The following is a 144179-nucleotide window of genomic DNA, read 5'->3' on the forward strand; positions in this document are numbered from 1 at the left end:
CTACTGCTCATCTAGACACTGTTTCTTGGGTATGTATATATTATGAATATGTAGAATCCTATCTATGTTTACTCTACTTATATTCTCGTGTTACACACAGGGTCAGTATGTGTTATCACTTCCTTTACTATAAGTGTATGGCCATGCACCGAAGTGATACATTTAGAGTGTAAATGCACTTGAAGGATAACCAAACTAGTAAGACGTCTTGTGTATGCCCATGAAAGAAAATAGTATTTTGTTAAGCTTTTCTATAAGAATTTATCTTCTTCTATCACACTGCCAGCTGCTAAGTTGTTTTGCTTTGGGATATAATGAATAATAGATTGTGGAAACATATGTGTTCATTTCAGTCCTGTATGGCTCATGAATGGAACTTTTGGAGAAATATATCTTTATTTCTATACATACATATGAGTATCTCGAGAAAGAGAGTAGAGATAGAGAGTCTCCTGTGAGATAAAGGCTTGAGTGAGCACATAAATGATGGTTTCAGGACCAGCAACACTAATGGGAAGTCAGCACAGGTCAAGGATGAATTATTTACCCTTTTTATTCACCTCATTGTGCACTTGTGGCTATGGATAAAAGAGGATGCTAAGGCTGGTGAATGGTGGGATTGGCAAGGAATGCTTTCATTTGGACTGGCACTATAGTGCTGATTTGCTTATGCTAATAAAAGACATACACATATGTAACACAAACCTTAGTAACCATGGTACCCCGAGGCATGTTAGTATTTTACTTCAGGTCTCCAAGTCTGGAAGTAAAAACTATGCATATACTACATACAAAATGATGACTAGAACGAAAACATAAGGAACGATTGTGAACTATAAACTATAAAAATCATTCATCTATATTTTGTAAATTTAAAATGATACATTTATCAAACCTGATATGTACCTATACCAGAACATCATTGCTTTTCTCACCGGTTGTATCGCTCTTGTTGTTATTAGTACACTAGAGTAAGTGTGTGATACCAAAATACATGTTCTTGGTCATACTTGTCACATCTCTTTCATATACTGATGTGGAATCTAATCAATAATGGTGGCTTTTTATATGATAGCAGAATATAGCTAGTACTTTTTTATATTTTGTGGGGATGTCTTTAGGAGAATTCACTTTTTTTTAAGAGAAAACAGAATCATGGGGAATGTTGTGGGCAAGTCCTTGAGCTGTCCTCTTTTGTCAAGTTGTAAAAATGGTAATCTACTATATCTGTGTCTAATAAAGCTGGGTGATCATCAGTATTACCATCACTGCACCATCCACGGAAGTTGTCACCCAGCTTGCCAGCACATCAGAATGGTTATTCTTCTTAAGTAACCACACACTACTTGTTCTGATTTCACTATATAACATCATGAGGTCTGTGGCCATATTGACTATAACCCAACTTTCTTCTGTACAAGAAAGATCTTGTAAGGTCACACCAAGGTGTCGTACACAAATTGTGTAACTGCTATTGACATTAATGGGAGGAGCGCAGATTGTGTAATACCAGGAGCTATGCTGCTTATGTCATTCTGGAATAGCCAACTCCATTTTTTTCCTACATAAGAATTCCTCTTCAAGGCTTGACCTTCAGATTAGTCTTTACTTAAATTTGAAGTATATGCAATTAGTAAAGTGCTTTTCTAGAAAAAAAAAATACATATTAAGACCTCTGTAAAAATTTAAAAACAGACTTTACTCACATTAAATTTGCCACCTCTCCAATCTTGTCATCAATCCAGTGTCCCCCACCTGGTTAGCTGCGACATCAAGTATATTATTCACTACTCCTTCTGAATACAACATCTGTCCAATGCTGCCACAGGTTGCATTAGAATGATGCTTAGTTGGTATAAAGATGCATGATGGAGGCCAGTGAGATCCTCCACACAACATGGCACCTAGATGAATTTGAAACACTGACACTAGGCAAAAAGATATTGTGGACCTATAAAAAATTGTGATGCCCATGATGCCCACTTTTGACATTATGTATCAAGATATCAAGATGTTGGTGCAGTTTTCTGGTGTCAAACCCAATCTTTCTTTAAAGTTCAACATGTTGTGTGTTAAAGGGGTATTCCCATCTGGACAAGCTATGACCTAGCCATAGTATCCACAGGATAGGACATAACTAAGAGATTGAAAGAAGACTGTCGATCAGCTTTTTGCCAGAGCCTGCACATACGGAGAACAGAGCTGGAACAGGCTGCTGTATATGTTGTGTAGTAGTCATGCTCGGTTACTGCTGATCAGTTCTTTCTGAAGTGTTTGTGCAGCTGCCATTGGCCAAATATTGATAACCTATCTTGACAATAAGCTTTCAATAGTTAAGTCCCAGAAAACCACTTACGATTGCTTCTACCAAATAGATGTTAGCACTGATGAGCAGATCTACACCTGTATTTAACAAGGTGGTCACTGACTGTACTGTATAATGTATGTTGATATTTGGTAAACCTCCAAAGTATAAATCGGTATTATTACCCCTACACATGTGCAAAATGATGGGCTATGGAGAAAGCAAATCTGTTATGCATGATGATGCAATCACCCAATGTGTAAGTGTAAGGGTGCACCCACATTTTACATAGTATAGATAAATAGAGTATAGATGGGTAAATGGCAATAGAAACACTGCACTCAGGTTTCAGGACCATTTCCACTTGTGTATTGTAACCCAGACCACAAACATTACTCAGCTTTCTAACTTCCTTCCATTTTTACCACTAATGAAGTTACATTCAAAGACTCACACAGAGCAATACCCGAAAGTCAGTATTCAATTATATATCTATATTGTCCATGAGCCTTGGCTTAGCTTGTTCTTCTGAACATATTTACATACATTTTTGTAGACCTTGGCCTGATTTGCATATTTTGTTTGACTGTGAAATCAGCAGCTGAACACTTAGAGTCGGGGCCACAAGGGACGGCCTACATGCTCTAACATGTTAAGATAGAACTCGTCTCTGCACTGTCTTCTAATGATCAGCATCTGTGCCTTCTCCTTCCGTCCCCATGCCTGTACTATGGCTATATTGCTACTTTGGCATAGAACATTCAGAATTCCAGAAAGCCACAGCATCAGAGGGCTTTTTTCCCCTCTGCTGCTTACTTTTCTTTTCCCAATTTTGGTTAAGAATAATGCAATGGAAAATGGCCTCTCCATTTTGTTCAGAAACGTGATAACCATTACTGCAAAGATAAAGGTCCACAGTTATAAAAGGCCCACATTTATAAAGGTCCAAAGGTCTCATTTATAAATTTACAAAAATTGCAATAAACAACTAAATAAATACATAAACAAAATATAATTCCTGTACCATATTAGTTTTACCAAAGTAGTATCAAACCGAATAACATTTAATGTTTTATACTGAAAACTTGAACAGGTCCTTTACTATCTACACTATCTTGGTTTAGATACTGTAATGATGTAATGTAATGATGATATGAATAAGAGATTACAATATTAGAGTAAAGGGATATTTAGGAAGATGATTGGGAAAAACTGTACAATTAAAAGAGATGCTAGTACCATGTTAGACTGCCTCTTACCTGAAACAAGATGAGATACAGTTGGGTATGGAGACATACAGGTTCCATATGGCATCCAGTACCACAGATGCTGGAGCTAAGTCTGCAGATCCTGTACATTTGGAGGTTGCTGAAGCTGGTGTCCCAGATACACCCATAAATGCTCAATTGCCGATAAATCTGCCGACAACAGGAAATGTTGCATTCTGGGAAACCACTGCTGAAGAATGCCAGTTAGAAACCCTGCCATAAGAGGAAACACATATGGCCACTAGATGGTGTGTACATATCGCTGAGCTATTAGCGTCCCGTGTATCACTACTAGGGGTGATTGACTGTCAAATAAAATGGCTATCCAGATCATCACACCAACGGGGGGGGGGGGGGGGGGGGGGGGGGGGTTTGTTGCTTCTCATTAGACAGCATTAAAGAAATCACCACCAGGTCCCTATGCTCCTTACCACCATTCCCAAACACAGCCTGGACAGTATAGTTCCAATCTGTAGCAGTTCCAGTTTTTCATTCATGACACCATTGCAAACAAAGGTGATAGTGACTGGCTGTCAATGGCAAGATATACATTAGGCGTAGTGATACCATATTTCTGCTAAGCGCCTGATTACCCAAGCAGAGACAGGGGTCCGTAATAACGGTGCTGCCTATGTCTGGATGGAGGACAAGGAAACTGTGGAAGCAACCCATACTGGTCACTCGATGAAATGATCCTCTCTACTGATGGTCTGTCTAGCCCATCTGGGGCCTTTTCCTTGTCTGTATCTGCCACAATAAAGGCACTGCTCTAAATACCTTTGTCAGGTGGCCAAGATCAGTCCAAGGATGCACCCCCTCTAAAAGTCTGGTAACTGTAGGGGGGTGTCCGACAGTCAACTCTCATTTCAGACAAAAAGTTACACTACACAAGAGTAATCTCTTGCAGCAATCAGACATTTTTGTCTTTTTTGTCAATGTCATTGTCATTTTTAACACGTATTCAGCATCCCTTCCACATTACGGAAACACAGCTCAGTTTTCATTATACCAGAGCTCAATCATCTTTGAAAGCTGAGCTGTGATTGGTTGATGTGGACAACAAACAACATTCTGACTATTAGGCTAGGTTCATACTATGTAAAAACAACAGCCATTGTTTTGAAATACGGAAGTTGTTTTTACATAGTGTGAACCTAGTGTAAAGCTTAATTCACGCTATGTAAAATTTTATTAAACAATGGCTGTAGTTGCAGTTTTGCAACCACGGCCATTATTTAATGAAATTACTTATCACATTCATCTCAATCCTGGACATGTCAGTTTTGTACGGCAGCTATTCATTGAATAGAGGCTACACAAGACTAACAGAGCAGACAAGGTAAAATGCGGCTCCGGACGCACTTTACCTTGCCGGCTATGGGTAAATTGGAATGTCGGCACACCGAAATGTGCCCGCATCCCAAATCTAAATAAATGAAATTTGAAATTCACTGACACCGGCCGTTCTGTGACATGGCCGGTTTACAGAATGGGTGCCGTCATACTGTGTGTTCACCCAGCTTAATACTGCACAATAAATAATTATTATTTTATAGTTGCCTATGTCCATATAGTTGTCTATGTCTATACACCCGGTTCTACAAAGTAGGGGTAATGTTACTGTGTGTGTGTTATTCTTCTCTCTCCTAAACTCTCTATTGATGCACAATACCTTCTCTAAGGGACCAGATGGCCTTCTAGTCATTACCCAAAATGTCAGGACTGTAGGTTTGTATTGACAGATCCATTTGGCATCTTGTTGGTTTTAAGTGCAGCAGAGCAATTCATAAGAATGTTTATTGTGTTGCCAATACTCTACAGATGATAAAATGGCATACTGTACATTACTTCTCAGACTTTTATGGTGAGTCCTCATTTCCTCTTACCAGCAGGTGGAGTCTTCTCTTAGGGGTTGTGTCCTTCCACTGTGTATCTTATTCAATGTAGATGTTCAGTGCGTGCGTACATTGTATATTGTAGAGACTGTGAAGGGTGCGCCCAGGGCCGGCTCTAGGCTTTTGCAGGCCCTTGGGCGACAGAGCCTCAGTGGGCCTCTCATCCATTCACTATGTACTCATCATCCATCCACTAAGCACAATCACTTAAGACACCACTAACATACACAAACACACATTATTGACACAGACACTGACTGACGCACACACACACACACACACACACACACACACAGAAACTAACACACAGCACTTACAGCTCAGTCTTATCCCTCTTCCTATCCATTGGGCTGCTGTCCACACTGTGAGGTTGAGGACCTTCGGGTCATGTGATCAGGTCGCTGTGCAGGTCCTGCTCCGCCTCCTGTGTCTTCTGATGTTCAGCGCTCACCTTGCACTACAATGAGCAGGCTGAACATTAGAACACCGAGTCCCTAGAGTTGCTCTGGACCCCAGCACTTGCCCGATTAAGCCCTGTGCCCAGACGGCTATAGTGTACAGTATATGTAATGAATGCTCTCAATGCTTTTCATCTAGAGTTATACATAGAAGCAATTGTTTAGGTAAACTACTTTCCTCAAGGAAAATTAGCAAGCATACATATATTCACCCTAAATAGATGTAAAGATAGTAGTAGTGTTATCCAGACTTACACAAAATGCTCCGACTGATACTAAGGTCGCCATGCACACTCAATTAATTCCACAAAGAGATATATTATCCACATGGAGGTTTTCATCACTTTAGAGGTTAAACTATCCCTTCCCAGATTTAGCTTATGTATTCAGGTCTTGGCTGTGAAAATCATGCTCTTGTTTTGTCCTTGTCACAAGACAATGACACTTCCCAAACAGCAGTAAAGCATCACAAGACTGTCTAGAAAATTACAATGCCTGTTTATATTGTCAAACAATGTCAGGTGTTTTTTTTTAGTGAAACATACCCACTGTAACCATCTTTTTTGTTCACCCTAATTAGGCTATGTTCACACTGCGTATATGTCCGGCCGCATATTTTCGCGGCCGGACATATACGTGTTAAACTCCGGCCGGGAATTCACGCAAGTTGCGGCCGGCTACGTACGGACCGCGGACTTACGCCCGTAGTCTACTTATGCTTCCCGAGCGCCCTACATAGCGTTCTGACAGCGGTCTTTTATTTGGAAATCTTCGCCTAGCCCCTGACACCCCACAGAACCTTTTGGATCGGCAAAGAATAGTGGGGAAAAAAAAGAAATCGCCACTACGTACGGGACCGCATGTTACGCTACTGGCGTAAGTTACGGCATTTTCGTCCTCAAACAATGGTCTGGTTCATTTTTTATGGCGTCGCGTAGGTTCCGGGCGTAAGTTCGTACGTAGTGTAAACTGTGCAGCCGTACATCGTATACTTTCCATTGTACGCAAACTACGTAAATCTCCGGCCGCTTATTCACGGAACGCGCTATGTCCGGAGACTTACGTAGTGTGAACATAGCCTTAAAGTGTAACTGTCATTTAATCTTTTTGTTGCAGAAATCAATAGTACAAGCGATTTTAAGGAACTGTGTAATAAGTTTTATTAGGCAAAAAAAGCCTCTTTCTGTACTCAAAAGCTGTTTTCCAACCTCCCCCCCTCACCTCTTATCTGTGCATTATTAAGCTGTCTTCATTACAGAGGAGCAAAATGAAGACGAATTAGCAAAATCCATAATATCCTATAGAGGGGAGAGCGTTCAAGGGTTATGAAGGAGCAGGAAGAGGAGACAAGAAGCTGTAGGATTTTCTGACTGGGCACAGAAAACTCTGGATTCACAGGTCAGAAAGCTCAGTGCTTATCTGGGAGCTTAGTGAGAGAAGATTGCAGGATGATGTTTTGCAGTTCTGCCTTCTCTCCGTGCTCACTCGCCCCCTTGACCTCTCCCCTCTCCATAGAGCATCATGGACACAGAAATCCTGCTTCTTCTGAAGTGAGGGGGGAGATAGGAAAACAGTTTTTTGACTACAGAAGGAAACTTTTGTTTAATAAAATCGATTACAGTTTCTTATAATCGATTGTACTATTGATACTTATTGATTTCTTAAAATTTAAATTTATATTTAAATGACAGTTACACTTTAAATTATAGTTAGAAGTATAACTAACCTAAATTTAAGGTAAGGGCGCTACTACACCATCAGATATCTGACAGATTTTTACAGCCAAAGCCAGGAATGGATTTGAAAAGAGGAGAAATCTCAGTCTTTCCTTTATTCCTCTGTTTATAGTCCGTTCCTGGATTTGGCTGCAAAAATCTTTCAGGTAATTTGTCGGATATCTGTTGGTGTAATAGAGCTCTAAGTTTCCTACCTTAAAAGGACAACTCCGGCGGGACCTAAAAAAAAAAAACAGACACACACACTTCATACTCACCATCCCTCCGGTGACGATTGCCACTTGAATCTTCCGCCGGCCACGACTCACCTCCGGCTGGCGTCTTTGGAACTCCCTCACTTCCAGGTTCAAGTGAAGTGAATGGGAGAGAAAAGGCTGTCGGTGCGCATGCTCACCGGCAGCCTTATCATTGGCTGGAGTGCATCACATGGCTTCCAGCAAGCTCAACCAACCTCTAACCTTCTGATAGTTTCCTTTAAATGGTCTATCTTCCAGATAGACCATCAATAATGGGACAAAGCTGCTACAGTGTGTGCAAGGAGGTGCACTGGAAAACATTGAAGAGGCTGTTTCACACACACACACACACACACACACACACACACACACACCTGATTGGAGGGGGTGCCAGGTGCCAGGTACATATGGCTGACAAATAGGCAGTCACTTTCGAAAAGTCCCTATGACTTTCAGACTACCAACATCCTCTAGTAGTAGTATGGGTTTGCAGTAGTCTATAACTGTGCTGACCACTGTGATTAAAGTAATTATTGTTGAAGAAATAGAGTCAGTGGTTAAAGCTTGTGGCATCAATCCACCCATCCATCCCATTCTATAGCACTCGGCAGGGAGAGGAGCTGTGGAGGTGTGAACGTTAGATAACTACCCTCTCCATTCTCACCATTTTGTATCCAATATGTGGGCTCATAATGACTTTAGTCTGGGGACTAGTCTCTTCCATAGGGTGAGGATGCAATGTATAGAGTCATCTGCTTAAACTGTTAGAAGTGCTGCCCTTTTAGTTTACTGCTGATGATACATATGTATACATCGCAACATGTCTTGAAAGGCATACAGAGAAGAATGATGATAAGCTGTTCCCTGTTAGGACCAAAATGGCAGATATGTAGCAAAAAATTCTGTGGCTTAAAATGAATCCCATAAATCAGGATGATGGAGTTGCTTTACAACAGAGATAGGCACCCTTCGGCCCTCCAGCTGTTGCAAAACTACAATTCCTATCATGATGGAAATTGTAGTTTTGCAGCAGCTAGAGGGCCGAAGGCCCCCATCCCTGCTTAACAACATGTTCATGGATTTTCACATGGCCCATTCAGGTGTGTGAACAGTAGAAATGTCTGCATCAAATCTGTAACCTCTGAACATATTCTTACCAGTATCAGCAGGAAGGCGCACATTTTTCTGCTAATAGGCAAATCTATCAGCAATGGCTAAAATGTTTGATATTAGGCCCTGATCCAACAGTGCCAATATGGTCTGATACAATAAGAGAGAAGTATCTCCATTATCACTATATACTGCCTAATACCATTGTTTTCATACCCTCTCCTGTGAACACAAGGCTCCATAGTGGAGTTATGCTTTAATAAATGCCTTATAGAAGTCTAATCTAATTCCACACACATAAATACCAGTAATATCATGTATACAGTAGTATGAATATTGCGTCTAGACAATGTTGCAGCTGTAAACCGAGAAAAAAACTGCAATTAGTTTAATAAGAATTTGACTCATACTGATCTGTGTAGACAAGTGCGGCCAAGGATTATTGAACCCAAAATGTAAGCTGAGCTCATACAGTATATGCAGTAGAGTTGTAGATAAACTGGAGTAAACATGTTTGACAACATGGTGAACAAGTTGGACTCCATTTTGTAACATTAGGCCATGTTCACACAACGTATGTTTAGCATAAATCATGGCCGTTGATGCAATTTGCAACAACAGCCTTGATTTATGCTAAACATACATTGTATTGGAATTAATGGAATCCCGGATGGAGCATATACACATAGTATATGCTCCAGCCGGGATTCCATCTGGCCTCACGAAAAACTGACACACAGTTTTCTGTGGCCTCTATTCATTGATTAGTGTCCGCACAGAACATGTCAGTTCACACAATGGAGCTTGTGGCTCTGGCCGCACGCTCCATTGTGTGCAGCGGTAAATTGGGATGCGGGAGCACACAGGAGCGCCTGCATCTGAATTCACCAGAAATGATGATCTTCAGTAACACCAGCCGTTCTGTGACCCGGCCGGGTCACAGAACGGCCGGTGTTATACGTAATGTGAACGTAGCCTTAGGCTGTTCCCACTTCTGGAACACAGTGGGAAAAGGCAGCCGTCTTGTAATATAGATGGCCACTAATAAAGATTATGGTCATTATTAGCAGCTTTCTATATTACGAGACGGCGACTTTTCCCTGCTATGTTTTCAAAGTGGGAACATAGCCTTAAGGTTAAAACACACAATAAGGTTACGTTGTATTTGCATTACAGTTTGTGGCTAGGTTCACACGCAGTATAAATAAAAGCTAAATATGGCTACATTCACATACGGTCAAAATGAGGGCTGTTTTTATTGGACAACCACATTTAAAGGAAAATAATGGTCTTTACTAGAGATGAGCAAAGCGAATCTGACTAATTCTGATTCACAGTAAATCGGGTGTTTAATTCGCCTCATTGCGATTCGTGAATTCACCAGATTCGCTTCGCAAAATCGCTAAACATGGCGGCTGCAATAGCTTACACTTAGGGTATGTTCACAGTGAGCAAATACGGCGGAATTCCGCGGCGGATCTCTCTGCCTTGGAATCCCGCCGTGCTCAGTTTCCGGATGTGAGTGAATGAGAAGGCGCAAGCTCCTCCTTTGCCGCCACTCTCCGCTCAAAGAAATGACATGTAATTTCTTTGAGCGGTGGCTGAGGAGGAGAGTGTGCTCTCCCATAGATGGGCTACGGCATACTGAGACAAGCGGAATTCCGCTTGTTTTACTCAGTGTTTTGTTTTTTTAAAGACTGTTATTGCATCATTTTCATTCACTTCAATGAATTTTATTGAAGCCTATGCAATAACGGACGGCATTTGCCAAAGGCAATTAATCCACCATAGGCTATGTTCACACATGGTTATTTTTATGTAAAGAACGGACACTGATTGCAATGGAATCAGCGTCCGTTCTTTACTGCAGGGGTGGCATTGCATTGAAGTCAATGCAATACCGAACGCTGTGTTCACACATCGTTATTTTAAGTGAATGGCTAATTGATTTGCAGACACACCCGACGGTGCCCGCAAGTCAATTGTGAAAAAAAAAACGTTCCTGCAGCCGATACAGAGGTATCAGCTGCAGGAATGTCCTGAATGCAGCCCAGCAACTGGCAGTTTAACAGCGTCTGTTGCTATGCAACGAACGCTGTTAAACGTTGTGTGATCATAAGGGTGCCTTTACACAGACAGATTTATCTGACACTTTTTTAAAGCCAAAGGCCAGGAACAGACTATAAACATAGAACAGGTCATAAAGGAAAGACTGAGATTTCTCCTCTTTTTAACACATATAGGCGACATAGCAATATACATCTCTGAATAGCCAAAAGCATAGGCTAAAAAGCCTAAAAATTACTCAGCACAATGTAATAAGTAAATCTTAGACTGGTTGCTGGCTCACCCTTCAACTACCATTTTCAGTGTAAGGCTGTGTTCACACAACGTCTCTTTTTGCCATTTTATTGAATGGATGTCATTTTGGAACAAAAACATGGCCGGCTTATGCAAATAGCAGCCATCATGTTTGGTGTTTTGGCATCAAAATGACAGCCGTCTAATAACCAGCAGCAAAACTGCCAAAAAAAAGATGTAGTGTGAACAGAGCCTAAGGAAGAACAATTGAGTCCTAGACCTGATGATATGGCCTCTACAGAGCCCTGAACTCAACATTATGCAGTCCTAAACTCCATGGATTTTTTAATGCATACATGAAGTGGTGGTGTGGAAGGAGCCAAACAGATCATCATGCCAGAGGATTCGTGTTCTGTGCTGTACAAAATTCTAAATATGTGGCCTATAATATTCTGTCAGCCCATGCTATACCTTCATGTGTATCCGATTTTCTCACATTATCACATAGAAGTTCTTTCATTAGGGCATGCTCTGACTCATGCTTCCTTAGGCTATGTTCACATTACGTTTTCTCAGCTCCGTCAATTTAAAGCTAAAATGACGGACGTCATCGAGCTGTTTGGCCTCCCCTATAACAGCAATAATAGCTGCTGGTACATTATTCTAGTTTGGGTTTACTAATTTCCCTTTGGATGTGTTCTAATTGAAAAGTCCATTGAATTTAATAGAAAAAAAAGGTGAAAGGACGATGAAAAAAGAAAAACTGTGTGTGAATAACTAAAAAATAGCTGTTTGCAAAAGACGTTAAAAAATAATTGATCATTATTTTGAAGTCTGTGCAGATAACATTCGTTATTTTATACACTGTGTGCATTGGACGTCCGTCATTACATTGACTTCAATGCATTGCATTGCAGTCAGTTAAATCACAGCAACAACTGACGTATTTTTAAATAGCAAAAGCATCCGTCTTTTCTCTTTTTTTTTTACATTGTGTGAACATAACCTTAGTCTGTTTTCAGGCCGGTATTACGGATCTGCATTGTCGACGTATTTACATACGCTTGTTTGGAGCCGTCCTTTCCTTTTTGAGTTTCATGTTGTAGTAGATAAAGATGCATCACACAGATGCAGGTTTGAAATTGCAGTTTGTATACCATTGTGTACCTTCTCATGTGCGCAATCTCTAGGAAAACACTGGTTGGAAATTATGCCTCATAGCTAAAATATAAAAGGCTTTAAGCGGGATTATCACAGGTGTTATACAAATATGTCACTATTTGGCTATGTTCACACATAATATTTCCATCAGTCTTTTGGTCAGTCTTTTTTCAACCAAGCCAGGAGTGGAACCGACAGGGCAAAACTATAATGGAAAGATTTGCACAGCTTCTGTGTCTTTAATCCACGCCTGGATTTGGTTGGAAAAAAAAAAATAACTGGCCAAAAGACTGACGGAAATACTTGGCTTGAGCATAGCCTTTGGCTATGAAATGTCTCCTAGTTAGATAGTTAGCCATGTTAAATAGATTTTCAGTCTTATCACCTCTCAGTCACTGATATTATATCTTAATTAGAGATGAGCGAACCTTGAGCATGCTCGAGTCGATCCGAACCCGAACTTTCGGCATTTGATTAGCGGGGGCTGCTGAACTTGGATAAAGCCCTAAGGCTATGTGGAAATCATGGATATAGTCATTGGCTGTATCCATGTTTTCCAGACAACCTTAGAGCTTTATCCAAGTTCAGCAGCCACCGCTAATCAAATGCCGAAAGTTCGGGTTCGGATCGACTCGAACCCGAACCCGGTTCGCTCATCTCTAATCTTTATCTTTCACACAGAAGAGCCAACTATTTAAAAGGACTATGCCAGCAATTTTGAGCCCTCAAAACTGTTGAGAGTTCTATATAGAGGATGGAAAAATGGAATTTCAACATAACTAAAGATAAACAAAAAACAACAAAAGCATTTAGTAAAACTCCTGGAACCGCCATTACAAGTGCCAAGTAGATGGTCCCTTTATGCTAAGTTCCTGGCCTCTAGCTCTGAGTGATAGCTTTATCCTTATTGGATGCTAAAGTTGTCACTCTTAGAGCTCAGAGCAATAGCTGCACCTGGGATGCTACAAGACTAAGGGTGCTATCATACGGGCCGATGAAGGCCGATAGTAAATGTAAACGAGCACCGATCTGCTAGAATGGCACTCGTTTACTGGGCCTATTACACGGCACGATAATCATTTAGCAAGGGCTGCAGGGACATCGTTACCGACGTCCTTGCAGCCCTTGTTTAAACTTTATACATTACCTATCCATGGTGCAGGGCTCCTCTTGTTCTGTGCTTCTCCCTGGGTCCGCGTGCTCCAGCTTCAGAGCGGCCTGTCTCAGCTGACAAGCAACTCAGCAAATTGGCGACAGCGGTCCTGGCCAGGGATTGGCTGAGCGGCCTGTCAGCTGAGACAGGCCGCTCTGAAGCTGGAGCGCGTGGGACCGGGGGAGAAGCATAGAGCAAGAGGAGCCCTGCAGCCTGGATAGGTAATGTATTCTTCTTTGCATTTCGTCAGCGCCGGCCGCACACCGCTATTACAAGTAGCGATGTGCAGACGGCGCCTGACAATTATAGGTCAGAACCTATATCAACCATCAGCCGATGACAACGATCATCGGCTGATCGTTGTCTTTATTACACTGAGCGATAATCAGCCCTAAGGGGGGGGGGATGGGAATAAGTATGAGGTCACCAGGTTGTTTGCAGTGACTTTACACAGCATAAACAAAAAAATCGAGCCGAAGGCCTTCATGAATGACCCTGGTATCACTCATGCTGCCCTGGAAACTAATGGCTGAGATATGTTTATATATGTGCTGTCAGTTTCCCTTTATCTTTCTCGGCCGCACAAACCCCTGTTTACACTTGTGAGCAGGCACAAAAGAGAGGATCAGACGAAAATGGGGCAATCAGTCTTTGAGTCTCTTTTACACAGGCCGATTATCAGCTGCAGGAGCGTTTCTATCGATGTTCCTGGATGATAATCGGCCTGAGGAAAAGGAACTTTAGGTATGTTTTAACTCCATACTCAATAAGCAACTGTCAACAGTTTTAAGAGCTCAGAACTGGTGGCAGATATCCTTTAAAGGGGTATTCCCATCTGGAGTAGTTGTTCCCTATACACAGTATCCACAGGATGGGGCATAACTAAGAAAGGTCCTAGAAGTTATACCCCCCCGCAATCTAAACAATGGGGACCCCGAAATCCCAACTGAATAGAATTTAGGCAGCGCATACACGTCTCGCTCCATTTATTTTCTACTGAGCCATTGAAGAGAGACTGATGTGTGCATGGCCTGCACCTCTTTCAGCAGGAATCCCCATACTTGAAACAGGGGCCCAGTGGTCGCCCCCATCTGCTATCCCTCAGACACTGTGGATAGGGCATAACCACTCTAGATAGGAATAACACTTTAGGTATATACAGTAAAATAGAGAGGTTTTAATTAATGTCCTTATTTTACTCTTAGATTACTATTAAGACTCTGACTAATATTTTTCATAACGAGTATGTAAATTGTTATGTGAAAATATATGGCTGCTGTAGTAATGGTGTGAATAAAAGCGGTGACTCATAAGGTCATAAAACAGACAGTTCCCCAAGTGAAGGATACAACCTGACAGTGTGCGTATTTGTACATCTATGCATGAAATCACAAGCTCTGCAGCTCACACACTGGAGTTTTAGTTAGGAAAACATACTTTGCATAGAAGGAAACCATGTGAATGAACTCTTCTTGTTTTTCCTATATCCCAGAGGAATGGTTAGGAGTATAGCAGCAGAATTCATTGGTCCCTGTAGTACCATATAATGTGAAATACTGCAATAGCCTGAAATTCTCTGATATTCTGGTAGTGGTGTGATGCAAATAGAACCCTCCACATATAATAGATGGTATATGAGGGCAAATAGGCTCATGCAGAGAGCCCCCAGAATCAGCCATACATATATATAGTACATGAGAATAGTACAATAGCCTCAGTGCACCCAATCATAGTGTCACACGCTTGGTGCCACCAGTAAATAGCGTCATTAACATAGTGCCCCATAATATAAGCACCATATACATATACCCCTTCCAAAGTGCCTTCTTCAGTTAATTGCTCAATACATACATAGTGTCTCTATAAACAGGGATGTATTTACCAGTAGGCACCTGTGGTCTGGTGTCTAGGGGAGCCCCTTGCAAGGGGGCAGCACCAGGGAACAGGGGGAAAAGGAACAGTATTCAGACTTGCCAGTGAATCTGGTGTCTTTTTGAGGGGGGGAGGGGTATGGTGCTATTGGTCAGCTCTCGTATGGCGGTGTTATACAGTCACAGTATGGTGGTATAGGTCAGGTCTGGTGTAGCGGTGTTATCCAGTCACAGTATGGCGGTATTGGGTAAGGTATGGTATCGCGGTATTGGTAAGGTCTGGTATGGCGGTGTTATCCAGTCACAGTATGCTGGTATTGGGTAAGGTCTGGTTTTTCCGGTATTGGTAAGGTCTGGTATGGCGGTGTTATCCAGTCACAGTATGCCGGTATTGGTAAGGTCTGGTATGGCGGTATTGGTAAGGTCTGGTATGGCGGGGGGGGGGGGGGGGGGGGGGGGGGGTAAATGTGATGCCTAAAGCGATTGCCTACCAATCTACCAATCCTGTGGTGAGAAATCCTTCAGACAATAAGCAGACTGCTCTAATCATTCATTCAATGGGGAAATTTGTTTAAGTTTTAAGCAGTTAATAACCGTGAAAAACGTGATTCAGACAATGTTTCTACAAGTAGAGAAATGCATGTGGCCAAAACCACAATCCCATAGTCATGTGCTGTTACCAGGATTAGTGGCCATACGCCTATTGGTTACCGCATGAGGGTCTGGTTTCGTGACCTGGTTTCGTGGGAACGTGGCCTAAGATTGATCAGAAGATAGGGGAGATGGGGCGTCTTCAGGTTTAGTGCCTATGGCAGCAGTAGCTGGTAATACTGCCCTGTTTATTAAGTGCATTGTGCCATATAAACAAAGCTGTACTGTACATATGAAAAAAATAGCAGGGCCGTATAGGGCAGTAAAGGAGCAATCATTAACATTACCCTTTTCTTCTTGATTTACAGGGCAACTTACCTGCTGTTAAATTCTCTTCTGCAAGATGATGAGTACAAACCAGGAGGACGATACTTTGGGCACATTTCTCCAGTATATTGAAGATATGGGGCTAAAGGCCTATGATGGTTTGGTAATACAGAATGCTTCAGACATTGCTCGAGAAAATGATCGCCTGAGGAACGAAGCAAATTTGGCTTACTTGAAAGAAAAAAATGAAAAACGACGAAAGCAAGAAGAAGTCATTAAACGGTAAATGATCACTGGCCTGACATATCACATTGTGTAGGACATGAATATGATGCATACATGTTACAGGGAGTATTCTTCCATATGAGTAGAGATGCTTTCTGTCCACACTATGGCAGACATTGGAAGGCAGCCAAGTAGCTATTATCACTCAATGTTACCAATGCTTTTAAGTGCTGGCGTACATTTAATTCTTCATTTGCATTGCATGGCATAAAGAATATAAAGGACATGCATGTTTATATTGTTATCTCTGCAACAGAGACCATGATTATGATAGGCCTTTGCTTTTAAATAGTTGCCCCTATGTAATCTCCCCTTACCTTTCCAGTGTTGTCACTTGGCTAAGGGCAGTTTGGTTTCCAGGTGTATCTATCTATCTATCTATCTATCTATCTCCTATTCTATCTATCTATCTATCTATCTATCTATCTATCTATCTATCTATCTATCTATCTATCACTACAGTTTACTCTCCTTTCCAGTACCCTTAGCATTTCTACCCCACAGCAAAATATAGTGTTGTAAGAAACTGTATAAACTATACTGATTATGACTCTGAGGCTGAGTCACATATAGTCATTGTTATATATATATATTTGGTAGTCAGTAGCAACTGTTCATCTTCTTAGTTACATTCTGAGATCTCTATGGGTTGCTCTATGTCCAAATTGTCCTAAATAAATGTGTTCCTAATACATTCTGCACTGGACTCGCCTACAGTATGTTTTGAAGCAATTAAAACTACTCCGATGTCTGTCTCATTATAAGTTCAATGTTTAAATAGCATCAGTTCACATTGCCGCACATGAGTCACTGGTATATTTAGGATAAGCAATGTGATACACATTTGAGTCAGATTCCTTGTTAAATCTGAACATTTTATCAAGTTTGGGAATTAATACAGATACTGAGGAAACAGAATGACAATTTTGAACACACACACACACAAATTTTGAACACACACACACCAAACTTTATGGCTGCTGCTTCTTAGCCAAGCTCATCTTGGCAGTGATAGCCTGATCAGCCAATCACCTGCTGCAGCAAAATCCCGCCTCAGTCATTGATTGGCTGAATGGGTTATCACTGCTATAAAGAGTCCGGAATACGCAGTGAAAGGAAAATATGTTTTTTTTTCTTTGCCCAAAAAAAAATACATTATTCTGTCATCTTGAATACTCCTTTAGGCTGGGTTCACACTACTTATATTTCAGTAAGTATTGTGGTCCTCATATTGCAACCAAAACCAGGAGTGGATTAAAAACACAGAAAGGCTCTGATCACACAATGTTGAAATTGAGTGGATGGCCGCCATTTAATGGCAAATATTTGCTGTTATTTTAAAACAACGGCTATTATATTGAAATAATGGCAGTTATTTACCGTTATATGGCGGCCATCCACTCAATTTCATCATTGTGTGAACAGAGCCTTTCTGTGTTTTTAATCCACTCCTGGTTTTGGTTGCAATATGAGGACCACAATACTGACTGAAATATACATAGTGTGAACCCAGCCTCAGATATCATCTACTATAGCTAGCCATTGTATTGCTTATATGTATCAATATGACTTTATAAATTATATGTAATATAAATGTTGCACAGAAGAATGGCATTTTTAATGTATGACAAACCGTATATATATAAATAAATATATATATAATATATATATATATATATATATATATATATATATATATATATATATATATATATATTAAAAAGGGCAGACTGTGTCACTTGGGCTCGTACTAACAATTTTTGTATTATGATTGCTGCAAAATCACATCTTGTGTTGGCCAGTGGCCTCATGATTTTGCTGGCTTTGCTGCAGCATCATTGGCCAAAGCATGTGAAAATCCCAGCTGAGTATATGCCCCAGCTCCCTCTTCAGTAGGAAGATTGCAGACCTGGACGTTGAGCAATGGGAAGCAAAGAAAAGAATATATTTTTAAACCCCATGAAAACCCATTTAAAGCTTCCGGGCTCCAATCCAAACTCTTACCATGTTTAATAAACACTATTAGTGTTGTCTTATATAGCAGAAGGGCATTGGCCCATCAAGCACCTGGGCCCAGATGAGACTACTGCCTTTACACCCTATATAGTTATACCCCTGGTGCAATTATTATTGAATATTTGGATATTTCATAGGTTAAAAAAAAATTAGGATCTGTATGTGATTGTACATGTAAGTTTGACCTTTGCATATACTGAATTATACAGTACCTTATATACTGGCGGTATATATACACAGTGCTCCAAAGGAGTCTTGTATTTCCAAGAGGGAGTAATTTTCCTTTCATAATGCTTCCTCCTGGGCATACACCTGGGCTTGGTTACCAAGGATCAGGATATACTCAACCAAGCAAACTAACCTGGAAATCCTCTCCTTGGATAGAAGTCAAGCATGATCTTGTGAAATAATCGGCATATCTGGGAGGAAGCTTTCACTCCCTTGTTTCTATTGTTTTTGTGTTGTATACAGGGGTCTGTTGCACGTCCTATGCTTTTAAAAGCATAAGACCCCTATAACCAAATAATCCAGCGTTTGTGTTTTCCATGAATTTAAAGTAACATAGTTCTTCAGCGTCTGTATTACTCATGTGAAAAATTTACTCATGTGAAATATTTACTCATGTGAAAAAATTACTCATGAGAGAAATGAACTACCCCTTAAGCTCTATAACTGGTGGTCTACCTTTAGAAGCATTAATGGAAAATATAGAGCTCAACATAGGAATTTCCAGGACCAGATTATAAAAAGTCAAATTCCAGATCCCAGTCAGGAGCTTTAAGGAAATGTTGGGAATCGTAGTTCCACAACAGGTGGTGAGACAGAAGCTACATCCCAGCTCAATTAGAGAATTGGCATTTAGAGTCTTCATTGTCTTTTATGGCCACTCTCAATGGTCGCGTCTCCGTCCTAGTCCTCAGTGTTAGATAAATCTTATGAAGCCAAATGCTCAGTGCAATTAGCCAACAATTGTTGTGTGACAAACCCCTCTTATATGCTGAATGACTTTCCTTTGAAAGTTGCTTTACATTTGTTGAATACTGAATTATACTAAAGACCTTCCTCATAGGACCACTGTCGGTTTTTATTACTTTGCTCTTTCAGTAATATCCTAGAGAAATTAGAGCTCTTATCCTCTTTGTTTAATTTACTATGTATTTTATTCTCTTTCCGAGGCCCATAGGAGATTTAGTTTTTTATTGATTTCAATCCTGTGACTTTCATGTAGTATATTTTTACTCTTAAACAATGAAATTAGGGAAAAGCTATAGCTCCATACCATAGACCCAATAGTCTTGTTGATATTATAATTATACTGTACTTCAATTCAGCTAGTAGAATGTTAGACATGTAGTGGGAGATGTTCAGTAATGACAAGAAATAACGCTAGTAAGTCATGCTTGGGGTCTCATAAATCAACCTAATAAGAATTTAGTGCCACATCTTATCTTCTTGTACAGACCTTTTTTAAACATGTTCCAGTATAATTTCTTGAGTGCTTGAGAGGTGGGAATAGAAGGTAGAGAGCCGGTGTCGGACTGGGGTATCTGGGGCCCACTAGAGGAAATGATCCTGGGGGCCGTCAATGAAGAACCAGTACGAGATTTTGGTCAGTGTTTGTGTAGGTTCTAAAGCTGGGGGTGCACCAGAGGATCCTCCGGTCCGGTGGGGAAACTGAAGGAAAGAAGATATTAGAGTGAGTATTCTGGATGTAATATGAACAAGTTGGTGCAGTTACCTTTCTGGGGTTGTGTGACTAGGCACAACTCCAACACTAAATTAATAGGGTGTTTAATGGTAGTATAATATTGGCTGCAACAATCTACATAGTGCTGGTGGCCATTTTTTGTAAAAAGTAAAATATGGGACTTAGGAAACCTTGATCCTCAGATTAGATGTAAACTCTACAATGTGAACATTGATGCCATATACCAACCTATGAAGGGACATTCAGTATTTTATTCTGCTGAGAGGAGAATATTTTCCATGAGCCAGAAACTCCCATTGGTTACTAATGATGATTATGCAGCACCAGTCTCACAGTAATAAAAGACTTGATGACAGATCAGCCTCCCTGGCTGTATACTTACAGTCTCTTAGCTTATTTAGAGCTATATAGAGATAAGGATTATTACACTGTCCTCCCAGCAGACAGAGATGGTGCTGGCTCTACCTGTCCATGTGATGTTGTGCTGATGCATCATGGGATAAAGAGCAGATTTAAAAAGAAGAGGGTGCAGTTTGCATTACGAATGTTAAACAGACTCTGTCAGAAGGTTTCTGCTGTCCTATCTCAGGGTAGAAAAATTAGTGACAGAGAAGATGAACAGAATGATTTATCCCTTACATTGTTCTGTGCAGCTGTTCCAGAGATATCCTCCTGAACAACATGGACAATAAGTAGTCATCTCCATTATGTGCATGAGCCCAGTAGTCCTGGATATTCATGAGAAGCAGAAAACTTTGCCCACCAGCTGCTGATTGGCAGTTATTTATCCATGCTGTGTATAGTCAGTCAACTGTTAATCAGCAGCTGGAGGGCGGGAGGAGAGGCATGGCAAGAATCCTATTCTCCTGCATATTAGGAGAACGGCAAAACACAATATTGAAAGTAATACACCGATCTGTTAAGCATTTATGTCACTAGTTTATGCTGCCCTCATTTAAGGTGGATTAAACCTAGTGACAGGTTCCCTTTAAAGGGAACCAATCAGCCCGATTGGGCTGATATGGTTCCCAGGAGCACTGTATAAAGCTCCTGCAGCAGCTGTGGCACATACCGGCCGCAGCTGCTGCAGATGCTTTATACCGGAGGAAAGTGAGTTTTATTCCCCAGGCGCGTGACAGGCAGAGGCGGGGATGTAGTAATCTGGGTGGCTCCCCATCTGTGTCTAGTCACAGCACTCTGCCTGTCAGCAAGCTCGGAGGGGATGATTGACAGGCAGAGAGGTCCATTACTGGCCTCAGTGCCTGTCAATCATCCCTCCGAGCGCACTGACAGGCAGAGAGCAGTGACTAGACATGGGCAGGGAGCAGCCCAGATGACTACCTCCCCATCTCTGCCTGTCACTCGCCCGGGGAATAAAACTCGTTTTCCTCCATTATAAAGCATCTTCAGAAGCCGTGGCAGGTACATGCCGCGGCTGCTGCAGGAGCTTTATACAGCGCTCCCCATAACCATATCAGCCCAATCGGGCTAATTGGTTCCCTTTAAGTTAGTGGCTGATCAGAGGTCAGATGATTCAGATGCTGTGCACTTCTATCGACTAATCCTAACAATCAGTGGGGGGGGTCTTAGCACTAAGATAACAATACAAAAGTATCACAATTTTAAATTCTTCACTGTTCAGGGGTAATTGGTGGCGTTTCGTAGAGGGCAACAGATTTACTAGAACTTACTATAAAAATTGGCATAAATTACTTTTGAAATCTGCTCCAGCTCATACCTTTACCATTTTAGTTGTGGTGTTTAGATAGCAACACATGCAACACAATAGCCCAGCGCCTCTTCATACATATGTAACATCTTACTGCAGAGCAGTGATCAGTGAGAAACTCTGATCCCGGTAAAGTACCCCTAGTGTCTTTTTAAATCCACATTTGCAGTGACACCTATATCCTATACATTGAACCCACACAATGTGCTGAGGAATTGCCAGCAACAAAGCCCAGTCTATATATACATCTGATCTAGCTAGCAACAAGCTACTAGAATCCCTATATGCTGGGGTTATTGGCTGAGTGGCATGCTTGTAGTTAACACATTAGCTGCTACTTCAGTAGTCAAAGAGCACACTGATGTATTTTCCCATCTCCTGGGATTACCATTGTTACCTAACCGCTATGTTCAGGCTCTGTCATCACGCCAAAACGACTTTTGTCCATTTTTTCCTCTTTCATATTTCATATGTTCTTGCAGATTGCTCCCCCTCCCTCTTACTACAAGTGAAATGCCAAATTGAAAGCCTTGTGCTTGCTCATTATTTGTAGTAAACAGCCAGATGCTCTGGGGGTGGCGCATGGTCTGACAGCGCTGCATGACTGCCTGCAAGAATAACACAGGAGACGGAGAGCTTCTTTATGGAGGTTTTCTTTAGCATTCAGCCACAATACCTGCATAAATGAAATCAGATTTTTAGAGCAAGCCCTTGTTATTTGTGTGAGCGAATGGGTCGTGGGCTTCATTGCTGTCAGGTATGTGCATATTTATTGATGTATATTTCTTTATTTCGCTGAGTACAGTAGAATAATAATAGGAATAGGAATGGATCATTGCAAATGGCATTCATGGGATTCAATGATTTTATAAAAAAAACATGCTGTAAATAACACATTCCATGTATTACTATGCTTCTTGGATATCTAGTATTAAAGAAAAGTTGCTGAAACTAGCTAGATGTTTTAGATATATCCATGCAGTTTTCTGCTGATAATCTAAAGGTCAGTTGAGCCCTGTGGGGGTGGAGATAGGTGTTATATGTATACCTGATTACAAGATCAGTATATTATGGGGTTAGAGGGGTATTTCTGCACCCATATTGTGGCTGAATGTCCTGGCCTGACCACAGGCTTCTGATCCTATTACCCAACAGTATAGGAATTTCTGCTGTAGAGAATTCAGGTCATGAAACCTAAGGTCAGACAGGGACGCCTCGCCATAACATAGATACACTAATGCACACATAATACAATCCAGGCTAAAATGTCAGCTATATTCATATAAATCTATGTATGTATCCAGTTCATATGCCTAGGCTTCAACAAACCATACACCCCTTTGCGTTCAGAAACTGAAATTTTATGCTTGCGTGTTAGCAGAGAATTACATGTATTTACGCTCTATTTAGCATACATAACATATATCATTTATCAGAAAAAAAAACTATAGAAATAAATGCAGCAAAAAAACAAAAAAAAACAAAAAAAAGACAAACATACAGGTCTAATGCGCAAACTACTGATGCATACACTATGTAGCAATCTGGTCCAGTGTTACATGAGGGATTGTTTTTTTTTTTTACGCATTTATCCAAACAGGCGGCTCTGTACGGACAGGATACATGCATAGGTCTCTATGGATACATCTCTAGAAAGCAGTCTATGGAGACCACCCATATGTTGGGCATGAAAACAAACAATCCCAGGCTGCAGCAGATGATTCTGCCATCAGGAAGTATATTGTTACATATTGTACAGTCACGGAGTTTAAGTAAAAAATGTATTATTACATTGTATAGGTTTGAGCACTGGATGTGCTCTGAAACATATGAACTAAAAATGCTTGAGTCTATGACATTTTATTTAATGAAGTAGAGTCACCAAAATATATAATTATTAATATAATTTACAGAAAGAATGTTGGCCAGTATTGCCAATATTGGTGATTGGCCACCACTAAAGGTCCTCATACAGCTTATACTTTCATTGGTCGTAGCTGACACTTGGGCAGGTTTGGCTGTCAACTTAAGGTTTATGGGGCTCTCCCGAATGACCACCGACAGATGATATTGGTGTCCATAGGGGTTGGACGTGATGTAAATTAATTGCTCACGCCTTTGTTCTGGGAGAGATAAGCCGCAGTCAAAGCTCTCTAGCTGCAGCTTAGCCCACCCCATAGAGAATGTGTCTTTGTATAGGAGGACAGGCAGTGGATGGGAGAGATAACTGGGAGAGATTACCTCAGCACTCAGACAACTGGTGTACATAAGTCAGAAAATTTCTAAACTTGATTTTCAACACTCTCCATAAATGAATTGAACGTCTCAAGGCATATCCTCTCACTGGAGGTAAAAGTGGCACAGAGGCTTCATGTGGCCTGAATGTAATTTTTTTTAAGGTACTTTAGACAGTGAACTGCCATAAATACACACAAATATGTTGTATTATTTTGTCTTCTGGCGATAGGCATGAAGACCAGGAAACAAAGTGAGAAAACAAACATGAATGGATGCACAGTGCTTCTGCACTATAAACTTTATACTGCATGTAAGACAAGCTGAGTAGGAGGTTTGCTATAAACCAGTAATAATCAACATGGAGGCTAAAACTGCGCTGTGACTGTGTACAGGTTGTCAGGTTTAAGACATGACAATAGCTCCCGATGAGTGTAGAGGTCAGAGAGCAATCAATACAGCAAAGGTCAGAACAACAGTGTGATAGGAACAGCCGTCATTTAGATAAAGAAGGTTAATGTCCAAGAACAGAAATGACCAGTGTGGGAAATAAGTGTCTTTCTACTAGGCTTTTGGGCATTCTTACAGTAAAACTGGCCACAGTTAGGAAGATTTGCTGATAAATATATATTTTTTTTAAGAAAAAAAGACTCTGTAAAACAAAAGTTCCTACTAATTCTGCACATAGGCATTCATTGGGAGGGCTCACTGTGATAGCCATACCTGTGTAAGCATGCATACAAAGACAACTGTAACTCATAGATAAGGACCACCCAGTGGACTCTTAAAGGAGAAGTCCGACAAAACTTTTTTATTGTATTGTTCCCTAAAAGTTATACAAATCCCCAATATACGCTTATTACGGGAAATGCTTATAAAGTGCTTTTTTCCCTGCACTTAAACTGCATCAAGGCTTCACTTCCTGGATAATATGGTGATGTCACAACCCGACTCCCAGAGCTGTGCGGGCACTGGCTGCTGGAGAGGATAAAATTTTTAGCTGGACTTCTCCTTTAAGCATAGAATGGGCAGGTAACAATATATATATATATATATATATATATATATATATATATATATATATATATATATAGAGAGAGAGAGAGAGAGAGAGACTATTTTTGTTTACAAAAACCAGTATATGATCTTCTCAGCTTCTCCTGGTCTGTGACATGATATCAATTGATGGATTGCATTTTTATGGTGATATCTTCCATACTAAGCTATGGTTACAGTGTGTGTTGTGATGTAACTTTTATCAGTATCAAGACAAATTTATAGAATGTGTAAAGGTAGCCCTGATTTAATGGTGTCCAAATGCCTCTCTGTTACTCTACTAACATCAGTGTTATACTCGGTAGATAAGGATGACTGTACTGAGGTGCCGGTTTGGTTTTACTTCTGCAGATCTTTCTTTTTGCTAATTCTACAGGTATTTTATCAAACAGAAATTGTGTTTATCCCATGATGGACAATTGGCACCCCTCAAGTGCATGAGGGGCGGGAGGAGCGATCAAACCCCAGAATAGACTGGCACATTGCTTCTAACCATCTACATGCCTCAGTCACCACTGACAGAAGCATCTAAGTGGTTAAGTCAGAGCACTGGTCATGTATTACCGATGACGCAGAAAGGTTAAGTAGTTGCAGGTCTCAATTGAAAATGTAAAATCCCTCGGCCCTCATTAGTGCTGATTTCATGGAATACATTGGGAAGACTTCTTATTTACATGCCACATGTAACTAAGGCTGTATGGCTAGGATAGCGATCAATATAATTGTCACATTCATCCATCTCCTAATGGACTCACTCATGTATATGCACAAAACGCCCTTCAACCTGAAGTGACTTTCTCCAGGTTAGCACTCGGGACCATATATTATTAGGAAAACCAGTAGGTAAAAGAATACATTGCCATTTCAGATTGCAGTCCCCTCTCGTGTCTCTGAATCTTAAGGCGCTCATTAATGTAGACAGATACAAAAGAAGCAGAGTTATAACTTATTTGTATGTATTATATAGCATACCTTTAATTTAGAATCCCTTTTGAGCTTGCTGTATATTTTTAAAATGTCCAGAACAATTTATTTCGTTGATGATTTATGTGCGAATTGTTAATGTTAGTTATAGGTTTTGTATTCATTATGTTCAATGGAAAGATGCAGATCAATAGGACTTTAAGTGATTGCTGAAGCTAAGGTTTATGCTTGCTAAAGGACTGTGCACCAGTTAGCCATAACAATAATACCATTAATATTGATTATTTTTGTTACAATGACACCTGTCAAGAATTGGACTATATTAGGCAATAGTTGGAAACAGGAAAGTGGGCAAATGCAAACATCTGAGCGGCTTCAAGGGGGCCGAATTGTGTTGCTCTAGATCTGAAAATATACATATACAATACACCAGGAGTATATGCCAATTCTAAACCAAGCTTCTGTGTTGGATCTCTATGCTTTTTCTGTCTCTTCTCTTACTGTTGGTGAATTCATGTGTGTGGCAAATGTGCTGTGTATCAGTGTATGTAGAGAGGAGAGCACCCCTGACAGACACCACAGGGGGTGGGGTAAATTACACACGCCTTAGAGAAAAGAGTCCAGGAATGCTGGTACATAGAACTAATGATAACTTTCCTTAGACAGTCCTAGCAGGCTCTTCAGATCTATCCATGTCAAGGCAGCTTAAACAGCTTCACTGATGACTCACATAAAACACAGTAACCCACCACCATCCACAACCAGACTTTCCAAGCCTTAGGGTGGTATTAGACAAATCGATAAACGATCGCTTTTGATCTGAAATTGTTCACCGCAATACAAGAAACTGTAGTCATTATAAATGATCATCATTGCGATTGCTATATACTCACTCGGGACAACCCACAAAGCATGTTTAATCTGGGAATGACTTATTAGATGTAGGTGATTGAGCGATGAACTAACAACAATTATTATTTAACACGTTGAAAAATAATGAACGACTTATGATTATTGGTTTGATTGCTAGAGGTTATTACATGAGCTGATAATCCTTATATATTTGGTCATTATTGCCAGTTTTTAAACGATAATCGCCCAGTGTAGTGGGACACCTAAACAGTAGCCACCATTTCATTGGCATATGATCTGCTCAGCCACATCCAGGTCTCTACTTGACTAAGCATATGAAAGAGTTTGCCCTCAAAAACTCTCTTCTCTCCTATACTCTCCAGCACAAGGACAATCTTGCATCCCAATGTACCAGACTAAGGTCTACTTTTATACCACATGGGCCACAGCAGTTTCATTAGTGGAAAAATCCTTAGCCTTTTATCGCCTCTCCGATCCTCCTTCTGCTCACCATGGAGGTCCTTCCTCTAACACTGGACTCTTAGTTACTTTCAATGTGGCTGTGGCAATTCTATGTAGAGCATGACATCCCATAGTTTCTAAAGCAAAACATGGTTAATATGTACAGTGCATACATTACATACATCAATATACACAAAAACATACAGTATCTCAGATGCCAAATGTCCCTTTAAAATGTCCCTTTAATAAATGAAACAGTTATTTAAGAGGAGAATATACCCCTTCCCTTACGATCAAGGTAAAAACTATATATTGGGGGATGTTAAAATGAATGGAGAAGTGACAATTGTGGCCTGGCACTTAGTTTAACATTCTCACTTCACACACACACACACACACACACACACACACACACACACATATATATATATATATATATATATATATATATATATATATATATATATATATATATATAAAAATTTCATGTAAAATGTATCCATAGTTTATGGCTACTACTAAATATAAGCAACAATTATTGGACTATTGCAAAGGCTTCTTACTGGGTAATATATTATCTTACCAATTCACCTAAAGTTGCTTACAGTGCAGACTGTAAAAACCTAAACCGAACGCCACAAGCCACTCCAAACATACTGTTCTATAGTACAGGATCCCATACAAATCCACTGTCAGCAGTGTAAGTGTGCTGTGTATGTGGCAGGCTGCCTTTCTCATGAAAACACAGTAGTGTGTAAGCAGAGGCATCGGCTATGTCAATGATTTACCCGCTTGAATGGAACATAACAATGATGGAGTCATCTCATTGATGGCTGTATGAAAACAAGCCGGTGTCCTTTACAATCCCACTCAACCTCTTCATCCAGATCAGTGAATGCAACACTGCACATTTAGTATAGAAGACTGTGCCTGGAAAGTCCACTCTGCAACGCATTGTGCCCTTCAATGTCGAGGCTGAAAACAGGTAAACAGCTTCATAAGTTATTTCAGTTCTTCACCTGTGTATCGGCAGTGATGGACGCTAAACAATACGCTTGTGCTAGACATCTTAAATAGACATATACTGTGGCAAACCCCTTGAGGGAATTTCATGCATCACTCAGCAGCTTAATCAATAGGCCATTCTGCTGTCTGTTCCAATTTCCTCTTACAACCTGCAGGACCTACCTCATCACCAGCTGTCGGTACTCGCTACTTCATAAAAAAATGGCTCCATAATGCTCAGATTTTTAGAGGATTGTTTGACAATTAATCCAATGGTGTAAAATTAATATTGGAAAAATAAATTAGAAACCTGAAATTCTACTTTTCTGTTTCTGTGATTAATTTAGCTTTTACCTGAGCAAAACAACCCCCCCCCCCCCCCCCCCCCGGCTAGTGACAAGATGCTACTTTTACCTCTAAAAATTCCATCTACAGTTTGCACAAATTTTCATCTAAGGGTTGAGAGAAAACAAGATGTTAGTAGATAGTTTGGCTTCCATCTAATAGCAATAGAAAATTAGGAAGGGACTGAATAATATATATCTATGCTTTGTGCATGCTAAAACCTTTAACAGTGTAAGCGGTGCTGGAATGTTGCATGCTGGGATAGTTGTGATATCACCAGCACTACTGAACTAGCAATTGAAAAGCATAATTTAATCTGAATATTTACAATCCATTTGTCTGAAATAGCATTATACAGTATATATGTACCGTATATGTTGAGAGATATTACATGGTTAGATTGAGAGTGCATGTGAAATCCTTCTTGTGTTGAGCCGTCATATTCTGTATTTACATTTTATATTTCTTTTCATTGCTTTTACTGTATGTTATGTTCATGTATTATTTACACAGGCAGCATACACAGTTCTACATATACAGAATAGTGCTGATTCTGCTAAACCTGGGCAGTATTTTAAACATTTTGTAGATCTGTAATCACTTTTAATATAATAAAAAGCCCTTACCTTAAAAAAAATCAATAGACTTGAGTAGACTTGCTGTAGATTGTCAGGAAGCCGTCTGGAGCACTAAATTTTGTCCTGTATTAACATTGATGAGCAGCTCTGGGACTAATGTAGGACTTTCTGTCAAGGCAGAGGAATAAATCAGCATGTTCATTAGACTAAATAGTTAGTTAAATGAAACTGAGATCCTTTTATGTAAACCAAATAGGTTAAAAGGGGTTATCCAGCACTAAAAAAACATGGCCACTTCCCCCCTACTGTTGTCTCCAGATTGGCTGGGGTTTTGAAACTCAGTACCATTGAAGTAAATGGAGCTTAATTGCAAACTGCACCTGAACTGGAGACAACAGTAGGGGGGAAAAGTGGCCATGTTTTTGTAGCGCTGGATAACCCCTTTAAATGCTATTCCTTACTTTATCATATAGATTGGTCCAGTCGTTTGGACCAATCTTCCCCAGATTTGACACATAGGTAAATCTGCACTTGGTAAGGTTTTAGACCAGCTCTCTAGGTCTTACCATCCGCCCCCCCCCCCCAAAAAAAAAAACAAAAAAAAAAACTGTTGCTCTTTTCACAAGTTACCATGACAACAATAATTCATGTATTACCCCAATATTGACAGTTGTTGAAGAGGAGATGTATACCCTCTTCACTTTCTTCCTGATAAGGGAAATAAATCATTAAAAGAGAGAAAACATACAGCAGTGCCTGGAAAGGGCTACAGCAGGCTGTACCAATAGAGCACCAGATAATGGATCAATGCAGTACCTGTGTACTGCATTGTTGATTTTAGTAAGCAATTTAAGTTATTGCACAGTCCCCTAGGACTATTGGGCTAAGTTCAAATGGGAATGATGGCTGTCAAAATAACGCTCGATATTCGCCCATGGCAGCCGTCTACTATGATTATGATGATGATAGATGGCCATCATCAGCAAATATCAAATGTCTATTTGACAGCCGTCAGCAATGATGGCCACAAAATGACGCTGTGTAAACCTAAAAGTGAAAACAAAAAAAAAATACAATTATACTGTATGTATGGATTACATCTATCCAATAATACAATAATAAACATTTAAATCCCCCACCCCCCTTTCCAGTTTTCGAAGTTAATTTTGTATTGTGGCATGCAGAATTGCCCAAATTATTAAATGATCACAATCCTGCCCAAACATTTCAACAGAAGATCCATTTCTGCCAAAAGCATTTCATATAAATATTTTTACACATGTAGAGTGTGGTTTAGCTATATATTATAATATATATATATATTTTTTTTTAAGTAATTTGTGTTTTTTTGGTTGTAGGCTATGTTCACACAAAGTAATTTTTGGGCCGTTTGATGTCAAACAACAGCCATGATTATACAAATAACACACAATGGCCATGTTCACATGGCGTGAGACACCGACCGTTCCATGACCAGGCCGGGTCACTGAACGTCCGGTGTCAGAGAAGATAATCTTGGCCGCTACTGCAATACCAACGGTATGATCTTCACTGCTGCATCTGATGATCTTTGCCCGCATTCGAATTCGCCGCTGCACACAATGTAGCGGGCATCCGGGGCTGCACGCTCCATTGTGTGCACTGACAGGTTTTCTGCAGCCGCTATTCGCTTAATAGTGGCTGCAGAAAACTGAGATGTCACTTTTTTGTGGCGCCGCTAGGGATCCCAGACGGGGTGTATACTATGGGTATACACTCCGGCCGGAATTCCCTCAGCTGCAGTACTATGTGAGTTCCATAGTAATCACGGCCATTGTTGCAAATCGGCAACAACAGCCGCGATCAATACATAATTTACGTAGTGTGAACATAGCCTATGGCTGCCCTAAAAGACTGTTTTAAACTGCAAAAAAAAAGACTGTGTGAACCTAGCCTTACTGTGTTTAAAAGAATACATAAAAAAAAATAATATACAATGCCTGCAAAAACACCATGTTCACAAAACGTTTGTTTTCGGTAAATTTTCTGGACAGCCATCATTTTGAGGTAAAAATATGGCCGTGTTTTGAAAATAACAGTAAGATTAACTACAAACATTCGGGCAAAAATTGACTTTGTGGGCACATAGCCTAAAATGCATACAAGGTTTGTAGTTATAGGCTATGTTTCCACTTTGGGAACATAGCGGGCAAAGGCAGCTTGTTATATTTTCCTTATTAGCCCCCTTTCCCCCCTATGTTCCTGAAGTGGAAACACAGCCTTAAGCAGGGAGAAATGAACCCAGCTTGAATTATGTAAAGAATTTGAGAAATGAGCCATCAAATAAACCCATATTATATACAATTAATCTCACAATTTAAAATTGCTCATAAAATAAGAGGAAATGTGAAATATTCAGTAGCATAATGCACTGAATGGGAGGGCAGCAATTTTGTGACCCACCACATGGACTGTGGATGTCCAGCATTGTCAGACAGCCATCCAATCTCACTGGGGCACCACCTACCATTGACTGTTCTTAGAAGCTTTTCAGAAAGGAATGTAAGGGATTCCTTAAAGGGAATGTGAAAACTATAGTTACCATTGGGAATCATCACCGGTTGTTGTGACATCTGTTGCCACTTCTCTTGTAGTTTTTTTGAATACTTTATTTGGCCATTCCATAGTGACATTACCAAGAATACTCTGAGAACAGCAAATCTTTTTAAGGCACAGCTTACACCTGACATGAACAGATTGATAAATGATAGACAGTACATAAACACTAGAACTGAGGCCGTATTTATAAAGAACAATTGCAGAAAACAATAACGTGAATATATAACTACAGACTGTAAATATCATTGAGGAGAGAGACCAATCAACAGTTGCAACAAGCAAATGAAAACCTCTTTGTTCTCCTATATGCCTCTATACAACGGATTATGTACTCTTTCTGCAAATTGCTGTACTATAGGGGATTACTGGGGGATTGTAGTAGTAACCGTCATTGCAATCATTTTGTCAGTAATGCTCTTTTAAATTGGGCGCTGTGCCTTGTCCTAGAAATTTACCATGGTCAGCTTTGGCAATGAAAAGCCCTTCTTGATTACAGGACTTATGTCCAGCACCCTGCTAAGTAATCCCTTGTCTGCTCAGCACCATGGGCATCTTTTAGTAATAATTTGTTCCTGATGGGCATATACACACTGTATATGAAATGGATAGCCATAACTACAGAATTAAGTGCTGTACTCCATCTAGACAGTCAGGTTTAATGAGATAGATGACCAGACAAATCTCCACTCCTACTTCCACTATTGACTTTCCAAAATCTTACAATATAAAAGGCCCTGATGTAGCCAGGCATGCCAAAATCTCAATCTAATCTTTCACAATACCTATGCTTACTTTTGCCTTATACAAGTTGACATGCTTTGACCCTCTTTTGGAACACCTTTCCTCTTAGTTACATTTCTCTAAAAAGCAAAAAAAAAACAAAACAAAAAAAAAACACCCTAATAGAAATAGGTATGAATTGTTACCCTGTATCCCCAAAATTAAGACAGTGTCTTATAATAATTTTTGCTCCCAAAGATGTAAAATGTCTTGTTTTCAGGGGAATTTCTTATTTTTCCTCGAAGAAGAATTCACATTTCCCTCTGTCCTGTCTCTTACCCCTTACTGTCCCATCAGTCCTATCACCCCTCACTGTCACATCAGTCCTGTCCCTCCCCTCACTGTCCCATCAGTCCTGTCCCTCCCCTCACTGTCCCATCAGTCCCGTCTCTCCCCTCACTGTCCCATCAGTCCTGTCCCTCCCCTCACTGTCCCATCAGTCCCGTCTCTCCCCTCACTGTCCCATCAGTCCCGTCTCTCCCCTCACTGTCCCATCAGTCCTGTCCCTCCCCTCACTGTCCCATCAGTCCCGTCTCTCCCCTCACTGTCCCATCCGTCCTGTCTCTCCCCTCACTGTCCCATCAGTCCTGTCCCTCCCCTCACTGTCCCATCAGTCCTGTCTCTCCCCCCTCACTGTCCCATCAGTCCTGTCCCTCCCCTCGCTGTCCCATCAGTCCTGTCCCTCCCCTCACTGTCCCATCAGTCCTGTCTCTCCCCTCACTGTCCCATCAGTCCTGTCTCTCCCCCCTCACTGTTCCATCAGTCCTGTCCCTCCCCTCGCTGTCCCATCAGTCCTGTCCCTCCCCTCACTGTCCCATCAGTCCTGACTCTCCCCTCACTGTTCCATCAGTCCTGTCTCTCCCCCCTCACTGTCCCATCAGTCCCGTCTCTCCCCTCACTGTCCCATCAGTCCCGTCTCTCCCCTCACTGTCCCATTAGTCCTGACTCTCCCCTCACTGTCCCATCAGTCCCGTCTCTCCCCTCACTGTCCCATCAGTCCTGTCTCTCCCCCCTCACTGTCCCATCAGTCCCTACTCTCCTCTCACTGTCCCATCAGTCCTGACTCTCCCCTCACTGTCCCATCAGTCCTGTCTCTCCCCTCACTGTCCCATAAGTCCTGTCTCTCCCCTCTCTGTCCCATCAGTCCTGTCTCTTCCCTCACTGTCCCATCACTCCTGTCTCTTCCCTCACTGTCCAATCAGTCCCGTCTCTCCCCTCACTGTCCAATCAGTCCTTACTCTCCCCTCACTGTCCCATCAGTCCTGACTCTCCCCTCTCTGTCCCATCAGTCCTGTCTCTTCCCTCACTGTCCCATCACTCCTGTCTCTTCCCTCACTGTCCAATCAGTCCCGTCTCTCCCCTCACTGTCCAATCAGTCCTTACTCTCCCCTCACTGTCCCATCAGTCCTGACTCTCCCCTCACTGTCCCATCAGTCCTGTCTCTCCCCTCTCTGTCCCATCAGTCCTGTCTCTCCCCTCTCTGTCCCATCAGTCCTGTCTCTCCCCTCTCTGTCCCATCAGTCCTGTCTCTTCCCTTACTGTCCCATCAGTCCTGTCTCTCCCCTCTCTGTCCCATCAGTCCTGTCTCTTCCCTTACTGTCTGGCCCCCTCAGGACTGGTCCATGTACCCCTGCCGGGTCCCAGTAACAGCATTGTGGTGCAGAGACAAGTGTGAGACCATGGTGGTCGTACACGGCAGTGACTGCCAGACCTCTAGTTGGAGACAGCACCAAAACTCCAATGCTTTGCATCCCCAGCATGCAGCCCGGCCTCTTCCCAGAGTGGCACATAGATGTTATCACGCTGGCAGCCTGCCTCTTCCCCTTACAGGGCGCACTGCATGAGCATCATCTCGCTGGGTTGCAGGATGTGATCAGGTTGCAGGACATGACCTCAGGCATGCTGCGGGACGTGCAGCAGGATGTGGGGGCCATGGACCAGTGGTATGCCTGGGGCTTCAGCAATGAAGGACTGCAAGAGGCTGGTGGTGGACGATGGCAGAGGGTTGCAGCATGGTTGTGGTGAGGGTCTTATTTTCGGGGGATGCCTTATTTTCAGGCGGATTACTTATTTTCGGGGGATGCCTTGTTTTCGGGGGATGCCTTATGCTGCGTTTACACGGAACGATAATTCGCCTGATTGTACAATTAATGATTTCGAAGTAGCGAACGGAACGATATATCGTACGGAAAAATGTTTTGCGATCATTTTGCAATCGCTTGAGCCTATCTCGCACAAAAAAACAAAAACAAAACAAAAAAAAAAAACGGTGTTTACATGGAACGATCTGCAAATTTTTTGCGAATGACGATTTTAGAACATGTTGTAAGATCAAAATGAACGATTTCTCGCTCATCGCTTGATCGTTCGCTGCGTTTACACGTACGATTATCGTTTGAATTCAATCGTTATCGTGCAAATTCGCACAATAATTGTTCCGTGTAAACGCAGCATTAGTTTAAACTATGTAAATCCTCCACTATGCCTTATTTTCGGAGGTGTCCTATTTTTGGGGTAACACTGTATATGTGCTTGTAACAAAGCATCTGTGCTCCTCAGGGTCTGGTATACAGGGAAGTGGTTAAATCTGTGAAATCACCCTCATGCAAACCAGCCCCTGAGGAGCACACCTCTTTTAGTTACATTGGTTACATTTGGCAAACATCATTCTCCATCCACAAGCCACTTTTTCATTGGTCAGATCTCAGATGACTGTGTAACAAGGGATTCTCAGGACATCAGATTCAGGCCAAAACACGAAGCACAGTCTACGTTAGCAGCGACATTTGTCTTGTCTGGCGCTCTGCTGACAGCAGTCTGAGCTCTGCAAGGGAAATGATTGCTTTTTGCAGCTTTGCCTGCCTCAACGCATGTTATTTACAGTGTGAGGAAGTAAATTTGTTGGAAGGAATGATTGAATGTTTTAGCACTTTGGGTAATGACCTTTTTTGAATAAAGAGTAAAACATGACTTAGAACTGTACAAGATGCGCCGAGCAGTCATTTTCCTGGAGACAGCCCATACATAATTTAACACAAGTGCCAATCATGTTGACTTCAACAAAGCTACAATTCTGTTGTTGGTTTCATGAAAACTGATTGACTTCTCCTGACCCACTATATATATAATATATATATATATATATATATATATATATATATATATATATATATATATATATATATATACTGTACATACACACACACATATACTGTATATTTTAAAAGGGCTCCATTGTGGAAACTGCCTTTGCAGGAATGTAACAGCTGAATTATATACAATTTTGCATTACATAAATATAATTATTCTGATTTTGGATTATGTTATAGTTATCTTACATCACTCATTTACAGTACTAGTAACAGTTCTGAGCAATGTTTCTAAATTTAAATATAATTTAAATAAGATAAAAAAATTAAGTGTAAATAAACCCCCTAATGACCAGGCCTGAAAAGACCTTAAAGGGGCATTTTAAGAAAAAAATAAATTGTCCTCTATCCATAGGATAGACTGTAACACTGTGCGCATTGGACGTCCGTCATCCCATTCACTTCAATGCACTGGATTGAAGTTAATTACATTGCGGCAATAACGGACATTTTGAATAGGAAAGGTGGCTGTCTTTTTTTGAAGTTGTGTGAACTTAGCCATAAGCTGCTGGGGGGAAAAAAAACAGACAATGTGGATTTCAGGCAGTTTGCTAAATCTGAGCCACTGGCTATGTTCACGCAACGTTTTTTCCTTTCTGTTTTCGAAAAGAAAAGAATAACGTCCGTCATTTTGCTGTTTGGCCGCCCCTCAGTGCGATAACAGCAGCTGGTACATTATTCTAGTTCATGTGGACTGATTGCCCTTTGGGTGTGTCTTAATTGAAAAGTCCATAGAATTTAATAGTAAAAACTGTGAATGGACGGTGAAAAAAGGAAAAACTGTGTGTGAACAACTGAATAATAACGTTCGCTGTTTGCAAAAGACGTCCGAAAGGAATGGTCATGAACATTATTTTGATGTCACAGAAAACGTCCATCATTTCATACACTGTGTGCATTAGTCGTCCATCATTCCATTGACTTCACTGCATTGTATTGAAGTCAATTAAGTTGCGGCAATAACGGATGTCTTTTTAAATAGATGTTGTGTGAACATAGTCACTGGGTGTAATACCAGACCTAAGGAAACTTTAAGAATTAAACAAAACATGGCAGCTTTCTTCCTGAAAAAGACATCCCCATTGTCTATTGGTTGTGTCTGGTAAAGCAGATTGGTGTGAATTGGAATTAAAATACAATTGAACACACAACCTGTGGAAAGGAGTAGCACTGTTTCTGGAGATAAGAAATCTGGGTAGCCCTTTTAAATAATCTACCGCCCTTTGAAAGTCATCTATTAAATATGGCTACGTATTAAAAAAACATCTAACAGACTGTACAAATGCCATAGGTCAACAACATTGTGCATAGCTCTAATAGCCTAATACAGATGATTATGTATAGTTATTATTCTTGTGATTATGGATGGAAAGGGAGCTATTTGAAGCACCAACTCCAGAATTAGAGATCTCTTCAGTTCTCCTCATCTTATTTCTTGGCAGTGGATTGTCAGAGTACAGAAATAAGCATTGCCTTCCTTTATTTTCAAGCCTCCAAGTCAGTACTTAATCATTCACACTTATTTAGAGACAACAAAGGGTTTAGTTCTGCTCTCACTTACAGTATTCCCTGTGTGGCTGACTACACTTACAATAATACTCAATGGATTGGTTTTGTAGAGTCATGGGTCACCTGAGACAATACAGTGGTGTATCCTGGCTCTGTGCAATCCTGCTGTATGCTTACATGTCATTTTCAGCGTACTTTTATTGGATAATTATAAGGACTTTGTCTCTTCTAGGTATATATGTGATTCTAAATGTTTTCACAACTATAAAAGATGAGTAGAGTCAACATACAGTTTAACATGGAGTGTTATTTGTTCCTTATATTAATGTACTGTTAGTCTGATGTGTTGTTCTGACGGGTCTTACATGATAGTTGGGGTCCCTATTCTCTCCATCTTCTCTAACTTTTTTTTTAGCATTTCTTGAACTCCAATTTTGAAACCTTTGACTTTTTAGTTATCATACTTTTTTTCCCTTCTGCAGTTATTCTTATATCTATGTAACACCCCTTTTGGCCCGCCTCTCTATGCAGGGTGTCTTGTAGTTTTCGCCTCACTAGGGCATAGTCCTTCCACCTAAATGTTGCAGGGATCTCTGTAGGAATTAAAGGGAACCAATCAGCATATTTCTGCTGATTGGGCTCCCAGAGTGGCTGCATGCCCCTTGTAGTTTGGTCTCCTGTGGTGTAAGGGGTTCCGGCTCCACGGTCTTCATGTCCGGTAAAATGTATTTTAATCCTGCATGCGGGCCAGGGGGAGAGCCATGAACTAGTCATCTGGGCTGAGACTAGTCATGGCTCTCTGTGCTTTCAGCACGCTCTGCGGGATGTTTGACAGGCAAGGAGGCCCATTTGCTGCCAGGTCTGTGCAGCCGTTCTGGGAGCATAAATGTGCTGATTGGTTCCCTTTAAGGAAGGTCCTCCTCTTCTGTCAGGGGTTGACTTGGGAAACCTCCACCTATTATAACCTCAGTACAGAAAGAATAAAAATGATATAACTAAGTAGAATTATTTTTGAAGGGGTTAAAAAAATAATGGACCAAGCGGTAGAAAAGGGCAACAAATAATATAACAGAACACATCCACCGAGGAGCGAGGAATGATTTACTCATCAGCTGATCATTGTCTTTCAAGGCATAAAAATCATCTGGCAGCTGCGCATCTCCATATTTTCAAGCCATGTAATAGGCTCGGTGAGTGAGCACCGATCCAACAGACCAATTTCAGAGGCCTAGATGTTTCCATGCTCCCACTAACCACTAGGGCACTCGTGGTGTTATATTGTGCTCCAGATTGGGAATTCAGGGTTCAGGCACAAATGCAGTAGGAGCAAAGTTGTCTTTGGGGGCAGACTCCATGTTTAGTGGATGGCTCTTAAGACTCTGGATAATCTCTAGTGGTGATGCTGATCCAGGGTTATTTTATCATCTCTCGTCTTATTGTCTGTTATTTTTCCAGTGTAGCCTCTGTAGTCTCTGGATTCTGCATTTAACAAGATGGTACTGCAATATTTACTACACACAAGGCTAATCTAGTTTCCTTATAAGTAGGTTGGTAAAAAGCAACTAAACTAGTGTTTTTTTAGATTATTCGGATAGATAGAAGAGTTAATGTGGTAAAGAGAGATGAGCATGGTGACTCATCCTATTTTATTTGCTAAAATGTCCTTGAATTTTTTTTCATTGGAACTGTTCCTGTCATCACAAAACTACTTTTCACATGTTGCAGAAAGTGAGTCTTCAAACCCCCACCAAATGCTATATATAACCAGAAGAAGCATGCGGCTGGGTGCTTATCGTCCCCGTTTACTGCAATTTACCAGTATGAGACTATGGAGCTCATCTTGTGCAGTGAGACTGAGATAGCAGGGGGTTGGGGAGAGAAGCACTCAGACGTGTGCTTCTCCCAACTATATCTAGAGGTCAGTGGGGGTCTGAACACTAAGATTCTAAAAGGTGAGAATTTTAAACATGTCTCTGTAACATGTAAAACATTTTTTTATAATGACAAGGACATTTTTAATGCACCAACCAAAATTGTCAGCCTCCAGTATCCTTGTTGTCGCAACCAACAGGAAATACCTCTTCAGCCCTTGACAGGTTGAGCTGGCATTTCTTAGCCTGGTCATGGCGTCACATGACTGGGAGATCCAGGAAACCAAAAGGGTGAGAGTGACTAGTAGCACTGCGCTGTGGGGGTACTGGGACAGGTAAGTATGCCTAGATTGTTATGTTCCCACCACCTCCTGTTTTTACATTTCTGCGTAGTACCCATTTAAGTGTTATTTGGTTTTATTTATAAAATTTAGCATTTGTATATTTTACTGTTGTGAAATAGTGTGAACTCAACTTAACCAGGCCATTAAGCCTAGAAATGGCCTTGAGGCAACATTAGTATTTTTTGTGTGACCCATTTAGAAGATATTTTCAGCTGCCATCAAATTTCTGGATTATGTCTGACAATAAAACTTCTTGTGTAGAATTTTAAAAAAATTCTGTGATTCTATGGATGCAAGGTACATCCATTTTAGAAATAGATCAAATAAAAAATGGGCTAATGAGGGCTAAATTACAGATGCTATATTTTTATGGAAGCCAAAAACAATTGTACGTGTAGATTTCAGGCAGAAAGTGATATAATATGAGATTTTGCATTGAAAACAATTTCAATCAGCCATTATACAACTCAATAACAAGATAAATTATTAATACAATATCACTTTGGCCTATTATGGGATTGAATAGTAAATTATGGTAATTAATTTCACTTGCTACAGATATGAAATGAAACTAAATAATTTATATATAGATCAAAATTTGCCTTAAGCAACCATTTTACCAATTGTTGTGATATTTGCCATTATGTGGTTTCTCCTGTTATAGTGAAAAAAAGAAGATGGTGTATAGTTTGTTATATTGCTGTTTTTATCTGCTGAAAATATAAAACAGTCAAAAGGTACATGACATGTTACCCTTTTTTTTTTCTTAAAAGAGTACTCCGTTAAAAATCTTTTTCTTTCAAATCAACTGGTTTCAGAAAGTTATACAGATTTGTAATTTACTTCCGTTTAAAAATCTCAAGTCTTCCAGCAGTTGTCAGCTGCTGTCTGTCCTGCAGGAAGTGGTGTTTTCTTTTCAGTCTGACACAGTGCTCTCTGCTGACATCTCTGTCCGAGACAGGAACTGTACAGAGTAGGAGAGGTTTACTATGGGGATTTGTATTTGCTATTACATTTATCAATGAATGGGAAGTTCTAGATTTTAGGATACAATTAATTTCATTATTATAAGGGTGTGTATTATAGGTGTGAAAGTTAGAAGGCATGCAAAATAGCATTGTGCACCATGTCACTGAACACTCCTTTGCATTATATGCAACATCTTTCGAAAATTTCTCTTGTATCAGCAATGCCACTGAAATGATAGTGTCAAATGATATACCTCAGGTGGGCTTGTACTTGTAATTTGCTGGAATTGTCCTTTTGACTGTACTTGACCCATTGAAAAAGCAGTGTCATCAAAATATAGTTTGGCTGTTTGACAAGAAAGTATTTTATCTTAGTGAAATTGCAAATTTCTCTGCAGATGGCGCCTGCATTGGAGATTAACCGTTTCCTTCTTCCTAAGGTCGTATGTCTTCAAGGGCAGTTTGAGTTGTGAAGTATCATCAATAAATTCTATACAGATGTGGCCTGCCTCACTTTTACCTTAGATAAGTAGAGAAAAGGAGTTTTATCATGACAGTTTTTTAACACAATCATGTTTAAAATGTTCTTTAAGGGTGCCTTCACACCTACTGTATCGCAGCAGAAAATCCGCTGCGGATCCGCAGCAGATCCGCAGCAGATTTAAGTAAATGAATGAACACAGCATTAAATACGCACTGTCAAATCCGCTGCGGATGTAAGTGCGGATTTGATGCTGTGTTCATTCATTTAGTTAAATCTGCTGCGGATCCGCAGCGGATTTTCTGCTGCGATACGGTAGGTGTGAAGGCACCCTAAGGGGTTATTCAGGTTTAGAAAAACATGGATACTTTCTTCCAGAGAAAACAAGACCCTTGTCTCCAGTTCAGATATGTTTTGCATTTAAGCTCCATTCACTTCAATTGAAATGAGTTGCAAAACCCCAACCCTGGATGGGTCATTTTGAAAAGAACAAATTTAAAGGGAAATCACATTAGTTAAGGTCTACTACTTCTTAATGTGGTCAGTGAACTTATTGTCACTTATTGTTTTGTTTCAGTGATATATCTATGGGAAATCAGCAGTATTAACATGGCTTATCAATCCATGAACATAAGGAATTACATTGTTTACATGCAAATTAGTGTAGGATTGGCCCTGAGATATAAAAAACAAAATAATAATAAAAAAAAAAAAACAGGTTCTTCTGTTGTGATGATAAATCTCTGCACCGTCATAACTTTCAAAATTTAAGTCAACAATAGATGTGATATAAAGCAAGTTTGCAATTTACGGTCATTTTTTTTTTTAGTTATCATGAAAAACACTGCACTTCCTGTTTTATGACTGTTTTTTTCTCAAGGAGTCCGAAAACAGGAAGTTCGGTGTATCCCAGGCCATCTGAGTGCTCACAAAGAGAAGGCAGTCATGTGATTGATGGACACATTGAGCCGTGACTCTGTACTGTACTCTGGACTTCCTGTGTTTAGGCTGTTTTTTACAACCAGCACAAGTGAGAAAATTTGCCTCCAGGAGACCGGACCTGGATTTCTGGTAAGTTCAGCTTTGTTTTACAGCATGATAACAAAAAAAAAAAAAAATAATGAATGTAACATGCAAACTTGCTTTATATCACATCTACTCTTGATTTAGATTTTGAACGTTAAAAAGCCAGTGACACTTTAAGCCTTTAATGTACTATTGGGTAAGCATGTAATATCGATGGTAGAATTCTTTTTAATTCACCTTTGTGTCTCATAAAATCAATAACATGAAAATTATATCTACTTCTGTACTGGAGAGTTTTTTTCATCACGGGTTAGTTGTAGGTAATTTCCATTTGTTACAGGAATTACCATCACAGACACGTTTCAGTGACTCTTTGCTCTCCAGTGAATCAGTTTTACTTTCAGTGAGAAATCTAAAAATTTTAATGCAAATATCTGAAAAATCAACAGTGCTTTAGCTGTGAAAAATATTTCAATGTACCAGAAAGCTCCTGACAATGACCCTGAAAGGTTTCACCAGGTGAGTAAGTTAAATTGTTTTAGTGGAAGAACTAGAGTATAAAAGGTGAAACTTTTTTATTGTAGGGACCACCCGGGTGCTGATCAGCCAGTTCAGTGACTCCAATACTAAGAATCCATAGCCTCCTCTACAAGTACAGTTATTTTTTGTGTTTATTTTCTTCCCAATCATGATCATTATTAACGTCTATCTATGTTAAGAGATGGCCGCCTTCCGATATGTTCCTGAAGTGGGAACATGGCCTTAAAATGATACTAAATTAAATAAATTGATAATTAAGATTAAGTGATACTAAATTCCTATTCTTACAGATTTCCCATCTCGCTGATTCTACAAAGCCAAAATCATTCTCCCACTTTTCAGAGCTCCTTATTTTAATGTCTCCTTGTGATATATCTCTAAGTTTGCATAGATTAAAGATCATTCTGTTTTTTTTTTGAGAATCTCTTTGTATTACAATTTCAATCCATCTTGGTAAAGGGATTAAATTCAAGATTTTCTTATTTTCCATTTATGCTCCATACTCCAGCCAATATTTCTCAGATATTTTGTATTACATCTGTATTCCCTGCCATGTTTTAATCTGTTCCCCTATCACAATTTCCACAAGAGTTATTAGTATTCACACTTTATTAGTCTCTCCTATGAGACCTACTGTATGTTAATATGATACATAAAAAGTATTGCGTTTAGGTGAAACCATATAAAGGCCTATTGCTTGAACATTTATGATTATGGGAAAACTACTTAATGTGTTGACCAATTGACAAGGATCCTCTTTAGGCATTTTCTTATATAATAATTCTTCTGTAAATCGCTCTTACCTTTGTCAGCGAGGAAAGTACATTTAGCATGGTACTTGTCATCTCAACAGCTGGCAGAAGTTTTATGTAAAGTAATTTCATGACTGTTAAAATCAGGAACATAACAAGCTCATTAGTTTTATTAAATTTATGATGCACTTGAAGAAAAGAACAAAATCTATGCCAACCAGAGCAGAATGGAAAAGTTCAGAACGCCTTTGTATTGAATTTATTAAAGTGTCAATGGATACAGATACAGAATCTTCTTTTAAATCAGATTTGTATTTCAACTCAGCTTATTGTAGATATGGGTAACACAAGCACCATTTTATTCTATTGCCTGGCAAGTATGTGTGTCTGTGTGTGCATTTCCTTTTTATGTGTAGAATTATTCCTTTGGTGGCAACCAACAACTGTAATGCACACACACACACACACACACACACACACACACACACACACACACACAAATATATACATAATAGAAAAAAGAAGAAATTAGGGCCCTATTACACTGGGCGATATTGGGCCCGATTCGGACGATTATTGCTCTGTATAAGGGTCCATTTACACAGAAAGATTATCTGACAGATTATCTGCCAAAGATTTGAAGCCAAAGCCAGAAACAGACTATAAACAGAGATCAGGTCATAAAGGAAAGCCTGAGATTTCTCCTCTTTTCAAATCCATTCCCTGCTTTGGCTTCAAATCTTTGGCAGATAATCTTTCTGTGTAAATGGACCCTAATAGAGAGAACAATCAACTGATTAAACGATCATCAGACCTAAAATCAACAGTCGCCGACCACGCATCACTGCGTTTAATAGCAATGTGTGGCCAGTTGAAGACCATTCAACAAACAGTTTATATTACCTGTCCACATTGCTGGTCTCCTCCTGCCCTTTGTTTCTTCCCGATCCCGCGCACAGCAGCTTCAGAGCGGCCTGTGTGAGCTGATAGGGTACTATTACACTAAGCGATTTTTCGACGATCAACAATCAACAATAAATTAACTCAAACGACCACTATGGTCGACCTGAAATCGTTCACCCAATTACACCAAACGATGATAGTTACTTATGATCGTTATTGCATTTGTCCTGTCGTCGCCACTGCGTTCGCTGCTACTGAGACGAAAAACGTCTTATTACATGCGAACGATTTGCAAACGATCAACGATAAAAATAGGTCCAAATTCTATTAAAGGACCAACGAATTCTCGTTGATAGTTTAATCGTTGTCTGCTAAACGATTATCGTTCAAATAATTCCATGTAATACCACCCATAGGCTGCTCAGCCAATCACAGCTAAGAACTGATTGGGCAAAGGCTGCACGGACATCACTAACGATGTCTGTGCAGCCCTTGCTAAATGATTATAGGACCGTGTAATAGGCCCAGTAAACGAGCACTGATCTAGCAGATTGGCACTAGTTTGGAGTATTGATCAGGCCCCTGTAACAGGACCCTTAGTCTCAAACCAATCATATATTACTGGTAATATACGCTATAGTATTGCTTATGTGTACAATGCAGCATTATAGGTTGGTGATACCATTGCCTAAAGAGCCACCTCACAGCATGCCTAATCATCTGAACTAACAGGTGGCTTCATTTACTAGTTAGGATGCTACTCTAGTCTTACCACATGCCCATGTGACTTTACACATCCTAAAGCTACTGCTGTATGGAACAGAACTCACTGTCTTCTACGTATCTCTTTGAGACTTATATAAAGCATCTTATAGAGATACAGTACATGGAAAAAAGGGCCCCGGTCCACACAGCAGTAGGCACAGGATTTAGATACACATACTGTGTATCTAAATACTGTCACATACTGTATGCAGTCATGTAGGTAAGTAGTGGGATCTGTATTGCATACTAACCAGGAGAAGAGCTTCAGCACATATGATTATGCATTGCCATTCAGGTGGTCTTTTAAAAGATTGCCTATATGAATGCAATTCTATCCACAACTGAGGAAAAACTACCTAGTCCTGGATATGTCCAGACATACAGACATGTCCTTCCTTACCCTATCTCTAAACATATCCTGAGATGTATGGGGTGAGATTACCAGCTCCAGGACTTGTTCTATATTTTTATAATCTGTGCTGTTGCTACAGTGTGTATTTTTCATGTAATCCACTTTCCATTATAATCCAGTTGTTAGTGTCGAGCTGGCATAGATTGCTGTAGGCTGGGAAATATCAAGGGCATTGCTGTTGATTGGTGCTTGCTTAGTGCTTACTGGAATACAGCCATTTGCACTATTGATAGTAATGAATTATGAAACAGAATATAATACCACTGCTAATGAATTACATTATGTGACCGTTGACCAGCTTTATAGCTTCTTGATAAGTAAATTTTAAGAATGATACTTTAAAAATCACATAAAAAATTCAAGAATCTTTCGAGGGGAGAGATTTGGCAAAGTCTTACTGCATGTAAATGCCAATTTTTTGAGTGGGCAAATGCTATATTGCAAAAGCGTATATATCAGATATAGCATTCTATATTTTTTTGTTAACCTCTCGTTGTTATAGAAACGGGCAGTGTTCTGCACCAAGAGGTAAAGAGGTCAACCTAATCTGGACATATGGATATGAAATCTGAATAATCTAGATATGCAAGCTTTAGATGTAAGAGCACATTATGGAAAAAGCTCAGCGTATACTTGTAAGTCTTTAATTTCATTGCTACTAAGTAGGTCAGTGGTCTACTAGGGAGGAACAAGCAATGAAGGGCACAATTTTTGGATGCAATCAATATTCAGTCATTCGGACATCCGTTTCTTACTTGTGATTTTGGGTAACAATTATGTTTTTCTCTACTGAGAGAAACCATTTAAAGTATATTAAGGTATAATATAATGAGGTGGCCCGCCATACAGTTCAACTTTCTGCCTCCTATTATGTGGTGTTCAATATACATTTAGGAACAACATTAAAGGGGTTGTCAGATCTGCTGAGAGTTTAGCTTGGCACTACTGTGTCCTGATCTCACTTTCTGGTTCAGTTTAGGGGGACAACAGGGGAGCAAGGATGGGGTGTAGTGTTGCAGAGCTGAATCATTGAGGATACTCATGTCTCCAGGGATAATCCAAGCTCAGTTAGCTCAGTGGGAGACAGTGTAGGGGGAATAAAGTCTACTCCTTGCTCCCTGAGGTCCCTACCACCTGACTCCAGAAGGGCCCAGTGAAATTGCCCCCCATTATGATGCCACCATCGCACACAGTCCATAGCACTGAACCATGCTGGATCCAGCAGGACATTCTCAATTTTGGATGCAACACAACAGAATCTATCTAGGCATTAACAATGTTGCATGACAATGCACTAAACTCCTTTAAAATTTATGCATGTTGGAGTAAGCAATTGGGTATCAGTGGTGCTTGACCAGTGAACAACAACAAGTTCAATATATATTTCCACCAGAGATGAAATTGCCATGGCACATACAGCCATTTCGTGGTCAGGTGCACTTCATCATGGCCCTGCGTCATGTCTGTGATCCTTCCCCTTATATCTGCTAGGATATATGGCCCCTGCACACAATACTCAATAACACAAAAAATACATACAAATGAATTACAAAAAATATATATTAAATTAGATCTGATTTTGGGGTAATGTCCTGCCACCCCAGAATGATCCCCATGTGTCACACTCCATATTTAAACATTCTGGATCGACCAGTCTACAACTACTGAGCCACATATACAGGCTGCGATGCACTGTGTGTCCTGATAATATTTTCATAGACAGCATTAACTTTTTCACCAGTTAGCCTTTTTGTAGGGTTAGACCTGATAGACTAGCCTTCTCCCCACAGGCATTAGTGAGCGAAGGCTAACATGTGGTGTTAGGATATTATATTTTGCCTTTTTAGATCCTTGTGTATGGTAATAAAGAATGTCAAGTTTCTGAGAAGTCTAGTTAGCAACAAGTAAAAAAATAAACTTTATTTGCTGTAGCAGTATCTATCTGATCTTCTAACCTTGTAATGTCCCCTTTTCATTTAGCAATTAGTGATTTGCAATTATAATGTTCCATCTAAAGCATGTATTGAATTTGACTTAAGAATCAACTTTTGTGCAAAAGACATCAAATACAAAGTGGAATACTCTTAAGAAGAAAGGATTAAGTAAGAAGTTATTATTTGTTAAGGTGCAAGAATTTGCAACCAAATTAGGTGTTAGGAATAATTCCCAGACTTAAAACAGTTCTAGTTTCTCACAACACGGCCCCTGCAGGATCTAAGTGCACTAGCCTGGCAGAGGTTTAATAAAACATTTATATTAAAATGATATAATAAAAATGATTTCTGTCAATGCATAGTACAACATGTCTATTGCAGAGCAGGTACACGTTTCTCTTGACTCACGAAGATCCAGAACTAAAAATTTGGTCTGCTATACGGAAACTCATCTTACAGAATGACTAATTTAGCTGCCTAGTGCCTCTGCAGTACTGTATGACTTGCAAAGGTATAAAAATATTGCCTCAACACTGACTGACTGCCCCAATTTGTATAACTTCTATTTCAATAGACACTGCTTTTTTGTTACTATTGATGAACTGTGCTTATGCCAAGTTAAAGGAGTCCCTGTGTGTCCACCACTGTTTGCCTATGGTGGACACTGGGGGCGGGGCATGGTCATAAACTCCTCAATGTCGGCCATCTTAGGTACAGAATCAACACAGAGCAGGACTGCCCAGCCTGGAGGAGGGGAGTCTGATCTTAGCTCTATGAGGTATACAGGGAGCTGCTGTCAGTCAGTGCAATGAGTACACTTACTAATACTGTACACTGAGCAATTTTGAAGTTTGACAACAGTAAAAATAAATAAAATGACAAATAATGAGAGTTAGATGATGTTCTAGTAGGATGGAACCACATGTATGGAAAGTATTATTCAGGGTAGCTTCACACGTACCGACTCGCAGCGTTAATAACGCTGCGAGTCGGGTAGGTCCTGGCAGATCACTTCACTACATACACACAGCGGTCGTCCAGTGTATGTAATTCTGCTGGCCGCTTAACCCCTTCAGCTGCCGCCCGGCTCCCGCTCTGTATACATTACCTGTCCTCACCGCACGGGGTGTCGGCATACTGCTCTCCCGCCCGGCCAATCAGTGTGTTGCCCTGCCGCAGCCACTGATTGGCCGGGAGAGCAGCGAGGACAGGTAATGTATACAAAGTTGGAGACGGGGGGCAGCTGAAGGGGTTAAGCGGCCGTTCAGACCGCTGTGTGTATGTAGTGAAAGTGATCTGCCAGGACCTAGCCAACTCTGCGAGTCGATACGTGTGAAGCTACCATTAATCTGTTTTTTAATAGTTAACATATTTGGGGCAACAGTTTATGCTTTTTAAGGGGTAAAAGCTGTTTCAACTTAGTTGACAATAAGAATCCCATCATCTACGTTTCTTTTGTAAACAGATAATTAGTAATTTTGACTGCCTTAAAAACATTTGTCATAGAGACATGGTTGCATTTTGATCACTCTGGGTTTGGCTAAGTGCTTCTCCCCTATGTCACTGTTCATTGCAGGAGATGGACACTATAGTAAGTCAGTAGAGCCCATCTACTTCAGCGAGCAGTTGGATGGGGAGAGAAGAACTCAGCACACACTTCTGACTCAACCTAGTGATTGGTGGGATCTGTAGAAATCCTGAAGATGTCAGAATGATATCACTGGTGTCAGGACAGGGGAAGTAGGGACAAGACACAACAATGAGCCCTGATGCTGAACCCACCAACTGTCCCTACCTACTTGCCTAAAACGGCCCAAGGCGGCCGTGGACAACCACAAAGACGTTGCACACAGAACAAGACAGACAAACAAACACAATAGAGGATAGTCAAACAAGCAAGGTCAGAACCAAATGGGCAGTGTAGTACAAAATCAGGTTACAATCGAATAGTCAAAAAGTCAAGCCAGAGGTCAAGCAACAAAGTCGAGCACGCAGAGGGAGTTAGGACGGGGAGCGCAGGAATAGACAGGGGGAGCTGGGACCAGGGTATGAAACCTAATAGTCAGTGCTGGGAGACTGCCTTAGCTTTCTTTTATGCTGAACAAGAGCCTGGTCCAGATCCCCATTGATCCGGCGCTCAGATCTTCCAGGTTCCAGATAGGCAGAGAGACCAGTTAGTCTAAAGACCTACTCAGCTGAATAAATCAAGTCTCCTAGTAATCAGTTTAACTCCCGCATTGCCAGGAAGTTGGGAAGCAAGCGGGTGTGGCACATAGAAGTAAAAACAGGCCTAGTTCACACCAGCCTACTGCACAATCCTGAACACTGGGTCTCCAGTGAAAATTAGTTACAATTCCCTGTGACATTGGAACCAGATTTCAGTATGATTTGACTGAATGTTTTGGAAGATATTAAAATATAATTGAGGATAACTCTGCAATAGACAATAGACAGAATTTTGAATAGTATTTATAGATGCCAGAATATGAACATCATTTCAAATACCACTTTTTTTCAGCCAGTGTATTCAAGGAATATCCATCCTGGACTCCATTTTCCAGAACGCATGGGGAAGGGTTTGGTGAAAAAAAAAAATAACATCCACTTACCTCCCTGGTTCCTGTGCTGCCATCTGCACAGTTGGGGGAAAGATCAGAAGATCAGAAGCAATGTTGAGAAAATATTATTTTACTGAAAGAGTAGTAGATACCTGGAACAAACTTCCAGCAGAGGTGGTTGGTAAAATCCACAATAACAGAATTTAAACACGCCTGGGATAAACATACGTCTATCCTAAGATAAGAAAGAAAATACTAAAAGGGCAGACTAGATGGACTCAGTGGTCTTTTTCTGCCAACAATCTTCTATGTTTCTATGTTTCATTCCTTGGTGTCTGGCCACTTTCTTGTATTGAGACATGACGTGGCCGGCCACTGAAAATCACATATATATGTATATGTCTTCCCTTGTATATGCTGTCTGTCCTCGGCATAACAACATCTTACCACAATCAATGCAATCAAAGGAAATCTTACAATCTAAACACAAGGCTGAGCACTTAGAGCCAAAATATGATGTTCTCTCTCCTCATTTAATTTCAATGTGACTGGTAATGACCACTGAGGCGCTACAACATATGGTTTTCACAAGAAATAAAAGCTAAAGTACTGCTCATTCTCCCTCACTGCCTTCATATATTAGTGGAAGTGGCGGGCTCATCATATCCCTACCTTCATGTGAAGGTCAGCAAATCTTTAGATGCTGTATTGCATTTTTCATGGCAGATTCTATTTTGCAGCCTGTGACTCAAAGTTTATTAATGCTGCCATCCATCTCTCCCCGTAATCACTGATGAAGGACTGTCGTCATAGGCAGTTCACCTCATGAAAGGGTCTTAAAGGACACTGATCACTTGCTCATATGAAATGCATACAGGTTACAGGTATAGTGTTAAAACAATGTATATGCCCTTGTATAGTAAAAACATAAGTAATATATGTCAGAGTGCAGATTGTTATACAAAAACTATTGGTTGTTGGTTTTTAGCACAATGTTCATTCGGAGCTCCTTAAAACCCCAACAATCCGCTGTCATTGCTCAAGAAAGTTGGGTCGCCTATATGTTGAAATACAGAGTGACTAATTTCATTAGCTCATAAAGGATGGCGTCAAGCAGAGGATCCCCTCTATAATGTCCATGTGCATGACAGTGGCATTACTCCTTTACAAAAACCCAGTAATAAAAAACAACAACAATGGGAAGGATGAAATTGGCCACAGGATCCATTTAAATACATTAAAAGTAACATTTTGACCTTGTCCCTCCATAGTTTACTAATAAACCCTACAAACCATTTATTACCCATAATTCAGATTTTTACTGGACAGAGGCGGCATTTGAAGCCTACACCTACTGGGGGTCCCCATAATATATTCTCACACACAGGTGTTACCTTCAGCCTAAATGTACTGGCCACTATATATATATATATATATATATATATATATATATGGGAGTCGCTCGGATATAGCAAGGTAGCGGTTGCAGACAGAGGAAAACAGACAGTTCACTGTTTAAATCTCAGTGTTTATTCACACCACTAAAACAAATGGAACAAAAATCCAGCACTACCTTCATGCTGCCATAACACATAAGTGTACAGTCCCAGCTTGGCCTTTTAGGCAGTAACAGAAGTTCCACACAAAGTTGAAGGTGTTGGTTCAGGCCTCACAGCAGCAGCTGCATTGTACACAGTCCATGTGTCTGAACACGGTCCAACCAGTCCTCCTAGACAGGTCACATAGGTGTACTCCACACACTCAGACTAGAGCACACACCAAATCTCCTTGCCCTCACTCCCAGCTGAACTTTGTATGCCGGGCAACACCTAAAAACCTGGAATGGTAACATTATATATATATATATATATATATATATATATATATATATATATATATAATGTTTATTGAGATGTTACATCGATATAACAGGGATCACAGTCCTACAAGAAATAACAGAAAAACAATTAAAGGTACAGTGACATGAAATAATTAATAGAAGATGATCTCACACAATAGTAATAAGACCTGACAAGTAGAATATAAATGGCATCAGTGAGGAAGCAGGTATGTTTTCTAGACCAATCCATCCATTGTAAGATACTTGTAGACATGATGAGGTACCATGCCCATAATAAAAGTACCCCCAATGTTTTTATCATCTGTTACACAATGTATAGTGTGTATATTGGATCAAGCCGATAAGATCATTTCTTGTCTGGTTGAATGTGTCCCAATAAAGACATTTATTCCATTTATGAAGGAATTTATGTGCTTGTTTCTACTTGTATCTCCTAGTTTCTATTCTATCCATTCTCATCATGTAGCCCCTTTGATGGGTCTTTATTATTGTTAATGAGTCGGTAGAAACTGCGCAAACACAGATTCTTTGCATACAAAGCCAATGTCAATGACAAGCTTTTCACAGCTCGAAAGATAACAGATACAACATAATCCGTAGGAAGGGTGAACTGTTCACTGCAATAAGCTCTTCTCCATCTGCATGGCTGGATTGTACAGGATTCTGTTCTGTTACTACATCTGGTGTTGCATATATCAACGAGACACAGACTCATAATTATCAGTGTTTTTCCCATAATGTCCTTCCACGCTGCGAAACCCAAATAGACAAAGACCTCTAATGACAACTTGGATCCAAACCATACTAAACTCACGAGTCAGAGAGCGTGATTAATCCAAACACAATCTGCAATTAGGTTCTCTTTACTCCATTGTTCCCTCTCAATAGGCACAGAAAGCCAGAATCCATCAAATTTCATTTTTCGCACTTGTGTGATATGGCATATAATGATATCATAACCAAAGTCAACCTTTCTGCTCATATGTTCACAAAGTCTGTTTCCTTTAATCACAAGTTAGGGGACTGTCTGTGTTTTCTGTACATTTAGTGCCATTTCGGCATGCCCTGCTACACACAGTGGATTGTAATATAACTTGTTTAGTGCTGCATGCTTATTAGCTGCTAGTGGCTTTTCTTTCACATTGCTTTGGCATTGATTGCAATTTATATAAGGAACATGAAGGAGGCCATTTTAAAGGGGTTATCCAGCGCTACAAAAACATGTCCACTCTTGTCTCCAGCTTGGGCGGGGTTTTGCTGCTCAGTTTCATTGAAGTGAATGGAGCTTAATTGCAAACCACACCTGAACTGGAGACAAGAGTCGTGTTGTCTCTGAAAGAAAGTGGTTATGTTTTTGTACCACTGGATAACCCTTTTAATGTCTGAACATTGACAATGGTTGTCTGGTGGAGAGAGACCTGGGTACTCAGGATACGAGCAACATTACTAACCACAATAGTCATGACATATTAAGTATTTTTTTTTATACTTTGGGAGTAGTTGGAATTTGGGTAGTTAGGTTGGAACCCAAGTAGGTTGGGTAATTGGGTTGGAACCCAAGTAGTTTGAATTTGGGTAGTTGGGTTGGAACCCATTGAAATTGATGGGTCTGGACAACATTTATTTTTGTGTATAGGCACTTTTAATTAATGTTATATTACTTGTATAGTAAATACAATGAATTGCATTTGCAGTCATGAATTGAATGAGGAATGACTGATGCCCAATAAATGTGTGACCCCATAACGATATCTGTGAGGATTCTCTGTAGCATTTGGCTATATCTACATATACTGTATGTGGGTGGTATCTTATATTAATAGTTTTAAACTTTACTTTTTAAAGGGAGTCTGTCACGAGGTTGACTTCCATAAAGATTAGTGATCTGTACAGGGAAATTAATCTACTGTGAGTCTGGGTACACACTACGTATATTTCAGTCAGTATTGTGGTCCTCATATTGCAACTAAAACCAGGAGTGGATTAAAAACACAGAAAGGATCTGTTCACACATTGGTGAAATTGAGTGGATGGCCGCCATATAACAGTAAATAACGGCCATTATTACAATATAACAGCCGTTGTTTTTAATTAACAGCAAATATTTGCCATTAAATGGCGGCCATCCGCTTAATTTCAACATTGTGTGAACAGAGCCTTTCTGTGTTTTTAATCCACTCCTGGTTTTGGTTGCAATATGAGGACCACAATACTGACTGAAATATACGTAGTGTGAACCCAGCCTAAAAATGTATACTAAAAAGAGGAACTACATAAAGAAAAGTAGAGCATGTCATTTTCCTCCATCTTCCTCTGAGATCGAATTTTAGAAGCTTCTTTGTCTAGTGACCCACCATAGTTTTCTCCATAAAGCACACTGCTTCATTCCTAATAAAACTCAAAAAATAGTGAGACATATAATACACTAAGCATCAAATAATAGATATATCTTGGTAAGACAAATGGAATAAAGTGCAAAGTACAAAACCTATGGTATATTGGGAAGGAGCTGGAGAATAAGTGAACCATACATTTACAGCAATGTTCCCAAACCTGTGGCCCTACAGCTAATGTAAAACTACAACTCCCATCATGCCCAGACAGCCTTTGGTATGCAGCATGGTCAAGATTGTTGTGTAGCAACAGCTGCAGAACCACAGATTAAGAAATAGCCCTAAAGCTGACCATACAATTTGTTCAAACCTACCAGTTTCAGCTGATGATTTAATGTGTATTGTGGTTTGGCCACTCTACCCCATCGCTAATTTAGGGTCTTTTCACACTGAGCAAAAGACAGGGAATTTCCTGAAGTAAATTCCGGCATCCTGATGTGGCGTGGAATCCCGCCACTTTTGTTCAGTGTGAACAGACCCCTTAAGGTGAGAAAAGGGTAGCGCATGTTATATCTCAGCATGCCTGATCCTATGGTCCTTGGGGAGATAAGCCATCTCCAGTCTGGCAGAAGCTTACCTCAACCCTGCCGGTTTTAGAAAGCATACTTAGCAGATGGTAAGGATCAGAAGACATAGCTGTCAGCCCAAAAAGTTTTCATCTGATATCTATTAGGAATATGTATTTGACTTTACACAAATAATCTGTTGTTATAACAGGGCTAAAATGGCCACAAAAAGTTACATGACCATTGCTCGGTGCATTAACCCTATACTTAATTTTAATAACGCACCATTCAGTTTAATGATAGAAATAAAACAGAAAATGACTAGTTGCTAAAAATTCTTAGAATTTATCAGTGATGCTAACACCATCTGTTATTATAGCTATGCTTAGCCTGCTGAAGGATCACATGCATAGTAATATGCTATGCTCTTATATCCATATAAACATACATCTTTGTGAATGAATGTAAGGAATCGGGCAGTAGGATGGGACTTGGGGACACCCTTGTCTGTCAGGGTATTCTATGTGGAAACTGCAGACCATTGTCCTTGTGCTGGATTGGAGAAGACCTACGCATTTCATGTTGCTAGGTGCTGGAGAATGACAGCGACAGTAACTGATTATTTATAAGCAGCCTTGAGAGGCTCATTTTCCCATAGATGAATCTGGAGGTCTGCCAGATTTGTTCTGAGTACTTAATACATATGAGATGGGTTTAGTCACTTTCTTCCAAAAGTGGTTCAATATATGGCACATAAAGGATCACAGCTCGCCTGCACACGTTTTGTCTGTCCTATACCATAGTATAATGTGTGTGTGTGGTCCCCGATGCTCAGATTCCTGTTATAAAACATTATATTATAGCAATAATAATATTATAGACACGGCCAAACCAGTGGGTAAGGAGGACCAGACTGAACCAGCTTTGTGAAGTTTAGCAAACTTTTACTTTATTAGCCTAACCTTGGACATATACATGTCAGACATATATACATGGCAAATCTGAGGGATTCTTTAAAGGGAATCATCCCCGCCTGTCACTCATCCCCTTGAGCACGGTTCCCTTTAAGAGTGCGGTGAGAAAATCCCATAGCTGATGCAATAGCGCATAGGCTTTAAAGAATGCTGTGCAGACATATCTCCACAACCTGTCTCTTTGTCTTCATGATTAGAAAAGATAGCAGTGTCAAAAAGGTGGGGCCAAGACTCCTGGGCGCAAGGCTAGCTACGCCTCACCGCTGTTCTAGTCCACCCTCCATCTTGGGAAAACCCCCGACTTGTATTTGATGTATCTTTGCCAATCCCACGTTGGTGCCATGGCCCTGTGAAGCACTGACATATCTGAAGTTGTCGCTCGCTGCCCCTGTGTCAGTGCACCTGCGCCATCTACAGCTACTACCATTGCTGTAATGCACGCATGGCAAGAATGCTCCTGTACGTCTCACCCCGCGTGCTCTGCCGCAATGGTAGCATTAAACTGTAGAAGAAGCAGGCGCACTGACACAGAGGACAGGAGCATCTGCATTGCATCAAATGATTTTTTACAGAAATAAAGACAGATAAATTGTAGGGATGTCTGCACGGCATTGTTTAAGGCCTACATGACAGCTGCAGCAGCTATGTGTGGGTCAGAGGTGGTGACAGATCCACTTTAATATTTTAGACATTGCAGTGCTGAAAAATCCATATCTATCTCTATATACCTGTATATAGTAATTGACCTTTGCATTGTTACCTTTGTTCTGTGCTCTCTTGCATTTTCTATGTGCTTATGACTTAACCTTAGCTAATCAGTTCACTTTAACATACTAAGATGTCAGCCCTATAAAACATAAAATTATTGAAATAATCCAGTAATTATCAAGATCGCCATGACCCCATTATCTTGATAAACTCCAGATAACGGGCATTGTCATCCCTTTAATTGCTTTTGTGACCCTGAGTATTAGAGGCGCTGACACAGAGAGTGTGATTGTCATATTAGAGCACTTTGATGAATAATACAGCGTTGCTTTGATGAGTGGCACTAGAGAACTTGTTGTTGAGGATAGATATAGAAGTGCAGACACGCAGTAACAGGTGACTTCTCTTTGACCTCTGCTGAATTAATCTTGAGTGCTTTTTGCATTGACCCAATTTCCTTAAAGGCCCTTGATTTATATGATTTAGTGACTATCTTTCAGAAGGTCCAAAGATATAGCTGGGAGCTGGAAATCACAGAGAATGTTCTTGCCCTGATGTCTACAAACACTGACATTGTTAATATGTAATTTCCTAAAATAGCCAAGCTCAGTTTTGTGTGATCTAAAACAAAACATAAAGTCAAGGATTTGCAAGCTGCCTTAGGATAATGGAAAATATGAAACACAATTATATAGTTCATGCATGTATAATTGGTGAATGATGCTACATAATCGGAATTAACCATCCTTTCTGCTCCTGAATTAAGACATCTTTTGTTTTAAAAGAGAACAATATATAAAATAACAAGTTTAAGAAGTTGATATATATATATATATATATATATATATATTTTTTTTTTTTTTTTGCATACATATTAAGAGCCTAATAATCAAGGACTTGCCTCGTGTCATTATCTTCAGGCACAAAGTTATAAAACCAAACCAATACAGGACTGGTCTAGATATACTGTAGATGGGCCCATGGACATACAACATAGTGGGTCTGCATTTAACTTCTTGACCTCTTTGACTTGACAAGTGAAGACTATTTTTACCGTTTTAAACGTTTCATGAACGTTAAAGGGAACCTTTACCATGACTTTTATGCTGCTGAAACCTGTCCCACAAAATTTGATTGATAAATCTTTGCCCATAGGGGTATAGAGATAGATCTGTCAATCAAGACCAATAGGCCAATGGCTCATGGTTAACAGATTCCCTTTAAGTCCAGTAAGTGGCAGCCCTGGTCATTTACTCTATATTTTGTTTTACATGTAAGCATCAGTAAATGTGCTAATAATCACCATTTGCCATTCAAATTTAAACTTGACCTAAAAAATGAGGATAAAACGTTTAAATAATCAAGTCTTCCAGTACTTATCAGTTGCTGTATGTCCTGCAGGAAGTGGTGTATTCTTTCCAATCTGTCACAGTGCTCTCTGCTGCTACATCTGTCCGTGACAGGAATTGTCAGGAGAGGTTTTCTATGGGGATTTGCTCCTGCTCTGAGCAGGTCCTGTCACAAATAGATGTAGCAGCAGAGAGCACTGTGCCAGACTGGAAATAAAACTCAATTTCCTGCAGGACATACTAAAAGGCTTGAGATTTTCACATAGAATGTATATTTTCAAATAGTAATGTATAAATCTGTATACCTTTGTGACACCAGTTTATGTAATACTATTTTTCTTTCTCTGGGATACCCCTTTAAAGCAAATGTACTATCAGTTACATCACTTTTTTATTTTTTACATTACCCAATCATCACTGGCATGGGGATGACGGTGGCACAGTCCTTCTATCAAAATGCTGCCCTTTTCCTGCACCCTGCACCGCTGTTTTCCATGCGCCGTCCCAGCTCTATCACTGGAGGCGGGCTCTTTGTGATGATATCCCTTCCCCTCTGTGACGTGCCTCCATTAGAATGGACCGCCCTCGCCGGCGCCTCTCGTGTAATGTAAAAAAAAAGTTATGTACCTGATGGTACATTCGCTTTAACAATGAAAGTTATTGTCAGCTGGATGACATTTAATAAATCGTTGACACGCATGGTTTATATCGAACTGTAAATATATTGAGGCATATTCCCGAAGGCTGCCCTATCACCTATAAAGGTTATTTGTGTGGGGGAAATGTTTTAGATGTAGATTCCAAAAACCACATGTATACTCTGCTCTACTGCTTGGCTGAGCATGCATGCGTGTTGTATGAGAAGAAGAGAGAAGGCACTGCCAAAATCTTTTTTAGACATGCTGGAATCTAAACCCCTATTACATGGGCGATGTGGAGAACAAGCAACCTGTCAGGTAAGTGCTCCCTCGTTCCTCGTTCCCACGGCCACTGCCGGCTGTGCTGTAATAGGAGCGGCGGCAGAAGACCACCGCTTTCTCTTATGGGCTGATCACTCGGACAGCTCCCTACGCCCCCCCCCCCCCCCCCCCCCCCCCGGGGTGATCGTCAGATCGATGGGGTGGCACATAAGAGAGAGCGGCAGTCTGCTGCCACCGCTCCTGTTACGCGGAGTGATGGCAGCAGATCGTTGACAGGCTGATCAATGGCGTTTCAGCCTGTTGAAAGACATTGATCAGCCGACATCGTGCATGTAAACTGATCGTTGTCTTCTATTATGACTTTCAAATTAATGAATACGGTATCATTTAATTCATAAAAAAAAGTACTTTCCATGCTGTCAGTAACATGATACCCAATAGTTTTAGGTAATTTTTGAAACATTCTTGTGATGCTGAGTTGCAGACCAGGTGAACACTCAATGATGCCACCCATCCCTCAAAAAAATATCAGATCGCTGGGGCTTAAAGCAGCAGAAAACCTTGCGCTCAGTTTCTCCATTTAAAACCATCTAATTCCAGTTGTAAAGTTTAATTCAAGAGTGTAAGGTCAGGCTGTGACTAGGGTCAATGCATACAGCACATCTAAAATGATCATATCAATAGGCAATCAATTTATAAACCTGTATTCATGCAAATGAAAACCACCAATTTAATGACTGGTATAGTCGCTGGGATCATTATTTCATCTTCACATTCAGAATCTTTGACCTTAGGAGGCCGGGGTGCACTTACTGGTTACTGTGTGAATGCTCTCCATAATGACAAATTATTGTTATTCTTGCCGCTTTTAATCCTTTTCACTGGCTAGAATAGCACAATACTTACACTGAACCTCTACAATTATGTGATTCAATTTCATGCCTCTAAGAAAGTGACTTTATCAGTGCGTTCCTGTTTTGTAGTCTTGTAACATATAATAATCACCCGGAGAGACATCTGCCATTACCATGTTAAATTTTCACAATTGCTGATTGCACATTTAACAGTAGATGTCAGTCTCAAAATGCAAATACAAGTGCAAATTTATTTCAATTGCGTTCCTATTAAAAAGCTCATTGGAATGAGACTGACTAAAGTCTTTTACCTGAGTAACAATGTCCTTATTGACATAGTCCAACTCTTTTTTCTACATATGAAGGTGTATAGCTATAAGGCCTTATTCACACGTCCTGTAATTTACGGATCCATATTTACGGATCCGAGTTAGTGCACATTGATCAGTAGCAGAAATGAAAATAAATCCTGAAAAAAAGGACATGTCCTTGTACGGACCCAGTGCGGACCCAGATTTTTTTTATGGATCCTCTCATTGAAATGAATTGTTTATGGATTGTTTACGGATTGTAACATGTTTGGCATCCGTATTTCCGTTAAAAAAATACGGATGAAGAGCAACTTGAAAAGCAGTGAGCAGTAAAAACTGATTTACAGAAATACGGATGCAATACGGATGTCCAATCCGTAATTTTTGGCGGGTTGTTTCAGGACCAGAAAATATTACTGAACGTGTGCATAAGGCCAAAGGGGGCAGAGGTAACAGTTGTATCTGGTAGTTGAGTGCCATATAGGACCATATAGGACCACGCCGGTGTAATAACTGGCATATTGGGGCTCATTTACTAACACTGCCGCAATTTTAATCTGTTATGCTGTGGGTTGTGCTTGTTTTTTTTGTATCAAGTTGTGGCAGGTTTTAAAGGACACACTCATGACACACCCAAGACATGCCCATTTTACAGATTATTAAACAAAAATAATGTGTTTGTCAGGTTTTTTTTTTTATTGTGTTGCACCCCTTTAGTAAATATGTCGGAATACCAAACTAAAAGGGAAAATGAAAAAAAAATAAATAAAAAATTGCTACCACATCTGCTGGAAGTTTGTTCCGAGCATCTATTACTTCAGAGCCACCTTTCAGAGTAAGGTTACTTTCTGCGTAATAGAGAATAATGCTTTAAGTGGGAAAAGAGCCTTATAAAATCCCATTTTATGCTTTCTACTTAAATTCAAGCTTGGTCTTCATTTGTCCTTCCTCAGTCTACAAGGCCATAAATCGAAAAACAAGCTAATAAAGGGTTTGGGGGAGAGAAGTCTAGCCATACTTTGTGTTGAAGCCATGCTACATGAAAAAGAAACAAAAAACCAAAACCATAGTTTAATGCCCCAGCTTCTTCCATGGCACCTGCTATTTAGGTGATTGGAGCTCCCTATATTAAGTTTCCCTCTTGGGCTATGTTTACAAAAGATGTGATCAATGATCATGATCCAAAAAAATGGTCACAAAATGACAACGTGTGAACGTAGTGTAAAGAACATTTTTTTACCAGGTATTGTTACACTCCATCTCCAACATCTGCATACTGTAGCTGGAAAGAAATGGTTAGATTGCGACAGATTTGTTGCAGAAATCCCTTTAAAGGTTTGGGATTTTGTGATAGAAGTAATATACAAATCTTTACAACTTTCTGACATCAGCTGAATTATAAAAGAAAAAATTAATCTCTAGAGTACCCCTTTATTTGTCCCAATAGGTACTGTGAGTTTGTTAACTATGTTTGTACCATCCATTGCCAATGTATTAGTACTACTATGAGCTGAATAAAGTGGTACCCCTTGGTTTAGCACCGTTGTCAAAGCAGATGCTGACAATAGTAATTGTGCGGAGTAACTAATTACTATTTACCCATGTGAATGCTCAGACAGGACTTCTACAATAGTAATACTGTTTGAGTCTTCACAATATTTTGTCACCATGTCTTTTGCTCTTACATTCTATAGACTCTCTTTCAGAATTTGTAGCATCTATAGAAATCAAATGTCTTTGCTTAATATTACTGATTGGCTCATTCATTTAAGATAAATATAAATCAGAAAGGATTACAAGGGCATAAATACCACTCAGGCAGCCTGTATTGTTCCTATAGGGCTCATCGGAAGAGGACTCCTACCCAAGTTGGATTGTTGTTATTGTATATGGCAGTGACCCCCTCTCCAAATGTCCTAGAACAATAGCAAACAAGGTCATAGGAAATGATCCTAATAAAAAATATTCTGGCATACCAACACCAGAGGGGGGGCACAATTTTAGCTTTTGTTACAGAGCTCCTTCACTTCTTTGTATGCTGCTGCACCAACTACAATATTACTATGGTTTATACAGCACTTTATGGCCATGTTCCCACGTAGTAAGACACCCGTCGTTCCGTGACCTAGTTGAGTCACGGAAAGGCCGTTGTCAGAGAAGATCATCACTGCCGCTGAATTTGCATGCCGGAGCCGCACACTCCATTGTGTGCATGTCGGTGCATGTCTTGTGGCGCCGCTAGGGATTCCGGCCGGAGTGTATACTATGTGTGTACACTCCAGCCGGGATTCCTTAGAAGGCAGCACTATGTAAGTTCTGTCGTAATTAATAAATTTTTCCTGGTAATGTGGTAAAGATTGAAACAATCTTGGTGTACTGTATATTAACTTGTTGCCAATAAAGTTTATTTTTTATTTAGTGAAGAATAAAAAATTAGCATTCCTTTTAACCCCTAGTAGACCCTGGGCATACAGGTACGTCCTGGGCAGCCTAGGGGTGTTCAGAGCGGGGCCGCGTGCCCGCCCCGCTCTGAACCACCGCGGTCCCGGGTGCCGCTTGTAGCCCAGGAGCGTGGCTATTAGCGGGCACAGTCTGATCGCCGTGCCTGCTAATGAAGTAATCAGATGCAGCTGTCAAAGTTGACAGCTGCATCTGATTACCATATGCAGCCTCATCCCGCGATTGCGGAGGGGCGATCCCCGTGTCCTTACCCGGGTTATGGCGCTGATCCCGGCTCTGCACTTGGCACAGGGGTACGTCTAGAATAAGCATAAAAAAAGAAAAAAAAAAAGGTTGTTGTTAGTAAAAAAAAAAATCCCTCCCCTAATAAAAGTTAGAATTATCCCCCTTTTCCCATGTTATAAATAAAAATAAATAAATAAACATGTTTTCTATCGCCACGTGCGTAATCGCCCGAACTATTAATTTATCCCATTTCTGATCTCGCGCGGTAAACGGCGTAAGTAAAAAAAAATCCCAAAGTGCAAAAATGCGCATTTTTGGTTGCATCAAATCCAGAAAAATTTTAATAAAAAGCGATCAAAAAGTTGCATATGCGCAATCAAGGTACCAATAGAAAGAACACATCATGGTGCAAAAAATAACACCTCACACAGCCCCATAGACCAAAGGATAAAAGCGCTATAAGCCTTGGAATGGAGTGATTTTAAGGAACGTATATTTGTTAACAATGGTTATCAAATAAAAGAAAAGTTATACGTGTTACATATCGTTGTAATCGTAACAACTTGAGGAACATATCTAACAAGACAGTTTCACCCCAGGGTGAACGGCAAAAAAACTATTTCACCACACATATAATTTTTTCCTGGTTTCGCAGTGTACCATATGAACAAATTCAGCCTGTCATTGCAAAGTACAATTAGTGGCAGAAAAAATAAGGGCTCATGTGGGTTTCTAGGTGTAAAAATGCAAGTGCTATGGCCTTTTAAGCACAAGGAGGAAAAAAACGAAAACACAAAAATTTAAATTGGCCCGGTTAAAGCGTTGTCCAGGCTTAGAAAGGCATGGCTGCTTTCTTCCTGAAATAGCTCCACTGTTGCTCTTAGTTTGGGTGTGGGTTATGCAGCTCAGTTCCTTTAAAGTGAATGGAGTTTACATGTAATCACACACAACCTGAGGAGGTGCTGATTTTGCCAGAAAGTGCCTATGCTTTTTCGAATCCTGGACAACCCCTTTAATGTTATTATACATCATAATTAGAGATCAATATTATTCTCTCTTAAAGGGTACAGTAGCATCTAACATCTTGAAGCCCAAAATTCATATTCATAAACTATAACAATATGAGCTAATTAACTTTTTCCTTTAACAATCATCTAAATTGATGTTATGCCTTCTAATACATGCAGCCCATTACAGATGCAAGTTTCCTTCCTGTCAGATGTAATGAAGTGGGATCAACACCTACAATTATTTAAGCTAACGGCCGATGGTGTCTTTTATTTCAAAGACTGCTTATAAATCTGTGTGTGTCAGAGCGTGTGCCATGTAGATAGACTGGAACAAGAGGAGATGATGGTTAGCAGTCAAGAAAGTCAGGGCAAGTTCTTAGATTAATATAGTTTAATCCATTTAGTAGCCATGTGGTGCATGATCAGAACTTGGCAGAAAGTAATCCAATACTATTAACAAATGTATTGCACTGTATACTGAACCATTGATGATTACTCTGGCTCTCTAAAGCAATCTTTTCTCTGAGGGTGGCAGTATGTCCAGGGTCCATATGATTGACTATGGTTAAAGGGGTTATCCACCTGAAAGCTAAAAAAAAATCAAATGCTAGCTGGTCTTACTCATCAAGTCCCCATAAGTATTTTGAGCCGCTCCTGTCTTTCTAGTTGCTGCCATTCATGAGTTACAAGTTTTTCTAAAAGCCGATTTATATCCAAGATGGCGCCAGCCTGGAAACTACATTTCCCATCATGCATCTCCCTGATTGGTCTGTTTGCGTACTTGGCCCCTTAGTTTTCTTTCCTGCCCACTGCTGTCATTACTATTGCACAGTACACACAGGAGATGAATTTAGACATCCAGAGTGGGTAAAAATGAGAAAAAAACAAGGAAAGGGTGCAAAATAGGTTATGTATGTATGTTAGACATAGGGTGGTATTGGGAAGAGGGGTCGTTTAGAATATTGTTTTTGTTACCCGGATGACCCCTTTAAGGGCCCAATCAACAATGTAATCGCCGCTCGTTTACTGGGCCTATTCCACGGCCCGATGATCATTGAGCGAGGGCTGCAAGGACATCGTTACCAATGTCCTTGCAGCAGCATACATTATCTGTCCAGGCTTCTTCTCCCGGTCCCGGGCGCTCTATCTTCAGAATGGCCGGTCAGCTGATAGGCCACACTCAGCCAATCACAGGCCGCGGTGGTCCCGGCCTGTGATTGGCTGAGCGCTCCGTCAGCTGACCGGCCATTCTTAAGATAGAGCGCGCGGAACCCGGGGATGAAGACAGCGCGGAGAAGAAGCCTTGATAGGTAATGTATGCTGCTGCTGCTTGTCAAATCGTCGGTCGCCCGCCGCGCACCTCTATTCAACTGTAGCAAAGCGCGGTGGGGGAACGATGATTTTAGGTCTGGCCCTAAATGAAAGATCAGACAATGACACGATCATCGGCTGATCGTTCTCTCCATTTCACCGAACGATAATTGGCCGAATCGGGCCAAATGGGGCCGATCCGGCCGATTATCGTTACTATGGAATAGGGCCCTAAGACTATAAATGTATTTTAGTCTTAAAGCAAGTCCCGGCCCCATTCACCACTCCGAATTTACTAAGAGGTGCAAGCCCCAGTCACTGATTGGCTGTGCAGGCAATCGATCACTCCAAATGTTATCTGCAACTTTTGGTTAAAAATTTGCAGGAGAAAATATATCCTGAGTGACAATGACTTGGTAAATAGGGGACAGGTTCATGTTTCTTATATTTAATTTTTTTTTCTTCTTTATATTAAAACCCATGCTTATTAAATGTCACACGGATATCTGGAGTATGGTCAAATGCCATAGTGTGTTTGATGTGATTATTTCATATACCATGCAGCCGTTCTCATGTATTATAATGCATTTTGGTTTCTTTGAATTTTTCACTCTTTTATTACATTGCTGTGTTACTTTATTAGATAGATGTGGTATAAAAAAAACATTAATCGCTATTTTATCCAAGTGCCGATACTCCTAATAATTTCAGTTTGCATAAGATGTAAGATTCTTGATAAAAAGAAATATCTCTATCTGGTGGGTGGGGAATTTTGCAATAATTTAAATGGGTTATCCAGAAATGGAAAAAGAAGGCTGCATTCATCAAACAACAGCGCCACTCTTGTCCTTAGTTTGCGTATGGTAATGCAGCTCAGTTACATTGACGTGAATAGAGTGGAGTGATACTGCACAAAAACTGAGAAAAGGTGTGGTTTTTTTTGTTTGTTTTTTTTTAGAAAGGAAGCAGCTTGCGTTTCCACAACAGATACACTATGTTGAGGAACTGATCATATGCAACTTGTTAAAATCCCATTTACTTGTACTGCACTTTAAATACTGTAGTCGATGCAGATTCTGAAACAGAAATTCAAGCATAATGTGTGTCTCTAACCTGTCTATGCCGAGTGGTCACTTCCAGTGCCCACACCATGTCAGCAGAAATTTTGAAAAAGATAATGTTGGCAGACACTGGGCAGCCCTGAAACCGCCACCGGTTGCAAACTGGGAGGAGAAAGTATACATGTTTATGTTCTCTGTAGCCCCAGTTGTATAATCAACTATAATTTTTCACCGGATGACCCCTTTAATGGATTTTATTACCTTATAATGGGTGTGTCAAGTTTGTGAGGTTTCTTTAAATACCTTAAAAAATGTTGAACATGTCCTAGAGACATGTCAGAAGTTTTGATCCATCGGGGTCTAGGGGCTCAGATCACTACCAGATCATTAGATCTACCGCTGTACAGCTTTTCTTAAACACTGAAGTATACAGTCTCCATTATTAGTCTATGACAGTGTAGACTGCAGCAAGGCAGAAATGGCAGTGAGCAGGGGGAATAAATGGAGTGAGCACTGCTTAGACCCCCAATGATCTTTGGGGGTCTAAACACTCAGACCTTGACCCATGATAAATTCTGAAACTTTGAAATAGAATGGCACATACAGTTTCAGGACATGTTCACACAACGTAAGTTTCGAATTATTCACGGCTGTTGATGCCAATTTGCAACGTGCACTGCAGGCTAAGGAAATCCCGGCTGGAGTGTATACACATAGTATACACTTCGGCCGGGATCCGTAGTATCCACACGGACATTGACAAGTCACTTTTCATTGAATAGCAGACACACAAGCCTGACAAGTCACACAATGGAGCATACGGCTCTGGCCGCACTCTCCATTGTGTACTATGGTGAATTGGGATGCGGGTGCACACGGATGCGCCCGCGTCCCAATTCAGCACAAAGTAAGATTATCTGGTCAGTGTTGCAGTACCGCCCTGCCGAGTCATGGAACCGACAGTGTTTTACGCCGCGTGAACATAGCCTCATACTGTGTATAACAATATTGTCATATTTAGGAGAAACAAATCGTAAAATAATAATAATACCATCAGAAATAGTAACATTTGTTTTTCTTTGTTTTATACAGTATTGGTGGAGAGGTATCAAGAGGAAGCGAAGGGAGCTACGTCAATAAACATTTCCGCATGGGATTTATGACAATGCCTGCACCTCAAGACAGGCTACCACATCCATGTTCTAGTGGATTTGCAGTGCGCTCACAGTCCCTCCATTCAGTAGGTGGCGCTGATGATGACAGTAGTGGTTGCTCCCGGAAACAACCACCTCCGAAACCAAGACGGGACCCAAACACTAAGCTAAGCATTTCATCGGAGACTGTCAACTCCGGAACACTAGGCAAGAGTCCAAAGTTCACAGACAGGACAGATGGTAAGCTGAACATGTTTCCTTTCCAGGGCACGTTATAATTAATGAAACAATCCTCCTCATTTCTGAATCATATTCTGGGGGCGCTCATTACGTTATCAGAAGCAATTAAAATATTTCCAAGCACTCTCCAAATATTTACTTTTTGTTCTTTTTACTAATGATTGAGAGAAGAAAAGAACAGTGAAAATTGCCTTAGGCTGGCATAGACCAGAATTGGTCAGTAATTTGCTTTCAAATTTTTTCACTTGTATTTTCCCTTTTCTAGTCACTCCTGGCTCTGGCCTAAAAATTTGTATGCAAAATACTGATGAAACCTGCACTATATGAAGGAAACACTGGGTCACGTGTGCAAAGGCTATTTACACTGTAGCATTGGGACCGTGTTTGTGGCAGTTTAAAGGGGTACTCCAGCTAAAATCTTTTTCTTTCAAATCAACTGGTTTCAAAAAGTTATATAGATTAGTAATTTAATTCTATTTAAAAATCTTAAGACTTTCCAATGTTTGCTTTTTTGTCTGACACAGTTCTCTCTGCTGACATCTCTGTCCGAGACAGGAACTATCCAGAGCAGGAGAAGTTTTCTATGGGGATTGGCTACTGCTCTGGACAGAGGCAGCAGAGAGCACTGCGTCAGACTGAAAATAAAACACCAATTCCTGCAGGACATATAGCAGCTGATAAGTATGGAATGAGTTAAGATTTTTAAATAGAAGTAAATTACAAATCTATATAACTTTCTGAAACCAGTTGATTTGAAAGAAAAAAGATTTTTCGCTGGATAACCCCTTTAATCTGGTGGCTAGATGTAATGTTAGCAAAGACGAATTTCCCATTCACAAATTGCAGTCTATATCTCCTACAGTTGACATTGGTTTTACAATATGCAGTGTGTGCTTTTGTATTTTTTTTTCTCCCATCAAGCCAATAGGAGTTAATAGTGAAGAGTTGAAGGTAAAATGTATAACAACTAACAATGTAGATTATTTCTTCGAATTATTCCTTTATATAAAAATACCCCTTATAATCTCAGCAAATTCTACATATCCAATTTGCACTTTGTCTATGCAATAGTTTAGTTTTCTATTGAACTGTTATTAGCCTTGTTTACCAGTGGGCAAATGAGATTTCATGTTTATTTTTATTGATGTAAAGATGCATATCTGCTCGTTTCTAGTAGCATTGTAAGTAAATATGTGTATGCTACACCACTCAGTGATGTCAGTATATAGAACCAGTGAATAATCAGGTCAGCACATTTATATTCATTAGGTGAACGTGAATGATTTAAATAAGATCTCATTAATATGGGATGATTACAAGACTTCACTATACTGGGGTTTACATTAAAGAATATATTTCATCTGGTGTAAATTCAATATTTTATTAACATTTAGATGAATAATGAGCAGATAGCACAATGTCAGACTAGAAAACAAACACCACTTCCTGCAGGACATACAGCAGCTGATAAGTACTGGGAAGCATGAAGTTTTCAAATGGAAGTCATTTACAAGCAAGCTTTTTTCCTTCTAGAGGAGAGGTACTGTAGGTTGTATACTGTTTGTGTTTTTGCCCCCCCCCCCAGAGGTTTGCGTGGCCTATAACACTCCATGCTCTATTCTAACACTCTCTTTGGGGAGAAACTCAACCCCCTAAGTCATAAGACAATCCAGTTAATGTAAGTGATGTTTGCAGAAATCTGCCCTCCACCCCCACCCCCCAACCGCTTGTACCTTCGGATAGCTGCTTTTAATCCAAAATCTGTCCTGGGGTCCGTTCGGCAGGTGATGCAGTTATTGTCCTAAAAAACAACTTTTAGGCTTGCAACGCTGTGTCAAATTGACGTGGCTTAGAGTGTCTGTTCCCTAGGCTTGCATCGCTTCTCCTTTCTTCCTCCCTGCCCTCCTCATCATTAGGAACACCACTAAAATGATTTCTCCTATTCATCACCTGCCTGAACACTGCACACTGTACAGTGTTTAGACAAGTGATGAATAGGAGAAATGATGAGGAGGGAGGGGAGGAAGAAAGGAGAGGTGGTGCAGGTCTAGGGCACAGACACTCTAGGCCACACCAATTTGACACAACACTGCAAGTTTAAAAGTATTTTTTAGGACAATAACTGCATCACCTGCCGAACGGACCCCAGGAAAGATCTTGAATTAAAAGCAGCTATGTGAAGGTACAAAGGGTTTGGGGGCAGATTATGGGTACAGACTCACTTTAAGGCTAAGTATTTCTCGATTATTAGCTGGGAGTCAGTGGGGAGAAATGAAATGCAATACCCACAAACCTTTTTTGCTATGGCATTTTTCAGGACAGTTTGACTTTTTTATGCGTTTGCAGTGAAATTGCAGCAAGCTCTGTGTTCTACCTTTTTTTTTTACAGAACCGTCGCAGTTTTCCCCCATAGAGGAGGATAAAAATGTAAAAAAAAATTTCATGTCTATTTGCTTATTGGCCTTTTTCCTGGTGATTTTTAACCCAGTTTTCAATGGAAAACCTGAAATCACATGATTTGAGGAAAAAAAAAAACCCACAGGGGATAAAATGCCAGAGGTAAAAAGAGAAAATTTTAGGGAAAACTGTGTCTGAGGGAAACCTAAGTAGCCTTTGTCATGTTTTGACACTTGAGTTTCAATCCCCATCTTCATTTTTTGTGCATATTATATATCATATAACATGATTTACAGCCATGGTAATATGTTCCAATCAATATCTAGGTTACTTAGTGTAACCTAATAGAGCGTTGTATGGTAACACAGACTTGACCATCACATGTAAATTATTGTCTGAACCACATTACAGAGCACAATGTCCTGCAATGACCTTATTATGTCTCTAGCAGATTATCCTTTTTTATGGTTTGCAGGATAATTCTTCTTGCCTATAATAAAGAGAAGTGTTATGTAGACCAGAATATCTGCATACTGTACTTGCTGCTAAAATTAAACCTCTAACTCATGTTTCATTACAAATGATTTTTATGGAAAGTATCATACTGAGTCTTTGCAAAATGTTCTCAAAATAAGAACACGGCGAGTATAATGTATTCTGTTATCTCCCACACTTATTACGCCATTCCCACTTGTACGGCATTTTTCAAATGCAATTTTGATAAAACCTCTCAAAATAAAATTCTTTGAAACAACAGCAATTCTGAAATCACTCTTATTAAACTATGAAGGTAATGGAGAGGTTGACATTCGCTTTTTAATGGGAAAACTCAGTTTTTTAATGATTTTATTGTATTGAGCACAGTTGGATTTAGTTTCATTACATTTTGACAACTGTCTGTCCATAATGCCCCCCCCCCCCCTTTCTGAATAATCTTCATTAGAAATGTCTTATTACTTAGTTGCTAACCAGGCAAAGATGAGGTAGGTTTGCCATAGTCAGACTCTCTCTATGTTAGCGATAACAGTAGTTCAGATATCAGATGGGAGAAGAGAAATCCTGGAGGACAGCTCACATTAGAGATGTTAGAGAGACAAGAAATACAAGGCAGTCCGCAATGGAGAATAATAAAGGCTGTATCAAGTACAGAGAGAGAAAATAGAGCTCACACAGCTCACTGTGGAGGCAAAAGTAAGGAAATGTGTTAATAAAAACCTATGGGGAACATGTTTTGTCCCATACGCCGATAACAAGAATAAAAAAAGGGGCTCTTTTAAAGGTGACCATATCCTTTTTAGCGTCCCTGTCATTATATAAAAATGTTGCTTTCAGCATCATGATTAATTATAATGTCAGGAGCTCTGAAACTGTGTAAAATTTCGCTTTGGTGTCACAGCAGCGTGGCTCTGTATTTCAGAGAAGTCATCGTTTTAAAAAGCCTCTGAATAAACAGTCATTGGAGTGGTTCTTAGTGGCTGCTCCTCACCCCATCAACGTTGAGTGATGCCTCTCACCAAGAGTGTAGGGAGAGAGTGTCATTGAAGGTCAGCTGGGCAGGGAACAGCTGTGGTTACCACTTCTCATGAATGCCTATCCCTGTCCTGGCCACTTTCTAAAACCATTCTTAGTCCTTTCAGAGTGGATCATAGTGACTCTTTATACTGCTGCCTATATCTGTTTCATGCTGCCTGTGCACACTTTTTAACATATTTGGTTGTTAATTCAGTTAAATATATGCCATCAATGATCTGCAGCTACACCCTGCTTTAGTGGCAAGAACTATGTAAAGCCAGAAAAAAATTCTTTTGTATATTAGAAAACTGGTGTTCAGACATTGATAGAGCTGGAGCTGCTGTGCTGGACTCTATCGCCCCCTAGCTGCATTTGGTTTTCTTAGGGAACACTGGCAGACATGTCTGGAGAGTACTAATTGGTAGTTTGTGATTAGTTTAAATTGAACTAATCTTCAAAGTGACCTAAATGATTTAGTTCACTTTCCTGGCAAAGATTAGTTCAAAATGAACTGCAGCTAGGGGGCAACAGAGAGTCCAGCGCAGCAGCTCCAGCTCTATCAATGTCGCACTGCCGTTTGCCTGTCAGCCTCCCATGCAGGAAAATAAAAGTAATAAAACACAGCACGTCCCAGAATATACTAATCTAATAAAGAAAATAAAAACTATGAAACTGCACTGCCTATACACAGCCCAAGCAAGTGTGAGAGTCTGTGTGTTGGTGAGAAAGAGTGTTTGTGTGTGTGCGTGTGTAAGAAATAGAGAGAGAAAGAGAGTCTGTGTGCGTGTGTGTGTGTGTGTGTGTGTGTGTGTATGTGTGTGTGCGTGTGTAAGAAATAGAGAGAGAAAGACAGTCTGTATGCGTGTGTGTGTGTGTGTGTGTGCGTGTGTAAGAAATAGAAAGAGAAAGAGAGTCTGTGTACGCGCGTGTGTGTGTGTGTGTGTGTGTCAGGGGCGTAGCTAGGGGTTCAGCCTAGGGGGGGCGAGCAAGTCTGAGTGGGCCCCCAACCGATTATGTTACCCAAAGGGAACCTCGCTTGACAACAATGCTTTCTAAATAATAAAGGGTATATTCTGCTCCATTACTCATAGTGAATTAAGAGCAGTGTTAGAGGCTTCTACATTTACATATATAGACACATAAAATGAAACAGTGACTTACAAGGGGTGTCTTCTCATCGGAGTCGCTCACTATCCCAATGTCATGGATGTATGGGCAGTATAACAGGTTCACCTGAGATCTGTAGTTAAAACTGTAAAAAAAAGTTAAATCCATTATGCAAAGACTATTATTTTCCCTATACACTGACCCATATACCATAGAGGTAGATAATTTGCATTCTGCCTAAGACAGGTGCATCACTCACAGGGAGGTACCGCAGGCTCAATCACTAGCTAACTCGGGCAGCCACTACAGGCTGCTGCACCCTGCTCTCTGTGATCCGAATCACAGCTTTCTGATTTAAACATACTTGTCCCTTATCCTGTAAGAGACTGGGGTGGAGGGGTCGGACCTCTGCCCCCATTCCCCCAGGATCTCCAGATCAGCCCCCAGCTCCTCTATGAAGCTGCCAGAGAGAACTGGGCCAAATAGGGTTAAATCAGAAAACCACTGTTTTCCACATGTCCAGCTCCCCCTGGTTTCCACATGTCCAGCTCCCCCTGGTTTCCACATGTCCAGCTCCCCCTGGTTTCCACATGTCCAGCTCCCCCTGGTTTCCACATGTCCAGCTCCCCCTGTTTACCAGCTCCCCCTGTTTCCACATGTCCAGCTCCCCCTGGTTTCCACATGTCCAGCTCCCCCTGTTTCCACATGTCCAGCTCCCCCTGTTTCCACATGTCCAGCTCCCCCTGTGTCCACATGTCCAGCTCCCCCTGTGTCCACATGTCCAGCTCCCCCTGTGTCCACATGTCCAGCTCCCCCTGTGTCCACATGTCCAGCTCCCCCTGTTTCCACATGTCCAGCTCCCCCTGTGTCCACATGTCCAGCTCCCCCTGTTTCTACATGTCCAGCTCCCCCTCTTTACCAGCTCCCCCTGTGTCCACATGTCCAGCTCCCCCTATGTCCACATGTCCAGCTCCCCCTGTTTCCACATGTCCAGCTCCCCCTGTTTCCACATGTCCAGCTCCCTGTTTCTACATGTCCAGCTCCCCCTCTTTACCAGCTCCCCCTATGTCCACATGTCCAGCTCCCCCTGTTTCCACATGTCCAGCTCCCCGTTTCCACATGTCCAGCTCCCCCTGTTTCCACATGTCCAGCTCCCCCTGTTTCCACATGTCCAGCTCCCCCTGTGTCCACATGTCCAGCACCTTCTGCGTCCACATGTCCAGCACCCCCTGCGTCCACATGTCCAGCTCCCCCTGTTTCTACATGTCCAGCTCCCCGTTTCTACATGTCCAGCTCCCCGTTTCTACATGTCCAGCTCCCCCTGTTTCTACATGTCCAGCTCCCCCTCTTTACCAGCTCCCCCTGTGTCCACATGTCCAGCTCCCCCTATGTCCACATGTCCAGCTCCCCCCGTGTCCACATGTCCAGCTCCCCCCGTGTCCACATGTCCAGCTCCCCCCGTGTCCACATGTCCAGCTCCCCCTGTTTCCACATGTCCAGCTCCCCCTGCGTCCACATGTCCAGCTCCCCCTGCGTCCACATGTCCAGCTCCCCCTGTTTCCACATGTCCAGCTCCCCCTGTGTCCACATGTCCAGCTCCCCCTGCGTCCACATGTCCAGCTCCCCCTGCGTCCACATGTCCAGCTCCCCCTGCGTCCACATGTCCAGCTCCCCCTGTGTCCACATGTCCAGCTCTAGTCTATTCCTAAAGATACAGACTGCCTGTGCAGTCTGTATCTTATGCTTTTACCTATAGCTGTGTAGCGGAGCAGTAAGGCCGGGGGCGGCCATCTTGATGACGTCAGTGGTGCGTTCCAGCGCTGGAACGCAAGGGACGTCATCAAGATGGCGCCCGGCTTTACTGCACCGCTACAGAGGACTGGGTAAAGTATAAGATACAGACTGCACAGGCAGTCTGTATCTTCAGAAATAAACTACATGAAGATACAGACTGCCTTTGCAGTCTGTATCTTATACTTTACCCAGTCCTCTGTAGCGGTGCAGTAAAGCCGGGCGCCATCTTGATGACGTCCCTTGCGTTCCAGCGTTGGAACGCACCACTGTGACGTCATCAAGATGGCCGCCCCCGGCCGTACTTCTCCGCTATACAGGATTAGGTAAAAGCATAAGATACAGACTGCACAGGCAGTCTGTATCTTCAGGAATAGACTTAGGGAGAGAAAATTCAATAGCGATCTGAGTGGGCCCCTGCCAGAGTGGGCCCGGGGGCGGCCGCCCCCCCTGCCCCCCATCAAATTTCGCTACTGATGTGTGTATTTGTGTGAGAGAGTCTGTGTGTGAGAGAATGTATGTGTATGTGTGTGTGAGAGTCTATATGTATGTTGGAGAGTCTGTGTGTGTGTGTGTGTGAGAGAGAGAGAGAGAAAGAGAGTGAGAGAGAGTGTGTGTGTGTGTGACAAAGAGAGAATCTGTGTGTATGAGAGAATATTCATTCAGCTCACCTGTAGTGTAGTCATCTTGTTAGAGCTCCAGTCAGCGCTGGCTCCTGTATCCTAATGGTGCGTTTACACAGGCAGATTTATCTGACAGATTTTTGAAGCCAAAGCCAGGAACAGACCATAAACAGGGATCAGGTCATAAAGGAAAGACTGAGATTGCTCCTCTTTTCAAATCCATTCCTGGCTTTGGCTTCCAAAATCTGTCAGATAAATCTGTCTGTGTAAACGCACCATATGGCTATGTTCACATTACGTAAAGAGACCTTTAAGTACCGGCCGGGTGATCTTTGTGGCCACAGTGTTCTGATGCGGAGCCGCTCGCTTCATTGCGTGAATTGACAGGTCTTTCTGCGGCCGCAATTCACTGAATTGCGGCCGCAAGAAACTGACATGTCAGTTATTTGTGGGTCCGCATGGGATCCCAGCCGGAGCGTATACAACGTGTATACGCTCCGGCCTGGATCCCATAGCAGATAGGGCAATGTTCCACTCCGCATAAAGTACGGCCGTTGTTGCCAATGGCAATAACGGCCGTACTTTTACGTAGTGTGAACTCTGTGCTGTATATGCTACTAGCAGCTTTACTGCTTCTCTGCTCCCTCACACTTTCACCATGTTAGCACCTCTAACCACCACAGGTGTCACTGCTGAGCTCATATACATGTGATTGAAGTTGACTCTCCTGATTGGTTCTCCTGGCTCATATAGTTTGTACCTCACTGAGTGAACTAGATATCTCCTTATTTAAATCCATAGCATATATTTCAGTAGGTAACTGATCAGCTCCTTCATACATTCACTGTGGGTCAGTACCTGTAACTACCATAGGTGTTACCGCTGAGCCCAGTCATATACATGTGATTGAACTAGACTTTCCTCATATAGGGAACTAGATTGTCCTGATCCGCTCTCCTGTAGCACAGTAATAGTTCACAGGCAGGGCAGTTTCTAGGTAATTTTGACTACAGGGTGAACCGTAATAGAAGCGCCCCCCCCCCATGTGGGGGGGAGGGGGAGTTGGATCGGGTTGTTGCTAGAAAGAAGCTGTGTGTGTACTACAGCAGTGTTACCCAACCTTTCAAAAGTCATACAGTGACTCACAGGTGACGTCTTCTTTGACCTGAGGCGGCACTTTACTTTTCCTCTCCTTCTGGCGCAGACCACCATGATAATTTTTTGCAGCTACAATTCATCTCTTCTGAACCTACCAGAAAAAAACATCTTAGGCTCCGCACTTACAACAACTTCCTTCTACATTTTTGTGTCATGTGCAGTAGAATCAGTAGGTGTGTGGGTTGCCCCCTGTATAGAGGATCCCCTGCTGTACCCCATATAGTAATAATGTTCCCTACTGCTGTGCTTTGATATAGTAATAATGTCCCCTGCTGTGCCTCCATATAGTAATAATGTCTCCTGCTGTGTCTCCATATAGTAATAATGTTTCCTGCTGTGCCCCCACATAGTAATGTTTCCTGCTGTGCCTTCCATATAGTAATGTCGCCTGCTGTGCCCTCCATATAGTAATAATGCCTCCTGCTGTGCCCTCCATATAGTAATAATGCCTCTTGCTGTGTCCCCATATAGTAATAATGCCTCCTGCTGTGTCCCCATATAATAATGTACCACTGTGCTCTGTCCCCATTGTAATACTGTCATCTGTGCTTTGTCCCAATTGTAATAATGCCCCTGTGCTCTGTCCCCATTGTAATACTGTCCACGTGTGCTCTGTCCCCATCGGCGGCCTGGCCAGGTGACTGTCCGGGGCTGGGGGGCGCGTGGCACGCTATTTAATCCCGCTGGGTGAGGTCCCGGGGGTGCTACCAGCGCCCCCTAGCTGCCGGCGCCCGGCCCGCCCGGCGCAAGAAACGGCCCTGTTCACAGGTCACATGATGATCCATCACCTATGAGGCTCCTCAGGATACACAGCAGTAAGCTGCAGCCATAATGGAGCATGTACTGTGCTTCTCTTTACTCCACCAGGTATCTGGATCTTATTACAATCTTTTAGCAATGTTTTTTTCTGGCATTTTGCACCCTGAATGTGGGTAGGGTATCTCATATGACTCTATTGACTCCCAGGTAATTTATAGCCGCAGTGTTTTTGGACAAAAAAAATAATTAAGTTTTAAAAGCAGAAAAAAAAAACATTAAAGTTATTTGTACATTAAATAGCTCATAAAATGATAATTTTGCAGAGTTCAGTATGACACTACAGGCTTTTTATATAAGTGGTTGCATTAACTAAAATAATTAACCAAAATAATATCTTATGCAAGCAGCCGGCACTGAAGGCTCTGAGTGTAATAGCGAAGATCTGTTTTTAGTGACGTCTTATCACTTTCCCAGAGCCGGAGATATAATGAGCTATATGAACTAAATGATCCGATCTTTTGAACTACTCTTTTAAATGAACTAAATCATAGTGACCTAATTCCCGAAATGAACTAGATTTTCTATCACTACTGGGGAGTTGACAGATTGACAAAAATATGTATATATTTTTTTAAAGAGTTTAAAGCAGAAAACCCATCCAATAGATATTAAGCTAATAAGCATTTGACACAATGACAACATCAGTCTCCATTCTGGTGTTGTACAGATGAGATACACTCATTACATGTTGATGCTGATGACCCGCATGATTCCTTCAATTAGCTGTGGACTTTTAAATAGTTGTTAAATTGGAATCTCGGTTTGAGTCCTGCTGCACAATTATTTTCTTATAATCTCCCTCCATTTTAAGTGCCCTATTCTGTTGTAAACAATTTCACTTAGTTTGAGAACAGCTAATGTTAGGATTAGAATTCCTATTACAATCCACAAAAATCATCATTATCCCATGTAGAGATGTTAATAGAGGATATGGAAGAATCAGGATGTATTTATTGGAGTAATGGGTGACCTGGAACTTCAATGTGAAACAGTTGCTCATATTTTACAGGCTATTGCTTGAAGAAGAAATAACTTTAACCGCTTACCATACTACTACTACTACTACTACTACTAATAATAATAATAATAATAATAATAATTATTATTATTATTATTATTATCAGCAGATTCATAGATAAGAAACAGATGGCTTATATTTGTAGCAGTAGAACTGCTGATGTATGAATATTTCCCTGTTAAAGCCTATGGACCTTTGACAGGGAAAAATAATCTGTACATATCTTAGTCATTACCTTCAATCTCCATTCCTTCTTATATTCATCCCTTTTTTCCAAGTGAAGGGTCTGAATACTTCTGTCAATACAGAAGTGTGCTGTGTAAGGCTGCATTCCCACGTTCCGTGATCCTGACTGATCACGGACGTGGAATGCATGTACCGGATTCCCCCCGTGTCCGGACAGCATCTGTAATTAGATGCTGGGAGCGGGGGAGACTGTATTCATAAGCGCCGCGCTGTAATGAATCAGCCGCGCGGTGCTGTTACTACAGCGCGGCGCTTATGAATACAGTCTCCCCCGCTCCCAGCATCTAATTACAGATGCTGTCTGGGCGCGGGGGGGGCTCCAGTACATGCATTCCACGTCTGTGATCCGTCAGGATCACGGAACGTGGGAATGCAGCCTTAGGCTGGGTTCACACTACGTATATTTGAGGCTGTATGTTTGAGGCTGTATAGCAACCAAAACAAGGAGTGGATTGAAAACACAGAAAGGCTCTGTTCACATAATGTTGTAATTGAGTGGATGGCCGTCATTTAATGGCAAATATTTGCTGTTATTTTAAAACAACGGCTGTTATATTGAAATAATGGAAGTTATTTACCGTTATATGGCGGCCATCCACTCAATTTCAACATTGTGTGAACAGATCCTTTCTGGGTTTTCAATCCACTCCTGGTTTTGGTTGCTATGAGGACCTGACATGAGGACCAAATACAGCCTGAAATATACATAGTGTGAACCCAGCCATAGGCTGCTGATGCTGCCTCCTGCTACCCGCTCTTCTCCCCTGTCCTCCTCCGGTCCCATGTGCTGTGTGATTCTGCCTCCTGCTCCCCGCTCTGTTCCCCTGTCCGCCTCGTCCGGTCCCGTCCGTCCGGTCCTGTGTGCTGTGTGATGCTGCTGATGCTGCCTCCTGCTACCCGCTCTGCTCCTCTGTCCTCCTCCAGTCCTGTGTGCTGTGTGATTCTGCCTCCTGCTCCCCGCTCTGCTCCCCTGTCCTCCTCCGGTCCCGTGTGCTGTTTGATGCTGCCTCCTTCTACCCGCTCTGCTCCCCTCTCCGTCCCGTCCGTCCGGTCCTGTGTGCTGTGTGATGCTGCTGATGCTGCCTCCTGCTACCCGCTCTGCTCCTCTGTCCTCCTCCAGTCCTGTGTGCTGTGTGATTCTGCCTCCTGCTCCCCGCTCTGCTCCCCTGTCCTCCTCCGGTCCCATGTGCTGTGTGATTCTGCCTCCTGCTCCCCGCTCTGTTCCCCTGTCCGCCTCGTCTGGTCCCATCCGTCCGGTCCTGTGTGCTGTGTGATTCTGCCTCCTGCTCCCCGCTCTGCTCCCCGCTCTGCTCCCCTGTCCTCCTCCGGTCCCGTGTGCTGTTTGATGCTGCCTCCTTCTACCCGCCCTGCTCCCCTCTCTGTCCCGTCCGTCCTGTCCCGTGTGCTGTGTGATGCTGCTGATGCTGCCTCCTGCTACCCGCTCTGCTCCTCTGTCCTCCTCCAGTCCTGTGTGCTGCGTGATGCTGCCTCCTGCTACCCGCTATACTCCCCTGTCCACCTCGTCCTGTCTGGTTTTACTTAATAAATATAAAGCCGGGCTATTCCTGACTCGTTCATTCCATGATTTCCCTGAAAGGAGTCAGTGATTTGATCAAATGGAAGGGCTTGTCCATTTCACCATTTCCCGGGATTTGATCAAAGGGGGATGTACACAGTATGGGGGAACAACTACAGAGGGGGAGGAAGGTATACATTATGGAGAACTTCAGTGTAACTACAGTATAAGGGCCTAACAATAGTGGGAGATACAGTATGGTGGATAACTATCTTATAGAGTGGGACTACAGTGTAGGGACATAATGGGGGAGATTGATCAAACTGGTGTAAAGTAGAATTGTCTTAGTTGTCCCTAGCAACCAGATTCCACCTTCTTTTTTTTTAATTGAAAGATGGAGTCTCCCACATGTGTTTTTCTCAAAATTAGACCAATCCCAAAAATAAGGCCTAGCCTAAAAAAATAACATAAGACCCAGGCTTATTTTCGGAGAAGAATGGTAGTGTAACTTATGGGCCTTTGTAGTCCTACAGAAGTAGAAAATGTGATATTATCCAGTGTTTATCTACCACATACTATGCAGACATTTATTAGAAATGATTCAAATTGCAGCAATTATAGCAAGCGACCTCTAACACTGGCAGTAATTGAACAAAACAATGACAGAAACACTTCAGGAATGATCATGGCGAGCTCAAGTATTTGTAAAATGTGGAAAAGCCTCTCCAATCAAGGACTATAGGTATACAAAGAAGCCACCTAGCTGGAAGGAACCAGCAATAGCCCAGCATCATATAGCGCAGCTCAAGCTGCATATTTTCGGTATTTGAAAATGCAGATGAAAATGATATTCTATGTTATTTCTCTCTGTCAAACAGAAGTCAATGAGCGGACAAGGATTTACAATTGTTACATAGGCACATATTTACCTTGGACCGTGCTAGGTATAAATCAGCGACGATTACACTAAGATTCCTTGGCCAAAGAGTTATTGGTCAGGTCACACAGATTTTTAACCAATAACGGGAAGTGATCTTAAAGTGTCTCTTTAAGGAAATATGGAGATGACACGCTGTATCACACTGCCTCTGTCAGCTTGTCTACTTTCCATTGTGCACCTACATGATAAGATTCTTCAGATTATTCCAACTTCTTCCCTTGCTCCATGGTCCAGTTTTGATGTTTGTGTCACCTTAGGCACTTTTAGTGGACAGGAGTCAACATACGCACACTGACAAGTAGAGATGATCGAACAGCGTTGATGTTCGTTCGAACTTGAACCATCGGTATTAGAGATGAGCGAACCTCGAGCATGCTCGAGTCCATCCGAACCCAAACTTTCGGCATTTGATTAGCGGTGGCTGCTGAACTTGGATAAAGCCCTAAGGCTATGTGGAAAACATGGATATAGTCATTGGCTGTATCCATGTTTTCCAGACAACCTTAGAGCTTTATCCAAGTTCAGCAGCCCCAGCTAATCAAATACCGAAAGTTCGGGTTTGGATCAACTCGAACCCTAACCCGGTTCGCTCATCTCTAATCGGTATTTGACTCCTGCAGTCTTCCTGTTCCATGGGGAAGGTGAAGAGAGCCCGAGTCCCGCCTGGAAAACAGGAATACAGCCTAGGCCATAAGTTTACTGTTTCCTGTTTACCAGGCGGGACTCGGGCTGTCTCCACCCGAGGTTCGTACGAACCTAAACATTACCCCGGTTCGATCATCTCTACTGACAAGTGTGTGGCTACAGTGCCCCATTTGTAGCAAGCTGCCTATATGCAGCTTAATATGTAGTTGTACATTATATTTGGTTTTCTGTTATACTTAACAAAATATATGCTAGAAAACAGCAGATTCTCCTTGCGGAGATTCAGCAATTCTAGAGAGACTAAAATGTACAGTGAGAGCATTACCTGTCAGACTCTATAAGCCAGCTGGATCTCCACAAAAAGAATTACCTCTCCAGAAGCAGAGTGAAATGCTGAATTTAATGGTTCACTTGTTTGCAGATTTACTGTCTGAGCAGGAGGTTTGCACCCGCAATCTGGTGGAACCCAGAATTTTTGGAACCCTTCCAACCAGTAACCTTATCTGCAGATTAACTGAAATAGGGTTGTCTGTAACTTAGTATCTCTGATTTTGCTGATATTCCTAGTCATGGTTTAAGGCTCTATAATAGGTCAGACATAAAAGTTTAGATAGGCTACCTATATGTGTCACCACTAGAGATGAGCGAACCGGGTTCGAGTTCGAGTCCATCCGAACCTGAACTTTCTGCATTTGATTAGCGGTGGCTGCTGAAGTTGGATAAAGCCCTAAGGCTATGTGGAAAACATGGATATAGTCATTGGCTGTACCCATGTTTTCCAGACAACCTTAGAGCTTTATCCAAGTTCAGCAGCCACCGCTAATCAAATGCCAATCGTTCTGGTTCGGCTGGACTCGAACCCGAACCCGGTTCGCTCATCTCTAGTCACCACATATAGGTCAATTCTTTGGGCGGATAACAGAGTGCGCATGAGACATCCTATTCAATCAATGGGACAGGCGGAACTTCAAGCGGGGTCCATGGCGCAGACTCCGCTTGAAATTCTGCACAAATTCCTTAGTATGAACAGGCCTGTAAAGTCTACAAGTGCCCTATGTGACTACTTTTTGTGTGAAGGACATACAATTATTATATTTTATTTGTTTTACATAAATATATGCTATAGTTTCAGGAGAAATTTTACTAAATGTGTATTAAATCATTTATGATTTTATTTCTCTACCTTTAATTCTGCAGTGGCATCAAAACAAAGACCTCATAGCGATGAATATACTAAGAAGATTCCTCCTCCTAAGCCTAAGCGAAATCCAACCACTCATCTTAGCACGTCATTTGATGAGACATACATGAAAAAACATGGACCAATGAAGAGTACTTTGTTTAGAGAGGCTTCATCATCTCATATTAGTTGTGGTACTAGAGATCGGGATGACGATGAACCCGTTTATATTGAAATGGTTGGAAATATTTTAAGAGACTTTAAAAGAGATGAGGAAGATCAGTGTGAGGCAGTATATGAGGAAATGAAATACCCTATATTTGATGATATAGGACAAGACTCCAGGTGTCTTTATGACTTGGATCATGTTAGTTGCTCTTCTCAGTGTGCTACGCCCACAGTGCCTGACTTAGAATTCACCAAGTCCTCAGTGCCATCAACTCCCAAGGGCCAGGTTTGCGATATTCCCCCTCCATTTCCAAATTTATTATCTCAAAGGCCTCCTTTACTGGTGTTTCCACCAGCACCAGCACAATGTTCACCAAATTCTGATGAATCTCCTTTAACTCCTCTTGAAGTAGCAAAACTACCAGTATTGGAAAATGTGTCTTACATCAAGCAACAAGGTTCTGCTTCACCATCCCCAGTACCAACACACATTCCAGGACACCAGAAAGTAGATAAAGACCAAACCATTGTTTCCCATGGAATTCCTCCATCTTCAGGTCATTCTTCTTCACCACCACATGCTTCAACCAACTACAGAACACAGTCTCCGCATGGCTATCCTAAAAGTCATTCAGCTTCTCCCTCACCTGTGAGCATGGGTAGGTCACTGACTCCTCTAAGCCTCAAAAGACCTCCACCCTATGATTCTGTGCATTCAGGAAGTCTATCAAGAAGTTCTCCATCAGTGCCTCATTGTAATGTCAGAAACACACCAGAAGGGAAGTCAGTCAGTGCATCTACCAGCACTTATTGTACATCTCAAAGCAGCTCACGATCCAGGACACCGACGAGTCCCCTTGAAGAATTATCAAGCCTCTTTACCTCAGGAAGGAGTTTGCTGAGAAGGCCCTCAAGTGGACGACGGTCTAAAGAACCTTCTGAGAGTAAGTGTAATGGTAATGCAATGGTCTGTTAATCTACATTCTGTGTACAATTGTTAAGCAACTACTTTTCATCAAAGTTGATCTTTCAGTATTTAAAGGGGTATTCCCCCCAAAATTATTTTTGCATGAATACGTTGCCCACCCATAGCTTTCCATGTTTCCAATATAAACTTATTATGGATTCTGGACAGTTTTGCTGCTATTCATCGGCGTAACTACCACGGTAGCAGCCATAGCGGCTGCTATGGGGCCCGCCACATCAGGGGGTCCCGTGGCCTGCTCCTGCAATACACTGGGCCCCCTGAGCTGTCATCATTTGCAGCATGAGTTGGCCAAGCAGGCCTCCTGGGATCAGCAAATGTCCCTTTAACTGAAATCACTGCAGTTATGACTACACTTCACGGCTTGGTGGTCAGTCGGGAGGGTGCCCAATAAAAAATTTGCTATAGGGGCCCAGCCATTTCTAGTTACGCCACTGCTGCTATCTAGATGCATTCACCCCCCCACCGAATGTATAGAATCATCAGCTCTCAGTCCAACCCTGACACACCCCCTGCTTCTGGCTCCCACCCTCCGAGACGGCATCACGTGTCTCAGTCTCTTCAATGGGCTGGGTTAGCGCTTCTACCCCAGTCCACTGAAGAGAGGGAGGATAGTGAGACAGTCACAGCTGCTGCTGATGATCACGGTCTGCCTCACTAACAGCACCCAGAGCTCACCCGCCCCGCACCCTGTATCCCCCCACCCGGAGTGTATCCCCCCCGCAGCTCACCCATTGGCCTGTGAGTGCAGCCCCCCCTCCCCATCCCCCAAAGCGATCTCCCGGTGACCCCCGTCCCCCTCCCTACAGCGCGATCTCCAGGTGCCCCCCAGTATAACCCACAGCCACCCTCTATCGCCGATCCCTCCCCCCTGCGTCTCACCCAGCAGAAGCTGTGGCTTTCCCAGGTCTTGCAGAACTACAGCTCCCAGCATGCTCTGCCTTCTCTCCGTGCATGCAGGGAGTTGTAGTTCTGCCCGAGCTGGGAGAGCCACAGGTAGAAGAGCCGGCATGTAAGTGCATGTGATCCGGTCCCCGTCCGCCTGCCCTCACCATGTAATGATGTGGGGGCGCATCTCACCCGGCCAACCCCGGACGGCCGGTTGAGACGCCGGTGCGGGGGTGGCGATGCGGGCGGCCGGGTAAGACGCCGATGCGGGGGTGGCGATGCAGGCGGCTGGATGAGACGCCGGTGCGGGAGTGGCGATGCGGGCGGCCGGGTTAGATGCGCCCCCACATCATTACATGGCCGGGGACTGGATCACATGCACTTACTTGCCAGCTCTTCTACCTGTGGCTCTCCCGGCTCAGGCAGAACTACAACTCCCTGCATGCACGAAGAGAAGGCTGAGCATGCTGGGAGCTGTAGTTCTGCAAGACCGGGGAAAGCCACAGCTTCTGCCGGGTGAGACGCAGGGGGAGGGATCGGTGATAGAGGGTGGCTGCGGGCTATACTGGGGGGCACCTGGAGATCGCGCTGTAGGGAGGGGGACGGGGGTCGCCGGGAGATCACTTTGGGGGATGGGGAGGGGGGGCTGCACTCACAGGCCAACGGGTGAGCTGCGGGGGGTGGATACACTCCGGGTGGGGGGATACAGGGTGCGGGGCGGGTGAGCTCTGGCTGCTGTTAGTGAGGCAGACAGTGATCAGCAGCAGCAGCTGTGACTGTCTCACTATCCTCCCTCTCTTCAGTGGACTGGGGTAGAAGCGCTAACCCAGCCCATTGAAGAGACTGAGACACGTGATGCCGTCTCGGAGGGTTGGACAGGGTTGGACTGAGAGCTGATGATTCTATGCATTCGGTGGGGGGGTGAATGCATCTAGATAGCAGAAAAACTGTCCAGAATCTATAATAAGTTTATATTGGAAAGATGGAAAGCTATGGGTGGGCAACGTATTCATGCAAAAATAATTTTGGGGGGAAATACCCCTTTAAGAACACAACGCCCAGCCACTGTCCTGACTTTAAAACCCACATTTTCAATTACAAATACAGTGAAATCTTTTTGAGTAGACCCAAAATAACAATGAGAAGTTGTCTTCAGTAGAGATAGTCTTCTCACAGAATATGGCCTCTATGTATAATGTATCGTCAACGAAATATTTACCATACAAAATCTAGTCTTAATAATGTCTTCTCAATAAAGTGTTCTTATGGATAGGTTTCACTATATAAAATAAGCCATAATCAGGGCCGTATTAACAGCTACTGCTCCCCTAGGCACTAAACCTGAAGACGCCCCAAATTTCCACATTGAATCAATGATTATAGCCGTCTTCATATTGTCTGAAGGAATTCTCACCACAGGAATGCTAGGTAATAGCTCCAGGCGTCATATTTAACATCACCCTACCAGACCTAAACAATAGCAATGTACTGTGGCTGGATAACACCGCCACACCAGTCCTAAACAACTACACCATACCCCCACCCCCTACCCTCAAAAAGACAGCAGATTTACTGGCAAGTCTGAACGGAAGGTGGGAGATTTAAAAAAAAAAAAAAGTTGTTTCCTTCCCCCTGCTCCCTGGTGCTGCCCCCCTGCAAGTTGCTCCCCTAGGCATCGGACCACAGGTACCTAGTGGTAAATATGGCCCTGGCCATAATAACAATTATCAAACAACATTCTTTTCAATAACCTTCACTCATAAATGCAACAAGTCTCCTGCTTTTGGAGCCCTTTATGGAGCTGTTCTGTACAAAGGCAGAGGGGAAGTTTATCCAGGTTGTGCCAGATCGGCAAAAAGTCATACTCTTTCCGGCAAACAACTTGGTGCAAAGAGACTTTTTGTTATGTGCCACGCTGTCCAAGGGTGTGGGAAGGGGAGTACAGATGTGGCAGATGTGGTTATCTGTGAGAAAAATTTCTAGTTTTCTCTTCTGGAAAGAAAACCGGGAACATTTCTACTTGCACACTGGAAGCCACATGCTCTGCTTAGCAAAGTCTTCTGTACTGTGCCAACACATTAAAGTATTCCCTTAGCGGCATCGACACAGTCTTAGTGTCCATCTACATAATAATAGTTTCTTCTTCTGCATAGTAATAGTGCCCCATAAGTATCCTCCTCACAGTTAGAGCACCCCTTAGACCCTTAGGGTATGTTCACATCGAGGAATCCACGAGGAGAAGTACCCGGGGATTCTGTTGCTTCTCCCCGTTCACGGCCACCCATGTCTCCACCCGTGCTATAGACCCCATTCTATGCACGGGCGAATTCCACTGTCTGTCCAAAGAATGAACTGGTTCATTCTTTGGATGGACGTCGGAATCTGCCTGATCATAGAATGGAGTCTATGGCATGGGTAGAAATGTGCGCAGCCGTGAGCAGTGGCAAGCTGCGGAATCTGTGGCGGGTGATCCGTGCGGATTCCTCAGTCTGAACATACCCTAAGTATCTAAAGAAAAAAATAGTTTTTGCATCAAGTTTTTGGCACTTTGTAGGTCTCTGTATTGGAGTTTGTGGGACCTACACAAGTGTATTACAGGGCAGGGATCATTTATAGTTAAAAGGGGTACAAGTTGCAGTTTTAACCATGTACCCCCACTCCCTGCTTTACATATTCCCTGAATATGTATAATTCATTATGTATAATTGAATAATGGATAATTACACAATTTTCTCACCACTCTAATTGTGATGCCATCACTTTCCAATTGTGATGGGGTCCGACCGCACTAGTTAAGTTCTCGATTTTTTCACACATTTTCCCTGCACAAAGATGATTTATATCACCTATTGTTAATAAGACATCATAATACCTGAACAGTGGGTCCTCCATGATTCATCATAACATTACATAATGGATTTCAAGTATGTCTTTCTATAACATGACATTTCATGTGAATTGCACTATATTTGTATCCAATGCAAAGTATACATTTGGGGTTAAACTAAAACTTTTGACTCATGACGCCACACACTTATTTGATCTCCTTCAGTTTTCAGCTGCCGATGATCATTATCAGCCTCTAACAGTGGCCTACACTACCATCGCAGCATTGTACTCCAGGATATTACTGTCTGATCCAATCACTTCTTCATTTTTGGTGTTATTGCTTTTGCAATGGCAGAGCACAAACCATCAGATGAAATGCATCAGCGAAAGTGTTGATGATAATGAAATCTAAAAGTATCTGAGTTTTATTAATAAGTAATCACTTCTGTGGTTTTGGGCTCCTTTAACTCATCTTACTGTGTTAAAATATTGTTGCACTACATCCTTCACTTCTCCAATACGAACTGTCATTGGGCAATGATAACAGCCATGCTGTATGCCATCCTAAAGTAGAAGTTGCTGTATGCAGATACAGTAGATTGTGAGTTATTGGAAAGTGAAATTACTTTGAACAAACTTTACCACATTGGGTCATGTTGTAAATAATATAAAGGCAGTGGAGCCTTATGTACTGTAGATGGAACTAAACCCATCCAACCAACTAGAGAGAATTCTTCTTCACAGGCACCACAACACTAACAAACCGAGAGGTTTACAGCATCATTTTCTGGAAACACCCAAGTCTTTCCATCTACTCCAGGCAAAAGGCCTTTTTTCACTATAGACAGGAAGGGGGTGAATGAAAACAGCAAAGGCCTCCTGCCCAGAGTAGCCCTTTAAATATAATCTTGTTATAGAGGTCATGAAATTTGACACAAGTATTGTACTATTCAAGTTGACAGTGTTTGATGGTTAGGTATTGTTTGCAATAATGTCACTTAGAAAGCCAAACAGCAGTGGGTCGCAAGCCACATGTGCTTTCCAAACCACTGATGGGTCACCACTGCCCTACATAGACAAAGTGTTAGGATAGACAAAGGATAGAATTCTGGCTTTCAGTCACAGCCTATAGAGGAAGCTTAGGAGGCAACTATGTTCTGATTATGCACTAAACTTTATAATAAAACAGTATCCTAAACATTTAGCTCAATAGCTCTCCCCAGTGGTGGCTGCAGAAAGCTAGAATTTTATAATGTAATATGTTGTGGATTTTGAACTTTGTATTGGCAAAACAATGCAAAAATGCGAGTTGTAAATGCTTTTGCATGCCATACTGCAGTATCTGTTTTCTATTGACTTGCATTGTAAAAAAAAAAAAAATATTGAAATGGTTCAATTTTTTTTTACGGACACAAAAACATAGTTGACCATATTTTTCTCTATGCTAAAATTAAAGTGTCACTGTCATCATAAAAAACTTTTGACATGTAAGTTTTGTAACAGCCAGTAAGCCACAGGTTGGGAACACTGCTCAAGTCTTATGTATGTTCTTGAGAGTAAACTTTAAAAGAATTAATCCAGCAATAAATATCTTTACTTTGCCATGTGGCTAGGCCTTTCTAGATAGACTATTAAAAAAATGTTCTTAATTATAAAAAAAACACTGCTGCCTTTGTGATAGTTCCCACTGCCCCTCTTCACCACTTACTGGTATCATCTTGAAGCAAACAAGTAGACACTCCCACAGCAGTGACCTGGCTCAGCCATGATTGGCAGAGCAGCCCCTTTCAGGAAGTGGTGAGCAGCGGGGATAGGGCACTGCTAAAAAGGGAGGATTATGTTCTTAAATAGACGGGAATCATAAAATAAAAATTTTAGGCTGCTTCGTGTATATATAGAAATGTATGTTGCAAAAAATAAATAAATAAAAAATACATGCATGTTTATATGTTTATAGAAACAGAGAGAAAGAAAGTGCTGTAGGATGTCTCATCAGATAGGTCTCTTCGCCCCCCTTTCTGCTCTCGTTGGTTTATCTTTGGTTACATAAGCTTTAATAGGACCATGGATAGAGACACCATCCTTTTTACAGTAATCACTAAAATATAATTACTTAGGTAAATGAGCCTTCTAAAGACTGAATGACTTCACCAAATGAGCAGAACAATTAATTTTCCAAAAGGGTACTCTGTTGTAATTCATTGTTACACTGAACATGTGTAATAAGGCTTTCTTATTGCTCTGAGCAGCCGTTCTGGAGACAATTGTTGCTTTGCATTATGAGTAATTGAATCTAAACCCCTTTCTGCAAATTGGAGCACAGCTGTAATGATAATTCCTCAGTAAGGTATCTGCTTTGGGTGTTATATGAGGTCATCTTATCCATGACTTCATATTCTTTGTTAGCCTAATGTAGAATTAATAAATCATCTTATCAATGGAGATTATCATCCTGCAGGCTACCTGGAGATAATGTGGCTCTCCACAGCAATGAAGAAACCTAACAGGAAATCATGTGACGCCACTGCCCTCCAACACCACGTCCTCCATCTAAATTATTCACATATGCATTAGGTGGAAATAAATTCACCTGCAATTAACCACAGACTGAGGCTCTGACATAAATGGGATGTTACAGTTCATCTGCATGGTCCTGCTCTGAGACTGTGCAGAAGTGACTGTAATTTGTGTTCTTGTTACAATGCATAAGCCTTGATATTCCTGGGTGAGCCGATTCTGGCTGTAAACTGATTTTAATCATATGCAACGCTGAAGGTCACCACTATACTTCGGTCACTCTAATTGTAGTCATCTATCTTTTATATAAATGGCCTAAGTAAGCTTGAAATTCATTTTTGTTATACCTTTATTTATATGTCCCTATTTATAACACCGTAGTGGCATAAGAGTTTGTGGAAGGTCACAAACCGCCCCAATGTCATGTTGTCAGTGTTGCCGTGGACATAGGAGCTTTGTCTGTTCCAATACTTGCAGGTGTTGATTGCAAAATACAGCCGGCACCCTATAGTAAAAGCCAGAAATAGAGATAAAAAAGGCCTTTCTGGTCTGCAAATAGTAGCTACTAGTGATGAGCGAATAGCTATTCGATCAAGTAGTACACTATTCCCGCTATTTGATTGCGTTCGAATATTCGAACCATAACACAGTAAAAATTTGATTTGCCCCTCCTGTTGATTTTTTCCAGTCAATAAACATGTAGGGGGGGAGGGACAGGCACTATGAATAGGCAGGACTTAAAAAAAAACTCTAACTGTGATTGGCTGGATAAACTATGTCACTTCCTGAGTATACGAATAGCGGATTTCCGATTTGTGTCACATGCTGGTTGGAGCTAGAGAGGGACAGACTGTATACCAGGGAGAGAAAGCTTTTAGGTGAAGTTAGGTAGGAAGGGTCCCCCAAAATTCCTTGTGAGGGCTTAAAGTATAAAAACCATATATTTGGAAGCTGTTGTGAGACAGGCAGTGTGTTCAGACATCTACTGATAGCGTATACGGCTTTATACTGTGATTGCGGGATAATAGCTGTTATCTTGCTACTACTGATTTGCGCAGTCTGCGTCCTGTAAAGGAGTTGAATGGCTCTTTCATTTTATTATTGTAAAAGACAATTATATATCCGGTATACGGCTGTATACTGTGAGAGCAGCATAATACTTGTTATCTTGCTACTACTGATACGTACGCAAGTGCGTACCGCTAGACCTGCCTGACCTCTGAGACCCCTTGTAATCTCAAGAACAGGGACCCAACTCACCACTAAATTAAGCAACAGTGCAAGGCTATGTTCACACAATTTATATTTTCGTAAAGCCGTAAAGTGATTATTACGAAAATATACATGCCTTTGCTGCCTATGGGATATACACATAGTATATGCTTCAGCCGGGATCCCTAGCGGCGCCGTAAACAACTGACATGTCAGTGCAAACTATGGAGCGAGGTGGTCCACGTGTTTGGACCTTTCACCATCAGTGTACTTATCCTGAATATAGGGCTTAGCTAATTTTTGTGGGATAACAACAAGTATAGATCAGTATTTTATATACCATTGATTATGGATCAGCATTATTCCTTTAGCTGTCAATGCAATTGGAAAACAGATGTGTATTTTCAGGCTTTATTGACTTTAAATAAAGAACATAGATCATGGGGAGCATACTGATCTGTATCTCATTTTATTGCAGTGCTGCATCATTTCATTGCGTAAGGGTCCATTTACACAGAAAGATTATCTGACAGATTATCTGCCAAAGATTTGAAGGCAACGCCAGAAACAGACTATAAAAAGAGATTTTTCCTCTTTTCAAATCCATTCCTGGCTTTGGCTTCAAATCTTTGGCAGATAATCTGTCAGATAATCTTTCTGTGTAAATGGACCCTTACTGCATCACTTCATTGTAGTAATTAATCATTTAATTGCCGTCCAGCTGTCCTTTATTGCGCCAATGTAATGAAACTCTGACATGCCTAAACTTACCCCCGGGGTAACTTTAACTAAAATACGTGTATGATTATACTGAAATAAATTTCATTCTGCTACATCTTCAATTCACCTTGCAGTGCACTATGTTATTTGTACCATATTGTAGCTACTGTGTATCTGTTAGGGAGATCCTCCTTAGATTCTTTGCAGTCACAAATATGTTAGATGATTTTTCCATATTTAAAAGCAAAATATTTTCCATTAAAAAGTTTAATTCTGATATCTTCTGAATTATCTGGTAACTTTATCGATACATAAAAGCGTTGATAAGAATGTCCTGATGCCACAACAATCTACTTAGTTCATATTTCTTGCACCCATGGAGTAAATTAGCCTGTAGATTGCAGATAACTACACAGGGTCAAGCAAGATGAAGAGCTTGTGTGTCTTCACTTTCGATCTACATTTCCACATGCCTTAAGAGGCTGTCTGCTGTAAGGGCATTTCATCGAGAAAGAAACACTGCTGATGAAAAACACAGAGCAAGAGGCTGGCACTGAGCCAAGCAACCTCAAATGATCTCAGTAAAAGTTAACCGACTAAAGCTTTATCATCTGGATCCTGGTGCCACAAACAACAGGCAGTCGTGGTGTGCAAAGAAATGCCATGAGTTCTGCATAGAACTCATACCGCACCACTGTGATAGAAAGGAATCACAATGGCATGAAGAGTTGCCTGGTGTTCCTAATGTGTCTTCAAAAGACCACATCTCAAGTGTGCAGTATTTGAAAAGGTCAGGTAGTAGTTTGATCCTGTTCTTGCAATGGTCTTCCCCTCACATCTCTTACTTAAAGGGGTTTTCCAGAAAAAAAATCATTTTCTTTCAAATCAACTGGTTTCAGAAAGTTATATACATTTGTAATTTACTTCTATTTAGAAAATCTCAAGTTTTCCTATACTTATCAACTGCTTTTTGCCCTGCAGTAAATGTTTTCTTTTCAGTCCGACACAGTGCTCTGTGTTGCCAACTGTGTCCAAGACAGAAACTGTCCAGAGCAGGAATGGATTTCTATGGGAATTTGCTGCTGCTCTGAACAGTTCCTGTCTCGGACAGACATGTCAGCAGAGAGCCCTCTGTCAGACTGAAAAGAAAATAACATTTCCTTTAGGACACACAGCAGCTAGTAAGTACAGAAAGACTTGATTTTTTTTTAAATATAAGTAAATTAGAAATCTTTATAACTTTTTAAATCCAGTTGATTTGAAAGAAAAACATTTTCACTGGATAATCCCTTTAAGTGGAAGAATGCCTCTCTAAACCTTGGTTCTGGACAAAAATTAATCACAACCACAGCATAGGCATGAATCCTGAAGTAGACAGTAAGGTGCCCAATAGAGATGAGTGAACCTCAAGCATGCTCGAGTCGATCCGAACCCAAACTTTCAGCATTTGATTAGCGGTGGCTGCTGAACTTGGATAATGCCCTAAAGCTATGTGGAAAACATGGATATAGTCATTGGCTGTATCCATGTTTTCCAGACAACCTTAGAGCTTTATCCAACTTCAGCAGCCCCCGCTAATCAAATACCGAACGTTCGGGTTCGGATGGACTCGAACCCGAACCCGGTTTGCTCATCTCTAGTGCCCAACCATCCAAGAACCCAAAAAGTCCTGTAAATCTTGTCGACATGCATGGTCATGGATATACGGATAACACCTAGTGGTAGCTAGCAGATATATTAGCAACAGGATTGTTATCATATAAAGTGTGCAAAAGTGATGTATAACCCTTTATGCACTGCTTTTTTACAACAAATAGTGAACCACACACTCTGGAGTGCTGCTTTAAGTACTATTTTTGTGTTTGCATGATAGCAAACTACTCTGATAGCTGTCCCTCTCAGAAATCTTCTCACAACACCTGCCCTTATTAAAACAGTTGTTGTGGATAGGCTTTCATAGCTGCATAGCTAAGCCGTGAGGGTATGTGCACACTGTGGAATTTCCATAGAGACTCCAAGCGAATTTTGCTGAGTGGCCTCTGCTTAAAGTTCAGCCCGTTCCATAGACTCCATGATATTTGGTGGCAAATTCCGCCGTACGCCCAAAGAATTCTTTAGGCAGAAGGCGGATTCCGATAGCAAATATCATTGATTTTATGAAATGGACGGAAAGTCAAGAAGAGGCCGCCCAACTGAATCCGCTTGAAATTCTGTGGTGTGCACATACCTTTAAGGTGTGACAGCTTCCCTTCTGTTATCACTCTGCAACCTCTTCCTGAAGCCCCTTTTACACTGGCTAAATATCAGGCAAATGAATGTCCCTTGGAGCTCGTTCCCGATAATCAGCCTGTATAAAAAGCCAGTGATTAGCTGACGAACAAGTAAATGTTCATCTGTTGATCGTGCCGCAATTTAAATTATTTGCACATTGAAATGTGTAAACAGCTGACATGCGGCCAATAATGATAGATTTAAATGGCCATATGAATGATCCAGCAACCATTTGTGTGACTTCACCGCACTATTGGTCGAAGGCTCAGCAAATGAGTGTCAATCACTGAAATGAGAATTCTATGTAAAAGGGCCCGGAAAACTTGACCAACAGGTCTAGTTGGGAGTTTCAAAGGCAAGAACAATAATCTATGCAATACCAGACCTGTCTGTCAAAATGAAAAGGAGAGTTTGGGCCGTGGCACTTGACTGGCATGGCCACACCCAGAGAGCAACGGTCTGGAGGAATCTGTTTGAATGAACTCTGAATGAGACTGAGACATTAGAATGAGACATTAGGAATGTTTGCTAAAGCTCTTCATTCAGAACCCCCATTGCAGCTTTTGTCACACTTGTACGTCGGCCACTTTGCACCATACATTCGGCAACAGAGTTTTTGTTATAAACATAAATCACAACACAAGTGTGATTACAGCCTTTTTTTTTTTAAATTCTTTTTGCTTTCACCCAGCTTTATAGGGCTATACTCAAGAGCAATCCCTTTAATAGAAAAAGGGCTATATTATGAGACTGTAGAGAGATATTGAAGTCATTGGTTTAGCTAAAGTATTTACTGCAATATTTTACAAATGACTCTACTCGTGTGATTCATCTCCTTGTCTCTATATTGAAATGAAAAATGGTTTAAAAAACGTAACCAACCGCTATTACAGTATGAGACATCACTTACTGTCTCACAGTGCACAACACGCACCGCTACCAACAGAGCAGGCGCTACAGTAATAGATCTGATTATTCAAACCTGCAAAGCTTAATACTTTATGTAAAGCTAGAAGTGAAGTTTTGATGGCTATGCAAAGTATTAGAACAATATTTGCTTTCTCATCATATGGGACTTTTTTCTTTATTGCAAACATGAAATTAGTCTCAAATTTACATTGATCTTTCAAGTAGCAATACGAGCAAAACATACAAAGTGTTTTACCAAGCTGGCCAGCTTTCAGTGTTACAAGGCCCAATGAACACAAAAACATTGGCCCTACAAGGAGTGACTTTGACAAACATTCATTTTTAAGACAGAAATGGTGATTACCTTTCTAAATTCCAGTTAATGTAGTAAAAAGTGAGTATAAAATCCCACATCTTTTATTCCATATTCATACAGCCATAGTTAAAGAGGTACTCCGGGCTGGGGTTATTTTTATTGTATGGCTGGGGAAGGGGTGGATATAGAGGCCGCCGGTCACTTACCACTTGCCGTCTCAAGACAGCTCAGCCATTCAGCAGGGTCCTGCCTTGACCTCTGAATGGCTGAGCTGCCTTGAGCTCAGACCAGGAAGCAGCAGCTGAACGGGAGAACGGGGCGGCGCGATCCAGGACCCGGCGCTGGAATCGGGAGGTAAGTGACCGGCGGCCTCTATATCCACCCCTTCCCGGCCATACAATAAGAATGCCCCAGCCCGGAGTACCCCTTTAAAGAGGTATTTGCATCCCAAAAAGAGATGGTATATTGTGTCTGTCACCTTCTGTTTTTTTAAGTGCACCGTAACACCCTCACCGCAACACCTGGCACTCTCTGTGCAGGGCCAGTACAGCACTGGTCTATTTAATTGAACAGGACAGGCTGCAGTTTTCTGTACAGTCAGGAGAGACGCTGTGCAAAGAAAAACTATAAAAGGGCCACAGACATTGGCGCTATAGTGAAATATTTATTACTGGATGTCAGATAACCAGATTCTACATACTTTCTTGCAGAGTGTATTTTATATCTATGTACATCTTCATATACACTAACTTAAATCATTTCATCTGTTGATACAGTATACACTAGCTATTTATTAAAGTCGATCTTTTTGGTGTAAATTTTTTTTTAAAAACGTATGAAAAAACGTTAGACAGTAGTATTTGGGTAAAATATGTCCCTTTTTAACAATGCAACATATATGCCTGTAGCTGTATACAGTGCATTTTAATTTCTTTGTTTCTCAATTCTAGAACCCTCTGATGAAATGAAAGTGAGAAGTCACAGTACAGAACCTTTACCAAAGTTGGAAAACAAAGAGCGATCTGGTCACCACCATTCATCACCCTCCTCCAGAGAGTCATTCAAATCTCAGGAATGGGATGGAACTCCGGGCACCACACATGTTTCCAGTAGACTTGGAAGATCATCTGTAAGCCCTACAATGTTAGCAGGAAATAACAGCTCAGGTAAGAGAGCAGAAGGCAAAAGGAGAGATAGATATATAAATCATTTATGAAATGATATAGGGTTCTTAGGAAATTCTATAAAAGTTTATTGATAGGATACCAGTCTTAAATGGAATGCCTTGTGTGCTTACTCCATGTATACCCTGGCTCTGTTATTCTTCCACCCCCAAGTGTCCAGTAGGAGACCAGTAGTTGGGATAAATGCTATTTTTGAAGATAAAGAGTAAATACTTGGGGGTACGCAGAGTTCTTTACAGAGGACAGATAGCTACTGTAGGTGGCATCCTCCAACATCCTCCAATACTGAGCCCCTTACAGAATCTACCAGGGAATCAAAATTACAATTTGATTTCAATCAAATGTCTAAAACAGTGCTAGCCCCAGTTCTCTTGGACCATGTTCTATTTTCTAATCTGTTTCTATCTGACATGTTGCTTAAACATGTTGGTACATGATTTACAGCAAGCCTCAAAAACAGCAGCAGTTTGTAGATACAGGATGGAATTGCATATTACCATAAAGCAGTAGTGTGGTACAACAGGATAGAATAAAGCAGCAGGGCTGCTGTCAGAGGTCTGTGTGGTCACATGACAGCAATGGGGAAAGGGTGTGTGTTAAGCACGGACCAATCAGGAAGTGAGAATTACAGAGCTGTGCAGGAGGACAGTGACAGAATTTTTTTTTTACAGCTGTGTGAATGGCTGAGTTTAAGTGCAGACACATTATGGAGAGGATGGGAAACACAAGGGATGACAGAGACTGCAGGGAGCATAAAGGAATGAGCAGGACATATGTGAGGAATAGCAGCACTCTTTGTCCAAGGAGAGAAGGGTTACAGCTATAAAAAGATTACCCACACAGTCCTGTCCCCTGATGCAAGCCCCAGCCTGAAGTGGATCTACTGTGATTTAATAGGTGAGGGAGACTTCTTAGGTCAGAGTACAGTGCTGTAGACCCCGCTGTGCAGACAGTTCCCTCCCCGGCTCCCCTTCCAACCCAGTAAAGGGAGCTCTTAAACCAAAGCAATGCTCTTAAACCAAGTTGCTCTTAAACCGAGGTACCACTGTAAAAGCGAAATGTCCCAAAAATACAGTAAGCATAAAAATGTAACTTAAACAATAGGTCAATATCTGACTATTCCCTTTAAAGGGCAATTCCGGCGGGGTTTTTTTAAGCTTATTTAACACACATTACAAAGTTATATAACTGGCACTGATTCCCCCCCGCCCCGGAAGTTAAATAAAATATACATACCTGATTACGGTCTACCCCGTCCTCATCTCCCGGGCGCCATTTTGTGACGATGTCGTCACAGCAGGGGGCGGGCCTGGTCTTCATCCTCTTTGGTGTCTTCTGTTGAGGTGAATGGGACATGAAAAGGCTGCTGGTGCACTTGCACACCAGCAGCCTTTTCATTGACTGGACCGCATCACATGGCTCCCAGCTTACTCAGCCCTGATTGGCTGAGCTTGCTGGAAGCCATGTGATGCACTCCAGCCAATGAAAAGGCTGCTGGTGCGCATGCGCACCGGCAGCCTTTTCTCTCCCATTCACTTCACACAGACCCGGAAGTGAGGGAGTTCTGAAGACCGGGGCCGGAGGTGACGGAGTTGCGGGCGGTGGGGGATTTAAGTGCAGATCGTCACTGGAGGGATGGTGAGTATGATCTGTGTGTGTGTGTATGTGGGTTTTTTTTTCCGTCCTGCCGGAGTTGACCTTGCAGAACTGTGGTTTTTTTTTTTTTTTACAATTTTGTTCCAGAAACTTTTTTTGTTTTTGTTTTGCAGTACGTTTTACGATAAAATGAAGGATGTCATTAAAGGCCCAAAAAACAACAACAAAAAAACTTATATGGCTCATTATATGGCAAAATATAAAAGTTATGATTTTTTTAATGTGAGGAGTTACAAATTTTCCAAGAATCTTGTATGGGGGAAGGGGATAAACCTTAATGATATGGCTTAGTCCCTAGGGACAAGTTTTTTTTAGTAAGACCATGATTTCCCTGGTATCACTACAGTACAACAATGCTTAGAGCTGTCCTAACCAGGGCCTGAGAACACTGGTTTGGTGGACACTACTTTTATTATATTTATGTGAATGATTTTATTTTCTTTGCAGAAATGAAAATAAGCTGCAAATTAGGTCGATCTGCTTCCACGTCAGGTGTGCCTCCTCCTTCAGTTACTCCCCTCAGGCAAGCCAATGAGCAACAACACAGCCAGGTACCACCGTTACCCAATAGTGAATGACGTCATGTGATTCAACATGCCAAATACTTTCCACTTCTTTGTCTGTCATCTGTTGCCGTCAGCTCTGTGTGTCTGTCTTCGTATGGTCCACTCTCTGTCTACCATTAGTCAACAAAGTCATCCGCCGCTCTGTTCACGGAGGAGCTTTGTGTGTTACTCTTTCCTATACAGTAGCTCTATGTTGATTGGGGTTTTACTCATTCTGTAATTTTATTGTAACATTTTACTATTTGTACTTTAATTATTTTTTATTTTTTTTACACTTTGTGCACATTTCTACTGTTGTAGTTTGATAAATTTCACGAGCCCTGTTTATGTGTATAGATGACTGTCTTGTCTGCCTCAACAAAATCCATTGTTAATGATTTGTACATGCATTTTAACATTCTCCCTTCTGTATTGTAAGATATGTGACAGTTTTTTGCATTTACAGTAATCTGGTCTTGGTGCATGTTTATAATACATCTGAAGTGTCACTGTCTATACACAATACTTGCACAGCCATCGTTCTCATCTCAGTGGCAGCTACACAATTCAGTCCCTGTAACGTTGAAGATATATTAGAAGTAATACAATGAAAAATATTGTTGTATATTGTATAATAGACATTATCCTCTTTATGTGCCAGAGAGCTCTGTAAATCGTCTGGAGCTGCAGATCTCCCTGGCAGATAGGGGGCTGTACTGAGCCCATTCTATTGCCAAAAACGTAAGAATTACATGTAAGTGTTTGTGCATGAAAAGCCATATCTATATTATCTTGAAAAGATAAATAAAAGCTGCATCAAAAGACTTTATCACACTTGTGTTGTGCCGATATCTTGTTCTTTTCAATGCATGATTCAGTGTGTCACTATTGTATTACTTTACCAAACTAACCACGAGTTAGAAGCTGGTAAACGCTTCCCATTAGATTTGTTGTTCTGTCTTTCACTGTCTACGTCATTGATGGGGAAATTCAGCCCTCCAACTGTTGAAAAACAACAATTTCCATCATGCTTGGACAACCAAAACTTTAGCTTTACTTTTGCAACAGTTGGAGGGCTGAAGGTTCCCCATCCCAGGTCTACATGGTTCAGATACATCTGTCCAACACATTCTGGTGTCCCATGTGCCTAATGCAAGTGCCGTAACTGTAAGCAAGTCCATAGCTAAGAATCATCATTAAATATGTCAAGTAATTTTTTTTTATTATAGCAAGTTTTTGTAAAGCTGAGTAACAAACAATCGGGTTGCCATTACCATTTACAAGGGTTGTACCAAACTACTGTACAATGATCACTCACAGAATTACACCTTGTGTGTCCCTTATTGGCTTAGGAAATGTTGGTCGGGTTAAAGTTGACTAGGGATTTAGACTCTCAGCTGTTTCTATTAGGTACACATTCTACTATTAACAATACTTTAAGTTTTCTAAAATTACGAGGACAAGGAAATACCGAGCACGCAATGATTTCACGTCTTCATAGATGACTATACTGTGATAATACTTGGGTATAGATACTAGAGCCCAATAACAGCCATACTGTCATAATACCAAGGAGCAATAACAAAATTAACTTGCGATTAAGATTAGGAAAAAAATTACATAAAAAGTTCCTTTTTTATTTTAATAAAATAAAAAACGTGTGTGAAAGAAAACGTATTGCTCTTAGACTTAAGCTAGTAGAGTCAAGATGAGTGGTACCAGAGTCAGTCAGCATCCTGTGACAAGGAATATGTATACAGTATATCTTATGGGTTGGCTAGGATCCCATACTGGAAGGCTCTTTGCTGAACTGCAGTCTAAGGAAGACATTTATCACACATGAGATTACTGAGCACTGCTAGAGAAATGTAAATCACTAGACTTTGTTCTATGACAATGCAGAGAATTCTAAGAGAAGTACTGCAGACACGTTTATATAAAAAACTGTGGCTGTAGACAGGCGTTAACATATGCTATACCACAAGATCAGTGCAGATTAAAAAAGTACATAGAGTTGGATGTTTACTAACTACTGTACTATGTTGTATCATTTAGTAGTTAAAATGATGTATTAAAGACACAATATCAACAATTAAATGGGAGCAGGCTTTTTCTCTTTTGCCGTGTTCAAGCCTTAGAAATGTTAGTAGAAATGGTCCACAGTCTCTGCTTTACTAAAGGTATTCATATACATGTAGTACTCAGTCTTTCTATCTCTGTCTCTGTAACACCCTCTGTGGGGTTCAAACAAGTGTAACTTTAGGTCTAGCGGCCATGGGGATGACTAGGCCCGGCCTAAACCCCTTGCATGTCCTAGACTTGCGATACAGCACATGGACAAGAAGTCTTGATCCTTTTTTTCCCCCTCTGTGTTCCTCTAAGTAGTGGACAATGCATGACCAGAGTAAATCTAGCACTTTACAGAGGCTCTCATCTAGAAGCATACCTAGGATGTCTAGGCCTACACTAACAGAGAGGTAGATGTGCTGCCCCACTCACTATTTCATTCTCTCTCTCTATTCTGGTTCTAACAGGTTTTCCTCTCACTTTGAACAGAGAGAAAGGTTGGACTTGAGAAAGGATCTCCATGGGGTTAGTGTATTTAAAGGAGAAGTCCGGTGAAAATTGTTTGTATTGTATTGCCCCCTTAAAAGTTATACAAATTACCAATATACACTTATTACAGGAAATGCTTATAAAGTGCTTTTTTACCCGCACTTACTACTGCATCAAGGCTTCACTTCCTGGATAACATGGTGATGTCACGACCCGACTCCCAGAGCTGTGCGGGCTGTGGCTGCTGGAGAGGATGATGGTAGAGGGATGCTCAGTGTCCCTCCAGTGCCCTGTGTCCCTCAGTGTCCCCTGCCATCATCCTCTCCAGCAGCCACAGCCCGCACAGCTCTGGGAGTGGTGATTTGTCTAACTTTTGTGGGGCTATACAATACTTTAATAAAACATTTCTTCGGACTTCTCCTTTAAGGGTTCACTTGCTTGCAGTCTAAAATGTATATACAGGTATATAGAAAGTATAGGGGTATTTAGAAATAAATTAATAGTGCGAACCAATAAACTATACAATACCGTGAAGTAGGAAAGTGCAAGTACATTAGTTTTCTAAATCTTAAACTGTACATGTGCAAGATGAAGTGATGTAACTGGTTAAATTTTTTAATATGTTGGTTAACATCATTCTTTACTGTAACATGTATTGTACATTGCTGCTAATCTAAGAAAAAAATTATGGTTTATCTTTATGGTTTAGTTAACTACTTGCTCCACTGGAATACTGTGTTTATAGCGCATATAGTGTAGCTATTATAAGAAACTATTATGGATGGGTATGCATAATGTGGAACATAGAGAGTAGAAGGGCCATGGTCATAGTGTCAAACATTACTAAGTATTAATATTAACCCATGGCTGGCATCATGCTGCCCAAGTGCCCCACCTATCTTAATACCAGGCATCTAATCTTATTTTAACTAACTGACTGCTGTTCCAGCATCCTATAAGCCTGATAATGAGACACAATCATTACGGAGAAAACCTGAAGACTGTTTCCAAAGTATCTATGAAACTGCAATCTTCTGGTTCACCCTGGAAGCACATACTAGCTTAGTGTATGTGCACTGTTTGGCTATGTTTACACAACTTCATAAAAAGAGAAAAGGTGGCCCTTATTTCTATTTAAAAAAGACATCTGTTATTGCCGCAATATGATTAACTTCAATGAAATGCAATGCATTGAAGTCTACAGTTGATCGAACCTTGGGAAATCCTAGGTTCTATCGAACTCGGACATTCACAAACCTACCGCAATTGATTGCTGATGCCTTCCCGGTCTGTGGGGAATCAGGAGACTGCCCGGGTACCGCCTGGAATTCTGGGATTCAGCCTAGGTAATAGGTTGAATCCCAGAATTCCAGGCAGTACCCGGGCAGTCTCCTCCTTCCCAACAGATCAGGAAGGCTTCAGCAATCAAATGTGGTAGGTTTGTGAATGTTCGTGTTCGATCAAACCTAGGATTTCCCAAGGTTCGATCAACTCTATTAAAGTCAACGGAATGATAGGCGTCCAATGCACACAGTGTATAAAATGCTGGGCGGCCAAACAGCAATATGACGGACATCATTGTAAACTCAAAAGGACGGGAGAACTTTTTTCTTTTCAAAAACAGAGAGAAAAAAACATTGTGTGAACATAGCCTTGCATTGCAACAACACAGCCATAGTGTAGAGAGGAAACCAGGAGGTGATCGGATCCATGGGAGAGAAGAAGTATATAGGGATATATGTTATTTTTAATACCAACAGCCCATTTGTTCTCCTCTACATATATGTATGTGATGCACATCTGATTTTATCAACTTTGCTTCAAGAAACAATCCCTATAAAAATATTAGATCATGCACAGTTACCCGTCAACCATTTTGCTTCCCAACTATTAGGAACCCATAGTTTACTGAAGACAATAATTTTTTTTGTTTCTAATTGAGTCATTTATCTGATGGTGTTTTTAGATTTATCGGTATAAGTAAAATGTGTTTCTGATCCTGACTCATTCATATTCATATCAAATCCCCAAATAGTTTCATGTTCAGTATTATCACTAGTTATTTCTGATCTTTTGAAATTCTTTAACTTATTGAACAACAGACCCTGCAATGTTATAATCCTAATACACAGATGTGTCCTTATTTAACCCCTTCATGTCCACAATCTGTATATATATATACAATCCTACCGATGATGCCCCGTGCAGTATTCAGTGGAAGCACTTGCACACATGAGTGTTCCAGAAGCTGGACATAATGATAGGCAGACACCATCATGGTGATCGTGGCATTAGCAGCGTTTAAGGGAGTCAGTGACAGGGGCAGTACCTGTCACTGACTGATTGGGACTGTGGGGGTCCTGATCACTTTCTCTGACAGCCGGGGATATATTACTTACCTCCATCCTGTCCAATCTTTAGGATCAGCTGTGACTACAAGTGTTCTGGAGAGAAAATCCTCATGACAGGTACCCGTTAACTCCTACCAGAGATATGATGTATGAGTTTGGCTTGCCATTGATGCAACACAAGTGAAAGGTGGTGTTTGGTTGTCACAGCAGCCAGGAGCCTCTGTAGCTGTCATGTTAGATATACTATTACAGCCTGCCATAAACAGGGGGAGACTGCAGTACACTGTAACACATTCGCATCATGGATTTACTACTTGTACAAGTCCTCTAGGACAGAGCTTCTCAAACTTTTTCTACTGGAGCCTCACCAAACAGACCAAGGCAATGTCGGGGCCTCGCCAGACTGACCAAGAGGGAGCCTGGGCCTCGCCATCTGTGGTGAAAGTCCATTTAAAAGCTGAAATTTTGCTAGGGCTACCATTCACATGTCTCCTAGGCTCTATATGCTAATAAAGAAAGTACAAAATAAATTAATAATGTTGCTAAAATGGAGATATTTGCAAACAGCAAAAGGACTGTGCAGATCATAGTTACTTTGTGAAAACTGGCTCCTCAGTTGGGCCTCACCAACAACTAGGGTGCTCCTCACTGGTGAGGCCCGCCTCACAGTTTGAGAAGCACTGCTCTAGGAGGACTAAAAGACTATAAAAAATTATATAAACTCCCCTCCATCCCCAGTTAAAATGTAATCAACCAACTTTTTCCATTTTATTTAAAATAAATCTTAAAAAACAAACAAAAACAAACTAACAGAACTGGTATTGCTGTATGAAGGAATATCAAAACTACAGTTATCAAAAAATATAATGCTTTATATCCCTCACAGTGAATGCCATAAAAATACCCAGTACTAAAACTGAATTTTTTCACACATAAATAATGAGCGACCAAAAATTCACATTTCTCCAAAATTGATAGTTTTTTATTTTTTTATTTTACCCAAGTATTATTAATTTTTTTTTTTTTTAGTTTTGCAGTACATTTTATGCTGAAGGGAAATTGAGTTTAGAATGACAGGGGAAGGGAATATAAGTTACATTTTAAAGTTAATTATAAGTTAAAAATGTAAGCTTTTTCTTTTTTAAACCAGAGGGTGTGAAACTGTGGCCCTTCAGCTACAATTCCCATCATGTCTGGGCAGCTTTTTGCTGGAGGGCCATGAGTTTGACACCCCTGGTTTAAACTGCCAAAACCAATAAAATACATAAATAAAAGTCACTTGGTACATACAATTCAGCTCTGAAAGCCATTAGCAAGAACTAGGAATCAAGAGGAGACAGTCTCCTGTCTTACTGGTTAGCCATAGTACTATCTGGAATAGAATAAAATCAAAGGTAACAAAAAAGCTTGTGGCTATACTAATAGTTTGGGTTGGAGCTGTGTACTGTCCGTTTGGTGCAGTTGTATATAAAAATACAGTATATTAAAATGTCTCCATCCTTAAAAACCCTGTATTTCTTTTTACTAAGACTAGAGTACCACCTAGTGGCAGTACCGGAAGTTGCATTAGACATGAACCAAACACCTGCATAATGAGTTTTCAGTAGCTAAATAAAATGTACATCACATTTTAGATACACAGGAAGTACATTTACATTTTTTGCCATTTCAGTAGCTATAGCCATTAATCCTCCTGGTGTATGTTGTACAGAAAATTTTCTGGTCTAACTACTATATTTATTGTAAGCAGAATTGGTTTCAATCTCTACTCCCATAGCAAGTATGACAGACTCCCAACTCTCCCTTAGTGACCAAGAAGAGACTTTTATAAGCACTCTGGCCAATATTGTAAACAACAGCCGTACAGTCTCCTGCCCTTTACTGTTCATGCAGATGAACAAAGGCAAGGCAAAAACAGGAAGCTGAACACAAGGCGTGGTATTCAGCTTCCTATAGCAGGTAGCAGGGACAACTTAGGAGCCTAAAGAGGTGAGTAATGTGATAGACCCCAGGAATGGAAACCAAACCTGCATCGCCACAGTTGCCACATTAACCCCTAAGAATATTATGTTAAATTGTACTACCTTAGAGATGTTTTTTTTTTTTTTTGTCATTAATTTGTATCAGACCACTAGATGCATTCCAAATTTACCCGACCAACACTAATAGTATAACTAGTATACACAGTTTTCTTGGTTTAAAAAATCTGTGGCCCTCCAAGATTAATTATTACTATTTGAATGTTGTATGCTGTATTTATCAATGCCACCCAGTTAAAAAAAAAAAAAAAAAAAAGTGGTCGTCAGGGGGTGAGGGGTGTTTAAATAGCTGTACTGTCATACCCTGAGGTGCCACACTCACTGGCTAACATGGCTTAGAGGGGACATTGGTTATCACTGTCGAAACATTGGACATTAAAGCAAAAAAGAAAAGATGTAGAGTATCCCAGTCTTAACTTTATTTTCAGAATTTCATTATTAAACAATATTTCATGTGACTCTGTTTGACAGATGACACCTATGCAGTGGCTTTATGGTGACCACACAATGATGGAAATGATTGAGAGAAAACGTACTCTGTGCAAGGAGATTAAAGCAAGACAAAAAAACGAGAAGGGACTATGTAAGCAAGAAAGTATGCCTATCCTACCCAGCTGGAAAAAAAGCAATGGCTCAAAGAAGTATAGCCCTCCGCCCTATTCCAAACAGCAAACTGTCTTCTGGGACACAGCTATATGACACAGTCTAAAGATTTCTTCACTTGCTAATATGGTTTCAATTGCACAGGTTGCAATGTTCAAGAAGAAGAGCAGTTGCATTCCAAGTGTAGGGGACATTGAAGTACTTGGTGCCAATGTTCATCGTTTGCAAATCAAAGAAGATCGATCTACTTACAGTACTTCATGGCGCAGATATTTATCGAGATTTTTTTAAAGGATGTAAACAAAAAAAAAATATTTAATGTATATAACGAATCAGTTTATGAAGAAAAGGCAAATACATTGTTAGAAAAGAAATATTAAAATTTACAAATAATTTTGATATTTTGTGTAACGTACTGACCGTACTGTTGGTTTATTATCTATTTTATGTAATATTTTATTGTTGCTTTGGGGTTTTTACTAAGGCATGCATTTTTTTTCTTTATATAAGATGTTTATATTAGCTACTATAATTACTTATATTTATTTGTTTACAGAATGAGAGACAGGAGGAGTACAGGCTAAAATATTAATGTGTAGCTTTCCCATGTTATATTTTCAATGGTTATTGTTAGGGAGGGATTATCTTAAAGGGCATACTACCCACATAGTGTCATGTTATGTTTTTGTCAGTCTACTGCTATGTTTTCCTTGTTGAGTGCTTCTTATCATTTCAACAAAGATTTTTATTGTCATTTGCCAATGCCAATAACCACAACTTGACCCTTTTAAAGGCATGTCTAAGGATGATGACCTCTCTTGAAATGTAAGTCCTTTGAACAATTGTTTCCTGTTTAATCTAAATATAATCCACATAAAAGTAGACAACGTTGCAGATACTTTCTATTACCAGTTGTATGCAGATCCCAGGTCATATCCCAGATCCCAGGTCATATCCCAGGTCGTATTCCAGTCACAGAGTTGTTTTATATTCTAAGCTAACATCTTCTGGCAACCTTGCTGGTTCAGTATCAGTACAGAGCAAGTTCTGGTATTTTATATTCTGATAGATGCTGTCTCTTAGGCCTCTGTACACCAATCTGATGTTTGAAAAACGTATTGCATTATAGGTGCTGAGCAAAAGACTGTTTATAGTTATACTTTCCCAAATTTAAGCAATGTATTCATGGAATTTTAGAACCCTGTATTGTGCCATTTCTCTGTTTTACTCCCTAGAAATGTATAAATAAAATGACAACTGGGTGTTACCAATTAACACCCAATTGTCAATTTATTCATAAATTTATCGGAGGACTGCCTGAAGAAATGGAAAACTCTAAGAGTTCTAAGAAAATCTAATCCAATAAATATAAATACACATAATGACAGGTCCTCTTTAAATTATATACAGTACATATAGGAAACATTTTGAAATCTGGTTAACTCTAGTAGGAGACCCCTCACTGTGAAGGAAAAAAAAATAGCATTGCTCAGTAAAACTTTGTGATGCCTTTAATAATGTATGCATAACAAAGCACTGTTTTGGGATCCAAAGCTTTGCCGCTATTATGTGCTTTTTTTCTGGGTCTCTCTATTTAAGTTATATTATATGTATTGTTATGTTTCATGGTCAGTACCAACATGTCACTATCATCATAGTTGAAAGAAATTCTGTATAAATGTCAACTACTTATAGAAGTCATCACACCTCTAACTAAAAGGTTGCCCATGTAACTTATTAGAAATAATCTTGTGAACAGTAATAGTCTGTAGGGGCTCAGATATGTTAGCGTCATCCCTAACTGCAATATATGCAGTAATATTACTAAGAGTTTTCTAGCTAACCAGCTCGTACAAGATTTAGTGATTGCCTATTTGTACATATCCATTATAACTGCCCCCTACATAAAGAAGGTCCCAAATAAGCCATGATTTTTCATGACTCGGCTCTAATATTCAGATATAGGTATATAGTCATCTTTATACTGGTATTATGGTATCAGCAAGTAAAGGTTGTTCATTTATGCAAAAGTTATACAATTTTCCTAGTATCATTCTTGTTTTGTTTTCTCAAGATCACTGCTTGTAGTCATTGAATTACAACCTCCTATATTTACATCCAGGGGGCAGTTATAGTTCTGATCATGTGATTAAGCACACAGCTGAGGCTTCAGTTGTTAGATTTTCAATGTTAAGCTTACAACTTTCCTTATTAAAGGAAATACATTTTTTTTTATAATGGTGTACAGGCTTGTGCTTAAAAAAAAAAACATAGTCACCCACCTCACTCCCCTGCCACCAGCAGTATCACGCTCCAGTTTTGCGGCTGAATGCTTCCAGGTTCAGGGTCAGTCCGTGGTATTGCTCACTCACCTGATTAGTGGCTGCAGCAGTGTCTCACCTCAGCTACAGATTGGCTCAGCAAGCAAAATACCGCACACCAATCCCGAACCCATAAGCACTGCACAGTGTAACTGGAAGCTCCATGATAGCAGGAGAAAGGAGGGCGAGTATTTATTTAGTTTTTAACCACCTGACTGGGCACTAATATAGTCTCTCCATAATGCCACTTTAATAAAATATCACGTTAACAGTGCGATTAGTGTGGTTGGCTGTCATGTATAAGGGTAGAGATACTGGTAAACAAGATTAACATGTTGCCATGCTATGAGATATTAAATGCCTCCATAAAGGAAAACAGTTAACAATTTCCCAAGATCCATCATTTGGAAGTGTCCACTGCCCACAGAAGCATCTTGTATTGGCAGGTGAATGTTACCTACAGAATGGTAACATCACACTAGTAACATTGTATTATTTATTGTTTATTTTATTTTATTGTGGTTGTTATTAGGTATTTGATACGTTTAATTTTTTGTTTTTTATTGTCTTTAATATGGGGCTACCACTTTTTTGATAACTTTATTACCTTTCAAAGTAAAATTATTGTCTATGTCAAGTGTCGTCTCCTATTTTTACCTAACATTAAACAGTTATTATATGATACCAAGATCAATGCCCCCCAAACATTCTGAAGGAATAAGGATCATCCTTCAGGAATCCTTATACAGCCTACTTTGGGCTCGAATGTCCATCTAAAACTAATTGCAGTATAAAACTGTTTTCAGTTCAGTATGTTGTGTACTTTGTAACATAAAGAAAAAAATGTTTTCACCCTTTTTAGGCTTGCTTGTTTTGGCTGTATTTTTAGATGGTCGTCATTTTGAGATGAAAATATGGCTGCATTTTTGCTTCAAACTGATCCGTTGTGTTAGCAAAGCCTTAAAAGGGTTATCCAGTGCTACAAAAACATGGCCATTTTCTTCCAGAGACAACACCACTCTTGTCTCCAGCTTGGTTGGGGTTTTTCTGCTCAGTTCCATTGAAGTGAATGGAGCTTAATTGCAAACCGCACCTGAACTGGAGACAAGAGGTGTGTTCTCTGAAAGAAAGTGGCCATGTTTTTGTAGTACTGGATAACCCCTTTAAAGTACCGTGTGGGTTTAACTGGAAATAAAAACGTGATGTGAACCTAGCAATAAATATACTAGACTTCAACAAAATTATTTTAGGCTATGTTCCTACAACGTCTTTATTTGGCAGTTTTACAACCACCTTTTGGGATGACCATCATTTTGGTGCCAAAACACAGGTAAATCTGCTAATTACATAAGGCGGCTGAAAAATGGCCAAAAAAAGACATTGTGTGAACATAGCCTTAGCTTGGAGACAGACTTTGGTCAATTTGGTTCTCACCAGTTGTGGGGTAATTTGAAACTCTTGGGCCCCAGTGCCCCATAATCATGACTTTTGTTTAGAGTACTAGTATTCACTGATGTAGCTGACGTGAGGTTAAACCCTCTTAGGTACCCAGGCCTGGGTGCAACTGCAACCTGTCTAAAATAATGTCTCTGCTTCCATTATCCTTAACCACAAACAAGAATAGAACCCAAAAGAGGCAATAAGATCATTCAGAAAACTCCTTTTTGGAATTTTTGTATTTTCCTCTTCTGGGATGTGTTCTTATTGATGTAGAGATAAGTGGAGGGGGGGGGGGGTCATTCCATGACTACCAAGATCTGAGCCTAACACTAAATTTGGTGCAAACACTTATTACTGAATGAATTCTATGTGCCTATGTGTCCTTATCCCAAGCTCAAAATGATGTTTTGTTAATGTGAATGTGCAATATTAGGAGGTTAGGTGTTTCCCACAGTATTATAAAGCACTTATATATGTCTAAACTTTTTGTGGTATTGTGTTTTTTAAGACATGCGAGATTTGTAATGATATATAATAAAAGTCCTATAACTATAGCCTTGTGAATAAACCCTTATGTTAGAGGAACAGTCCAGGCAAAACTGATGCACTGATACAGGGGTATCTCTCTTTTGTTTTGTTTAGTCCCTGTGTCAAACACCATCCATTCATGCTCTGCACTAAGCTTAAAACACTATATAAGTTCTGTGTGGAGTGTTCCTTTAAGGACCAAATAACGAATATTTGAACATTTGATACCATTTTACTATAATATACTTTCCTTTAAATGTTATAAAGGCACATTGGTTTATATGTTTAGTGTAACATTCCAGCTAGATAGGGTGCGTATGGCATTCTTGTCTAGAATTATGCTGATAATATATTGCACAATGTATCAAACAGAAGATCGGAGTGTTTTTTTGTTCATGTAGACTGTAAATTGTTCTGCTGGGGATGTTGCTTATAAAAGTATAGCTTCCTTAGCCTTTAAAAGAGGAGGTACTGTAAGGAATAAACTGACTTTACTGCGCACAATGCAAATCCTTGCCTCCAGTTGCAGAACTGTATAACATATGGTTGTGCACATATCTCCGAGTTCCTACCTCCATCTGATCCATAGCATAGTTGTGTATAATATCAGACTATTACTACAGATACAAGTCCTCTTTAAACCTAAATGCCCCAGGTAATAGCTTTCTAGCTCAGGTGGTCTTTTGTTTCCTGTAACAGATCTTAATGGTATACCAGTCCCCATCAGTCAGGATATCTGTACTATAGCCATTGCATATGCTAAATGAAAATCAATGGGTTAATCCTTTAGGCTATTTTCCCACAATGGGAAAATGGAAAATGTCTTTCATCATTTTAGTCTATTGGACGGCTATTAGTAATGACAGGCGGCAGTCATTTTCCCGTAGTGTGAACATAGCCTGAAGGTGTCTGCTTTAAATGATCTATTTTAAAGTATTGTAGTATCTGGAGGAACCCCATCCACAACCTCCACTATTAGCCCTATGATTTTAATAAGAAATGTGTAATGTTTGATTTCTCCTGTGCTGGCACTGCAGACTATCTAGGTATGTTTTTATACAATTGACCATCTTGGTGATGGATTTGTGAGAATTACCAAGGGAACAGACTACAAACACAGTTGTTTCAAAATTTCCTCTATTGTTTAATATTAAACTGTATTTACTTTTTATGTTTAAATTTTGTAGGTGACCCCATCTATTAAACATAAGCAATGTCGCCAACCTATTGAGGGCCATGTGCATTGTGATTTCAATGTCTATGATCTTAGCAAGGGCTTTACTAAAATCTACTCTGCCTCCAATAGACTTTTATGGGGCATTACTTTACTGTGGTATGCCTCCGATTTGATACATTTTTTTCCGTTCATATTCCTTATAAATTGTCGTGTATTCCATAACATATTGTATTACAGAGGTACATAAATCCACGCAACCCCTAACTTGTATGCATAGATCAGTACACCCATGTGGCAGCACACTGTATAAATTACACTGTACCTAGCTATGAGGAAAGTATACTAGATCAGTTCTATAGGCTATACAGTATGTAGACTTACATACTGCTTACAGTAGTGTTGAGCGAGCTTGTTCTATCAAGCATAGTAGTCGATCAAACATCATGGTGCTCAGATTACTGCAAGACACATTAGAACTCTGCAGGAATGCTTTCAATTGACAGTATGTCGCTGGAGTTCTATTGTGCCTTGCAGTAACATATTGCATTTTTCGCTCTAATTTTTGTATATTTCGAATACACATCCCTTGAAGGTGAACAAGGCACCCTCCTCTCTGCCTAGCAAGGGCACCTGGTTAAATGCTACAATCTCCTATTGATTTCAATAGGGTTCCTTATTCGAGCATTGAAAAGAGCACTTGAGTATTTACATACTCGCTCACCAATAATCAGCTACAGTGGCTGCACACATTCCCATTGTTTTTCCTGCCCTATGATTGGATGACTGCTCACTGACTAATAGAATTTTGAAAAATTGCACATAACTCTTCTATTTTATCCAACGTTCTGCTAAATGTGAACGTACTTCTCTGGATAACTAGTTTTTATTCTTATTTTACAACATGGCTTCCGAAATCTTGCACAGAAATATTTACCACTGAGTTGGGAGGTTAATAGAAATCCCTTTAAACCACGTAAAGCCAAGCACAGTTATCCTCGAATTGTAGTTTATCGTACCAACAGGAACTGCATGATGTATCCAGGTGTGATAGCGATTTATTCTCTATATGTAATATAAAGGGAGAAGAGGACAATTTTAATTTCAAGGACTTCTAATACTACGATTCCTAAGAAGTACAGGGAAAGGGTACAAGGGATGGAATGCTTATTTTAAAATCTGTGGTGGATAGTTCTGTTAAGATTAGTAATTATATTCTACAGAGAGGTCACTTTTCTAGAATTATAATTTTTTTCTGTGATTTTATATAATATTATTAAACTTTTGGTGTGATGAGAGGCTCATTTTAGACATAGTATTACAGAGAAAGTTTTGGGGGAAAGATCAGATTCCATGAGATTTTATAATATTAACATGTTCTGCACTGTTTGGAAATATCAATAAGATGTAAAATGAAGAGTGCTTTACTTGTCGACGTTAACAGGGTAGTGTAAGCCTGCACTGCTTGATGCCTCCATTGTTGTACCTCTATCTTCTCAAATGTGAGGACATCCCAATCTCTATGCTTTATGTCACATACGTTGGAGCTTTCGGAGCTGCACAACTTCCATCCGTCAGCAGTGACACCACAGTAGTTTGACATTGTACTGATGTATTGTATAAATTACAACCAAAGCGATTCAGCTAATAGAGTCCAACAATTATGTTTTTCCAATAATAATCTGTATTAAAATACTTAAACTTCATTGATTAGACTCAAAGCTTTAATCTATCTTCTTTAACCTACTGTACTTGGACCTGGACACTAGCTGTGGTGTGCACCTAGGCTATTCAGATATCTAAGATAGTATTGTAAGGATACATGGGGCTGATCCCAGCATTATCTTACACTGCTTGTTGTATTTAGTTTCCTTCAAAAACACTAGTGTCAGGATACAGTGAAATAATGTAAGGGTGAAGGTTAAGGGTTGTAGTCGTATGTACTGTTTCGTGTATGTTGTTGTTAGAGAGGAGAGACCCTTATCAACAATCCCAAAATATAGAACGAGAGCACTTTATTGTATTTCTAGAAAATCAATATATTCTAATATGTAGACTAGATATTAATGTATAACACTGAACTGATACAGTGCAAAAAGCAATAGAAACATTCTCTCAGCCTACTTGCTGTAAAAATATTTTCTTCAGTTATCACAGTTCAATAAATAATCATCACCAACAGGATGTCATAAGTAGCCAATAATAATACTACTAATACTACTATAATAAAAATTCTATGACAGAAGGTATTAAAAGTCACAGAATGTACTAGCTGTTACCTAGCTATAATCAATCTATCTATCTATCTATCTATCTATCTATCTATCTATCTATCTATCTATATGCTATAATAACAACCAAGTGTAATCCTGATGTAAATAGCCAGGCAAATATCACTTTAAGGGAACCTGACACCATGAAAATGCTATCTAATCTATCAACACCATGTTATGGAACAGGAAGAGAGGAGTAGATATATATCCATATATCGATCAGTTACTGAGGTTATTCTGAATCTTTTCCCACATGATATATACCAATCTTCTTAGCTCTCCCTGCTCTATAACATGATACTGATAGATTAAATTTAATTTTCATGGTGACAATGTTCCCTTTAAATATAGACCTCTCGGTTTAGAGTGGACAAAACAAACTGCACTTATGGTTTACAGGGCTACTGACAAACCTGATAAACTTAGATCAAAACCTGTTGCTAAGGTTCTCAGAATGCTACTTGTCCATGGCAGAAGTGGCACAAAAATTTATCGTTTGGCCAATTTTTATTATTCCACTATGTACCAAGCAACGTATGTATATTACCTAACTTCTCCAGAATCCTAAATTTGTCCTAAAATCCAATATAAAGGAATTTTTCTGTATAAAAACCTTGATGTCATATCATTTACACATTATATGAAAGAGGATCCAATCCCTATTCTGGCATAAGTAGCCATTGAAATAAATGAGGGAAAAAAAATTACAATTTCATAAATTTTTACAATGTAGATTCCTCATTTAAAGCGTAACTGTCATTTCAGGGTCATTCTTCTGAAAACATTAAATATCAACAGTACAAGCCATTTTAAGAAACTCTGTAATAGGTTTTATGTACTAAAAAAGCAATCTCCCAGCCTCCCCCCTCACATCAAATGAAGCAGGATTTCTGTCTTCATTATGTGGCTATGGAGAGGGGAGGGGCTGTTAGGAGTGACTGAGCACAGAGCAGTCCTGCACAGCACAACACCCTGCAATCTTCTCTCAGTAAGTTCATAGATAAGCACTGACCTTTCTGACACCTGAATTTAGCGTTTTAGGTGCCAAGAGAGTCTACAAACAGCTGACCTTCATGTCACCTCTTCCTGCTCCCTCCTTTCCCTCAGCCCCTCCCCCCTTCATAGGCTTACAATGGAGAGAGCAGAGCCCGTCTTCACTGGCTTCTCTGTAATGAGGACATGTTTGCCTGATAATGCACAGATAAGAAGTCAGGGGGGGAGGCTGGGAGATTGCTTCTTGAGTACAGAAGGAGGCTTTTTTGGCTGATAAAACCTATTACAGAGTTTCTTAAAATCGCTTATACTACTGATTTCTGCAATAAAAAAAAAACATGACAGTTACGCTTTAATCTACATGTATAGATGTAGCTTCTCATAGATGTATTACTAAACCAAATACTATCATTATCAGAATGGGATGGCATGAATGGCTTTTAATATTCCTCTAGTAAAAAAAGAAATCTTATGACAACCCATGCGGTTATACCAGATGATAAGTCTAAGCCCTATTTTTGAGCCTTTACCTGTATGTATATTATTGTCATCTGTGTATCATGTTTCTTGCTTTGACTAAGATCCTTCTATTGTACTATTATCCTTTCCTTTAACATATATCCAATGTCCACGGGCGTTAGTGCAAAATACAATGTGTATAAGGAATTGTAACTGTATTACCAAGGTGCCAGAAATCATTCAATGCAAATATTTCTTAGACTTCAGGACCATCGCACACCCCATATTCACAGGCCACCTATGTTTACATATGCACAGAATTCTTTAGTATGCACTTCTTCAATTTGACTGCGAATAGATGAGACATCTAGCGTAGCATTCCGTGTGAAGAGTACTGTGGAGCGGTTTAATAAAGCACAGTAATGTCACATCCCGGTCTCGTAATCCTTGCACTAAAATTGTTGTTTGTATAAATATATCTATATGTATACAGGTAGCTATATTTATACATGTGTATATTAGCAATGTATGTTTTCTTTATTGCCTATTGACAATGAAATACAATGTAAAGTAATATAAAGCGGTATGTTTTAGTGTACTATGGCACAGCATTTTTAAATAATGTAACAGGGTTTTTAAGAAAAAAAAAAATATATATATGTTCAGTGTGATTTGTTTACCGATCCTAAATCTGAATGTCATGGAGTTTTTCACTGTCCATTAACCATTTCAGGCTTTCCTGAAATCCTGCAGAACTGAAGAACTATGTAGGCAGCCATGCCCATGAGACATTTTTACATATGTCACATGTAGACCAATGGGATTTTCCTTTTTGTACTTTTTTTTTTTTAAGTACCATGTATTTCAATGTACTTTGATACAATGGTAGTAATATTACAAAGTTGTTTTAAGATCTAATTTTGCTTTCTTTAGTGCATTGAAAAGGTTTTCTAAAAATCATGTGCTTATTTATTTGTGTTCCAGTGGAAATAAAAGCAATAGTTTAAAGTAATTGTATTGCTTGACTTTTCTGTTAAATTATATATTATTATACTATGTAAAACAGTGTTCACAGTGGTAAAGAAGAGGTCGGGGGGAGTAAAAAATCACTATGGGTGGGGGGAAATTGAAAAAGCAAAAAAAAAAGCTCCACGATTCAGCTGTAATCTTCTCCCCGGTTCCAGGTGCGTTATGACCTGGGTTTCACGTCACTGATGGGATTTAGCCCACTCAGCCAATCAGTGACTGCAGCGGTGTCCCACCCCAGTCACTGACTGGCTGAGTTGGGCATCTGTCAGCCAGATCGTGATGTGGCCAGCGGGGAGCTCAGAAGACAGCTGCCGGGGTCCAGAAATGGGATGCAGCTCTGCTAGGGCATCGGGAGAGGTGACTAAAACTTGTTTTTTATTTTCTCCCCTCCTCCTGTATTGATTTTTTTACTTCCTCCCTGGACTTCTCTTTCAACCCAGTAAATCCAAGTTATACATCAGCAAAGTGATGATGAGTCATATACCGTGGTGTATTGGCATGTCTGCAGTGGCATAGCTACCATAAAGGCAGACCCCACCACTGCTATGGGGAACCGTGCACAAAGGTAACCCACAGGTCCTGACAAGCATCTGGCCTTTTAACTGGGAGTGTTCGTGATGAATTCTCACATTTAAATGCTGCGGCGCTTTGACAGAGCAAGAAGCCATTGGCTTCCCGCCCTGCTAGTCTCTCTTGTGGTCGGAGGCAGCATTGCACCTCCAGCCACGAGAGTCCTCTTCCTGTCCCAGCTCCCCAGCTGTTTCTTGCTATAAAGCTCCATGAATCCTAGCTATACCCCTACATGTATGTGCTTTTTTTTTGCAGGAATCAAAAGCACCTCACTGCACTGATGCACAGCGCTATGTAGTGCAGTGTCCAGGTTCCATCACCCCTTTCACTATAGCAGAGCACAGCACCCACTGCACAGCAAGTGGTAATTGTTATAGACAGGACTGCCATTCAACAGAAGTGGTTAAATTAAAAAAAAGTATGCATTTATTATAAAATAGCTATATTACAAAGTAATATCCCAAAAGAACATCCAGGTGACTGGAAAAATAATAGGCAGAAATGCAAGTTATAGAGGAGAAGCAAGATGGAAACCTCTCTTAGTTTCACATCAACATAAAAGGGGAACTCCGGATAGGGAAATTTATTTTCCTATCCGGTTCTGCCACACTGGTAGTTGAAGGACATCCAGGAAGTGAAGAAAACTGGCCTCGGTGCCAATCCATGTTGTCTCCTGCTCCCTCTGCTCTCCCCCCTCAGGAGACAAAGATTACATGCCTCTGTCTCACATTGTGTGTGTTTGCTGAGCACAGGCTGATGATGTAGACTGGGGGTAGGTGTGATGTTACAGGAGGCTTGCCAGGATCTTGTCTCCCACCCCCTGAGTGATTCACCATCTCTGACAAGCCTCTCCAGCCTACACCTGAGCAGACGAAAAGTGACCGAAGCAGCTGCTGCAACTTCACTGATTGTGCAAAAGTCTAAAGTGAAATTAGGGCTTTGTTCACACATGTTGGAGTTTCATTGCAGTACTGCAGCGTCTTCACAAAAATGCAGTAACACAATTAAATGATGCTAAATGGCACACCCGGACAGAAAACAAAGCAAAATAGTATATCCCACGTAAGTTAAGATCGGATAAAGTCCTTATTGTGTTCAATTTCAAAGATAAAAGATCCTTGATCATAATTCGGGTGTGAAGATAAAAAGAAAAAAAAAATTAAAAAGTTCTTTATTCTAAGATTGGCGTCACAGGTAGAGAAAACAGCGTGCTGTGTGGTGTTACAGGTAGAGAATACAGTGTGCTGTGTGGTGTTACAGGTAGAGAATACAGTGTGCTGTTTGGTGTTACAGGTAGAGAATACAGCGAGCTGTGTAGTGTTACAGGTAGAGAATACAGTGTGCTGTGTGGTGTTACAGGAAGAGGATACAGTGTGCTGTGTGGTGTTACAGGTAGAGAATATAGTGTGCTGTGTGGTGTTACAGGTAGAGAATACAGTGCTGTTTGGTGTTACAGGTAGAGAATATAGCATGCTGTGTGGTGTTACAGGTAGAGAATACAGTGTGCTGTGTGGTGTTACAGGAAGAGGATACATTGTGCTGTGTGGTGTTACAGGTAGAGAATACAGCGTGCTGTGTGGTGTTACAGATAGAGAATACAGCGTGCTGTGTGGTGTTACAGGTAGAGAATACAGCGTGCTGTGTGGTGTTACAGGAAGAGGATACATTGTGCTGTGTGGTGTTACAGGTAGAGAATACAGCGTGCTGTGTGGTGTTACAGATAGAGAATACAGCGTGCTGTGTGGTGTTACAGGTAGAGAATACAGCGTGCTGAGTGGTGTTACAGGTAGAGAATACAGTGTGCTGTGTGGTGTTACAGGTAGACAATACAGAGTGCTGTGTGGTGTTACAGGTAGAGAATAAAGTGTGCTGTGTGGTGTTACAGGTAGAGTATACAGTAAGCTGAGTGGTGTTACAGGTAGAGATTACAGTGTGCTGTGTGGTGTTACAGGTAGAGAATACAGTGTGCTGTATGGTGTTACAGGTAAAGAATACAGTGTGCTGTGTGGTGTTACAGGTAGAAAATACAGTGTGCTGTGTGGTGTTACAGGTAGAGAATACAGTGTGCTGTGCGGTGTTACAGGTAGAGAATACAGTGCTGTGTGGTGTTACAGGTAGAGAATACAGTGCTGTGCGGTGTTACAGGTAGAGAATACAGTGCTGTGTGGTGTTACAGGTAGAGAATACAGTGTGCTGTGTGGCGTTACAGGTAGGGAATACAGCGTGTTGTGTGGCATTACAGGTAGAGAATACAGTGGGCTGTGTGGTGTTACAGGCAGAGAATACAGTGTGCTGTGTGGTGTTACAGGTAGAAAATACAGTGTGCTGTGTGGTGTTACAGGTAGAGAATACAGTGTGCTGTGCGGTGTTACAGGTAGAGAATACAGTGTTGTGTGGTGTTACAGGTAGAGAATACAGTGCTGTGCGGTGTTACAGGTAGAGAATACAGTGCTGTGTGGGGTTACAGGTAGAGAATACAGTGTGCTGTGTGGCGTTACAGGTAGAGAATACAGCGTGTTGTGTGGCGTTACAGGTAGAGAATACAGTGGGCTGTGTGGTGTTACAGGCAGAGAATACAGTGTGCTTTGTGGTGTTGCAGGTAGAGAATATAGTGTGCTGTATGGTGTTACAGGTAAAGAATACAGTGTGCTATGTGGTGATAAAGACTGTGATGAACCGCTGAGGAAGAGCAATGCACTCTAGAACTTGTAGTACTGTGTAGAACAGCGTGCTGTGTGGTGTTACAGGTAGAGAATACAGTGTGCTGCGTGGTGTTACAGGTAGAGAGTACAGGGTGTGGTGTGGTGTTACAGGTAGAGAATATAGCATGCTGCGTGGTGTTACAGGTAGAGAATACAGCGTGCTGTGTGGTTTTACAGGTAGAGAATACAGTGTGCTGTGTGGCGTTACAGGTAGAGAATACAGTGCTGTTTGGTGTTACAGGCAGAGAATACAGTGTGCTGTGTGGTGTTACAGGCAGAGAATACAGTGTGCTGTGTGGTGTTACAGGTAGAGAATACAGCGTGCTGTGTGGTGTTACAGGCAGAGAATACAGTGCTGTGTGGTGTTACAGGTAGAGAATACAGCGTGCTGTGTGGTGTTACAGGTAGAGAATAAAGCATGCTGTATGGTGTTACAGGTAGAGAATACAGTGTGCTGTGTGGTGTTACAGGTAGAGAATATAGTGCTGTGTGGTGTTACAGGTAGAGAATACAATGCTGTGTGGTGTTACAGGTAGAGAATACAGTGTGCTGTATGGTGTTACAGGTAGAGAATACAGCATGCTGTGTGGTGTTACAGGTAGAAAATACAGTGTGCTGTGTGGTGTTACAGGTAGAGAATACAGCATGCTGTGTGGTGTTACAGGTAGAGAATACAGTGTGCTGTGTGGTGTTACAGGTAAAGAATACAGTGTGCTGTGTGGTGTTACAGGTAGAGAATACAGCGTGTTGTGTGGCGTTACAGGTAGAGAATACAGTGGGCTGTGTGGTGTTAAAGGCAGAGAATACAGTGTGCTTTGTGGTGTTGCAGGTGGAGAATACAGCGTGCTGTGTGGTGTTACAGGTAGAGAATACAGCATGCTGTGTGGTGTTACAGGTAGAGAATACAGCGTGCTGTGTGGTGTTACAGGTAGAGAATACAGCGAGCTTTGTGGTGTTACAGGAAAAGAATACAGCCTGCTGTGTGGTGTTACAGGTAGAGAATACAGCCTGCTGTGTGGTGTTACAGGTAGAGAATACAGTGTGCTGTTTGGTGTTACAGGTAGAGAATACAGTGCTGTGTGGTGTTACAGGTAGAGAATACAGTGTGCTGTGTGGTGTTACAGATAAAGAATACAGCGTGATGTGTGGTGTTACAGGTAGAGAATACAGGGTGCTGTGTGGTGTTACAGGTAGAGAATACAGCGTGCTGTGTGGTGTTACAGGTAGAGAATACAGCGTGCTGTGTGGTGTTACAGGTAGAGAATACAGCGTGCTGTGTGGTGTTACAGGTAGAGAATACAGTGTGCTGTGTGGTGTTACAGGTAGAGAATACAGTGTGCTGTGTGGTGTTACAGGTACAGAATACAGTGTGCTGTGTGGTGTTACAGCTAGAGAATACAGTGTGCTGTATGGTGTTACAGCTAGAGAATACAGTGTGCTGTGTGGTGTTACAGGTAGAGAATACAGTGTGCTGTGTGGTGTTACAGGTAGAGAATACAGTGTGCTGTGTGGTGTTACAGGTACAGAATACAGTGTGCTGTGTGGTGTTACAGGTAGAGAATTCAGTGTGCTGTATGGTGTTATTGGTAAAGAATACAGTGTGCTGTGTGGTGATACAGACTGTGATGAACAGCTGAGGGAAAGCAATGCATTCTAGAACTTGTAGTACTGTGTAAAACTGTTCAACAAGGAAGTACAGCCACACAATACAGAACAAAGAGCCCAAAAACAAATGGAATTTTGGTAGTTCCAAAACGGGTAAGACAGGTAAGCAATGCTATAGGCTTCTGCAGCTTATTTTTTAATTTATTTTTTACCTCATAGTAATCAAAAAATCAACCATCCTCGAAAAGAATTGTGTGTGGTAATCAGATGCAAGGTCCAGGTATTGAGATGCCTATGGGAAAATGGAAATTGTAACATGGTTGGTAGCCACAGTCTTCTCTTTTATTATTATATTTGGCATATAGCAAACACTTCTTTACCATTTCCAGGAGGCATTCACCTGACACAACCCATCACAACTTGAGGCTCTGGACAAATTTATTGGGTCCATTGCTTTTCTGAAACAGGTTATTCTAATCTATAGGTAATATTGTACCAACAATCCACCCAGCCATAGCCGATTGTCAAGAAGGCAAAGAATGAGGCAGTTTAAAGGCCCTATTCCAGGGAATGATTCATAAACTCGCTCCAAAGACCGCTCGTTAACGATCACTAAACGATTTTTTTTAGCAAACGATAACACATAACAAACGTGGGAATGTGAACGATATATGTAGTGTAACGATTTTTTTGCGGTCGTTACATGGTCGTTTAAAACGTTTGCCGGGGTCATCATGACCATACGACACACCTACTTTTTTTTTAAACCTTTTTACAAATGACTAAAAGATTTCTAATTTTACGAACCAAATTAGCAAATTATCTTTCAAAGACCAATGATTTTTTTTCGACATGCTGATAAACAATTTTGTCGTTCTCTCGTTTACACCAATTCCACAAAGCGATTATCATTAACGAGCGGCCGTTGGAGCGAGTTTATGAACGATAATCATTCTGTGGAATAGGGCCTTTAATTGCACATGCCAATATTCCCTGCAACTCCTAATGTTTTGGGCTGGCACAGGAAGCTGGGGCACATTCTCTTTGTTTCTCCTCGTTTCTCTCTGTTTGTCTTTTTCTTCTGTGGCCATTTTTCCAAAGAGGACTTAACCTCTAAATTAAAACAAAATATATTTTATTATAGTATGTTCCAAAATGTCTCCATTGGATACTTGCAAATAAGTGGATGTTCATTTTAAACCTTCTATACCCAATTCATTTGATGCTGATTTGCGCTTGTGCTGGCAGTAAAAACTGAAACAATTGTACGGCAACAGAGACATCTAGTGGATGTCCTGGAAACTGCATTCAAGCACATCACATCTTTTGTGTAGATGTAGATAACATTTCATTTCTGAGCTAAGATTCAATATGCTTCAGTTTGCACAGCCAGCCAGACATCTGCAATGCAGGTAGATATACAGAACTGTATTTCAGTTAGAGGCTAATAAAATAGAATCATATGTTTTTTTTTTACTATTAAGTAAGAACAGGGATGAAAAATATTGGTAGCCTTGTAAACAGAAAACACCTATAGATTCTGGATTCTATAATAGACGTCCTATACCCCAAAAAAAAGGAAGGAATAAGGGGAGGAGAGATGTCCGAATGGTATTTGAAATATAACTAAACACCTATAAACCCATCCGACATGCAAATGAGCAAAAAAATCAAGTGAATTAATGCAAGAAAACTTTATTGAGAAATATCGCAACAATAACAAGGACAAGAAAAAATAAAAACAAACAAAGACCTGGGAGGTGGGAGACCAAACATGAGGAAAGGTATATGTTTACAAAATAAAGTGCAAGTGCATATCTAAGGTACTAGTGAATTAGCCGTATACAGCCTGGTTATAAGCATGTTATAAAGTGCAAGTGCTCAGACATATCCCAAAACACAGGCTGCATAGCTCAATACAACAAAGTATAGGCAAGTGCACATAAACAACATTACCCAGGGATATAGTTCCCAAAGCCTCAGGACTCCCACCTCACACTCCTCCAACGTCGTTTCGCTATTCGCTTCTTCAGGGAGTCAAAGAAGCGAATAGCGAATAGCGAAACGACGTTGGAGGAGTACAAGAAGGTACCCAGAGCCCACTACAACAGTGTAACATCTCACAATGACTCTAAGAATTTAATTACTGTACCTAACAGCAGTCAGGGTACCCCTAGCCATCATTTGCAGGGATGTGCGACTGACACGTCCGTAGGGGAACAGTGAGCCCTATCTGAACCCAACCCACTGTCCCTGCCTACCTGGACATAATGTTGTACGCTACAGACTCTAATTGAGTGATAGTCCCTATGCTGCTAAGTGCAGGGCCAGTCAAGAAGAATAGTCAGCAGTATACGTCAAAACAACTGGGTACACATAAACCACAAATCAGAACCAAAATTACAGAAAACAAGCCAGAGGTCAAAACCAAGATAACAATAAAGTATAAAATCAGAATAAAAAAGAAATAGAGTTAAAACAGGCCAAGGTCGAAAACACTGTCAGGAGCGTGCTAAAAAATCACATAAAAAGCCAAAGTCAGGAAAGACATGCAGGAGTCAGAACATAGTATGAATGCTGGTGATACAAGGCAGACCAGGACTATTACTGTTGCCATGGCACAGGGCGCTGGATTCTGGTATTGCACAATCCAGTGGGCTTTGGTGTTTTGGGGCAACTTGTCATGATGGCCAGGAATGGTACTACCCACCCCTGGACACATGGTCACCAGACCTTTGGTAGGTCTAGTGTGAGGTGCAGCTGTAGGTGTGGCAGCAGAGATGAAATAGTTTCGACTTAAGCAGATGTTAACTTTACTTGAATCAACTACAGTGCAATACAAAAATATAAGATCAATACTCTAGTGCAAAAATGTAGAACACAATACTTGTTAGACAGACTTTGGTAGCGGGAGGTAATAGAAGAAGAAGAACCTTGCTTGTCAGGGTAGTGTCGGGGCCGGATAGGATCCCTTGTCTAAATACTACAGTACTCTTCTGGGATGTGTGTAAAGTATGACCTGAAGAACTCCTCATACTCATGTTTAGATAAATCTGTGCTATTTGACAACCTTCTTCCTACACAGTCTCAGAGACCGCCCTGTCAGGTAGTACGAGTCCCAGGCTTCTGTGAAACTAGTGCGCTAAGTAGTGAAAGTTTTCCCACGCAGGCAACCATTGTCAGTAGTGAGCGGCTAACTTGCATCTGTGCTCTACTGTGGATCAGTCCCTATTCCTCTCTTCTTAGGGGGTCACTGTCCTGTAGTGAAGATCCCCGGCATAGGCAAGGCTGTTTCCTATTTCTCTAGTTACCTCAGTGCTAAGGTCTAGCAGCACATAACTTCTGTGGACTTTCTAGCTGTAACTGGAACTAGACTAGTCTGACTCCGCACTGGTCTAGAGCCAGACTACAACTCTATCTAAACAAAAAGTGTGTGAGCAAAGAAGTGTAAAACAGACTAAACCCTATCTAAACTGCAGCTGTGCACAGGAGGAGTGAGACACCTAGTGGGTGGAGTAGGGCACAGCAACTGACTACACTAGCTGTGGCACCTGACTGAACTACTTTTACCTGAGTGTGTAAATACAAAACAACCACTCGTAGTGGGACTCTACACTGTCAGCTATGGAGCATCAGCACTTTTTTAAATCCCCCCGCCACTGATTTGCATGGAGTACCAGGCAGCTCGTGATTGTCTCTGCGCTCCTGCCCCTGCAGAATCAGGCAGCTGGGCGTGTATGGAACAGTCAGCTTGTCTCTGTTGCTGCATCGCTGCAGAGCAACCAGGTAAATACATGACAGCGACCCTTTAAGGGTATGCCCCCCGGACCACCACTGACCCATTGTCAAACTGGTCATGCTGGATAATCTTGCAGACAACATAATACGCACAACAGCATTTCTTGACTCTTTTATATCTATCACATGCTCAGTGTGAACCTGGTCTAATCTATAAAGAGAAAGGGGATTATAGATGAATTTAGATCAAGTAAATCGATGGGTTATGAGCAGTCTATTTCTGAATTTGGTCAGCAGCATGCACAAGGGGGATTTGTTGTCATATTAAAAATATAGATAGGGCAAAGTGCAAACCATTATGCGGAAGCTCACTGGGCTGTGTCAAAGGTCGTGTGAACATCATCCTCACAAGTTAATAGTGTCCACCATTTTAAAGTGAATGTACCATCAAGTACATTATTTTTTTTTTTTTTTTTTTTACATAAATGGATTGTTGCCAGTATATTCCCAAGCACCGGCCCAACATATAGCTCTGGGGGCGGGCCCCCAGCCCCCAGTGTGATGACACTCCCTCCCCTCTGTGACGGAGCTCCATTGATTCTAATGGAGGAAAAACAGCTGGAGGAAAATAAAACAAACAGCAAAAAAAAAAAAAAAAACAGCCCTGTCACCCGCACTGCCTGCGTCAGATGTCCTTTGCAGCTATTCTATCATTCATCTGCGTATGTGTGTCTTTAAGGAGAATGCATGCTGGGAGAGGAGCTGCTGAGGAGGCCTATAAAGTAGTTTGAAGCACAAAGGAGGCCTATATAACATTATGAGGCCACTGATGGGGCTTTTATAAACTGTATGACTACACAGAGAAGGCTTATCTAAGCTGTACAAGGCCACAAAGTGGGATAATATAACTGTATTGAGGGTGTCTATACACACTGCATAGAGAAAGCATGTATACTATATGGGGGCTGAGAGGGAGCCTATATACTATATGGGTCCACAGAGAGGTCTATGAACTATATGGTTGCACAGAGGAGAACTGTATGCTAAATGGGATCACAAAGAGGATTATATATCAGCACAGTACAAAAACAGTACTTGGCAATAAGATGCAAAAATCAAAAATAGTCCTTCTCCTTGTGGACAACCCAGAGTACTTAAGCTAGGTACTTGAGGTATATAGATATATAGGAATTGTCTGTGTATTGGAGCTTACTTAGTAGATTAGGTTAAGGCTTGGTTGACTGACTTGTACTTGACTTGTGAGAAGACTGGGGGCTACCAAGGGGCCTTGTGTAGTTAGAAGCAGAACTTAGTCAGGGTGACTTCGGTTTGTAGAAGTCTTGATAGAAGATACTCCTACTCACAGTTTGGAAGAGATACCGCCTCTTGCCAGAAAGATCACAGAGTGCCAGTAAGCCTGGGGCTTACTCAACCAGGTATAGCTAGCCACTCAAGGTTCCCCGAGGTAGCTGAGTGAAGATCAATGGAGTACCTCAGCTTTATCTGCACTTTTCTTTGATGCAGATTAACCTCTGTTGCTAGCAAAGTCCTAACATGAACATGTAGAATCCTAGTCACCCCAGACGTAGGCAAAATGTCCCTATGTGGTAGTTAGCACTGCATAAAAGGAAAAAAAATGTGTTTAAAATTGCTCTATTACAGTCCTTATAATGCTTTAAATTCTTTTGCGCCATGATTTGTACTTTCTATTGGTACCTTGCTTGTGTATATACGACTTTTTGATCAATTTTTAATACAATATTATGTGGATTTGATGTGACTAAAAATTTGCACTTACACCCTTAACTGTGCAAGATCAGAAATGCGATAATTTATTAGTTTGGGTGATCCAACACTCGGTACAGCAGTACACTAACACCTGTCTTAGTTGATAACACCTGGCTCCCCTCAGTTATCACACATAATTAATCAGCAAGGTGCCAGGAAAAGAGGCTGGTCTACATCACTGCCTCTCAGTTCCAGTCCTCATGGCCCACCAACAGGTCATATTTTGTGGATCTTCTTAGTATATACTGTATATAGGTGATATACTCAGAGTATCGGGTATTATAACAGGTGTCCTTTGTATGGGATATCCTCAAAACATGACCTGGTGGTGGACCATGAGGACTGTAATTGAGAATCACTGCTCTGCATAACAGAACCTGAACAGCAACTAGACCCATCTGGAAGAAGACTGGAGGAGCACACAGACAGACAAGATTAACCATTGCCTTGCCAGAGAACAGAGTGTGGCAGAAATCAGAGAGCAGCAGCTTCAATTAACCTCCAGGGTTAAATGGCAAATAGGCAGGTTGCAGATAGTCACATGCACATGACTGCACTTGAAAATGCATTCAAAGTTATTGTAATTTGCAAAGATGCAAATTCAGTGGTTTAGTGCACTGGGGGTGGGGCTGCCTGGAGTGACATCACTGCAGTGTACTGCTGCAATATTCATCAGAAGGCACCCAGCGGGCAGGTCAGATCAGGGTGCTGAGGGCTGTAGTCCTGCTCTAATGCACCAAATCACCTAACTTACATATTACTTTAACCAAATATTTAATGATAATGACAGCTGCCTCTGTACAACACATTATGAAGGCAAGAAATCCCATAAATGAACTCTTAAAGCATAGCTGTTAATAGAAAGCCATTCCATGTGTCAACTCATAAAGCTGAGTGACAGAATGGCAAAAAAGTGCAAAGGTGTCAAAGCAAAAAAATCTAAAAGATTTAACCTTTTTGTTTACTACTAGAGATGAGCAAACCTCGAGCATGCTCGAGTCGATCCGAACCCGAACTTTCAGCATTTGATTAGCGGTGGCTGCTGAAGTTGGATAAAGCCCTAAGGCTATGTGGAAAACATGGATATAGTCATTGGCTGTATCCATGTTTTCCAGACAAGCTTAGAGCTTTATCCAAGTTCAACAGCCCCAGCTAATCAAATGCCGAACGTTTGGGTTCGGATCGACTCGAGCATGCTCGAGGTTTGCTCATCTCTATTTACTACTTAATCCTGTATATGTTCCTCCATAGCTTCATGGCTGCAATATGCATCCACATTGTATAAACAAGGAAAAAAAAAGTATGCCTGAACTAGATGAGAACTCTCGCCACATAGTCTCTGTCTTTAGTTTCATGGAGTTACCATCTATTCACCCTCCCTGGTCACCGCTGTCTTCTTTACAACTCCCTCTCTCAACATTGGTGCTATGGCAGTCCACTCTGCAGGCCTAAAGAACAGCAATAAATATCTACCGTAAGTACACAGTCAAGACGGAAAAAAAAAACCTTTTTGAAACCAAACCTTCTATATAGAAAAGCTCATGATCTAAAATCTAAACTTTATTTTTGCAGTAGTTTTTGTTTTAAGTGAATTTGAGAACTGGTAACATTTTTGCAGGAGGTACAGGCTTGTGCTATAAAGTTAAAGGTTAAGTACTGCTAGAGCCATAACAAAGTCAAGGAGACACCCATGAGATTTAGCACAGTCTTCAGGAAAAGATAAAAGTTTGGTATTAGGAGAACAAAGAGTTCAACTTGGCATTTAGGATTAAAAGATCAGCTAGGAAATTTGGAGCATGTTCACTGAGAATTCACAACTTAAAAGAACCTTGAACCTTATTATGAACTTGCATAGAGAAAATCCATTAGGTTATATAGGGACACAAAACTTATCTTAATGGGGAAAAAAAACCTTCCAAGTTTTAGAGCATAATAGCATAGGAAGTGGGAAATTGTATGTGCATTGTATAGTACACAAGGTAAGCCAAGAAGTCTGTCAATGGTAATAACATCCCTGAACTGCAGAGGGCAGTATTTTTAAGATTTACAGCCCACCTTTATATTTCCATTTCCAACTAGGGAAGGAGGGGCACTTTGACCGAAAGGGTTATAAATCTTGAGGGGAATTAATTTTGACCAGGGGCCCATGCCTTTTAGGTAAATCCGGCATGACCTATGCCTGACACACGGGGGAAGCAAAAATTTACACCGGGTAAACTTGTTTGCAAGTGTAAATCATGGTAAATCAGGAGCAGGAGGAGGCCATGTCTCTTTGCCACCTTGCCACGCCCTCTGCCCATCCATGGGATGAGCATTGGTTACTGTTGGTGTATGCCAGGTAAGAACGTGTGCCTTTTCTGTGACATATGCCAGGAGCGTAATGTTCATAAATATCCCCCTGGTGTTCAGTTATAAGTATGTAATAGATTGTATGTAATACATGTACTGTTCAAAATTCTTGAGCCCAATGGTAAAAGACCTTTACCAGCTCTACGTATAAAGGGAACCTATAATGTGAATTATGCCGTTGTACAAGCTGGCAGCATGTTATATAGAACAGGAAGAGCCAGTCAGTTAGCTATATAGTTTTTGATAATAATTATATTATATATATTTATATTATATATAATATAATTATATTATATATTATATTATATATTATATTATATATATTATTATTTTTTTTTTAATAGTTTAGTTACCCACTCGGGCATAACAAAGGTAAAGGCAAAACAAAGATTAACTGTGAAGTGGTCAGTGGGAACTCACCAGGGAAGAAACAGGTGTTAAAGATAAATTAACAAGCAGAGCAGAAGGAGTAGGACAGTGTTCAGACAGAGCTCAGACAAATGCAAATGAAACACAGAATAGGTGCTGTTCATGGCCAACAGCGCAGTTATAACAGTGGTCATACTTTTCTCACTTTGACAACCCTCCATGTATGATTGTATATATAGATAGCTATCAATCTCTGAGTAGAATCACCCACTGGACCCCTAGGCCTAAAAAAAGAGAAAATTTTAAGACATAAAGATAACTTACACAGTATTCTTTAAACAAAAAGTTATAATATTCTGGTCAGCAACTTCTGCTCTATAACATGCTGCTGTAACATCAGGCAGGGGATGCCACTGTCCGTGGTGCTGACCTTATGTGGGGGGGAAGGATATCGGGGGTATCTCAGCCATGAGGCCAGTTGGCAGATGCGCTTTGCCTGTTAAAGAATATCCTTCCAAGACAGTGTCTTGACAGAGCTGTGTATGTAGCCAGCGATGCTCGCTCACTGCTAGAAACTTGTCACTCTATACCAGGGGTGGGGAACCTTTTTCCTGTCGGGGGCCATTTGGAATTTTACAAAATAGTTCGAGGGCCGTACAAAATAACATTATAAAAAATGAAAATAAACTCCCTGTTAATGTGATGGCTGGAAATGCTTTTCCTCGGCGATGCGTTTTACGTGGGCTGGTACTGCATATGGTAGCATTATATTCAAGGGCACGGCATGTGGCAGCATGATATACAGGGGGCACAGCATGTGGCAGCATGATATACAGGGGGCACAGCATGTGGCAGCATGATATACAGGGGGCACATGTGGCAGCATTATATACAGGGGGCACATGTGGCAGCATTATATACAGGGGGCACATGTGGCAGCATGCTATACAGGGGGCACATGTGGCAGCATGCTATACAGGGGGCACATGTGGCAGCATGCTATACAGGGGGCACATGTGGCAGCATGCTATACAGGGGGCACATGTGGCAGCATTATATACAGGGGGCACATGTGGCAGCATTATATACAGGGGGCACATGTGGCAGCATGCTATACAGGGGGCACATGTGGCAGCATGCTATACAGGGGGCACATGTGGCAGCATGCTATACAGGGGGCACATGTGGCAGCATGCTATACAGGGGGCACATGTGGCAGCATGCTATACAGGGGGCACATGTGACAGCATTATATACAGGGGACACATGTGGCAGCATGCTATACAGGGGGCACATGTGGCAGCATGATATACAGGGGGCACATGTGGCAGCATGATATACAGGGGGCACATGTGGCAGCATGATATACAGGGGGCACATGTGGCAACATGATATACAGGGGGCACATGTGGCAGCATGATATACAGGGGGCACATGTGGCAGCATGATATACAGGGGGCACATGTGGCAGCATGATATACAGGGGGCACATGTGGCAGCATGATATACAGGGGGCACAGCATGTGGCAGCATGATATACAGGGGGCACAGCATGTGGCAGCATGATATACAGAGGGCACAGCATGTGGCAGCAAGATATAAAGGGGGCACATGAGGCAGCATTATATACAGGGGGCACATGTGGCAGCATTATAGCCAGGGGCACAGAATAATGCTGCCACATGTGTCCCCCGTATATCATGCTGTCACAGCTGTGCCTCCCGTGAACCCCCCGCACTCCCGCTCCTGATTCCCCCCGCACTTCCGCTCCTCATTCACCTGCTGCTGAGTCCCCCGCACTCCCGCTCCTTATTCCCCCTGCATTCCCACACCTGTTTCCTCCTCGCTCTCCAGGGGACCTCCACCTGTCGGACACAGCATGTGGCAGAGGATGGCGCGGAGGACAGTCGTTGCGCCGCAGCGGTTGGCCGCTCTGGTGAACGCAACCAATAAGTGGGAGTGACGGGATGCGGCCTATCGCATGGCGGCCTTGTGCCCGCCCACCTCTACCCCGCGCTCCCTGACTGCTAAGGAGCGCGGTGAAGAATACAGCAGGGACATTTTACTATCAACCGGGGGGCCGGGGGCCGGATCGTAGGACCTTGCGGGCCGGACGTTCCCCACCCCTGCTCTATACAAACAGCATAACGTGCCACTTAAGTTTCTTGAAATGAGAAATCCCATAAAACGAACAAATCTCAGATAGGCGGGGGGGGGGGGGGGGGGGTCGGGGGAAAGGAACATTATAAAGAAAATATACTTACCCATCCCTGTGCCCCCGAAGCTCTCCCTTAACGATATCCAATAGACACTGGCCACCTACAGCTCCTCCAGCTGCAACATCACATACCCGGCTGATGGATCGCCCGCTCAGCCAATCACTGACTGGGGATGGACACCGCTGCGGTCATTGACTGGCTGAGCAGGCAGTCCATCAGCCGAGTATGTGACATTGAGGTAAGGCCGTGACATAGACAGAACCTGGTCCAAAATTACTGAAAATTACTTCCAGCGGCTATAGGAGAGAAAGTGGTGCAGGGGCACAGGGACTGGTGAGTATAGTTTCTTTATTATCTTCCCACACTCCACTGCATTCCTGTCATTTGTTACGAAACTTCTGTCAAATGTGATTTGTGTTCCAAACTGCTGACGCTATTAGATGCTGTTAGGTCACATGGTACCTTAAATGAATTTGTCTGTGCTTCTATAGCATAGAAATTGTTTTTATCCTCTAGTAGAAAGAGTCAGACAGAGAGGCCCATCTCCTGCCAGGGGCCCACCAAGGGGTGGAAGCACTACATCTGAAAGTCTGAGAGCTTGAAAGAGGGCATCTTCCCTCCTGTTGGAGAGGAATGGAGGTAGAACCAGGTAGTTGTTCATGTGGGAGGAGAGTACTGTGGGTGGGAACAGTGCTAAGTGATGTCAGGGACCTGTGTGGGTGGGCAGAACTAGAGTTTCAGCAAGGGTCAGAGGAGAGAGTGAGCAACTGAAAGACCATGAGTAAAGTTAAGCCAGATGAGCCTCATTACCTGTGCATAGTTTGAAGATGGACCGTTTCAGCTCAATGTGTAGTGTTTCTCAAGCAGTGATACAAAATTCTCCACGAGCTCAGTATACTGTATATACACGTGTGCATGATTGTAATTCATCAAACAATTAGTTCATAAAAATATAAACAAAGTGAAATAAGACGTCATCTATAATAGTGTAGTGTTCCAAACTCATAAAGATATAGAGGCAAAGTGAAGAGGAGCCCTAATCTGATGATTTACAGCAATGATCATGTTAGGGGTAATGTAAAACAGCAGTAGGTGACATAATTAGGTGTTATACAAACAGCTGTGTAACAAGTAATAAACAAAAAACAAGTAATACATACATCACACCAAAGCAAGGAATCCACATGGAGGTGGCGTTTCCGTGAACGCCGGCGTTGCCCGCTGATGACGTCACCCGCGGCGCATGGTGTCCGGATCACCTGGTTCCGAATCACGTGACCTGGGTATGTCACATGATCGGTGTGATCACAGGCACATGCGTCGGGCGGTCCCCAAGCTGACAGCGGCGCGGGCATGCCCATAACAGCCCCAGAGTCTGACGCCGCCATATTTGTAAAGGGAAAGTTGCCCTTACAGCGATTGTCAATATATGTATGGGTAAGTATATCATGCAGGATGATGAGAGTTGCAGCATTGATATGAAGAATAAATGTAAAGTAGAACTACCAGAAGTGATGGGGCTAAATAAAGCACAAATAAATATAAATAATTGTAAATATAGATAAGGGAGGGGGACCAGTACCAAAGGGAGAGGGGCTTGGATTGCGTCCAGAATTTGTCATAGGGGCTTGGAGAGTATAACAGCAGGCCAACAATGAATGATAGTAAATAAAGAGATGAAGAGTATTCAGAGGATAATGTATCAAAAAATGTATCCGTCAGGCATCGAAGGCAGTTGAGGATATCCAGAGGAGCCAAAGGGAGAAGGGAATGGAAAGCATGAAAAAGAAGAGGGGGGGGGGGGGCGCTTGGGGGAGTGTGATATGGCAGGGAGGAGGTGTGGCCTCCTTCTGTGCCTCATTTCTCATAATTTACGCCTGCTCGCTGCTGGTGTAGATTTAGTACGCCAGGCGCAGATTCAGGCGTCCGTCCCTCCGGATTCACGGAGTGGCGTGCACCTCTTAGTGTATTCTGCCGGGAAAAAGGGGGCGGGGCCTTATACAAGAGGGCTGTACTTATATGCCGGTCTTCGTAAATCCTATGTGTACGTGGAGTACAGTGTGGGGAGCATATTTAGTCAATTTTTGTCAATATTACTGTTTATAAAACAGCTAAAAAGGAAGGTAAAGGACTATCTACACCTATGCAGATCCCCTTTATAGGTCCACAGGGGACATATAGTGTTAGCCAGCCACAAAACCATCTAGGACCACACTGGACAATTTGCTTAATGAACTACTACTATCAGCTTCCTTGGCTACTTTACCCACCCTGCTTATGGGCACCACACTATTGCCTAAAAAAACATATTTTTGAAACTCATAATATTCACATCAGCAGGTGTATACAATCATCAGCCAAGAAGTGAGCAATTATTCGCTTGTCAGCTTATTGTTGTCTTTCAACATGTTTAAAAATCAACGGCCTCCAGCTGCTCATCTCTCTGCGGCCAATTATAAGGGTACCCCAGCGTTGGTATATAGAAAAAAGAGAAGAAGATATGCTTATCTCTCCCTGCTCCTCCTGGTGTCATCTTGCCTTGTCTCTTGATCCCTCACTGACCGCAGCTGCCACCGACATTTCCAAACCCATCTCTACAGTCACAGCCCGCTCAACCAAGGACTGACTGAGACAGGACAGCTCGATGGCCACTTAATGGCTGAGTGGGCTGTCACTGCCAAGACGTGTTTGGTGATGGCTGCGGTCGGCAGGGACCCAGAGGCAAGGTATGAGGACACCGAGGGAGCACGGAGAAGTAAGCATAGCTTCTTTATTATATTATATAGTCTGATACTGGGAACGTCTTTAAAGCAACGACGTCATGGAAATCGCTAATGATTACCCTGCTTACACCACGCATTGGGCCATATAATACAGCCTTAGGCTATGTTCACACAATGTAAAACTACGGCCGTAGTTCTTGCCGAAGAACTACGGCCGTAGTTTTGCGTTGTGGAACAATTCCTTATGTGCAATGGGATCCCGGCCAGAGCGTATACACATCGTACATGCTCCGACCGGGAGTCCATACGGCGCCGGAACAAAACTGACAGGTCAGTTTTCTGCAGCCGGAATTCAGTGAAGACCTGTCAGTGCACACGGTGAAGCAAGCGGCTCCGGCCCCTTGCTTCACTGTGTGCTATGGTAAGCTCTGATGTGGGCGCGCGCTCATGCGCCCGCATCAGAGCTCCGCAGCCAGAAAGATCATCCCAGATCGTGCCACCCCGTACACCCGTCCCGCGGCCACTTCTCACATCTCATGCCGCAGCTCACAGCAGAAAGCGGCCATGGGATGGGTGTACGGGGAGGCGCAATCCGGGACCCGGTGCTGGAACCGGGGAGGTAAGTGACCAGTGGGGGCTATAACCACCCCCTTCCCGACCATAGCTTAAAAATACCCCTGGGCCAGAGTACCCCTTTAAGCTAACAGTAGTGACCTGGGAGAACCCCACTTCAGAAGTCCATACCCCTTCATCGGGGTTAAGGACCATGTGCTTCTAGGACTCAGCTCCATGACATGTTTTTATGCTACACCACAGAGGCGCAAAGAATTCACAGCAAGAACAGGTAGGCCTGCTATAGCTATAACTGCAGAGCCACAATCACATAGAAGCACTTTGTTGAGATAATAAAAGTTTTTTTTTTCCCTTCCAAAACACGTTCCATGAGCTGAATTAGATTCTTATGTAATGCATAAAGTATGAATAATGTTATATGCCTTAATCCAATAATTTAAAAGTTATTATAAGCCTATCAGTAAGAAAATGCAAAGAACATAAGTTCTGTAGAAAGCAATAGGAATGTTCCCAAGCTGTAAATGTTTCACATTAGGTCAGCCTGACATGAACAAGAGTTTTCCAAGCAGACTGGTTACTATAGTCTTTCTGGCATTAAGTCAGTGCAAAAAACAGTATCAGCTTTTTATTACGTGTAATTATATTTTTCATTGAGGTACATAATGCCCCAGAAAATGTTATCTTGCAGAAGATGGATGTAACTGTCAAAGCATTATATCTAACAGAAATGTCTGAGAAATTCAACTATACTTAAGGGAAATTTCAAAGACTGAAAGTCGCAGTAAATATTCTTTAAACATATAATATGCTTCAGCAGTTTGCTATCATTTCAGACAAAATACTGTTGTAGAAAGTCATGGAAAGAAAGTCTCCGTGACCGGGGGTGCTTTGTTCTTTTGTGACCACATCAATTTAAGTCTCTTCTTTCTTGTTCTATATTGTACTGGTTAAATTGTGAATCATTGTATGATTGGTATACTTAAATAATTCTGCATTAGCTTGTACATAGAGATGAGTAAACTTCAAGTTTAAAGGGGTACTCCAGTGGAAAGCTTTTCCCCAGTAATTGAAACACATTACAAAGTTATATAACTTTATAATATGCTTTAATCGCCTATCTGCACCCCTTCACTATCTTTCCCCCCTCAACCTCCCAACAGGAAGTGAAATAAACTCATTCTTACCTAATGACTGTTGACCCCAGGCTGTTCTGTGGAAGCCATTTTGTGACAATGACATTAACAAGAGGGAGGCGGTTCTAAGACCTTTTAAGCCAGCCTCCCTTTGTCAGATGACTCAGGTTGCTCAGTTCTGATTGGCTGAACAAGATGTAAGCCATCTAACAGTTTTACCGAGTCAGTTAGACATCACAGGAGACAAAGTGCATCATGGGAAAGCCCAAACCAGGAAGTGAAGAAAAAATGAAGCCACCAACTGGAGCTTCAGGGACATGCAAAAGTGGGAAATTCAAATGGAGACAGACTCTGGAGGGATGGTAAATGTAAAAACTATGTTTGTTTGATTTTTTTTTTTATCAGCGCTGGAGTACCCCTTTAAGTATGGGTTCGGCAACTTCTCTGAACCGGAACACTTAAAATTTTACTCCACACGTCTGGAAAAGTTGGTTGCAGCCATAGGGCTGCCAGGAAAACATGGGTATAGCCTATGGCTGTATACATTTTTTCCAGAAATCCTGAGGTTGGCAACCAACTTTTCTAGACACAGGGAGTTAAATGCTGATTATTCGGGTTCAGAGAAGTTCCCAAGCCCATACTTAAACTTGAAGTTGACTCATCTATACTTGTACATTATTGTATATTTTTATTTGAAGTGAGTTTCAAGAATCAGTTTTGGAATATCTATATGACTTAACAATCTTTATTTTCTCACTGATAGCTGGCATATTGCAGTCTCAGTCCATACTCTAATTATGATGAGCTTTCCAAGCTAATTTATACAAATTTTATCTGCTAAAAATCTAACTGCCTGCAGCCATCACCTAAGGGGGATTAGTTTTTTTTTTTAGGACAGTGATGGGGAATCTGTGGCCCTGCAGCTGTTGAAAAAATTATAATCCTCATCATGCCTAGACAGCCCTTGTCATGCCTCATTGTCATTTCTCATTACTACACATAACTTCATTTATGGACATCTATTATTTGATTTCTTTGACTGTGTGGATAGGATGGGTTCTTACCAAAGATGAGCAAACTGAATCCAGCAAAGCTGGATTTGCTGCAAATTGTGCTGTCGATTTGCTTTGTTTTGCGAAGGAAATTCAATGTGATTTGTTATCAAATTCTCTAAACATGGCTGCCGCAATGGTGGATGCACATGTTTAGTTACAATACTAAACAATTGGCAGGAGCAATCCCTTGCAACCATCCAATCACCTGCAAACCCCTCTGTGATGTCAGCTCCTCCCTCTTATGCAAAACAGAAGTCCGTGGAGCCTCAGTTGCGAGTCTCAAAATACGGGATAGCCAGATATCTCTAGCCTGTTGCCACGGGGTGCCTCCATGATAGGGAGAGCACCACACCACCCTGATAAATAGTCCCTTAAGTCCCATTCGGTTGCGAGTATTGAAACATAAATAGGGAAACACCAGGGTGGCCCCTTTTTGTCAATGTCTAACTCAAGGTGCGAGTATTGCGATCATGACAAGGACTTGCCAAGGCAGGCTTCCATCCACAGACAGCCCTTTCGGGGTTTTTGCCCCTCGTCAGTGTGGAGTAGGATTCTGGCTAGTTGGGGCAATAGCAAATCGACCCCTATTGCCCCAACTAGCCAGAATCCTACTCCACACTGACGAGGGGCAAAACCCCCGAAATGGCTGTCTGTGGATGGAAGCCTGCCTTGGCAAGCCCTTGTCATGATCGCAATACTCCCACCTTGAGTTAGACATTGACAAAAAGGGGCTGCCCTGGTGTTTCCCTATTTATGTTCCAATACTCGCAACCGAGTGGGACTTAAGGGACTATTTATCAGGGTGGTGTGGTGCTCTCCCTATCATGGAGGCACCCCGTGGCAACAGGCTAGAGATATCTGGCCATCCCGTGTTTTGAGACTCGCAACCAAGGCCTCATGGACTCCTGTTTTGCATATTTAAATTTTTGGGGGCATCAGTGGAGAAGAGAAGACGGATCGCAGCAGGCAGGGAGGCAGGCAGGGAAAGGCAGGGAGAGAAATAGAGAGGAAAGGATATAAGAGTCTATTTAATCTATTGAGTCTATTGTAGGTGGATGTCTGTGGGTGAAGTTATCCCATTGTGTGGGAGAAGTGATCAGTGTCCATTGAATCCAGTGTGTGAGTGCTGTGAAGCCAGTGTCAATTTTAACCAGTGTGTTGGTGATGTAAAGCTAGGGTCCATTCAAAACAATGTGTGGGTGCTTTGAAGCCAGTCTTCAGTTAATTCAGTCTGTGGGTGCTGTGAAGCCAGTATCCATCCAAACCAGTCTGTGGGTGCTATAAAGCCAATGTCCGTTCTAACAAGTGTTTGGGTACTGTAAAGCCAGTGTCCATTCAAACTAATGTGTGGGTGCTGTAAAGCCAGTGTCCATTCAAACCAGTATGTGGGTGCTTTGGGTAAAGTTAACCCACTGTCCCTGCTCAGTGGAGTTCCTGCTTAGTTAGATAACTGGAAAGTCAATTTATGATCAGTAATGCCCAGTACTGTACTTTACTGTGAAACACAGGTGAAAAAATATTACAAAACACATTCAAATCCCCATCAAACCCATTTCAAACCCTGTACAATAAAGTATTCAGCTTATTCCATCTGCGCTCCACTCATTAATCTGCTAGCATGTCAATGCTGCTCCACTCCCTGCCGCTTCACCCCAGGTGCTGGGGAAAAGCTGGATCCAATCCTGGGAAACTGGGAGAAGTTTCCCAGAATTGGATCCAGCTTTTCCCTGCATCCTGGGGTGGAGCGGCAGGGAGTGGAGCAGAGTTGACATACTAGCAGCTTGATGAGTGGAGCACAGCACCCACACATCCACCACGTCCACCCCTTTGACTGATACCTCTCCCGCTGCCACAGGGCCAGACTTTTTTAGACTCTTCGACTCTTGCAGAGGACAGTTTATTTGAATCAAAATTAACTTTATGAAAAAAAAATATATATCGAAATTAAATTGACACTTACATTGGTACCATTTAAACTAACAGGATCCAAATAGTATCACGCAAGGGGGGGGTGAAAGGTTACTTTAAGGGAGTTTTGAACGTGTTAAATAGTTTATTAGAAAGTTTATAGATACTACGCCACTGATCCACCAACGTCCACTGCTGTCTAGTGTGAAAATTGTCATTTTTTAGAATTTGACAATTTTTGGCAATGTCACAACAAAATCTGTTGAACAATCATTACTCGATAATAGTGTCACTATTGTAGTTACAATGGTCTGGAAGTTTTATTGAGATTTGTTTGCATGAGATTGGTGAATATTTGCGAATCCGACTGAATACTTGACTGATTGGCTCATTTCTAGTTGTTACCAATATCTGTTGATAATTTAATACCAAGGGAACCTTTAGAAATATTTTTAATTGGTGCTACTGTATGTAGTGAAGAGTGACCTTAACAAAAATTCTGGTTTAGGAATGTTTGAACCTGAACGCTCAGCATTGGACTCCTGGTGGCTGGGAAAGTTGGATGCTTCCCTAAGGAATCCTGGAAAACATGGATACAGCCATATGCTCCAGACACTGGGAGTCAAATGCCAAGCTTCCGGGTTCAAACAAACGTTACCGAACTCAAACTTTGGGCAAGTTCGCTCATCACTAGTGACATGTTCCATACTTATTCCTTCTCCTGTGGTTCTTAGTGCACATTTTAATCAAATTGTGTCAGGTCATCTACCACATCATGGTAACCTTAAATGACAGAACCTGAAACAGATTTATTTATTTTAGTACCAGTCCTCTAACATATACCCAGGTTAGGTAGGATCTTATTTAGATCTGGTGAAATTGTAACCAGTGGCGGATTAAATGTACTCTGGGCCCCGGGCTGTCCACCCAACCTGGGCCCCCCCCCAGTCAATTCGCCCACATTATAATCTGCTACTGCGTCCCCCCCCCCCACTGTCCCCAATAAACACTGCCTGCCTCCCCTCCCTGCTGGCCCCAATAAACATAATGTTTGGTCCCTTGCTGCCACCCCCAGTAAGCATTGCCCACCCCACCTCCACTGCCCCCAATAAACATATCGCCACCTCACCTGGTCCCCTGATGTTGCCCCCCCCCAAGGTCACAGCAGCACAGAGGATGTCAGGAGAGGAGGGTGCTAATCTTATAGGAGAGGACCGAGCAGCACAGAGGATGTCAGGAGAGGAGGGTGTTGATCTATAGGGGAGGTCCCAGCAGCACAGAGGATGTCAGGAGAGGAGGGTGCTAATCCTATAGGAGATAGTCCCCCTTTATAGATGGTCTCCCTCTTTCCCCCTCTATAGATGGTCCCCCCTCTTTCCCCCCTTATAGATGGTCCCCCTCTTTCCCCCTCTATAGATGGTCCCCCCTCTTTCCCCCCTCTTATAGCTGGTCCCCCTCTTCCCTCTCCCCCCTTATAGATGGTCCCCCTCTTTCCCCCCTTATAGATGGTCCCCCTCTTTCCCCCTCTATAGATGGTCCCCCCTCTTTCCCCCCTCTTATATATGGTCCCCCTCTTTCCCCCCTTATAGATGGTCCCCCTCTTTCCCCCCTTATAGATGGTCCCCCTCTTTCCCCCCTTATAGATGGTCCCCCTCTTCCCCCCTTATAGATGGTCCCCCTCTTTCCCCCCTTATAGATGGTCCCCCTCTTTCCCCCCTTATAGATGGTCCCCCTCTTTCCCCCCTTATAGATGGTCCCCCTCTTCCCCCCTTATAGATGGTCCCCCTCTTCCCCCCTTATAGATGGTCCCCCTCTTTCCCCCCCTTTATAGCTGCCCCCCCCCCCTTTATAGATGCCCCCAGTGAGTAAATAACACAAAAATAACAAAATATAACTCACCTACCCTGCGTTCCCCCGTCGATCCTCTCTCCGGCTGCCTCCGTCTGATGCGCGGCTGCCAGGGGTGTCCCGTCCTCTCCCCAGCAGCGCGCGCATCACACAGCTCCTAGTCCTGCCTGGGCCCTGACTTCCGGTACGTGCGCTCCCAGTGCCGGAAGTCAAGGCCCCAGGCGGCACTAGGAGCTGTGTGATGCGCGCGCTGCCGGGGAGAGGACCGGACACCCCCGGCAGCCGCGCATCAGACGGAGGCAGCCGGAGACTCTTGTGACCGCAAGCGAAACAATGATTGCGGTCACAAGAGTGCAGTGGCGAGGGGGCCTCCCGGGCGGCATTATAATGTGGGCGGCAAGGCATGGGCCCCCCCGGAGCCTCAGGCCCCGGGCGGCCGCCCAAACCGCCTACATTATAATCCGCCATTGATTGTAACTCACTATTAGTAAAAACTACTTAATACTTACTAAAATATATATTAACTTCTAAACATTGAAATTTATAATCTGTATTAAGATCTGATAGCAGCTTTTTGTTGCTGAAAATAAAAACAATGTACAATAGAGCTTTTTACCCTGAATCAGGAGATATACAGTAACTTGTATTTCAATTGGTATATCTCCACTGAGATATAAACTTTGGAAGTTTAGTGTAAATTAGGGGATTTTTACACTTTGTGATACTTTGTGGAAGCCTATGGCTGGTAGGGGTGTACACAGTAGATAACAGTCACAGTAGGTATATGCAGGCTACTCTTTTGTTGCAGCAGAGTTGGATGATGTCCGGCAGATAAGCAGTGAGCTGTGCGTCGTAAGCGGCCATGCTACTAACGGATCTGTAGGAAGATGGCAGGAGCAAGTTCTGGGGAGGAGAGCGTCAGTAGGCATGATGTGTAGCACTAGGGGAATCTTACTGAGAAGTTTAAACAGCGGGGTGATCCTATGTGCAGCAGCAAGTATATAAAGCAGGAGGTCAAGTAGCAGTACTCTGGAATAAGAGGACTGCAGGGATATGCAACAGCAGGAGAGTGTGTTAAAGGAGAAGTCTGGCGAAAATTTTTATTAAGGTATTGTATTGCTCCCCAAAAGTTATACAATTCACCATAATACACTTACAGTATTACGGGAAATGCTTATGAAGAGCTTTTTTCCCTGCACTTACTACTGCATCAAGGCATCACTTCCTGGATAAAATGGTGATGTCACGACCCGACTCCCAGAGCTGTGCGGGCTGTGGCTGCTGGAGAGGAAGATGGCAGAGGGATTCTCAGTGTCCCTCCAGTGCCCTGTGTCCCTCAGTGTCCCCCTGCCATCCTCCTCTCCAGCAGCCACAGCCCGCAGAGCTCTGGGAGTCGGGTTGTGACATCACCATGTTATCCAGGAAGTGAAGCCTTGGTGTAGTAGTAAGTGCAGGGAAAAAAGCACTTTATGTGCATTTCCTGTAATAAGTGTATATTGGGGATTTGTATAACTTTTGCAATACAATACTTTAATAAAAATTTTGGCCGGACTTCTCCTTTAAACTTGAGGCAGACAGAAAATAAGTTCTAACTGAATACTCAGGCAGGGAGGGACACAGGTGGATATTAATAAAGCCTCAGAGAGCAGGTAATAGGGCCACTGAAGCTGCAGTGGTCATCTTGAAAAGAGGCAGAAATGCCCCAAACACACCAAATATAAACAGGACCAGATCCTAACAGGAATAAAACCTGCAACAGCCCAGCAACATTCAGCTCCTTACCTTCTAATTAACACCCCTATGACATTGTGTAAAAACCCACTCTATGAACTTTGCTGGGCTTTTGCAGCCCAGGGAATCACCCCATGGGCTTTAGGTACCACTTTGTATAGAATACTCTTTAGGCAGATACTGTACATGTTGCATGCAAAAGTGAACACCTACGGAACAATTTTAACAACATGGCTGTATATTTCTGCACAGGATATAAGCAAAGTTTATGTATAAAAAGAAAAAGAATATGTCTAAAATATTTTTTTGAATTGATTGCGATAGATGTAAAAGCACAGTAGGAGAAAACTGTGCGCTTAGTCATACACTATAAATGACTCTGGGTCTTGTTATACATGATTGATGTGTAATGCGTTGTAAGAAGGTTCATTCTATGATGCCATATATAACGCTTAGTTATAAGTCATTACAATTCAGTCTGTAATATGGTCCTACTGTTCTAATGACAACAGCAAAAAGCTATGGCTGATTTATACTTAGCATTCACCCAGCATTCCTTTTATTTCTTCACACAGTTTTACCATCCACAGTGTGAAAGCATCATTTAGCCATAAATCTGTAGCTTTAGGCAGCCCATCATTTTGGCAATGCCCTAGGACATGGCCTCTATGGACTTTCCAGAAATCTAGCCCTGAAATTGAATGGAGTGATAGGAAATAAAATGAGCTTGTTGCACTTGGTTCAGTAATAACCCTAGATTTGTTTTTGCTATGGTCACGGAAGAAAAAGAGAATTTACTGACAGATGTTCAATCCGCTGAGTTCTTGAGGTTAACACCTAAATCTCCCCTGAATGACAGTTATGGCTAATACTTCCTATTATTTGCTGTACTACCGTGCACTGATGTTTCCAAGAATAAGAAGTTAGTGCCATGCCCCACAAAAGGAATCACATGTAATATTGTACACAGTTAAATCCATTATGGCGTACTTAGCTTGTTTCTTTTGGTTATTGTACTAAGCTTCCATTAAACTGGGATATTATATACTGTAAGTCTGTACTATGAAAATATGGGTCACACAGACCCAACTCCTTGCTAGACATATGTTTATGTTAAACAGATTCTATAATCTAAACATTTAAGAAAATATGAAACCATAAACCTTTTACAATTTTGTAATTTATTTGTTAGAAAAAAAAATGACCTTTGCCAAGACTTTGGGAACAGTCTCTGTGTGGGGTTGATTACCTAGTGCTTTACTTACTCATGCATATACATATACATATAGAGCTCTGCAAATTTCATTATCAGCAGGTATGGGCCTCACATCAAAAGAAATTTGCTAAATTAAATGACAACTGTATGTTGTCTAGTGTTGTCTTATAGTGTTGTATATATATATATATATATATATA

General features: G+C 41.4%; 1 protein-coding gene across 1 annotated transcript; it reads left to right on the top strand.

Moving 5' to 3' along the window:
* Positions 1–16479: 16479 nt before the first annotated feature.
* NYAP2 (neuronal tyrosine-phosphorylated phosphoinositide-3-kinase adaptor 2) lies at positions 16480–106331 on the top strand. Its single transcript, XM_069973886.1, has 6 exons — positions 16480–16694; positions 67233–67534; positions 82504–83598; positions 96252–96467; positions 98589–98692; positions 106104–106331. Exons 1-6 carry the CDS (start codon positions 16489–16491, stop codon positions 106329–106331), a joined length of 2151 nt encoding a protein of 716 aa, XP_069829987.1. The 5' UTR covers positions 16480–16488.
* The last annotated feature ends 37848 nt before the right edge of the window (positions 106332–144179 follow it).

This window comes from Dendropsophus ebraccatus, chromosome 6 (assembly GCF_027789765.1).
Source record: "Dendropsophus ebraccatus isolate aDenEbr1 chromosome 6, aDenEbr1.pat, whole genome shotgun sequence".
In the NCBI taxonomy this organism is placed as follows: Eukaryota; Metazoa; Chordata; class Amphibia; order Anura; family Hylidae; genus Dendropsophus; species Dendropsophus ebraccatus.

Excerpts from the sequence above, each read along its gene's own strand:
- NYAP2 (XM_069973886.1), top strand. The coding sequence starts at position 16,489 with ATGATGAGTACAAACCAGGAGGACGATACTTTGGGCACATTTCTCCAG. Across the intron at positions 16,695-67,232 it reads CAAGAAGAAGTCATTAAACG|TATTGGTGGAGAGGTATCAA; the intron begins GTAAATGATCAC and ends TGTTTTATACAG. Across the intron at positions 67,535-82,503 it reads GTTCACAGACAGGACAGATG|TGGCATCAAAACAAAGACCT; the intron begins GTAAGCTGAACA and ends TTAATTCTGCAG.